General features: G+C 41.5%; 9 protein-coding genes across 27 annotated transcripts in view; 4 read left to right on the forward strand and 5 right to left on the reverse strand.

Moving 5' to 3' along the window:
- The first annotated feature begins 557 nt into the window (after positions 1-557).
- On the forward strand, positions 558-4,093 carry naif1 (nuclear apoptosis inducing factor 1). 3 transcript variants are annotated; one of them, XM_061261038.1, is made up of 3 exons: positions 558-1,120; positions 1,709-1,759; positions 2,191-4,093. In XM_061261038.1, exons 1-3 carry the CDS (start codon positions 679-681, stop codon positions 2,664-2,666), a joined length of 969 nt encoding a protein of 322 aa, XP_061117022.1. In that variant the 5' UTR covers positions 558-678; the 3' UTR covers positions 2,667-4,093. The 3 variants fall into 3 exon arrangements, with proteins under 3 accessions (XP_061117022.1, XP_061117023.1, XP_061117024.1); XM_061261039.1 differs by having other exon boundaries at positions 2,194-4,093; XM_061261040.1 differs by lacking the exon at positions 1,709-1,759.
- Positions 4,094-6,520: 2,427 nt separating this feature from the next.
- On the forward strand, positions 6,521-45,903 carry eeig1a (estrogen-induced osteoclastogenesis regulator 1a). Its single transcript, XM_061260986.1, has 12 exons — positions 6,521-6,970; positions 7,264-7,662; positions 37,414-37,534; positions 37,942-37,971; positions 42,149-42,265; positions 42,648-42,694; positions 42,915-43,069; positions 43,396-43,500; positions 44,078-44,273; positions 44,600-44,721; positions 44,914-44,983; positions 45,262-45,903. Exons 2-12 carry the CDS (start codon positions 7,517-7,519, stop codon positions 45,305-45,307), a joined length of 1,155 nt encoding a protein of 384 aa, XP_061116970.1. The 5' UTR covers positions 6,521-6,970; positions 7,264-7,516; the 3' UTR covers positions 45,308-45,903.
- Positions 45,904-51,063: 5,160 nt separating this feature from the next.
- LOC133140696 (uncharacterized) lies at positions 51,064-57,461 on the reverse strand. Of its 2 annotated transcripts, XM_061260823.1 has the most exons (5): positions 57,312-57,461; positions 54,536-54,780; positions 54,173-54,282; positions 51,946-52,161; positions 51,064-51,410 (listed from the first exon to the last, which is right to left on the reverse strand). In XM_061260823.1, the coding sequence occupies exons 1-5, from the start codon at positions 57,405-57,407 to the stop codon at positions 51,259-51,261; spliced, it is 819 nt and encodes a 272-aa protein (XP_061116807.1). In that variant the 5' UTR covers positions 57,408-57,461; the 3' UTR covers positions 51,064-51,258. The 2 variants fall into 2 exon arrangements, with proteins under 2 accessions (XP_061116807.1, XP_061116808.1); XM_061260824.1 differs by lacking the exon at positions 57,312-57,461 and having other exon boundaries at positions 54,536-54,829.
- LOC133140694 (phosphatidylinositol 4-phosphate 5-kinase-like protein 1) lies at positions 56,168-67,709 on the forward strand. Of its 3 annotated transcripts, none has more exons than XM_061260822.1 (10): positions 56,168-56,284; positions 59,189-59,374; positions 62,095-62,145; positions 63,117-63,271; positions 63,556-63,680; positions 64,007-64,041; positions 64,135-64,190; positions 64,288-64,400; positions 64,740-64,902; positions 65,325-67,709. In XM_061260822.1, the coding sequence occupies exons 2-10, from the start codon at positions 59,195-59,197 to the stop codon at positions 65,773-65,775; spliced, it is 1,329 nt and encodes a 442-aa protein (XP_061116806.1). In that variant the 5' UTR covers positions 56,168-56,284; positions 59,189-59,194; the 3' UTR covers positions 65,776-67,709. The 3 variants fall into 3 exon arrangements, with proteins under 3 accessions (XP_061116806.1, XP_061116805.1, XP_061116804.1); XM_061260821.1 differs by lacking the exon at positions 56,168-56,284 and adding an exon at positions 56,704-56,864; XM_061260820.1 differs by lacking the exon at positions 56,168-56,284 and adding an exon at positions 57,404-57,666.
- A 2,421-nt stretch (positions 67,710-70,130) lies between these two features.
- On the forward strand, positions 70,131-98,247 carry LOC133140235 (endophilin-B2-like). 12 transcript variants are annotated; one of them, XM_061259938.1, is made up of 13 exons: positions 70,131-70,346; positions 76,861-77,002; positions 77,721-77,732; positions 82,950-83,078; positions 85,111-85,244; positions 85,406-85,498; positions 89,133-89,195; positions 93,174-93,197; positions 94,087-94,176; positions 94,771-94,871; positions 95,056-95,070; positions 95,178-95,406; positions 95,882-98,247. In XM_061259938.1, the coding sequence occupies exons 1-13, from the start codon at positions 70,284-70,286 to the stop codon at positions 95,987-95,989; spliced, it is 1,203 nt and encodes a 400-aa protein (XP_061115922.1). In that variant the 5' UTR covers positions 70,131-70,283; the 3' UTR covers positions 95,990-98,247. The 12 variants fall into 12 exon arrangements, with proteins under 12 accessions (XP_061115922.1, XP_061115927.1, XP_061115924.1 ...); XM_061259943.1 differs by having other exon boundaries at positions 95,217-95,406; XM_061259940.1 differs by lacking the exon at positions 95,056-95,070.
- A 1,134-nt stretch (positions 98,248-99,381) lies between these two features.
- Positions 99,382-103,374, reverse strand: LOC133139850 (proline rich transmembrane protein 1B). Of its 2 annotated transcripts, XM_061259287.1 has the most exons (4): positions 103,162-103,374; positions 101,210-101,679; positions 100,370-100,498; positions 99,382-99,841 (listed from the first exon to the last, which is right to left on the reverse strand). In XM_061259287.1, the coding sequence occupies exons 1-4, from the start codon at positions 103,169-103,171 to the stop codon at positions 99,695-99,697; spliced, it is 756 nt and encodes a 251-aa protein (XP_061115271.1). In that variant the 5' UTR covers positions 103,172-103,374; the 3' UTR covers positions 99,382-99,694. The 2 variants fall into 2 exon arrangements, with proteins under 2 accessions (XP_061115271.1, XP_061115269.1); XM_061259285.1 differs by lacking the exon at positions 99,382-99,841 and having other exon boundaries at positions 100,137-100,498.
- Positions 103,375-110,196: 6,822 nt separating this feature from the next.
- LOC133141059 (tumor necrosis factor ligand superfamily member 15-like) lies at positions 110,197-113,363 on the reverse strand. 2 transcript variants are annotated; one of them, XM_061261438.1, is made up of 4 exons: positions 113,126-113,363; positions 113,014-113,038; positions 112,804-112,860; positions 110,197-110,559 (listed from the first exon to the last, which is right to left on the reverse strand). In XM_061261438.1, the coding sequence occupies exons 1-4, from the start codon at positions 113,330-113,332 to the stop codon at positions 110,555-110,557; spliced, it is 294 nt and encodes a 97-aa protein (XP_061117422.1). In that variant the 5' UTR covers positions 113,333-113,363; the 3' UTR covers positions 110,197-110,554. The 2 variants fall into 2 exon arrangements, with proteins under 2 accessions (XP_061117422.1, XP_061117421.1); XM_061261437.1 differs by lacking the exon at positions 110,197-110,559 and adding an exon at positions 110,578-111,531.
- A 4,121-nt stretch (positions 113,364-117,484) lies between these two features.
- LOC133141260 (uncharacterized) lies at positions 117,485-123,637 on the reverse strand. The gene is made up of 4 exons (XM_061261745.1): positions 123,349-123,637; positions 119,893-119,941; positions 119,099-119,158; positions 117,485-118,652 (listed from the first exon to the last, which is right to left on the reverse strand). The coding sequence occupies exons 1-4, from the start codon at positions 123,442-123,444 to the stop codon at positions 118,201-118,203; spliced, it is 657 nt and encodes a 218-aa protein (XP_061117729.1). The 5' UTR covers positions 123,445-123,637; the 3' UTR covers positions 117,485-118,200.
- Positions 123,638-138,777: 15,140 nt separating this feature from the next.
- si:ch211-158d24.2 (multiple epidermal growth factor-like domains protein 9) overlaps positions 138,778-142,604 on the reverse strand; it is a 101,792-nt gene continuing 97,965 nt past the window's right edge. The window contains exons 5-6 of the mRNA XM_061259792.1: positions 142,338-142,604; positions 138,778-141,851 (exon numbers count right to left, since the gene is read on the reverse strand). The exon at positions 142,338-142,604 is cut by the window's right edge and continues 3 nt beyond it. Of these exons, the coding sequence (XP_061115776.1) occupies positions 141,364-141,851; positions 142,338-142,604 (755 nt within the window). The 3' untranslated portion in view covers positions 138,778-141,363. The remainder of the gene's footprint in view (positions 141,852-142,337) is intronic.

Genomic DNA, 142,604 nt, shown 5'->3' on the forward strand with positions numbered 1-142,604 from the left:
ATAAGGTTGACAAATGTTATACTGACGAGTTAACATAACACATGACACATCTCCCAGTTTAAGTAAAATTCGTCCAATATGTAGGATACATTAAATTCTTGTTAGCTTTAGTTGTGCAAAAAAGTTAATAAAATAAACTGAAGATTGTATAATAGCCTATTTCATAAAAAGATGCACGGGAATCGGGGCTCCCTCTACTGGAGGTCACTACAGTCTCTACAAAGTCCAGTGAACACACAAACTTAATTCATATTGCTAATTATTGATTCATGCATATATTGGGGATTACCGGTGCTGTGACGCATATTAACGATATTAAAATCCTAACAAAATACATTTCAACCCAATGAATACATTTGAGTTTGCTGTCGAAACCCAGTTCCCCAGCCGTATCGCCCTGACGCGTTGGCTTCTACGGCGCCTACGTTGCACTTGATTGACTTCGAGATCTGCGAATAGCAGCGAGAACATCGTGCATGACCTCTTGGCTTTAGCAAATGGGAACTTGGCGTGTATTAGCAGGCGGGGTTTGAGCCATTACGGACGTAAGCGTTGTTTGCAGGAGGAAGAAGTCGATTCTAGAAGCCATTACGTTGCGCAGTTCTATTGAGAAAAACCTACTATTTTTGCGTATATTACGCACATTTATTCTTTTTAAAAGAGTAATTTGTAATTAAAATGGCATCCCAAGCCAAAAAGAGAAAAATGAATTTCTCAGAGAGGGAGGTGGAAATTATAGTGGAGGAAATGGAGAAACAAAAGCACATACTAGTTAACCACTTCAATGCTGGAGTCACTCACATCACCAAAAACAACGCGTGGGTAGAAATTCTGAAACGGGTCAATGCCGTAACTACCTGCCAAAGAGAACTGGCCGAAGTAAAGAAGAAATGGTCTGACTTAAAGACTGAGGTTCGACGGAAGGTGGCACAAGCGCGGGCGGCAATGGAAGGAACTGGTGACTGCACGTCGGTCCCTGTCATTTTGACTTCCATGCAACAACGGATCTGTAATCTCTTGGGAGAGGCGACCATCATCAGTCTACCTGCAGGAGATGGTGGGACTGAGATCACTGTTCCCATGCCCATGAGCTCGGCTACCACGGTAACATTAACACAAAGTAAGTCGTGTAATCGTAAGGCTGTTACCCAGTTCTTAGATCTTGAAAACAGCAAATGTTCTTGTTTTAATTGTGGCGCCACAAGTCATGGGCATCCTCGATTTAAATATATTTACTAGTAAAATACTCTCTATCTTGTGAATGTATATAGCTGTATTTAAAATATTACCGAATTCCCACTGCAACTAGAACAGTTGCATGTGGGCCTGTCCTTAGTTTGCGTTAAAAACTGCATTCCTATATATCCATTTTTGAAGTTAACACACTGCAAGGACGCTCGTTTATCTGCTGTACTTTCTTACAAAATCCCGCGCAACCTGGAATTCATAAGGGTTTACCACAATGACACGCCCCCAAAATAGTTTTTTTTCCCTTCTTGGGCGGAGCAGTGTCTGATTGGACGGTGATCCAGCATTGAATGAAAATGGGCATTGTTGACGATGCTTCGTTGAGGTAGAGGTATTCTAAGCTCATGAAAAGTGACCTGAACGCCCGCAAGTTAATTTTACGAGGTAAAACTACCAGGGAGGCGATAACAGATTCAAAGTTGCATTTCCGTGATTATTTCTGTGTATGCTTGACTCATAGATATTCAGACTGCTTCCGCCGCGGCTTGTGAAGTACAGAAATCACTAGAAGGTAAATGCCTTTCTTCCAGTTGTCGTTTCCTCGTTGCAGGCCAAATACTCATAACAAACATGCCCTATTCTCACTGGCTATGAAGCTGGATCTGGCACATTTGGCATTTGAGTATCTAGTGAAGCTTAATTTAAGGTCTTGTGCAGCTGTTATTCTCTCCATGGCTGATTGAAGAGTTGATAAAAATATATGATGAAACGGTATGTTCACTACAGGTTATAACTGTGTGGGAGGCTTTGGAGTGTATGCTTTTATGCCTGTGGGGTGCACTAAGTGACCAAACATTTGGGCTGCATTGATAAAATAGGGGGTTTGAGTCTGAATGGGCCTATCTACTGGTAATCGACTGGTAACAGTCAGTAACCTAGGACTCCAAGCCTGTATGCCCTTGGTGTAAGTGCCCCTCCCCTGACTTCTATGTTCGTCCACAGCAGAGACCACCTACCATACACTGGAAGAGGGGGTGGTGGAGTACTGCACAACAGAGACGCCGGTGGCTGTTACCACTGAGACGCCAGTAGAGATGCTGACAGCCCAGGCAGAGTGTTCCATCAAGCCACAGGAGCTGAAGAGCCGCATCGCCCTCAACTCAGCCAAATTGCTGCAGGAGCAGAAGGTGACCAACCTGCACGTGCGGGAGATCGCCCAGCACCTGGAGAACCAGAATGACCTGCTGCAAATGATCCGCCGCTCACAGGAGGCCCAAGCTTGTGCCCAGGAGAGGCAGGCCCAGGCATTGGAGGGCACACAGGCTGCCCTCATCGCCCTCATCCAGATGCTCCGCCCGGCTCTCAAGGACTTCCGTAAATTCCTTCAGAGCACCACCAATAGCTCTGCTCCAGGAGCCCTATCGGACAGTGGGGAAACTAAAGCTAACCCCTCACTGCCTACAGAGGATGTCAGTTAAGGCCATTTCTGTTGGTGGGGTGGGTTGCAAGGACACTTTGACGGACAGAAAGCCGACACCTAGGACTTTGGAAATGGAGAAAAGGGAAACTGCAGTTAAATCACAGTATAGATGCTTGAAGAATATAACTGTTGTTACAACATTTCAATTGAGACTGTGTATACTGTACCGTAATGACAGTATAATTTATTATTGTGTCAGCTGGTATGTTGTAAAATGTAAAGGTAAATAGTCTCTTTATTTTCTATGCAGTTCAAGAAAGTATACTTGGCTGTCTTGTAGCAAAAAACTAATTTCTGTGGAAAACAAATATTGAAATTGATTATATTGAATTGGAAAGTCAAAGGTTGGGGAGTGACTCAGAGCTTTACTTGTGTTATCATCAACACCACTTAACCATGCTATATCCAATTTATTCTGATGGTAGCTTATGTTCTTTTGTGTGAAGAAAGTTGGCATATTGAGTTGGACAGTGAAATGTTCAGTGTTAAATCAACTCTTAGAGAGCGTATGTGGTCTTTAAGAGTTGAATTCACTTTGAATTAACACTGGACATTTTACTGTGTGGGATTCATTCACCAACGCAACTGTCCAATTCAGTATTCTCTTGCCATCCACTGAACCTTGTTGTGAACCTTTCCTTGCAATGCTTGGGGAAATAAGTGTACAAAATATACACTCAGTGAACACTTTATGAGGAATTTATTGGACTTATTTTTTTTTACTTATTGGCCTTCTGCTGCTGTAGTCTATCCACTTAAGAGGTTTGACGTGTTGTGTGTTCAGAGATACTGTTCTACATACCACTGTTGTAATGTGTGGTTATTTGCATTACTCTCACCTTCCTGTCAGCTTTGACCAGTCTGGCCCTTCTCCACTGACCTCTCTAATTAACAAGGTGTTTTTGCCTGCAGAACTGCTGCTCACTGTGTGTTTTTTGTTTTTTGCACCATTCTCTGAGAGACGGTTGTCCATGAAAATCCCAGCAGATAAGTAGATATTCAAACCACCCTGTCTGGCACAAACAATCATTCCATGGTCAGAGTCACTTAGATTTCTTCCCCATTTTGGCATTCGGTCTGAAAAACAGCTGAACCTCTTGACCATGTCTGCATGCTTTTATGCATTTAGTTGCTGCCACATGATTGGCTGATTAAATATTTGGATTAACACGCTGGCATATAAGTCTACTTAATAAAGGGCTCAGTGAGTGTCTGTATTGTATTATTACATATGACTGAATGAAAATGCAGCTAAAATCAACATACGTTCTGTGAATATTAGAAGTGACTTTTTCCAACCAACCAACTCATAACTGTATTATACGTATATGATATGTATAGAAATACAATTGTATTTTGTATAGAGATTTGTTCGATTTTCTATGTTTTTTGTTTGCGAGTAAAATAAATGTAGCTATCGTAGAATGGATGGCACCATTATTTCATATCCCGCCAATACCTGCTCCACACAATTTCTTGACTAAGCTTAAAATCTTTTTTTTATCACAATGAGCTTATTTATAGTGTACATGATGACAAAGAAGCATGACCCTTTGTAATTATGCAAAATCATCACTGGGAGAGTCGGAATTCACGTGTAGACTTTTGATGGAACCTGTACAGTTCATTGGAGACGGCGATGGTATACATTTAGGTGCTGAATAGATCATTTGTTGCTTTTGCATGGCAACAGAAGATGACAGATGTTATTTAAGGGTAGTGGGAATCTTTTTGGAAAGGCATAAGAACATTTTTACTTTTCTTCATTTTAACTTCCTCAAAATGGCTAGTTTGCTCCTGTCACGACCAAACACTCATATTTACAAATGGTTGACCATTACATTTCTTTTATGCATGTGTTTCAAACCTAAGCTCTAATACCATGCTTAAAAATATTTATTCAGTAGTGTTTAACTTCAGAAATATGCCCAAAATGTTCTGAATTGCAATCTAATAATAATAAAAGTCTAGAAACTCAAGATTCATATCCAATGTATTCCAATGTAATGAACTGGATCTGACATTCCAAGTGGAAGTTGGAACAAGTTATGAAATGTTGAATAGGTCACTGTTTTATAATTTGTGATTATTAAATTATTTTTCATCAAATGATTGATATATTATTTGTGATACCTGAAGTTGGTTATCTCTGGCACAAGAATTCTGAAATGATGGCACTTCATAAAATACCAGTTCCAAACTACAGAGGGCACTAAACTCTACCTAAAAACAACAACAACAAAAAAACTCTGCCCATTTTATTATGTACCCCTGCTTGTTAACACTAATAGCCTGCTCCTCCTGGGTTGTGGCTGCAACTCAGTATAAAAAACATGCAGACATGATGAACAGGGTTAGTTGTTCAACCTGAAGTGCGCAAGTTGCATGATTGACATGATTAACCATGGTATGATTATTGGTGCTAGATGTGGTGGTTCCAGCATCTTAGAAACAGTTGCCCTCTCAGGGCTTTCATGCACTACAGAGTGAATGGTTGAGTGAGTAGCCGTTCTGTGGGCAAAAACACCTAGTTAACGAGAGAGGTCAGAGGAGAATGGGCACACCTGTTCAAGCTAACAAAGCCCACAAATGCTCAAATAATAACGGTTTACAACAGTGGTGTACAGAATGGTACGTGACAGATTTTCTATGCCAGTTTCTGCTCCTGTCTAAGAACAGGAACATGAGGCTACAGTAGGCACATGATCACCAAAACCAGATGATTGAACACAGTGCCTGGTCTGACGAATCATGATTTCTAATGCAACATGCCGGATGGCCTCGTGTCAACGATGCAGGCTGGTGGAGCAATGTTGGAATGTTTTCTTGGCACATATTAATGCCTTGTGCCTAGTGCCTTGATAAATATTTAATGCCAGAGCATACCCTAGCATTGTTGTTGACCATGTGTATCCCTTTATGGTCACTGTTGATCCTTTTTCAAATTAATTGGATAATGCACACACCATCTTAAGCTGGTTCCATGAACATGAAAATGATCTCAGTTTACTCCAGTGGCATGCTCATTCCCCAGATGTCAATCCAACAGAGCACCTTTGGGATAAATTAGAATTTCAGGTTCACAGCATGAATGTGTGAATTTTTAACTTCATACAAAAAGTATAAAGAATTGGAATTGATAGCAACTGAATGCAAACGGCATACACAAAATGCTTACAACCCATAATGCCTATATGTGGAATATAATAATTATGTCAGAAAAATTCTCAAACATTCATGGAGAGCCATGGATGATTAGAAGTCTGAGACTGAATATTCTGGCAAAACACTAAGTGCCTCTAGCTCTGGTCACCTGCATTACTTAAGCATGATTCATTCAAATTAATCTAGTTATGTAGTTCCAGGTTTGGATGGAGCAAAAGCAGGACCATCTCTGGCACTCCAGGACCAGGATTGCCCTTCCCTGCTTTATAGGCTAAAATAGTAATTTGATAACAACTGCTTTATTTTATAATAACATTTTGCGACTTTACCCTGATCTGAAAAATTACTCCATCTTGACAATACATAAAATAAAAATATTGATTGATACATATAATACATATAAGGCGAGTCCAGAACTTTTAATGCATAAAATAGGCTATACTATGGGGATACATGTGACATGCATTTCAAGAGGCTACAAGAGGCTTTATGCCTGTCCTCAGCATGGTTAAAACGTGCTTTTGTTTGCACCTAGATGCTGTCGGAACCATGGGTACCCTTCAGAAGTATTTGCCACCTGGAAGCTCCACTTTTCGAGCAGTGACGCGCGTGACATGTAGGCGGTGCTTAAGGCTTTTTCTGAGACTAGAGTTGGAATCACTGTCCACTCCACGCTTCATTGTACGGTTAGTTAGCTGACTCCTTATTGAGGGTGGCCGTGCAAGGATAGCTCCCCTTCTTCAGCCGCCTGGTAGCTTTTCTAATACACGGTTCATCCAAATAGCCTTCGTATTCCTTTGAATGAGCGAAATTGCATAAGAAGAAATTTTTTTCAGATTTTCCTCCACGGCTGTTTTTCCCATTGCACCACGACTGAACCAGGGTATACTGTTCATTGGCTTAATCTTTAGGGTAACATTTGATAAGTTACTTGAACACGAATGAATTGTGACTGTGGGATATAACGTTACGGATTAGCTACCATTAGGAACCGATGTAGCTCGCAGTGACACGGAAGAATCAGTACGCTGTGGCATCGAATCATTAACGATATTGCACACGGAATGATAGAAGAGCAGCGCAAGAATCAGATGTTTAGTACGTGACACAAACAGAATCGGAAAGCGGATGATCAGGGTATGTGTTACATTACAAACTACTGAAAATGTTTTGGAGATAGGGGTGAAGAAACTGCTTCTTTTGTCCTTTAGTCGAAGTAGCTAGCTATAAAACAGTTAACCGCTGAAATTCATTGTATGGACTGTATCCTTTTACTAGGTTGGCTACTGAAAGCAGCATCTGCTTTAGTGCAGAAGCTGTAGCTTGTAGTGATATCAAGACAATTTTACTACATGTTTATTTTGAGTGGCTGCACGTATTTGTATAACAGTGTTTTAACAATAAACGTGTTTATTTATGTTTTGGGTCAGGTCTTCACCTAATCGACAGTGCGCAGTTAAGAGATGCTGAACCAAAACCAAGCTTTCAAGAAAAATTTCCAAGCCCCTGATTAAAACATCACCTCTAGTGTTTTATGCTCCGAATGCTTCGATCACTTTTATTATTTTTGCGTGTGTAATACGTTGGGCAGTTATACATAGCTTTTTTAAAATTTTAAATATTGAAGGTTCTTCACAACCAAAAAGTGAATTACTGAGCTATCACAGCTAGGGATCTGCATCAATGGCTTTTTTAACGAAGAAGAAGAAGTTCAAGTTTCAGACTCATTTCACCCTGGAGGAACTAACGGCTGTGCCTTTCGTTAATGGAGTTCTTTTCTGCAAGATAAGACTACTAGACGGAGGAGACTTTGCAAGTGCATCGTCCAGGTAAAACACAAGTAATAATACAGACTATCTGTTCTTGTTTTTACAATTTTACCTCTTACACAGCAAATGTTTATGGCGTATCCCATGATCTGTACGAGAGCACGTGAGACCAAGTTAATGTATTGTCCCTACGGGAATTATGTGCCGTGGCCCCGTAGGTACCCGTTGCCATAACGACTGTGCTTATAGTACCTCGATAAGAATTAGGCATGTTTTTTTCGCCACATTATAGCTACTGACAACGGAATTACTGAATTAACGGGCCAACGCAAATATTGGTCAGTGTCCTTAAAAATCGTGATGACAGCTACACAGCTGAACTGTTGATCACTTCAGTTCTCAAGACCAGTTCAGTGTTCCTCTAGCTAGTTGATATTTCCTGTCTGGTCTTGCACACTGGGGAGGGATAATTACAGTCACAATCATTCCCGCTAAGTGTGTGGTCATGGTTGCTTGTAGTGATTGGATCTTTATGGTGAGTACTGTTGCTGTTTTAACCTGTGCTTTACATATGAACCTGATTGTCATTGACAATGTGCTAGGCTAGGCTGCTTTTGGCAGTCGATTGTCATGTGAAACCTGCAGGTATTGTCGACCATGGTTTTGACACAATTTAACTTTTTATAACAATGTAGCAACATCAAGACAAAAGCTCCCAATACTTCATTCCAAAATGTCAAGCCCAGCCGGAGGTTATTTGCAATACAATTTCCCCCATCCTGCCATCACTGTGGGGATCTTCTATGTGGATAATAACGATAAGTGAACAGGGAAGGAGGTTGTGCCATTCTCAGCTTCAGAAGGCTTTTGATTCCACTGGTTACCCTTTTGTACTTTTCTATGAGAGCTGAAAAGGTCACAGGAGCTCACAGGGCTGAAAGAGAGCAGCAACTGGACAACACACCTTGGCGAAAAGGCCCTGTTTCTGGTTCTGTACTTTTATCCACAGCGACTTACAGTTGATTAGACTAAGCAGGGGACAATCCCCCTGGAGCAGTGTGGGGTTAAAGGCCTTGCTCAAGGGCACAACATCTGGGTGGATCTTATCGTGGCAACACTGGGGCTTGAACCACCAACCTTCCGGGTCCCAGTCATGTACCTCAGCCACATTTTGTTTTATTTTACGTGAGTTGAACCAGGCTAGAAATACATAAATGTAAATTATTAAAGTCTTGGAGAGCATTTTGCCCTCTCTGGAGCCAGCTGGTGGTTAACCTCTTGTTGTACCAGAGGTAGAGTGCTTTTGTGCCATTGCCTTCACTGGCCTCCTCTTTGCATGCAGCCTCTTGAAAATGTTTTTGCCTGCATTTGCATCACAGATGGCATATGTGTTCACCTCTTCATGGAGGCACAAGTGACAGGAGGAACTTTCAACACTGTTAAATGACCATCAAATTTGGATATTGCACCACAACCAGAGAAAAATAAAACCACGGTCTAGTACATAGCATCTTTGGTTCTCTTTGCAAATTTGCATGTTGAAAACTGATAGATGTACCTTTTGTGTGTGTGTGTGTGTGTGTGTGTGGATTATAAAGGTACCGTAGATCTGTTTTAGGATTACAGTGAATTTAAAATGACAATAGTGGAGGTCAGTAGTAGCAGTATGATTGGAATATAGCTCACAGCTTTGTTGGCCAGAAGCACATGTGTCAGTGTAAGTTTTGCATATGACTAAACACAGTTTTGCATATGACGGTACTTTGGGATGGCACTTCCTCTTTAGCCAGAATCCATATGCCCTACAGTTAACTCTGGGTTCAGTGAGCTTTCTCTGTCTTTTCATTAGTCATGTACTGTACTGATTAATGTGTCTAAAAATACTTGTCTGTGTGAGGGCCATCTGTTATTTGTGTGCATGTGATTTTTCTTCTTTTGCCCAGAGCAAATTGGGCCAATAAGTTAAAACACACAATGAAAAAATTAGTTGGGCGAGACAGCAGAAAAGTTGTGTGTGTGTAGGTGTGCCTGTGTGTGTATGTGTGTGTGTGTGTGTGTGTGTGTGTGTGTGTGGAGGGGGGGTTTGTCTTTGCTTATCAGTGCGTGATGTGCACCAGAGTGTCGTGATGGTTCATTATGTACTGTACTGTATGTGTGTGTTCTACACAATGCCTGCAGTCAAGAGCTGTGGAGGCACTGAGTCATGGTTGTCATGCCAGTCATGTTCAGCACACTTACCCACAGAAATGCCAGGTCTGTGTATCCCAGTCTGCGGGGCTGATGGGAAGGCAAAATGAGATGCATGTCCCAGAACAACCCTCATAGACTTGCCTGTGATTGGATGCAAAGCTTCATTGCGCTTGCTGATGGGGAAATATGAGGCTATAGGCAATGAGGGGTCTGAGAAACTGACGATGAAATGGTACTGGAGCTGGGTCTGTCCTCCTCTGTTTTACTCTCTCCTTCGAGTGATAGCCTTCTTTCACACTGTATCTATGTAGGGTTTCCCGTCCGTCTGTCTTTTTCTTTCCTTTTTACTTTCTGTCTCAGTGTAAGCATTATTTCTCTCGTTCTCTCCCTCTACCTCTTTCCATCTATCTGTCTGGCATGAGAAAAACAGGAAGGTGAGGGCAGTCTGTCACACTGGCTCAAGCAGTGCATTGTGTGAGCTTTGTTTTCCATCATCTCTGCGCATTCAAGGGACCAACTTAAGCGCTGCTCTTCACAAACTTCCACTTCCATGCATTTGAAGGCTGCTGATATCAGTATTTCTTTTAACAGAATTGAGGTTCCCTTATACACTAATACATCATGCCACAGACTCCTACAGGCCTGATTAGTTTACATTGCACCTTGACAGCCAATTCATCACTCTCTGGCCGAGAGTGACCTGTAGAAGCGATGTTGCTCTGCTGCTAGGCAGGGCTGTGGTTCTAGAATGTACAAGGTTTCTCAGAACCATGGCGTGAGAATTCTGGAAGGAAGAGGTCATGAACTGCATGTAAGGCTTTTATGCTGCATTATGCTCTGCCATCAACATTTTAGTGTGTTTTAAAAATTTATGGTGTTTTATGCCTGAACCTTGTGCTGTACCTGTTCTCTCTGGAAAAAGTTTAATCCTACAAATACATTGACAGGCAGCCAGCTTACCCCAAGCAATATTTTCACATTCTGATCATTCCGCTTGTTTTGGGTTCTCAGATTTTGTTTCTGTGATGAGGTGGATGTTTGATTTAGATTTTGGTCATCACTTTGGGGAGCAATACTGGGAAGGTGCTGGATCATGCTGAGAAGTTCCACGTAAGAAGAATAGTGTTGATGTCAGAAGTGGCATTCACTTGGCCTCAAAGGCATCAAAGGCCCCCCCACCCTGATGATTCAACTTGACCACTATAACATCTTCCTGAGAACAAAAACAAGAGCAGTTGCGTATCTGGATTTGTTCCAAAATAAAAAGAAGCAGACAGAAAAAAAAAGAAACAGAACTTGTGTGTAGAACATGAATACTTCTTGATTTGCTCCTGATTTTTTCTTTTTTTTATTCAACAAAAGTTTTTAAACTAAATTCTTACCAGTTTTTTTTCCCCTTAAAACATTGTTTCTCATGAAATGTGTACTAGCTGGGAAAACTATTTACATCTACTAATTGGGTGCCTTACTGTGCTCCTACATTTTTGACCTTAGATGCATATGTTAGCATAGAGCTCTGTCCCCACCCAGGGCAGGTGCCCAGTGCCCAGAGCAGCTCCTGCTGTTGGGAATGACCGTGCATGATTAATGTCCCCAAGTGGGTGTCTGACTCTGTATGATATGATTCTGTATGATACTTTATCCCCGTTGCTAAAACACTGCTGTGGTTTAGTTTGTGAATACTTAGGAATCGTCCCACATGGCTAAATTATTCATCATATTACTGCTTTTCTAAGAGGGGATTTCTCTGGGGGAGAGAGGAGTTGAGCGGGTGGTCTCTGAACACAGCAGGCCCAGCAAACTGAGTGCCAGCGGACTTGCATTCTTGAAATTCCTGATGTGTGATAGAGAGAGAAGGAGAGGGAGACAGAGGGGTATGTTCACATGCATCTAGAGCTTAAAATGTAGAGGCTACCTATTGCCTTTCCAATTTTCCATTGCACAGATGAACGTCTTGCATAGATCATCTGTGTCTCTTATCAGAAAATACAGTATAAGCAAAAAACTGGAGTGGCTGTAGAGCAAGATTTTTTACTAGGATTCATGAACAAGTGCAGTAGTCCTTTGCTTTAACAAGCTGTATTTGAAGACAGATTATTGCTAAACATGATTTTGAGCAAAATTGAGCTTGGAATTCTCACCTTGGTGCTAACTTGTGAATGAGTAAAAAAATTAGTTGAGTGTAATAATTCTCACTGTCCCCTTTCCTTGACGGAGTGTATGCCTCAATCTTGTATTTAAACTTCCCTTACATTTAGAAAAGAGAAAAATAGAGAATTGAGGAAAAGGCATACCTTCTAAGCTATTTCTGCCACAGGGAAGTCCCTGCCAAATTATATGGAAAAAGGAAAAGTTTAGGTTTGCATTTGTGTTAAGGACATAACTGGCTCTATAATCAGCCAATCCATTTTCGTCCTTTTGTTTCCTGCAGTGTCTCTCTTTTTTCTCTTTCTTATTCTCTCTTTCCCTTTATAGCTTGAAGGTTTTGATGTGTTTTCAGAAGATTAGCATTTTTAGCTCACTGGCCCAGTTCCTTCGTTAACCCGGTTGGTCATGGTGGCTGATGATGTGCCTTGAGCATGTCTGTGTTGAGGACGTGTCAGCCCAGAGAGGATCCAGGAACCTTTGTTCCTGTTTTAAATGTGGCGCTCTGCCAGGCAAGCGAGAAACCCAGACCCAGACCCTGTTCTTTAAAGATTTCGTTTGATCATGGTTTCCCAGTTTTCTGATTACAGCCCAGGGACTTCATAGATAATACTTGTGGTGAAACCGTGAAATATGCCAGCTTTTCTTCTGCCCCCCCGTGTGTTAGGAGACAGTGTTTTTTAAAACTACTGTAGATTTCAATAATTGATAAAATCATGTGAAGTCACTGGCTGACATCTTTGATGGGTATATATATATATATTTATGGCTATAACAATTTTATAGATGACTTGAATATATTTGAATGTGTTGTGTGTCCTTGTGATGTTTATAGCTGTTATGAACTCTGTGTTAGTATAGGTGTGCGTGTTTTCGTGAACACTAAAATGACAGCTTATCATGAGCCTATAATTATAGGATTCTGTCTGACAGTTAAAATTATGAATGCCTTTTGTTATGTCCTTTTGGTGGACAACAGGTTAATCCCCCAAAATTACTTTTTTAGGCATGTTCAAACTCATAGGTTTAAACCAGAACAATTGTATGATATTGAACTTGCCATTTTAAAGCCTGATATCTCAAATATAGTCTATACAACAAGCAGGTGCAACTATATAATTAAAAGCTCTTAAAGTTTCATGATATGGTGATGGCCACGTCTACAAACAGTAATATTTGAAATAATAGGAGAGTAGACATTCTATTTCCCTAATGCATTTTTTCTCCTTTATTCAGACATGGGGAAAGCAGAGGTTATAAAACTGAGATAGGCTCACAGTACTGAGGGTGCCTTTGTGTGGAATTAAACCTTTGTCCACATGGAGACACCCTTTGAACTGCACCACAGTCTCCCCGATCTGTAATAATTCTAATGATAATAGCCTGCAAGTCCACTGGACCCTGTAATGATTTTGATAATCACTGAAATGCAGCAATTCTTCTTGTAGTGTCCCTGGTTGCCCATAACTCTTGAGTTTTGTCCACAGATGTGCCTTGTCTGGAAGTTTGTAGGTCGGTCTGTCTGTCTGATTCCCTCTCCCATCACTGCCTCTTGCAGTCTCAATCTCAGTGCTTAGTGAAACCCTACACCATTCCCATTTTTATTAAACCCTGCTCCAGCACTGGAAGAGCATTCCAAGTGGGTCTGACTATGCACCAAAGTATTGAATAGAGTGAGGATGGGTGTTTCTGGGTCCTTTTTGCTTCTTTTTGCTTATTCCCCCTCCATGGCTCTTTCCTGAGTGTGCATTCTAATTCTGGTCACACACACCTCTTCACTGCCCCCCCCCCCCACTCCGCCTCTCTCGGCAACACATAAACAGCTTTTGTGTCTGTACTGGCTGTCTTTGAGCCTGGCAGAGTAAAGAGCACTGAATGGACGAGAGGTTTACCAGGCAGAGATTAGGATGACGGGGATGGGCTCAGCTGTGCTGGAGTGGGGTGGGGTGGTGGTGGTGGTGGTGGTGGTGGGGGGGGGGGGCGGCTCCTCAGCACATTTTAATCTGCCTCTCGGAGTGGGGCTCGCTTCCATTGACCGGGGACAATTCAGGGTTTTCGGAGGGTATTGTGCCAATTCAGGAGAGCCCTGCTTTCCATGGAGTGACTGCAGAGAAGTGGGGGTAGGAGGGATGTAGACCTGTGGGATTTAGGGTAACGTTTCAATTGGCCACTGATCTACACCATGAAGACTAAACAAAGGCTCCAATTAAATGCAATTACGGTGCTGAGGTAGAATGACAGACCAGCAATGCTCACAGACTTGAGTTAATCCATGGAGCTATAGAGGGCTTGTGCGTGTTTGTGCATCCCTTTCCTTTGTTTGTTCCACATTATTTATTTATCCCAGAAACTTGTACCCAGAGATCTGCACTGCAAATAATAATGTCTGATTGATTCATTGTAAATTCTGGTGTATAGAGCCGGCCAGCTCCATCTCCATAGTGGTTCAGGGCTATGTTTGGTCCATTAACACCTGATCACCCAGTGGGTCCAACCAGATTTTCTTGCTTGATTTCAGCGTGGTGTTTTTTTTATGAAAGCAGACTCCCTCCTTATTTATTTTTTCACTTTGTTCAGTGGAGAGTATTATAGATGGTAGGCCTAGATTTGTCTGTGAAGAAATTGTATCGCTGTGCACAAAGTGCTACAGCAAGGAAGGAATCGACACTATGGCTGTGTTCTCACCTGTTTTTGCCTGCATTATATTTTGCTTTTTCTGCCATCAGGCCTGCATGCACTGAGGGATGGCAGGTACTAGAGGGGTTGGCTATGTCTGTCAGAGATGCCCTGTTTGCCTCATTATTACTGTTCCTAATTACCTCTCTATTTCAGCTCTCTGGAGCTTTGCTTGCCTTCGGAGAAGAAAATAAAAGATTTTAAAAAAGATTCAGTTTGAAGCCACCTGGAAGCATGTTGTTAAGGAAAAGATTAGGGAGAGCCCACAGGGAGAGAGGGGAACAGGGTTGAGAGTAACGTGTGCAGGAGAGGGGTATAACTTCATAGGGATAACAACATGAAAAGAAGCCCCCTGAGAGAGGGCTCTCTATTAGCCGTGTGATATCTGCTTGGTGAGACATGCAAAGATCAGCTGCAGAACGTCTTAATTACCTTAAAGTGTTGCCTGTACCAAGAGTGAATCTCTTGCTAAATATTCTGTTTTTATATCATTGTGGGTGCAGTGGCAGAATGCCATGCAGAGAGAGGACATGCATAATGGGAAACAGTCTGTCAGTGTTGTTGGACGCTCTCATTTCCATGACACTTAAGATAAGGTGTAATGCAGAAATTATCCCACACAAACAAAATGATGCACACAGACAAAAAAGTGTGCGCCTGGATAGAATGAAAACACCTTCAGAGTGGTAAGTTTAGAGCCTCGGTTCATTTGGGCTGTTTTGGCTCAATCTCTTGGAGTGTGAGGTACTTTCATTGGTTAAATTTCCTCCTTAAGCAGCCATCCTGCCCATGTGTGGCCACTTTGACTGTTGCTCCTCCCACACCTCAATTTCCACTTCTTCTGTTGATGGCTCCCCTTTGATTCGGCCTACTCCAGGTGCCGATTCCAGCCCATTCCTCCCTGCTCCCCGTGGGCATTTCCCCTCCCTGCCGGGACTTGTTGGACAGCTGTTTTCGTTTACTGTCTGCCGGGGGAAAGCCTTAATCCTACCACTGTGATTCGTTTTAACTTGCCGCATGGCTGGGGGTCAGGGGTCAGGGTTCAGACCGGAACGAGAGGCTCTCAGAGTTTTGTCTGCTGATTGATTGGAATTCCTGGGTGACTCCTTCATATATGCTACAAGGGCTCTGGAGCCAAGGACTTCAACACCCTCCTTCTGTTCTATCAACACAATTCCAGAGCCTTCACTCTCAGACCTAGACATGCTGCTAAACTCCTTAGTATGCCTGTCATTATACAGCAGTGTTATCCCCGAGAGGTATATGCACTCTTTCCCCATAACTTGGCATAAGGATTAAACTATAATGTGGTTGTTTTTTCGTTATGTAGTAGAAAGTGAAATATATAAATATATTGTTGCTTTGCCACACAAGGTTCTATGTGGAAACGTTTCCGCCAAACCAGGCCTTCATTAAATCTTGTATTAATAATTTGATCCATGTTGGAGCCGATTTGCTGCTTCGACCCCATTTTGTGACCATCCGGCACTACAGTCCAAGATCACTCCTCTTATCTGACGTGGCCGCAAGCCCCTGTCCTGTGTGTATGCCTGGCAGAGTGAGCCTGACAGACGGGTGACAGCAGGCGTGAGAATCTGTGCTGGAATAATGGAGCCAATTAGCAGGGCTGAACAGTTCCACAGAGATCCAGGGAGCCATTAGGCTCTTACCTGTGGGGAGCCTCACCTGTTGATGACTTGCGAACATGGAATGAAGCCAAAGGATAACGTCAACTCTCGTGTACCCCTCTGACTCCCGTTTCGTCTCACGTTTGGTGGTTCACCACCTAGCAACTGTGCTATTGTGGTTTGGTGTGGTGACAGCACTTTGTGTGCTTCTGTGTGCATGCATGTTTGTGCTAGTGTGCTCCTTTGTGCTTTTCTGTGTGTTTTAATGCATCTGCTTGTACTTGCCAGCAGAGTCTCAATTGATCTTATCATGGCAGGGCAGAACACATGACCTATATTGCTTCAGCTGACCCCTAAGAAATTTTACCTTTATTTTCCATACTCCATCCGTATGATGTGTCCCTGTGTAGTTCCTGTTGTTGTTATGCTGCAGAACCGATTGGTTCTACGGCTTCTGTGGCCATTTTAGACTGAACCGAAGTGCACACATCGTACAGCGAAGATGCTGATTCATGGAGATGAAATGTAGTGCCTTCAGAAGCTGGCAGAGCCGTTCGCTTCATAGAGGGGAAAGGGGCCTGAAGGTTAGGTGGAGTCCACACACAAGAGCGGACAGATGAAAGTGAATTCCAAGCTGGCTTTATGCAGAATAAGGAGGGGAATAGCATGAGTAATGAGGACTCCTGGGCCTTTGTTGAGTAGTCGTGCCAAATACACTCTCGTTTCCCTGTAAATATACTTTTACTTGCAGTCTTGACATTTTTTTGGGTTGAGCGGAAAAAAAAAGGATCTGTAATTTTCCTTTCTTGTGGAGTTTTTCCATTAGTTGACCCCACACCTGCTTGTTTGACCCAGTCAAGCAAATACCTACATTTCTCTAGCATTTCGTTTTTTTGTTTGGCATCTTTTTTGTCCTCCTTGCTTGATCGTGAAAGTTGTTAGTTGTGCTCCATGGGTTTCCTTTCCTGTGGGTTCTAAGATTACGATCGGATTCTATGATCTTTATCCTGATTGTTGTTGTTTTTTGAAGGACTTGGACAGGATTTCATTTCACAGTCACAGACGTGTGTTGTAGGCCAGAAGGAACCGGCATGCTCTGATACCCATCCAGTGGCTTATGTTTCGCACTTCTGTGGGTTTTGAGCTGCCTGTTCTTCAGTGGATTACTCCATCTTTCCTTTCCTCCACATTCCGGTTTCTAGAATGTTCTGTTGTGTTAAGAACCATTTGATCTATGCAATCTGGCTGCTACTTGTTGATTCTACTGTAGCTCATGTCTTGTCCAGGCAGGCCTTTGGAACTCCACTTGATCCGGGCACGTTTAACTGATTAGATATATTTTGACTTGATGTACTTGGAATAAGCTTCTCTAATTTCCAGTGGCAATGGGACAGTTCACTGACCTCCTTTGCATGGAATTTATGCCTTTCCATTCTCCTGTGGTTTGTGCTAATAATTTCTTTTTTCCATTATGATCCCGGTCTTCATGTTTGTGTGTCTGTGTGTCTATGTGTGTGTGTGTGTGTGTGTGTGTGTGTGTGAATGTCACTTTTTGATGCCTGTAATAGAGTTCTGCCGCACAATGCCATGTCCTTGGGTCTGCTGCAAGGGACAATGTGTCTATTAGAGGGGGAGCTCTGTCCAAACTTCCCCTGCGACCTCTCGTCCTTCTGCCCCGTCTTTGTGTGCTCACAGCTGCCCGCTGGGCAGGACAAAGCTGCTTTATTGAAGGGTGAGTCGGCAGGCCAGGGCAGTGGACCTGAGCAGAGTCGCCCCCGCATTGCTGGACAGGATGGACGTAGAGTCGCTGGGTGTGCCCCTCGCCAGCGTGCCCCATGCCTTTGTACACAAGGGTTGCTATAGTTGCTGTACAAAATCTATGACAAATTACCCCAGATTTCTTTCCATTTCTTTTCAAGTATGAGGAAAAGTGTTTGTGATTACAGCTTTTTTCTTTTACTCTCAGAATATTGCTGGTACTGTAGTAATATTGAAAGAAAATTGCTCACTTGTTTATCATTTTCACAAACAGTGGACATCGTTGAAGAGTACAGCTGCAAGGTTGTTTGCCTAAAATATACATTATACTGTAGGCAATTGAGCTTTGGGAACTACAGCACAGTATTTGAATGATGCAAATTCTTTCCAAGCTCGCTACAGTACCGCAAGTCTCCGCTGTGTAGTATGTGGAATGCTGAAAAACTGTATCCCTTCCGGTGAGTGCGGCATGGGGAGCTGAAAGGCCACGCCCTGTCCCCTCGACCCGTCCCTGATTACGAAATCCCTCAAGTAAGTCACAGAGAACCGTGAGAACCGTGTGCAGTATGGAGGGGTGTGGCCATCTAACAAGGTTCCCACTGTAGGAGAAGTGGATTTGCCTCAAAATGCTACACTTACATAATGTATGTTCTTGGATTGTGCTCTAAACCAATCAAAAGCTTACTTTTTTTTCTTCTATAATCCAGTTACTTAACTGGTTATCTGCTGAAGTGTATGTACCATACACAAGGTTAAGACCATAGGGTCTTAAATCTGTGATACATCACTGATTCCTCTTGGTATGGAGCTTGGCATGTGAGCTGACTGACCTCATTTTGTGTTTGAACAAAGGCCACTACAAGCAGTTACCCGTGATACAGATACATACCGCATTACCAGAGCTTTTTACTTCACTGGGTGGGATGTAAGTGACACCCATTAGCATGCTCACAGCCTTACTACAAAAACATCACACTCTTCAGTGTTCGAACAGCCAAGTGGAAGTCATTGTTTTCCGTAGGAGGACAAAGAACCATGTGCCAAGCAGCAGGGTATGTGTGTGGTCACTGGAGCCACATCCTACTTGCAGTGATTGATGTAAAAAGTTAGCATCAGGCTAGAGCTAAGCCTGATAGATTGTGAATACTAGGTGGTCTTGCCAGTGGGGCACTCAGGTAGAGAACATAAACCTAAAGCTTTTATGCTTGCAGGGCAGTTTTAAGGCAGGCTGCCTGCCCTGAGATGATGGGCATACGGAAGCTGCTGACTCCTGACCAACCAATGAAGTGCCCCAGGAAGCCCAGTTCATTCAGACTTACTCACCGTGCTGTTTCTCTGCTGCTTTTTTCACCGACTCTCAATATGAGAGAAGTCCTTCGAAGTCTTTTGTTCATTCTGCAATCACAAATCGTCAGCCTCTGCTCTGTAGGTTCAAATATGAGGAAAGCCACATCCACTAATGTAAAGGGGTTTTACTGTGTGCGTGTTTCCTTCCTCACATCTATTGAGGTGACATGAAAGGCTCAAACCCACCCCACTGTGGTCCCTGTGTTGTTGCCTGTGACTGCAAGTCTTAATGGCGTGGTTTGTCGCAGTATTTTCTACCGCAGTCTGCTTGCTTCCCTGCCATGTTGCATTTACAGGCGTCTCAAAAATCAGAGTGCGCTCCCCTTTAATCAGAAAATAATTTGCCTGTTGGGGGGCCATGCTTGTGTACATAAAAATGGAATGGAAGACCGTAACCTTCGCCCACTTCAGAGGCCTGTGGTCGTGCAGAGGGCACGCCTCACAGGCACTGCATTCTCAATCCGTCAGCATGGAGAGAAACGTCTTCTGCTCTGTGTTTATCCCTCTGTTCTTTCCTAATTTTCAACACAAGGAGGACATAAAAGATTAATGGCTTTGCAGTCAGATACATAATATGACTCCTGTCAGGCCTCAGATTAGATTACCACACTGAATCAAATCCAGTTAATTACAAGACTAATTATTTTAATGGTTTTTTATTCTATTAGTGGAAGGAAACCGACTCACTGGGTCTGTCATTGCCCTGAGCACACGCCCTTGCAGGTCTGTTGCGCTACTGTCCCTGACCTCGTTTGTGTGCATCCCTCCATCTCCCTGATGGTTCGCTGTTTTCCCCGTCTTTCTCCCTGTTGATTTGGGACGAACCAGAAATAGAACAGAGTAGTGCATTGTGGATGCTTCTCGAGATGATTCAGGGCAGCTGAGAGAGAGAGGGATGGAGAGTGGGAGAGTGAGAGAGCTAGAGAGCGAGGGAGGAGGAGGTGCCGAGCAATGTTGATAGATTGCGTGCATTTGTTCTGAAATGTATGTACACAAACCAATAGATAATATGCCACACATGCAGCACCGTAAAAATTCAATAGACACCAGTTAGATGACCTAAAATACTATCCTATCCTCACCAAGAGTAATGGGTATATTGAGTCAGTCAGACCATTTTTTTTCCATGTATGAGTTTGTGGTTGCACAACATGTATATGAAAGAATGTTCTTTGATGAAAGTGTTCTTGATTTTTGACAGAACTGTTCCTGTGATGGCACAAGAGCCTGGCATTTCTCCCACTGTAAATATGCCAGAGGTATTTGCTTTCCAGAACAGCTTTCCGGAACCATTTAGTATTTCCCACTATTTCTTTGTGACTCCCAGACTGTCCTGCCTTCTTCCTGGGGCACAATGAATTTAGCCATCAGGCCAGCATAATGGTTTAGTGATCAATACTGTACTGCAGTGACCTGGACAAGCTGTGTGCTGTACACGGTCATCTTGTAGCCAGTCACTTGTATGCGTCTGACTCAGGCAGTGGCAGATATTATTCCACTCTGTTTTGTTCATAGGGAAAATAGGAAAAATAGCAACAGTGTTATTTCAGTACTATCCAAATCATTTGTGCATGCTTTTTTACTCTACATCTTTTACTGAGTATTTTGTTTAACAGCGTTTTCTCATAAAGCATCACCACTATTTACGGACATGACACTGTGATGCATGCAGTGCTAGTGTTGCTGTGGGATCAAATTACAATTAATATGTTACGAGTGGCGGCACGGATGGCGCAGTGGGTAGCACTGCCGCCTCACAGCAAGGAGGTCCTGGGTTCGAATCCCCGTCGACCGGGGCCTCTCTGTGTGGAGTTTGCATGTTCTCCCCGTGTCTGCGTGGGTTTCCTCCGGGTACTCCGGTTTCCTCCCACAGTCCAAAGACATGCATGTTAGGCTGATTGGAGAGTCTAAATTGCCCGTAGGTATGAGTGTGTGAGTGAATGGTGTGTGTGCCCTGCGATGGACTGGCGACCTGTCCAGGGTGTATTCCTGCCTTTCGCCCAATGTATGCTGGGATAGGCTCCAGCCCCCCTGCGACCCTGTTCAGGATAAGCGGGTTCAGATAATGGATGGATGGATGGATGTTACGAGTGGCTGTATCATTGACCCGGGAGTAAGACTGGGCTAATGAAACAAGATGGATTCTCAAGATTTGGTTACCAGAATGTGTTCATGATGGGTCTATATTGCATTATGTTGGCTTTATACCACATTACAAAGGAAAATCAAAAGATTTAAATTGGGTAATCTGCTGACTTTGTTGATGGCAAAGGAAGGCGAAACTTCATTGTGCTAATTTCAAAGTTCATTGTCCTACACAGGTAAGTAAGCATTTATATCCATTTCAATGACCTCCCTTTTCCACTGGCTCTTCTGCCTTGTGATAGAGGCAGTTCCTATGGAAACAGTGCTACACTACAGCCACAATATGCAATTTCCCCCAATCAAGCAGTGAAGTAAGGTAAGTCGTTAGCTGATATTGCTAGCTAGCTATATTGATGGATTTTAATACAGATAGCTTGGCGTAAGGACTGGAAAGTGGCTGGAGCCAAAATTAAGTGATCCTGTATAAACAGTATATAACTGGGAATGGAGTATGTAGCCCACACCTGGGTGAAGTCTGTGCCAGGTGGTGTGTGGAGAGCCAAATACAAATCTTTCCCAGAATGTGAAGCAACATGCTTCCAATCTACCCATAAAACTGTCATGCAGAAACAAACAAAAATACTCATAAGTTCTCAAAAATTATCTTGAAATATTACAATAATATTTGCTACATAATTGGAGTGAATCATTAAAAGTTAGTGGGTCTACAATGCTACTATGCTGACATTTTTCAGTTGGTGCTATTAAAATATAGTATCTGTGTCTGGGCTGTTCAAGCCAGACAGATGGAGATAAAATGCTCTTTAGGCTGTCATTTATCAGGAGTCCATATTATTAGTAGTGGAACGTGTGGCAGGACAGGCGGTCTGTTATGGGCAAAATGAAGGACATGCTCATCCCAAGGCATGTCCCCTGGGCCTGCCATTCACACAGGACGTAATGGCAATGGGAGTTCTCCAAGCAGTGGTTTTTCCAACCCTTTCTTCATGTGGCAGCCGCGATGCCAAGAACATTCCAGAACATTCTACATCAGCAGGGGCCATGTAGTGTGCAGGGGTAATGCTTTCTGCAAATAGGATGTTTTCCTTTTGGTGTGTAAACACCCACGGCACATGTTGAATGGAAGATGATCCTTGTCTGCATGCGAGGGATCACTGTTCTTGCCTTCCTGTATCTCTCACTCTCTGAGTGTTTGCCTTCGTCACTGTGCTGCCCGAGACTGGATGATCCGACCTCTGGTTTGCTTTTGGCAGCTCCAGCAACCCCCATGGATGCCCCCTGCCCTAGCCACGTGGTGGGCCCCACTCTGCAAGCTCATCCCAGGCGTCAGCAGGGTGAGACGGTACAGAGGTTACCACTGTCCCATGTCCGGAATTTGCTGAAGATGTGAGAACCGACCATTCTCTGGCACCGAACTGATGACAGCAAAGATGGCTGCGTCACTGTGAGAGAAAGAGGGGGACAGAGAATCCCCATGGAAACACACAGCAGTCAGGGATAGTGTCTCTGTAGTGTGTGTGTGTGTGTGTGTGGGGGGGGGGGGGGACTGCCTGCCTCCTTGGGATTCAGTGGGCCGACTGGTTAATGGGATGTGTTTTTGATGTTGGAAGTGTCTGCGCCTCTGACTGGATTCTGTGGCCTTTAGCCAGATAGCAGAGTGTTGGTCACAGATGTCCCCACTTCGCTCCTGCAAAGTCAATCACAGTCAGAGAGGGACCATCTGGGCGTCTTCTCCTCTGCGGGGTTCTTTGTCCTCATTCCTCTCTCTCCCTCATTCTCTGCCCATCATATTCTGTTCCTGCCAGAGTTCATACTTAATTTTTTCCGAACATTTCCCATTTCCCTGTTCCTTTTCCCCTTTGGTCCCTCCCCTTCCCCATCTTACTCCCAGAACTCCAGCTCAGTCCAGCCTGGGTCTTCTGCTAAACACTTTCCACTGCTTTCTGATAGCTGCTGGCAGACGTTCTATGGGCTATGGGGGAGGGGAAACATCTTGAGAAGCTGTGACCACCAAGGCGTGCTTCCTCCAGCATTGCAGAGATGCAAATGAATTTGAAGATTAAAGTGTTTGTCAGCACCTGGTCTCTGTACCTCCACCTCCCTGCCGGTGGGCTGAATTCACTGGTGCAGTGCGCTTCTGCTAATTACCTAATCAATCAGCGAATTTGGCACCAGGCTTCAGTTATTATGCGTCCATAGGCGGGAAGGGATTTCAGATCAAGCATTGCCAAAAGTTTATGAGCTCCCCAGCTGGAGGGAACAAAGAATGAATTGTTATTAATTGTTTGTATTTCCCAGCCTATACTTGCATTGCTGATGTGAACAGAAACAGTGTTTACGTTCATGTGTCATTTCACTGCTCAATCCCAATCATTCATTTGGGTTTGTGTGGCTCTTTGGGTTCCTGGACATGTTTCCCATGTGAACCTAGGGTCGGACTCGGGGGCTGGGTTTGGAGATGTCTGATTCAAGGGGAAAAAAGCTCTTGGAGTGCCTCTTCACAGAAAAACAGAGGAAATGTTCAAAAGGCAATCAGGGCCTGTTGAACTCCTGAACTGACAACTCCCTGCAAGCCATGACGAAAGCATCTGCTTTGAAAGGATGAAACCAAACAAATCGCGCTGTTCTCTCCCTAATCATTCTAAGCTTAAGGCCGGATGTTTTGGTTATGTCATTAAAGAATGCAAGTGCAATCTATGCAAAAGAATCCAAAGTGGTAAAATGGCTTTCTTAGATGTCCAGGATATTTGCGTCTCTTGGGAGGACCAGCTGCTCGATAATATTCAGAATGAGAAGAATCCCGCTACTGTAAAGACCCTCCCACGCAGTAAAGGCATATGAATTCTTTATTTGAGACGTGTGTGCGCGTGCACACACACATGCACTGTGTAGCAGAACACTGGATGACTGTTGTATTGTACTCTGAGTCCAATGAGAAACTTACATAACTGCCTGGCTGCCCCCATGCCTGCCACTGGTATCGCTGGTGGAGGTCACTACCCATAGCGGTTATCTCTGTTACGTGATCCAATGGAACGAGGGCTTCACAGAAACAAACTTGAGGTCTGACTTTGTCTCCAGGGGCGGGAGGATTATGCATTGCGCAACAGGCATTTGGCACAGGCAAATACTACATCCAGGCCTGACTTCCCAGAGGTTCGAGTACAGGAGTTTGGGACAAATCAAGTCCAGTTGCAATATATTTAGACAGTTGATCACATTTTGTGATGCAAATGTCGACTCATGGCTGTGGTAAGCTGAGGCCAACAGCCATGAAAATAAATGCATGTTTCATTTATAGAATATTATATTGGATATATGCTATTACAGTATATACTGGTATGTAGCCTAGTTCTCTTAACTACGTTTAGAGTTCTTCTTTGGTACAATTGATACTTTCAGTAAAGGAAATCTGGGTTAATTTATTTCACTTAAAAATCCCAGTTGAGCTGGACAGGCCCCTGCCAATAAAGTTCCATTGCGAGAGAAGTAGGTTAGCAGAGTTGGCCCTCAGTCTTTATTTTTTTCCCTCTCTCCGTCTCCCTTTCTCCCTCTCTCATTCTCTTTGTCTTTAAGTATCTCTGTGTGCCTTTGCAGTGCGAGTGAAGAATGGTATGGGGGAAACCATGTTTATTTTTAGCCAGGTGTATATAGGGGCCTCTTAAATGCGAACGGGACGTGGCTTTAGAGTGGGGACAGATGGGAGGACAGCAGTGAGATGAGGTGGGTTCGCTGGATGTAGGCCAGGCTGGCAGCAGCTTATAAAGACGGAAGCCTATAAAAGCAGTCGTAATGTGCAGGCCTCCGTAACCTACTGAGCCAGTCTGAGCTCAGATCCTCCTCATTAGAATACCCGTCATCATTTGGGCATGTGTGTATTAGTCTGTGTGTGTGTGTGTGTGTGTGTGTGTGTGTGTGTATGCGTATGCGTGTGAGAGCTCGGTTGTGTGTGTACATGCGTGTGCGTATGTGCCAATCCACAGTAGAGAGTGTGAACGTGGGAGGGTACAAACAGGTAGTGTGATGGCAATTGGTATGTCCAATATCTTTTCCATCTCAAAGTGGCTGCTGTAGTTGAAAGTATGTGATGTTTATCTGACTCTCCTGAGCTATTGCCATCAGCGCATCTCCCCTGAGCTGCCCCTCCCTCACCTGCCCCGCAGATACAGACCTCATTGTGCGTAGGGAATCGGCCACACGCAGACTCGGAAAGGAAGCATTCAGCTTCCTTTGGACTCAGAACATGGCGGGGGGTGGGGGGGGGGGGGGGGGGGGGTGGGGGGGGGTCTACGCAATGAAAAATACATCCGTACAGGCTGTCAGATGTTCCATGTGCAAATATATTTCATCCCTCCTTTCCTCAAACGTGCAAGGAGTTGAATTATTGATGTGATTCCTCTCTTGGTGACATGTCACGTTTGTAGATGTGGTCTTGGTGATTCTGAATCAGAACCTTGATCACATGCCAACTGGCTTGCTGTACGAGAGCATGCACGTGCCCGAGCTGTGCAGCGCTAAGTAGCGCACAGGGCGCACAGAGTATGCATGGCATGGCAGGATGGTTGTGTCTTTGCGGTGGGCTCTTGGGGAGGTGTGTTTATCACAGTGGGACGGGTGAGCGGGCACTTTGCTGCTCAGACACGGGAAGTGAGAACTGAGAGCAGGTCGTGTCTGTGGCGCGTGTCTCCGTCGCCTGACAGAGGGGCAGTCACCTGACCGGTTCTCATTGTGACATTAGGAACCCAGACTGGCTAGTCTACAGCCAGTTGTTTCCTCTCATGTACAGTGGAGTGCACTGCAATAAGCTCCAAAGGAAAGGCTTGTTGGTTCAGCCTCAATGTGTGTGCACGTGTGTGCTTTAACACCCAAGCCTGTTTATTAGTGTTGGGGGTTTTTTTCCTTTGGAAAAATAATAAGCCTGATGATTTCCTTGGCGGTGGGTCCTAAAATAATCTGTTTCCTGTGATCAGATTTGTCCGGTGTTGGGAGTGAACTTTGGCAGTTGCCGCTGGGAAGGGGGAGTAGGTGGTCCCACCAGGCTGACCATGTATCGTACTCTACCGTGCTGGGAGGTGAGGTGGGAATTGGGTGGGATCTTTTTACTTTTGATGTTTTCTTTTGAATATTTTCCACATCAGAGCAGGGGAAGTCAAAATTGACAAAAGAGAAAGAAAAAACTTATGGGGGGTGGTGGTGATGTTTTACTTTTTTTCATGTCCTCAACACTAACAGGCCAGTTTCATACTGTTGTCAAAAATACTCACTTCCATTTAATTACCATTTAGTACCCCTTGCTGATCAATCCACTGCCTAATAAAAAAATCAAGTTACAATGGAAAAAAATTGCTATTTGGCTTTGTAAGATGTTTAGTAACAGCTGTGTGTGGGGCTGTCCACAGGCCCATCCTCGTGAGCTGAGGTGGTGGGATAAGATCAGCAGAGCTAGCGCTACGTGCGGAAGGCCTGGGGGCTTGGGGGGTTGGGGGGAGGACTCCCAGCCCTGGAAGCCTATCGCCTGTATCCCATCGCTCTCGGCGTGAGACTCCTGCCTCCTCGGCTCTCTGCTTATCTGGGCTGTCAGGGATTGATGGGGGTCTGCTGTCGGTTGTATGTTCTGGCTGTGGAAGGGGTTGGTGTGGTTCAGGCCTGGGACAGGATGGCTGATAAGGATCCCAGCGCGCTGCATAGCTGACAGATTACGTCACGTACGGGTGTCGGGGCAGGTCAAGAGGCTCCACTCTTATGCAACATACTTCGGGGTTCTGGATGCTGCAGGCCTCCGTAATTCTACTTGGGATCTGTTTATACAGGCAGGGTGCGTGTTATCTTGGGGACTAGCTGTACTTGACGCTGGAGGGATGCAGTGTTTGTGGTGGGCCTCTGCCGGGAGGAAGGGGGGGCTCCAGCTGTGGGAATCCTCAGTCAGACTGCTCTTCCCTCTCTCCGGACTGTTCTATGACCTCACCCACAAGACAAACAATAACATGGAGATGGCCAGATAGCCCATGGGTCAGTGTGGTTTTTATGCCTTTTGTTTTTAATTCCACTTGGGTTACGAGCAGCCAGATGAGTGTGGAAAAGTTTTATTTTGTGTTGGTTGATACCTCAGTATGTCAATTTCTTTGTGGGGGTTTTCTACAGACAAATCAGCTCATTAAATTGGGCTGTGTGTGCTTCTACTGATCTTGCCTGTCTTGCTTTGGCATTCTTTGCAGGGGATCCTGATTCTTCAGTTAAAATGTGTTTTCATAAGACTTGAGTTCCCCGTGGTCCGGATGTCACTGTCTGTTTCTCATTACTCACTTGTGTTCAGGAGCTCTGCCGAAATAACAGTATCTTTCTACAGAACAGCCATGTCACGTGTCTGTGTTTATTCCTGCGGCCCACTATTGTGTGTCCATGTATGTGCATGGGTGTCTGAATGCGAGTTTGTGTGTGTGTGTGTGTGTGTGTGTGTGTGGGTCATTAGGACTGCTGACTCTGTTCTTCCACCTGGGATTGTAGTACAGGAACCTTCCTGTAAAGGACAAGCTAGCAGGAAGTTCACTCCAGGCACTGGAGACAGGGACAGACAGGCAGAAAAAAAATGTAGCTTCATAAATTAGTGCTCCTCTCTCTGTCCACTATAAATCATCAAATCTCTCTTTTCCTGTCTCTTCGCTGCCGCGTGGACAGCTGTCAGTTGAGTGTGGATTAGCATGGGTAATATTTGTTGCTCCCAGGTGCTTCTTCCCTTACTGAGCAAGAGGACAGCAGTTCCTGCATACGTAACTCAAGCAGCCTGCGGCTGTCTGATTGGCCAGGGGACAAAGAGGCACGAGACTGTGCGGACCCAATGAAATTGTTCCTACCTGGCCAGTGTCAGCCTGTGGCTAATTATGCAGACCACAGTTGTTGCTAGCATGGTCGCGTAGTCTAACTGCTACCCCACAGCCCCTTTGCCACCCATCATATTAGCTGGCCCTCCAAGCCTCTTGCTGGCTGCAGTGCGGGCGCTGCGTGGCACTTTTGGGCCAGAGATGGACTCTTCCCCACACCCTCGCCCCGTCAGCTGATCCACCACAGCTGTGTATTCTGTATCCTCGAGTCTCAGTCAGGACCTTCCGTCCTGCCAGACCCCCCCTCGTCCAGCTGGAGCCCTGGCACGGAAGGTCCTCCTCATGTTACACTGAGGAGAGAGGAAAGGATGAACTTTTTCCACTGCTGCAGGGGGAAATGCAGAAACACACGGAAAGAAGAGGCTCAGTTCTCACTTTCCCACAATGCCAGAAAGCTAAAGACTAAACTGTTTAGAATAAAGTGCAGGTGTTAAAATAGAGTACTGTTTGGATGTCTTCTGGAGCTGATCGATTTGGGATTAATGAGTGTAATATCGATTTTTGGTGTCCATCGCCGCTAATCATTGAAGATAGGTAGAGAATAATAGACACGTGTGCACAGATTCAGGCACTTGCACATCAGGGTGCAGAACTAGAGTGATTGCAGAAGTGTGCAGCCTTCTGCTACTGTAAATAAAGGGCTTCCTTCCCCCTTGATTAAAATCATTGCCCCCCCCCCCCCCCCCACACACACTCTCAGGTGTGGTTCTTCATTTTGGCTTTGCTTGTTCCTGATTAAGCCCACAGTCATTGTTTTTGCTGCTACAGCAGTGTCCTCCAGGCGAGGGTGGACCAAATGCAGGTGAACCATGCTAAATGAAACGCTAAGGTAACAGAAGAAAAACCGCTTGCAAGCGTTTTTTTTTTTCCACATGAAAAGTTACATCTGCACTGAAAGTGCAGGTTGAAAGTACGCTGGCGTTCCCGCCTCAGACCCTTGCGTGCCTCGTGGCGTCCCGGAATGTGAATGAGGAGCGCGGCCACGTCAGCATGTTTTGGGATCAGGAACATTGCTGCCTTCTGCTTTTCTCCTGCTGAGTGCTCACGCTGTTCACGCTGTCTGTCCCTGCCCTCCTTATTCCAGCCTCTCCCTCTTGGGCCACAACTGTTTTTCAGAGGGCTGGAGAAGGAAGGAGACTGAAACCTTTTGAAAACAGGAAGTTGCAGCTCTGCATCTACTGACTGAAAAACAGAGATGGGTGGAAATGAAGAACAGACACAAGGCCAGGACACAGCTGCTATGTAGCAGGAACATTTTTCTTCAAAGCACAGTGCACAAGTGAGCCCTCAGTGTCAAAGCCGCACAGGGAAATTACCTAGAGATAATGGCTTTTTGATTCTATAAAGAGCTTAGAACATGTAGTTTATCGTGTGTGTGTGTGTGTGTGCATGTGTGTGGCTGTCCAGAGATTCAGATGAGTGCAGTCATCCAGAAAGAGTCTCATTATGTTGAACTCTCATTTGAGCACTCTGCTGTGTCAGTATTAGGAAGTAAACTGGTCTACTGTTCTTAACTAGATTATATAACATTCTGAATTTCACTCTGGGGCTACTTGGCCCTTTAAATAACAGATATTCTACAGTACTTAATTCTTTCCCTGGCTTTGCTACACTGTTATTCTTTCTTTAACCTCTGTGGCGTGAAATGAGAAGAGGTGTGTGTGTGTGTGTGTGTGTGTGTGTGTGTGCCTCTGCTTGTGTTACCAATTCATTACATAGCATAGAACGAGTGCTCATTGAAAGTCTGTGTATGTATGTATGTATGTATGTATGTCTGTGTGCTTCTGTTTGGGAGAGACAGACAGAGAGGCCAGACTGAGAGAGAGAAAGGCTGAGCAAGAGACAGACAGGGAGCCTGAGAGAGGGCGAGAGACAGACAGAGAGAGAGAGAGATGGGATCCTGCTATATTTGAAAGCTACAGTGTTCATGGACTCAGTGACTTGGTTCCTGTCTCCTAGCAGGGTGTATGTAAAATGGGATGGGGTGGGTGGGTGGGGGGTGTACCAGCGAGGCACGTCTCCTCTCTGTGAAGGATCTGGGAACCCGGTCAACACTGGGAGGACTGTTGTCCCTTTTGTTGAGCCCAGACAAAGCTGGGACGAGGTGCTGTCATGATGGAAATCGGTTTTTATTTTTTCTCCTCACCCCCTCCCCTCTGCCACGGTGGCCAGCCTCACCTCTCTGTCCCAGACTCTCTAGGACATTGAATCATTTCTAATTAAGTTTCCAGCCTCTTTATCCCCTATCAGGTTCTCCCCATTCCCTTTTTTGTGTGTAGCAGTGTTCTCCCCAAAATCCGTCCCAACAATCGGCCCATTCAGCGATGCACTATTGGGTTTCGTACTCTTTGACGGGCGTGGGAGAGTGACTGATGAATCTCTTTGAAACGAGCCCAAAGTGAAAATACCCAGGGTGGCTTCTCTCAGTTTTTTCTTTGTCTCGGAGGTAGTGGAATGATGCTCTAGATGCCAGGACATCCAGTCATTCTGCAAAGCCCAGTATCAGTGTCAGAAATACCATTGGTTTCTTTTCAGTCCTTTTAATATAAAGCTTTGATTTATGTGGTTTGTTTGTGATAGTTTCAAGAATGCAATGAATTTCCAGACTGCAACTCCATGGATAGATGATAGAATTTGGCATTTGCAAACCTTGCCAATAGTACAGAATGGGCCTAGCTGAGTGGTATAGCAAACCATTTCAGCAGGTGAACTTGGGCTGGTTATGATTCAGATTCTCTGCTTTTAGTAAGAACCATTCAGTACACAAATACTTCATCAGAAACAGTCCTAACTTCCAGTGAAAATATTCCGACATTTGAAACTCACATTTGCACAATATATTCTGTTTTAGTGTAGTATTATTTTCTCATTCTCTGTCTTTCTTGCTTCTTTTGTTGTTGTGGGCGCATGGGCGTTTGCCGTTGCCATGGCAGTTCGACAAAGCATTTTGGTCCTTGGAATGTGGGTGAGAAGTGAGCTCTCTCTGATTGAGAGACTAAACCTGCCTTGTGTTTGAGTGGAGCTATGGTGTGTGTGCATGTGTGTGTGTGTGTGTGTGTGTGTGTGTGTATGTGGGTGCTTGTGTATTGTGGGGAACACTGCAAATTTGATGGTGGAAAGTTTCATGGCCCAAGCCTGCCTTTTTTTTTTCTCCTTTTAAACTTGGTTCTCACTCATTGTCATTTTCCAAGAGGGCTGAGTGTGTGGTTTTATGGTCTGAGCTCTGGTGATATGGGACAAAAGCATTCCAATGGATAACAGTAAAAGATCTCATTATATAATCATTAGCTAAATGCTTCATGTGTACGCAGGCAGGAATTTGTGTAAATAAGTACAGGTCGTGCTTGGCCGTGCCTTACACTCCAGGTCAGCAGGAAAGCTTAGTACGGTGACACAGCATTTATTCCCCATCGAGAGAAGAAGCTTGCGTGATATCCCCTTTCCGCATTCGTCTGGCCCATCTCCTTGCCCACTGTAGCTCTTGCTTGCCATCCCATGCAGTTCCCACTGTGACAGAGACACTCATCTCACTGGTGTCAGTACCGGCCCCAGTCAGCCTGTAATTTACATTGCAGATGGGTGGAGCCTGCATGAGTGATGCTGTGGAAGGTGGGAGGAGCCTGACCGTGGATAAACGATGCTCAAAGAGTGGATGAGGACCTCCATCTGCTTCTGTCAGTTTTATTTTCGCAACTCTTTCATTTCTTCTTTTATTTTCTTTTGGAGGAGTACGGTTTGCACCCTGTGCTTTTCTGGCCCGTAATAGTGGCTGTGTCCGCAGTTACAGGCGATGTACCCTCTAATTTTCCCTCTTTCCTTCCCTTACTGGTTGTACAGTGAAAGCTGTAAATAGCAGCAGGGGAGGCCATGTAGTGTGTAGATTCCCCACTGAAAAATACAAGCAAAATACGATACGTTTTTTTCCCAGTAGTAACAAAACTGCTGCAGGAGAGAGAGGGAGAGAACCTCACCTGTTTCGTGCAGGTCCGCAGTTCATTTCTGTGCTGGGATTAGCGCACAGGTGTGCGTGTCCAGACAGTGTCCACTGCTTCACTGCTCTCAAACAACCGGATCTACTGGCGTTTCTGCACTAACAGGAGGGGGAAGGAGTCGCTGTGATGAAAGTTTTTTTTTTTGTGCCTGGGCGTGAGAGCAGGAAGGCCATATGAAACCTGCCAGCTCCCTGCCCACACGTCTCTTTTCTAGATCTATGTCACTACATGCCACGCTGCAAGTGCCAAATTGTTTCGAATGGAAAAGCATTTTAAAATTTTTGTATTCCAGTTTGCTGGAGTGGGTGAGGTTGAGTTATCTTTTCTATAAACATAGACATAATGGTTTTGTACCTCAAAGTACCTGCTTGTACTGTGTGATTATGTTATGTCTACCCTCCTGTCGACAGGATTGCCAACCTGCACACTGCTTTCTGAGTGGGTGTGCGGTAAGTGGCAGGAAGGAGCTTGCTGTCATGAGACATCTGCATGTGTCACAGGGTAGACTGCCTCATACAGCCAGATATTCTGAGGACAGCAGTGAGAAGCAGGGGTCTAGGGCCTGGATCATGTGAATGGCAGTTCCCCCTGGCTGCGTCCCTGCAGTGTTGTGTGGCTAGGCTAAATCTGGGCCTACTTGGACGTGTAGCTCAGCGGATAATCCCTTGGTGCTCTTTTGGTGTCAGGAAATCAGGGGAGCAGACACCCTGGCAAACTGCCCTGGTTGCGATGAACCGTGCCAAGGGGATTATCCCCCCTCCAGCCCAAAATGTCAGGAGAGTAACGAGGGTGGTGGGGTTGGGTGGGTGGAGACCCTCTGCTGGATCTGCGGGGCCATTGCAGTGCCTGTGTGAGGGGGCTGGACAGCCGCGAGGCTAAGCGAAGGGTGGTAACACAAACAGAGCTGGACTGGTGTGTGGGAGTGCGCTCTGCAGAGAATAGGCCTGTAGTTTAAAATAAAAAAAGGTCCCTCCCTGTTTGTTTTAGTCTGGCCTCTGCTTCCTCATGAATATTCAGCCCTGTGAGTTTAGAAAGCAGCCTGGGTATTCTACTGCAGCTCGCACTTTCTGTAGGCGTCCAGTGCTGTTCCTCTCCCTACTGGTCCTCCTGAATGCACAGGAAGCACTGTGTCCATGAGAAACGTCCATTTTCCCATAATCTCCAGTTCTCTCCGTTACCGTGGAGACAAATATGCAAGGCTCTCTCCAAAGGTGGCCTTCAGCAGGATACAGTAGTGCTAAAATTGCACCCTGACCCAGCTGGTAAATGGTTGGCATTTATATAGCGCCTTTATCCAAAGCGCTGTACAATTGATGCTTCTCATTGAGAAATGCCTGTTGATAGACACTGCAGGGAAACAATCTGCAAGAGCTTACTGATGCTTTCAACACTAAACAATCAGAAGGCTTTATTCACATAAACATGTCATTATCTGAATAGCGTGGCCACGCAGGGCCATCTGAGGAGTGTTAGGAGACTTTCAGATGAGCATATCAAATGCTGACAAATGGTTATAAACAAGCTGGGAAACAGCACATAAGTGCTTTCTTTTAAACACTGTTGTAATGACAGTGATAATAGAGGTTTTTTCTTCTCTTTAGAAACTGGTGAACCTTTGTCCCATAATGGCAAAAACATTGCTAAACTAAAAGTGGAGAAAGGTGTGCTGTGTTGGCCTGATATGCCTTCCATACCAGTGTAGGGTTTAAGCAAACATGGTAAAAACTTTAGCAGTCAGAGTGCTACATAAACTGCCTTTGCTTTTGCCTTAATTCCCCCCTCCAAATGTCCCAATTTGCTATCAATTCAGGAGAGCGCTGTCAAGCATGTGCTCTTCTCTGAAACATGTGCTGTCTGCAGATTGAGCTTCTTTTCACACAGCAGTACACTAGTAGAGCTCACACAGACACGAGTCAGAGGAGGACACTTAATGGCCAGCTTCAGTGTAAGCGGACTGCTTGCTAGGGAGTGGTGAGACATGACTGACTGAATCCCTCCACGAGAGGCAGCTAGCTTTTCGGCAAATTTCCTAGTTCATAACATTCTACGAGGCAGAGAATTTGAATGTTTCGTGTTTTGATAATCCCGTCCGAGTGCAGGCCAGCATAACACAGGCCCAGTGTGCAGCATTTCCAGGGGTAGACTTGCCTTTGAGAGCCACTGCGCTCGAGGAATGGCTGCGACCCTGCAGCGAGATTGTGAGGTTTCTGTAGATTAACTGTCTCAGTTTTATCGCCACACGCATTCATGTTACGGCTCCCGAACTGAAGCAGGTGCCGGGCGGAGCTGGTGGAGACTGGAGCAGAACAGGGGCCGGGTTTCCAGCTGTCTCAAGGCCTTACATGAATATGATTGCACACAGTGCTGTAACCTTGTGCCACAGTGCTGTAATTTTCCACTGGGTGCTTCTTGACAATGTTTACCGATGCTTTTCTGTGTGCATGGCTGGCCTGGAATAGAAATGGACTTTAAAAAGCTGCTTTAAAAAGCCACAGATAGCAGTCCTGCCTGGGCCTTGAGGCGTAGGTTACATAAAGCACCTATTCACTTCCCTGCGCTGGTTTGCAATTCCATTTTTCTCCCTAATTAAAGTCACTTTCTCCATGGCAACCCAAGGCTGCTTTTAGCAAGAGTAGGAATGAGAGCCCTGAATGAGAGTACTGGTGGTGGTTTCCATTAAGAAGGGGTAAAAATGTGTACACCAGATTAGTGTGCAATAAAATGTCAGTTATCGTCCTGGTGTTGGGGATTGGGTCCTGATGAGGTCCCTGAGCTTACGCCTCTTAGCGGCAGCGCCCCGTCCACGTGATGGTGTTACTGTGCCAGCTGGCCAGGCGCATGGTTCCTCTTTGTCCATGCGACAGTGCGGAAGCCTCGGCCAGCTGCCACTGTGCCAGCCTGTCTGGGCTCGTAAACTTGCATCCCTTCGAGTCGTACATGGGCAGGGGCAGATTGTATTTTGGCCAGCCTGTTCTCTCTTTTACACGGTCCGGTTCTTGTGGGTGTCCCACTTCCTCTTCTTCAGGGTTGTCTGTTTCGCATCTGCGGCTTGATGATGGGGTGCTGACTGTGAGTGTGCATTGATCAGTGCAGTGTTTGTTTGGTTTGAGTCTCTTACTGCCCCACGTGGCACCATCACAGCACTCCTGTGTGTGTGTGTGTGTGTGTGTGTTTGTGTGTTTCCATACAGTATATGCATTACTATAATTGTGTGTGTGTGTGTGTGTGTTTCCATACAGTATATGCATTACTATAATTGTGTGTGTGTGTGTTTGTGATTCACACTCATCTCAATTCCTCTTCTGTGAATTAAATCAATAATATCTGTACCTAATCAACCATAGGTCTTTGCAATGAACACATTGTGAAGAATATTAAATGTACATTGTTTGGAAAGTGCCGTACAGATCAGATGATGAAGAGCGGTTTTGTTCTAATCAATAGTAATATAATTACTACTGAAACTTTTGTACTCTGCTACAGATATACAATTTTGAGTTTGAGGTAAAGGACCCTTGTGTTATTTTTGTTTTCATTGTCCTGGATATGTTTGTTTCCTCATGGGAAACCTGAACAGGTCAACCATGATGAAGCAGAAGACACCATGAAGAATAATAAGGAAATGGCTTTATGTGGCAGTTATTTGGAAAGGGACGAGCGAACAGACAGTTCATGCTGACCCCCTCTCTAAGTGCTTAATTCCAGCTTTGTGTATTTATGATGTGGCCTAGCCTGTGTGTTTGACGGTGTGTATTGTTGTTCACTGTCTCCTTGGTGACGGGTTTGCTTTCTCCAGCGCTGGAGAAATTCTAGAGAAAGCTGACAAGTTGTTTGTCTAATGGCCTTTGTGAGCAACAAATTTCAGCATTTTCTCTTCTGTTTCCTCTTTTACAGAGCAAAACTCGGCCAGAGGCAGTAATGGTGATAATGGCCACACAATTTCCTGTAGTTTGGCTGTGCTGTGCTTTCCTATATTGCCTTTATAATCAGTAGTGCTAACCATAGCCACACTGTGTTCTCACATCATTTACCTTCTGTGGATGGTTTGTTTGCGTTGTATTTTTCCTGAGGGTGGCTATAATTATGTTGAATTACGTGAAGGCCTCTTGCTTGAGGCTACCTTGAAAACAAGGTCCTGTATATAGTAGAAATGTGTCGTTGTACTGTCACCCACAAATAAATTCAAGAATTACACTTTTTCTTCACAAACTCAGTTAGCTGAACTTACCAGACTGTTTCTGAGGGGGGAAAATGCAGATCTGCATTTAAACTGAAGGACAAATATTAATTTAATCCAGACCAAGGTGTGTATCTGCAGGAAAATAAAGGATAAACTAGACTGAATGATTTGGGATTCTAAAAATGTGAAATAAACTTAACCAGTACCCTAGAACATTCCATGTGTTGGTAAGCATGCTTGGTTGAAAACATATTACAGCTAACTTGCATGTGCATTAGGAAGCTAGCTGTCTATGAATGAGGCAGAGCAGTACACATAATATTATGTAGTTAAGTAAAGGTTTCAGTACTCTGTAATTAACCTCCTGAGACCCTACATCCTCAAACAAGGACATTACATTTTGGCTTCTCTGAGCTCTATACAGTATTTCTCTTAACATAAGGGACATTCAATTAGAAATGAAATAAAATGGATATTTTGAAAATATTTTCACTGCAACATGTCTTTGTCATCCGAGAGACTTGTATTATGTCAAAAAAAAGTTTTTTTCTCAGGAGATTAAGAGAATTTGAATCACTTTGGAAATTTGGCTAGCTTATTGGGTGCACAGGATATGTATGAGGAAATAATGGAACCATAGAACTTTATGGTAGCTCTGGCAATTACAGTACATTTATCCAGAGTAATTTACATTTTTACATGACTACAATCCATGACGTGTACCGCGTGACATTTTACAGCATCAATTCAGGTTAAGTACCCTGCTCAAGGGTACAATGGAAACGCTAGGAATTAAACCTACAAGCAGAGCTGCAAGTCTGATTTCTCAAGTGTTATGTTAATACTGCCACCCCTTTAGCTGTTGCCTGACCCCCCCCCCCCCCCCCCCCCCCCCCTTTCCTGTTCCACAGACAGGAGGTTCAGGAGCACAGTGTTCGCTGGAAGAAGAGGTTCTCTTTTGTGTGCAAGATGAGCGCCAACCCTGCAACAGGTGTGCTGGACCCCTGCATCTGCCGGGTCTCTGTCCGCAAGGTGAGCTTTTTGTCTCTGAAATAAATGGCACATACACGTGTGCCTCATTCTCAAACACACATGCACACCAACGTGTGCTCAGCCTCACACATGAAAACACATGTAGACACACACACAGGCTCACACCCTATATGTACTGTGGTGCATGGGGTGCAGCTGTGTTTAATCCAGATGGCCTTGTAGGCCTTCCTGGTCAGTCATATTTGGTGCTGTGAATATGCCCCCGCAATGCAGTGTGTGTATGTGTGTATGTGTGTAAGTGGGTGAGTGTGCAAGTGTGCGAATGTGCTTTCTGTATGTGCCCTCCTATTGCCCCAGATATTCTGTAGCAACTCAGCAAACACACACACTTCACTGCCTGTTTGGGCACCTTGGTTTCATCTACCTCTTCCTGTTTTTCCATGCAGGAACTCAAAGGAGGAAAGACCTTCTCAAAGGTAAGAGTTGAACCCTGGCCCATCCTGCTTCCACCCCTATCCCTACCCCTACACACAAACAAACAGACGCCTACACACAAACACACAAACACACAAACACAGCGCTACAATCTCAGGAGGAAAGGGACAGAAAATACTTGTGAACAACAATAGTGGCGGTAGGGTTTCTCCACTCTGTTTTTCCTACACCGTGAGTGTGGATTTCCTCCAGGGTTAAAAATACACCTTGCGGAGCCTGCTCCTGGGGCCATTTCCCTAAATAAAGACATTTATAAACAGCAGCCTCAGGAAGGTGGAGAAAAGGAAATGTTTCCATTTTCCCCTCCCGTTCTCAGGTTCACTGTAGCATACTCTATTTATGCTACAGTGCCCAAACATGCACACACAAACAGTGGCATACTATATTCACACGTGTGTTTGAATTTGACCAGCATATCTACCGTCTTGCAGTTTGCCTTTCAATAAAATAGTAAAACGGCAATATGTGGGTTGTCAGTGGAGGATTAATGTCACTGTGACTCACTGTGACTCACTGTGAATCAGGCATCTTACTGCATACACCCTATGCTCCGCTGGCATATCCTTTGCTAGTTCCTCACACTCTTAGATGTATTGATCCTGGCATGGTTGCTATGGGAGACCTTGGTGGTCCTGGGGTCAGATTAATTTGCCTGCTTGTGATTGATTGATTTTGCCAATGGATTTTTCTCCTGGCAGGCCTGTCACCACAAGCAATTCAATCTCCTGTTTAATTAGGTCTCTGAAACCTTTACTTATGGTGTTGCTTTGTGTGTCTCAGGAACTTTGGCTTCTGAAAGGGCTTCTTAGCAGAAGTGTTGCCATTCACCCTGGCAGTTTAATTAAAAATAGTCAAGAGAGAAAGTTCCCCCGCTGATTGTTTTTAAATTTGCTTAGATAAGATGCCCGTTGAGACATCCGCCACACGTTGATGTTTGTGAAACGGTTTTCTCACATTTATTAAGTTGTAAAATTTCTAGATTCTCTACTAGATCACTCAATGCTCAGATGTTCTTTTCCCCCTGATCACCCCTTCCCTCTAATGACCCTCTTCCTCAACCCCTTAAGGCAGTACCTTAGCATCTGGAAGACAGGCCTGTCTGTCTGTTGCTGCATGTTATGTTATGTCATAAAGGTCCCATATTGTGGAAAATGAAATATTTCCTTTGCGGATTATATAGGAGTTGAATGTGTTATAAAACACAGTGAACATATCAAAATGCACAGTCCCCAAATAAATCCACATAATCCACATGAAGAAAATATGCATTTAAATGAGCCGTTTGAAGTTATGACATCATAACAATATGCTTGTTTGCTTCAGCACGGCCAACCTTGTAGGCGTTCAGTTCGTTGGAGCTAGCCAGCCAATTGGAACATAGGTTCATTGATATCAACACAGTCACTAAAACAGGCCTTTCTTGGTAAAGCTCATGAGACATGTAAAACTGGATAGAGATTGTTATTTGGTACTTAAATCTACACAATGGTTCAAGACCTAAAATTGGGGTTATGGATGATAAGCATAGCATTTCTAATCCTCCACTAGGTGAGGAGGAAGCCCCCCCACCCCTCACCCCCCGGATCTCATTACATTGAGGGTGCTGACTGGGAAGCCTGGGTGGGCTGTTCTGTGCTCCGCTCGGCTGTGCAATCAATAGGCCCCTCATTCTCTGAAGTGAACACATGGAATACTCGGCAGCCTAAGTGAATGATGGCAGTAATAAAACGGGAGGGTCACTCAGCGCGTGACGGTGATGAAGCTGGCAGGTTAATAGGAGACAAACACTTAACACAGATGAGGTTTGCAAGGACTCGTGCCGATATCTGCATATTCCATTAGAGAGAAATGTTTCTGTCTCGGTGATAAAAATTATAATCACCCTCAATGTTTCGGTGGCTGCCTTTTACCTTACTCTTGCTGCTTTGTAACCCTGCCGACAGTGGTGTATAAATGTACGGTAAGTGAGGCAAAAGATATTAGAAACTGATTTTACCAAATTAGTGTTTTTCATTGCTAGGTTCGTAAGATCTCTCTGAATTCCATTTTATTCTATCCAATATGGTGGATTGTTTGCCTGGATACGGCTTAAATCACAGGTTGCCCAGGGAGTAATGGAAAGTAATTCAGGTAAATGTTTTCCGGCCATGGATTGCATACCCTATGACCGTAAAATCTGCTTGCAGCAGGAAAGTAGGAGTCTGTTGTGTGGAGAGTTTGCAGTCCAGGGTCCACATTTGGTAACCTGTCATGTGATGTCCAAAACGGAATGTCCTGGTCAACAAGCTGCCTGAGGTCCTACAGGAAACTCTTGGAGCCATGGCTCCCAACTCTTAAGAATGAAAAAGGATGTTATCTTTCTTCTGTTCCAGAGATCTTCTCTGGCATCCCCTTCCCATTTCCTTTTTTTTTAATCTGGCAATATTTTCTCTCCTTGTCTGGGAGGAAGGCCGCAGATGTGTGCATTCCGTTGAGTCAGCAGCGAATGCCTGGAGCGGTGCTGAGGTCACCTGACCTGGTGGCTCATATAGGTCGCTGAGACCCCTATACCCTGGAGGACAGCAGGACCCTTTGTTAGCACAGAGTACACTTAGCACCCTTCTACATGCCCTGCGCTTGCAAACGGCCAGAACTTTTGCCTTTGTTATCTCTATAAAGCCAATAAATGCTAATTGATGTCTGTAATTATGTCACCTATTTCAGCTTGTAGAGTAGCCTGTGTGATTTTTCAAACCACATACTCATCAGAGCAGAGCACATTACCTCTGCAGTCTGAAGATTGGCAGGGAAGCAGGGAGTTCTCGACAGTCTCAGGTTTTGACATGCATGTGAAAACCTTGCTCCATTTGATGGGTTTCTTTGCACCACAGTGAGAGTGCCAACAAAGCTCAAAGCTCCTGTTGTTCCAGGTAGTTTGGTTGTGAGTATTAAAAGCCTGGAATGACTGTGTGGACACGTTTCTTGTCTGAGGTGTTGTGTTTATAGCCCAGTCACCCAACTCTGTTGATCTATGCAGTTTTTAGATCTGGAGTGTCTTAATAGCGTGGGAAACAAGGAACAGAGAAACAAAAAAAAAGTATTAGTACATAGAAATTGTAGCAAAAATGTTTCAGGCATTCAGCAGAGCAGGAACAAAAAAAACAAAACAAACAAGTAGCAACACCGTGTACCCCTCTGACAATATGGTCTATGCAGGTACCCAGTTGGTCCATGGTTCAGCGCACTAAAGCTGCTTTCATCCACAAAGCTCATTAACCCAGCTTGGGTCGTTCACCCCTTGGCTAGTCTGTCTTTTGTGCTCTGGAGACACAAGACAATACATGCCATTCTAACATTATAACCTCAAGGGGCACTTAGTGCCCTCCATTTTGTTTGGAACAAAGACATATTTTCTTCTTGATTTGGCTCTGTACTCCACATTTTTATAATGGTAATCAAACAACTCAGATTCTCAGCTTTTATTAAATTGTATCTTTACTGCATGCATTTTGGTTTCACCATGTAGAAATTACTCAACATTTTATACACAGCCCCCTCCATTTCAGGGCACCATAATGTTTGGGATATACTAATGTTATGTAAATGAAAGTAGTCATGATTATTACTTATATTCCTTGTTTCTCCAGTTAGTCTTGTACAGTTAGTCGTGTGGCAAATGTGAAGCTATTATCAATGTTTATCATGAAATAAACATCATGCTATAATAATGATGCTATAGAAATTTAGGAGACTGCACTGTTATCAATTGTTATTTTTTGGGTTTCTTCTGTCCTGATGTTCTCAGCTGTGGACTATGCATGAACTGGGCTGTGCGGTTGCACTAATCACTGTTTGAACTAATGTCAGGGAACAACAGCAGAGGACCCCATTAAAGATTGTTTGGCATGATGTCGTTATGTAACTGCCATAGTGTTCTCTGAGAGAGAAACTGAGAGAGTGAGAGAATGAGAACACAAATGAGAACAGGAACGAGCGAGTAAGGTGGCCCTAATTGAAAGGTTTCCTCATGGCTGGATGGCCTTGCCTGCTTCACATGCTCTTGGTTATGTAACTGCACTGTAGTTGGATAACCTTCCTCTTTCACTTAGTTGAGGACCAGTGTCTACTCTAAGAACTGTATTTTCAAAGCAGTCCTACGCTTCCTTCCCCACCATTTAGCTGGGCTTTGCTGACCTCAACCTGTCGGAGTTCGCTGGTTCGGGCTCTGCAGTGCGCTGCTGCCTTCTGGAGGGCTATGATACCAAGAACACTAGACAGGACAACTCCATTCTGAAGGTAAGTGGGTGCCCCCTTTGCCCCTGGAACACGAGGTGACACTGTCTCTCCCCATGGGATGCTATCTCTCTGCTGATTTCTGGTTCCTTGGAACACTACTTGTATTGCATTAAAAGCCACGCCTGACCGTGCCGGTAAAGAATGGGCTCGGCTGCCCCACTGGGCTGTTGTGTTGCCCTAGGTGTGGGAGGGTTATAGAGGCAGGCCAATCTTTACCTTGGTTCTGAAGGATTGAGCAACTGCTGTGTGCTGGCACCAGTTGCGCATGAAGTGTATTCTCCCAACACTGTGAATGAATTGACATTGTAACAATGAGACTGGCTTATGGATACAAATTGGGGGGGAAATGCTAAATGATAAATTAATTCCATACTACTTCCAGGTAACGATTGGGATGACCCTGATGTCTGGAGATCCTTGCTTTAAAACGTGAGAGACTTTTCCTTCTTTCTTTTAACTCCTTGCAGATGACATTGAGGATGAAGTTCAAGTGTCCTCCCTTCTAGACAGACTTGCTTGTTCCGTGTCCCTAGCAGCATATTTAGCTGAAGTCTTAGCTCAGTCAAATCTAGTCCTTGAATGTTTCATTTGTATGCTCCTGTGCCGTGTGACTGGTGTCATTGTGATGTCATTTTACTCCTTCTCTCAGGCCCCCCAGCACGGCCAAGTCCATCTCCATTCCGGGACAGGATCACTCCCTGCAGCTGGACTGTAAGGGGGAAGGTACGGGGGCCACACCTGCTCCTGCTGGAGGGATCACCATGGGGCGCTCGCTGAAATCCAGGCCTTCTGTTTTGAGCTCAGGTTAGAGTCCAGGCTTTTCAGACACACAGAGGGAAATGAATGTGCACATGCATGCAGAGACTACAGGACGGCATGGAGCTCATGGTATTTACGGTAACTCAGCTGGAACAGATGGGACCGTAACAGCCTGAAGGAAATCTGTGTTTCTTAATGTTGTAAATGAATAAGAATTGGTGCAGTCTTCGGTTGGGAGCTTAACTAAATGTAAAACACAGTGTCATGTTCCACCCACTGATACAAGGGCTGTTAATGTTGCTTGAGTTTCCATTCAAACATTTCCATTCATTGCAAAACTGTAAAAGAGTTTCAATTCTGTGTGGTTCCAGGTCTGCCAGAGGAACCAGATCAGAATTTGTCCAGCCCGGATGAGGTGTTCCACACAGGCCACTCCCGCAATTCCAGCTACGCCAGCCAGCAGAGCAAGATATCAGGTGAGAACCGATCTCTGGTACATATGTGTAGAGAGAGGAGGTTTGTCTCCCCCTCCCCCCAGCCCCTCCCTAAGCTGTTCATGTCAGTCCCTCCAAAAGGGCATCTGTGCTGTGACCGTTCAGAAGCAGGAAAACAGGATGATGGAGAGGCAGGAAGCAGACCCCATCTCTTCCCTTTCTGTCATGTGCTCCACCTTCCTACACCACTGACCAAAATGTTCACCTCTCAACCAAAAGAACCGATCAGAATGCAATAGCATGGAATGGACTTAGTGGTATAAATAAATAAGTGTTAATAAAAATAGGTTCTTTATTAATAGTAGTTGTCTCTTGTAACCTAATGCATGTTGCAAGCTTGATGTAAATTCTCAGTTGAATTTGAATGTAAGAACCATTATTGAATAGGAAATGTGTTTTAAAAAGAATATGATTGAAATTTGAAATGCAACATAAGGAAATTTGTTTAATTTTACTTTCATTCTTTACTTTAAACAGTTTTCTCTGTTCAATGTGGAACAATTGGAATTGCTGTGCACAGCACCATGCCTTTTCTAACCTGTGTTTTTTTTTTTCCAAGGTTACAGCACAGAGCACTCCTGTTCCTCCAGCCTGTCCGACCTCACCCACCGCCGGAACACTTCCACCAGCAGCAGTGCTTCTGGGGGGCTCAGCCTGAGCGTGGAGGGGCCCCCTGAGGGACAGGGGGATCCCGGCCGCTCCGAAAGACCCCCTCGCCCTCCACGCCCCGTACTGCCATCCAATAGACTCTCAAGGTACGGTTGTCCACCAGCACTTTCACTATTGTTGTAGTTGTAACAGAAAGAAACTGTTAAACTCACTGCCTTTCGTAAATGTCTATTTTCACTGCCCCTTGCTGAATGAGGCATTTCGCTATATGTCTTGGGGCTAGTTCCACCTGAGGTTTTTGAATCTCCATTGACATGTTGGACAACAGTCAGACCTTGTGGTATGAAGCATTCTGTTCAACTGAGACTGACACACCTTGTTCCATATGGTCTGGGACACTGCTGCTTGACAGTCCGGGAGTGTGAGTGCTAACATTTTGACTCCCTCCGTGCTCCACCCCCATCTGTGACAGGAGGAAGAAGGACTCCGTGGAGAGCCACCCCACCTGGGTGGATGACACTCGCATCGACGCGGACGACATTGTGGAGAAGATCGTTCAGAGCCAGAACTTTGCTGATGTCAGCAACAATGAAGGTGAGGGCTTGATTTGTGCTAAACCGGGGCTCTGGTGCTTTAACATTGCTGTAGCATTGAACCAGAGACGCAGTGTAGCAACATGTTTCCCCTAATGCAGCCACACTGCCAGGGTGTATAGCAGTTCAATACTGAGAGGGGACACTTGATCCCGCTATAGATGTGCTCTCTCTCTCCCACTGACTTTTGCAGACAGCAACCTGAGACTGTTTGTCAGCAGAGATGGGACCACAGCCTTGAGCGGGATTCAGCTGGGAAACAGGTAAGGAGGCAGGTCGTGTGTGTGTGTGTGTGTGTGTGCGATGCACGTGCATGAATAGGTATGTATAGGCTTTTGTGTAGGCATGTGTGTACATGCCTGTGTACATCTGTGTATGTGTATGTTTACAGTTACGCAAGTGGGAACATTTGTGTGTGAAGGCTTGCACATGCACGTCTGTGTGTATCTGTGTGGCTTTGCTTGTCACGTTAACCAATTCCACAAATGATAAGGCTAACTTCCTGTCCCCCGCCCTTCCCCTCTCTCTTTCTCTCTCTCAGGGTGTCAGCTGGCGTCTTTGAGCCGGTGGTGATCGAGAGCCATTAGAAACCGTCAGTTTTGGCCATGTGGTTCTCACCATGTCCCCCCCTCACTGCCTCACATGGAGACACGACACAAAACAAGCCTGAGGCAACCATGTACTGCCTGTGAGGAATGCACCACTTCAGAGGGTTCAAGTGTATCTCAAGTAAACAATCTGTCAGATATCCAGATCTATAACTTTATTTACTGTTAGTCACATAAAGAATGTGGAGAACTCTACATAGCCAAATAACCACTTGTTCTCTGTTTGAATGCAATGACTTGAAGGCTTACATTCCCCCCCATGCTCGTCAGCAAACTGCTTGGTATCCCAGTAACAAAAGGATCATGGGAATTGCTCCACTGTGAAAATACAGGAGAACAAGTTCCATTGGACCTTTTGTCCATTCCGCGTGACTGCCAAGGACTCTGGGAAATGAAGTCTTTAGTTGTCTAATGTAGTTCTTTTTAGAGGAAAGGATCAAATGTTAAAAGCTTAGCGCCACTGCTGCGAGTGTAGATCTTAAACTTTTATTAACCATTTTGAGTTACTGGGGGCTAAACAGTTCTTAACATAATTTAACAGAATGTATGCTGCATTGCTCTTAGAAGTATTGATCGTGAGGGGTTTTTTTTGGGGGGGGGGGGGGTGGTGGTTTATGTTAAAATACAGGAGTCTGGGTAGCTTTGTGAATCTAGTCAGGGAAATCGATAGAAACCACTAGGCAAAAACGTGATGGAGCTATATGTATGAAGCTTTAAAAGCCATGTAACTGTGGTCTTTCTTTTCTATGTGGTCTCTGCTCAGTCTAGTTGTTTCTTTGCCAGTCACATCCAGAGGGAGGGACTTGATAAAGCTTTTCTGGCCATTTTTCTTCTCAAGCCAGTCTGTTGTTTAGAGAAATGCTAATTAGCTGTTATTGTTAAATAAGGCTGTCTTGTCTTGAACGTTGCTAGTGTTTGTGGACAACCAGCTTGCTGATCAGAGCCTGTTAAGTAAATGGCTCACTAATATCCCAGACTGACATCATGGAAAACATTGTCTGTCTGTTTTTGCTGTGCTTTCTTTGTACGTGTGGAATGCAGTCTGCCTGATGCGCACCAGCTGGGCTGGTTGCATTCTCAGGACAAGTGGGATACCAGTTCTGACTTTAGTTTCTTATTAATTTGTTTTGTTTGTTTTCTAATGATAAACTACCTGCCTGTGAGGATTCAATGTGTGGAGTTTTTTTGAAACTCTCATTTGAAGAGGAAATGATGATCCCTGCTGGCTTGTGCTGGGCTTTCAGTCCTGTGTACAACAGAAGAGATTATGGAAGGGCCTGGGTCAGCAGCGCTCAGTGCTGACAGATGCGTTGCAGGCTCTTGCCCCACACTGTGCCCCCTTTTCCCCTCCCACCCTTTGTCACCCTTGTTCTCAACACGGGTTTGCGTTTTCAACTTCAAATAAACCTTTAGGAAAGCATGTACAAGGGGCCATAAGACTAGGGTTTTTTCTTGATGTGGCCCCTCACAAATATTCCACAACCACTAGAGAATTTGAGAGGAAGAGCACTTTACACATCAGTGAACAGACATGTCAGTGACGGGGGTAGAACTGGCATCTCGGGGCAACTGTGGTCTTTCCTGGGGTTTCTATAAGAGTAGATTCCAAATGATTGAGTGTCATCTTGTTTTTGTATTGCTGTCATCTCTGGCAAATCACACTTCCTGTTGACCAGGAAATTTGATTAGCACACAGACAAATGGATTCCCATCCACCTTTGTGTGTTAGCTGCATTGAAACCTCTTGCAAACTCAAGTGGGGGAACTTTCTGAACAAGCAAGGCATATTTTCTTGCCCTGCTTAAGAGCACCTTTTTTAAAACTTTATCCTCATACTATTTACTCTTTAATCTGGATGACTTGATCATAATTTGGCGGTCCTTTCTGTTTGTTCAAAATATAACAATGTTCACATTGTGACATTGCAAGCACCAAGCACAAGGGTTTCTGTATGCCTTTCACAGTCCCTTTTTAAACACTAGCTTCCTTTCTTCTTGCCATTTCATCTTGTGTGAAAGGATAAAAAGAGTAAATACCTGTTGCGGCTTTCAGGGGGCGATAAACAACATGCCGTGGGCATGCCCAGATTTGGGCTCCAATGGTGTGAACAGTAGTTTCAGCTTCTCTGATTGTGTATTCTCCTAAGACCTGGTAATTCATTCTTGTCCTCTATCGGGGACTTGAGTCTCTGGTCTTAATCTCAAGAACCATATTTTCTACTATTCCGAAACTTACACTACAAGGGACATTCAATAAAAATAAAATTATATTTTTAATGATAATATTTTGAAAATATTTTCACTGCAACATGTTTTATCAAAGACACTTGTATTATGTCAAAAAATGTAAATGCATAAAGAAATTCTGCCAGGTCTCAGGAGGATAAATGGCTATTTCAGCACACCCTGGTGGTGTGGAGAAATAAGTTACTTATGTACCTGCCCTGCAGTAGAGCCAATTTTCCATAAATTTGTCCTTATATTTTGTATCAGGTATTCGCAGTTGGATTTCACATCTTGTATGTGCACCCAATTTAAAGAGACCAAACATACAGTACCCAGCAGAAATGCTCAGTTATTTCACCAGAATTAAACATAGCCACTTTTCCTTATGTTTTTGTTTTGTTTCTGAGTACATTTTAAGAACATCAAACAATATCAAGAAGCTGCACTTTTTAGTGAAATGTGTAATTTCTTTCATCATTGTGGATGTCTTGGGTGTCCTAACACTGAATCAACATATTTAAATAGCGATTCCTTTAACTTGTGAAGCATTGTCACTTCTGGGGATTGTGGTATCAAACTGTATTACAGTATCTTTTCAATATAGATTCTTCTCTTTTATTAAAAAATATAGTAATTAGGTGTTTTTTTTCCAAACCAGCTGGCTGGTTTATTTTTCTCTTTTGATATGCCATACACCAAGAGGAGGGTGTGGAATCCACCCCTCTCTTCTGTGGAACGTTAAAAATAGTGGAATATATGTATTAATATTGAAGAGTAATTTGTGGTTCTTGTTTTCTGAACTTGTTTTGTAAAAGAGGGCTTGATTTGTTGTACACAATGTTTTTTGTTCTTCTTCCCAACAGACTTGATGTATTTGACCTACTTTGTAACTTTGTGATTGTTTTTCTTACGCTTTATTGTAAGACACTGTTGTTATGGACTGACCATTACAGTGATCCCTGATGAACTGTGACTCTGGGAAACCCTACTGTGATCCACCACTGGACAAAACAACATGGATCAGAAAAACATTGTCATATTAATGCCCCCATTGTTTTGGAAGATATTTTGTTGCCTTATTTTTTTGTTTTACATTATTATTCTTTGAGATTAACTTGCAACTTCTCTGTTGCATGATCATTTGTACAATAGTCTTACTGTTTGGGATCAGGATTATGTACTAACCTAAACTTGACCCCTGTAAACACGTGCCACAGGTCATGTGACTGTGGAGACTGTGAGATGTTGTTTCAGTTCACTGGTGGTTCACTATAAAGCTCTGATCTCAAACTACAGTCCTGGAGGATTGCAGTGCCTGCAGGTTTTCGTGGTTTCATATGCATAAGCAACAAATATAAGTCTTGGAAACAAGGTGTGTGGACTTAGCCAATTATTGACTTAAATGAAGCACTTAAGTGCTGAAACACACCAAAACAAGCAGATAATGCGGCCTTACTGCCTTGCCGCCACTTGAGATCTTTGCTGAAAAGGGTAAGGACACACAGAAAGCTCATAGAAAATACTTTGATTATATGGCCACACCTTGGCCATAGAGAATGCTTACTCAGGATAGAATTCTTGTGGGATTTTGGGGTTAAAAGCCCATACTATTTGAGAAACAGAACAGAACGTGAAGTGCTATAGAGAGAAGGAATGATATTGATACAGCTCAAAGGGGAACTCTTTTTGGATTCTCTTTTTGTGTTGATTTTTACCTTTAGAAACTCTTGGAAAAACAAAGTATCATTTTATAGTTATATAATAGTGATTCATTGATAAGAATAAATAAACAGATCTGAATTATATAATGTATAAACCACAATTCTGAAAGGTCCCAGTGGTGCCAGGTGGCACGAAAATGCCAAACAATGTGATGAACTAACCAATCACAGAGCATAGACCAAAAGTCTATTCAGCTTTCTGATTGAAATATTACCCATGTTAAATGACGTTCATTTCAACATGCGCTTACACTATGACGTATACTGTTAAAACTTCTTTACATTTTTAAAAATTTATTTCTGCCTCTTCTTTGTTTGGAAAGGGTTTTAAGCTATGCACAAGAGTCCAAGACTCCCACATAGAAGAGTTAACATTTTCTTACTCCTACATTAATAATAACTTAAAGAGATATAGAAAATCAGAGGGTTCTATAATTTTCTGTACTAAATGGATATATACAGATTGTATTAAGAGAGACATATTTAGATTGTTATATTTTTATGATTCTCCAGATTTAAAAAGAAAATACAATAAACAACAAGCATTGCTCTAATTTTCATTGCTCTTTTCCCCCATGTTTTGTTCTTCACAAGCAGGATTTACATTCTATTGCATTCAATTTAGTTCACTTTGGAGGAACACTGTGATGTAGTGGGTTAAAAGAATATTTGTACACTTCTCTATACAAGACTGTAGTACAACAGGGAATGTAAATGTAATATTTTGGGGAAAATAAAATGTTGAGTACCTCATGAACAACCATGTCTGTCATTCTTTTTACTTTCTTATTTTTATTTTAGAAAATGTTTGTAGGGATGAAAATACTGCTTAATCAACTGTCAAAATTACCTGATGCTTTTCTTAATCTCTGCCTCTTTTTTATCCATGAATAGAAAATGTACACAGCACATATACTTACATATATTTATAGAAAAATAATCTTTTGTTACCTTCTTTTAATCTATACACTTTAAACAAATGACAAATTAGTGTTCATATTGATTAAGATTATTTGATTGCTTAAATTGTAATTTGGCTGTATTGCAAGAGCTGTCCTTAATGAGTTTCTGGAATAGGTATGAACAAAATGTCCATTTATATATTTCTTTCACAGATGAATGATCGTAAATGCCATGAGATATTAAGAAAGGATCAGTATTCAGATAGCAGTTCAATCAAGCATAATTAAAAGCAGCACAGAGGACTGCGGATACGGTGTGTCCCAAAAACTATATTGCATGGCAGCATCAGTCTAATCCGGACATTATTAAAAGAAACATGCTCAACCAATATACTGAATGAAACCGGGAGCTGATCCTACATAAACTAAAAATTCAAAGAATGAGATCAAGGAATGCACTACCATGGAATTATTTTTTAGTATTTTGTTATTTGTGGGAATTCTTTTAAGAAAAAAATACAAAAACATTTTTCCATGGGCATGCAGTCTTTGATCTCATCCATTTCACAGCACCAGTCTAATCAAATATAGTCCTGGGGGCCCCTGTGTAATTCCAGCATCTAATGAGTTTACAATATTTATTAGGGTTAGGGTTACATGATGACTAAATCACATGTTTTTGAAGGGTAGTTTAGATATTTTGAGAAGTATGACAACCAGCCATCTTTACAAAAAGATGTCTAAAAGAAAATACACTTAATGTATCTGCAGAGGAGATTATACAATGATGTTATTTTTCCAAATGCTGTCTGTATGAAAAGATAAATTTTATAACAATTGTAAACATACTGGAACCGTCAGTTCCAGTAAATGGATTTGCGGCTCCCTCTAGTGGCACAGACAAACTTGTATTCCCTGAAAAGTTCCGGATCAAGATACATATGCAGTGAGAAGGGAAGGATTTGTGTAATACAAGGCTACAGTGCATTGCAAGTTCTCCAAATCACCAATCCCCATTTGACCCAAACTGTTTCCCCTTTCTATTTTTATCTCATGTCCTTGCCTGCTGCTGTGTCCCACGTTTACAGCGTCTCCTCCTTCAGAGAGTAGTGTCTCCGACGCGGCCTCTTGCGCTTTCTCTCTGTGAAGAGGTAACACAGCATGCACCATAAGCTCTCCTCTGGGGCAATCTGGACCCCACTGCTGGTCCGGAACGGCCGCAGAGCACAGGAGCCTGGTTCAGAGAGAGGGGGCAGGGGAGGAGGCAGTTACCAGAGGAGCATGTTCCTCACCTGGGCCGGAAATGTGAAAACCCGGTACATCACCACGTGGGACGCTGCAGACAGCTACATGTATATGAGGAGCCATCATATTTTAAATAAAATAGCCTTTAAATAAAATAAATTAATCAGGTCTGTCGGGGCTTTCAGTCATTTTCATTGACAACACTGATCAGGAAGATACAAAAAGGAGAGATTAAAGGAGAAAAAGTAAATCAATAAATAAAATCAATTAAATCAATCTATGCAAATTATATTTTTCAATTTTCGTATGAAGCAAAGCAAAACTGTGAAATGGAATCCAGCTAACTGATCCTGCTACTGCGGAAGACCTGCCTTCATCATTGCTGGATATACAGTTAAGTATGGGAAACTGAAATGAGTTACCCGAGAGTAAGAAAGAGATGGCAGGTTGTATGTAACAGGGGTTCAGTTTGGAACGTTACCCCAGATGAAGTTAGCAGATCCAGGGTGAGTTTAAAGGCTTACCTAAGATAAGGTAAGCTGTGGCACTGAGGCAGAGGATGATGAGGAAGATGGTGCCAGGACCCACATCCTCCAGAGCACAGGCATTCGGGCAGGCGCAGGGACTGTCTACCCGAATCTCCAGGGGCACGTCTCGGCCAAAGCGTTGAGAGAAGGCAATGGAGCGGTTTGGACTGCAGTGGTAATGCACGATGGTCTGTGGGTGGCTTTTGCTCAGGACTGAGTAGCAAAGGGGACAGGGTGAGGCAGTGGCTCAAGGTTTACTCCCCATGATCAGAATTTGCTCACCTGCTCAAAGTTTTCTCATTACATTACATTATTGCCATTTTGGCAGACGCTCTTATCCAGAGCGATGTACAGTTGATTAGACTAAGAGCAATGCAGGGCTAAGGGCCTTGCTCAGGGGCCCAACGGCTGTGCGGATCTTATTGTGCCTACACTGGGGATCGAACCACTGACCTTGCATGTCCCAGTCATTTACCTTAACCACTACACTACAGTCCATTGTAACAGGGTTTTTTTTTTCTAACAAAGAATGTTTCACAATTACTAATACAAAATTGATCATGACCTTTATTTTACAGTGCCCTCCATAATGTGTTGGACAAACCCATTTTATCTTGATTTGGCACAATTTTAGATTTGGAATCACAAAAATTAAAATGTGGTTAAAGTGCATATTTTAGCATATTTTATTAAAGGGTATTTTTATACATTTTGGGGTTTTGTTTTACAGCACTGTTTATACACAGTCCCCCCCATTTCAGGGCACCATAATGTATGGGACACATGGTTTCACAGTTGTTTGCAATTGCTCAGGTGTGCTTAATTGCCTCCTTAATGCAGGTATAAGAGAGCTCTCTGAATCTTTCCTCTAGTCTTTCACTCACCATTGGAAACTACTATTGCTGTTTATCAACATGAGGACCAATGTTGTGCCAAAGAAAATAAAAGAAGCGATTATGAGACTGGGAAACAAGATTAAAATGGTTAGAGACATCAGCCAAACCATAGGCTTACCAAAATAAACTGTTTGGAACATACTAAGAAGAAAGAGAGAACTGGTGAGGGACTAGCAGGCCAATTAAGGCCTGATGACAGAAGAATCCTCTCCATAATAAACAAAAATCCCCAAACACCTGTCTGACAGATCAGAACACCCTTCATGAACAGAAATACAGAGGCTATAATGCAAGATTGCAAACTACTGGTTAGCTGCAAAGTTTGCCAAGAAGAGCAACCACAGTTCTGGAAAGAGGTCTTGTGGACAGATGAGATGAAGATGAACTTATATCAGAGTGATGGCAAGAGCAAAGTATGGAAGAGAGAAGGAACTGCCCAATATCCAAAGCATACCACCTCATCTGTGAAACATGATGGTGGGGTGTTATGGCCTGGGCATGTATGGCTGCCGAAGGTACTGGCTCAATTATCTTCATAGCAGATAACTGCTGATGGTAGTAGCAAGTTCAAGTGAATGCCTCAAAACTCATTGGCCGGCGGTTCATTCTACAGCAAGACAATGATCCCAAACATACTGCTAAAGCAACAAAGGAGTTTTTCAAAGCTAAAAAATGTCAATCACCTGATGTGAACCCAATTGACCATGCCTTTCATATGCTGTAGAGAAAAGTAGACTAGCCCCTGCATGAGCTGCAATACAGGCCTGGCAGAGCATCACCAGAGAAGATACCCAGCAAATGGTGATGTCCATGAATCACAGACTTCAGGCAGTCATTGCATGCAAAGGATATGCAACAAAATACTGAACATGACTACTTTTATTTACATAAAATTGATGTGTCCCAAACATTATGGTGCCCTGAAATGGGGGGACACAGCTATAATTTATACATGGTGAAACCAAAATGCCCTTTATTAAAATAATAACAATGTGCACTTTAATCACATGTGATTTGTTTTTATTATAAGTCTCAAATTCTGGAGTACAGAAGCAAATAAATAAATGATTATGAAGGCACTGTAATTGTTAAGTTATCAGATATGTCCAGTACATAGACCTGGGTGATTTTTATATGGCACAAAATGTACATGGTGTGTAATTTCTGAGAGAGAGAAACAGGAGTGTAAGATAAGCATCTTTTCAAACCGGCAAAATCCACAACAAAGCCTAGGCTATATATTACTTACACATTTACTCATTGCATTTATATTAATGTAACACACTTTACATTGCATTTCTAAGTGGTACAGTACAAAGGCAGCATACCTGGGTATGCAACAGACAGGGTCTTGGTGCTGTCATTATATTGGAATTCATTGCCTTCGTGTCTCCCATAGTTAATATAGCGACTGACAAATCTGTTGTTTTTGCGATGCCTAGAAAACACAACATGGCAAACCTTTTACACTTAAAATAATGTGTGACCATAAAACTTCCCTATTACACAGATAACCAATTACACAGATGCAGGGCCTGATAATGTATCGGTGTACACTGTAAGAAATATTTAAGAATATTAAAGTATGTACAATGGCAGAAGAGAATCATTAGCAGCCTGAGTGAACAGTTTCAGTTCAAAGTTATTGGAAATGTAACACCATCATCAACATCAACAACAACAACACTTACTTGACTATCAGGCATGCTGCTACATCCAAGCAGTCAGTGCCAGCAAAATCCTCAGGCTCGGAGAAAGGCAAACAGGGGCTGAATGAGAGGAGTAGCTCTGTGCTTGGGGGTCTGTTCTCAGTCAGGAAGGATTTAAAGCGCTCCAGGTAGCCATCCGAATCCCCCAGCGCAGCCAGGTTAATTACTCCTGAACCATCGCTCATGATACACTTGCAATGATTCACTTTTATACAACCGGCTTTTTTCTTCTCCGGCACCGAAGGAATGGGAGGAGGGGGCGAAGAAGGATACGGTGAAACTGTACCAAAGTATAGTAATAAAATAAAAAACTTACGAAGATTCATTTCGCAACCCATATTCCTCCGTGCTCTCGAGATGCAGTGGTTTACTCGTGACATCGGTATTTGTGACCCTTCTAATTAAGAAACGTAGTTCAACAGTCACACACCACCGAGAAAAGTCATTAAAAGTGAGATAGCCTACAACTGACTGCAACATTCCAAAGGGGTTCAAATTGGATTCATGCCCCTTTCTGAACGTTTAAGCAACACACATCAACGATGTTTTGTTTTGTATCGTAGCCTATATTTTATACTACATAAAATAACCTATTTTAAAAATAGGTAAATAAATGGCTATAAGACATTTATTTACAAATTACAAAATGTATAATTAAAATTAAAATGACCTCATGACAAATGGCTACAGAGATGTTTCTGATTAGTCAAGTCTTAGATATAATAATGCAGCTATAAGAGAACATTCAATATCTAATCTTGTTTCTAATCTTGTTTCTAAGCCTTTGATAGTCTGTTATGTTTGTTAACATGAGGATCAGAGTTGTACCAATGAAAGTCAAGGAAGCCATTATGAGGCTGAGAAATAAGAAGAAACTATTTGGAACATCATTAAGAAGAAAGTGTGCATTGGTATATGTTCTGACATTCTGTACATTACATAACTGGAATTTGGCAGGCGCTCTTACAGTTACTGTAACGACGTACAGTTGATTAGACTAAGCAGGAGTCTAATACTCTCCCCTGGAGCAATGCAGGGTTAAGGGCCTTGCTCAAGGGCCCAAAGGCTGTGCAGATTTTATTGTGGCTACACCGGGATTAGAACCACTGACCTTGCGTGTCCCAGTCATTTACCTTAACCACTACACTACAGGCCGCCCCTACGCCAGAAGTCAGTAGTCACTGACACATCCATGTCTGAAGAATGTTTCTTACACAGAGTCCAGTTGTACCTTCCACCCTGGAGTGCATTGCTTTGATTTCCCATACTATTTACTCAGGGATGAAGGCACAACTTCAGCCAACATATGAATCATCTCCTGTACTTCACTTTATGTCCCGAGTGCAAAGTAGAGAGAGAGTGGGTAGTATTACTAATGTTTTTTAATTTTTCCGGGCAGGTTTTTTCAGGATTACGATATGACTCTCCTTTCATACAACTGGTTTGCAGCATTTTCTTAACAAGCTTGTTTAGTTTATCCCACTGCCACTCCTGGGATGACTCAACTGAATGCTCAGCCCACATACATCCTGGATCGGGGCACATGCTTTTCACAAGGCCACTGAACTTTGCCCCAACCCGGGGAGACTTGTACCCTATCCAGAAGGGGCAAATATACTGTATAAGTTCAGAGCCAATGCACAATGGAAAAACAAGCCTTCATTAATCAAGTGGAGTGTGAGCTGTTTTCTCCTACAGGAATCCATTTTTTGATTGGTTTCATACAATTCAGTAAGTAATAATACACTGCAATCCCAACCATAGGACTCAAGCAGTGGCCCTAGGCATTTTCAACATTGCACGGATACATACTATAGTGTAAACAAAGCAAAACCTGGATTGATAGATTCATAATACATACCTTGACTTGTTAATTCATTTCATTAAATTATATACTTCAAATGGACAAAATTACAGGTATTGCTTAAACTTATATATTTTATGATAAATCACTTATGTATAAATATATTAGATAATATATTTAATATGAATGTTTGTTATAATGAAATCATAAAACAGATGGAAAATAAGTAGATCCCCTTACATGTATTTTGTCAGTGTGTAAACACATGCATCAAAAACAGTCGTTCTGAAGCTGAGTGACCCACCTACAATTTCTTGCCTAACCTGAAAGCTCTGGAATGCGGCACTTATGAATCGTTTTGGAGTGGTGCATGCTGAAGGGAATATACAGAGTATTAGTTATCTGTACATATATAATAGTCTTTTTAAAGGGTTTAGCTTCACATTTTAACAGTGAATTCTCTTTAATCCTGATAAAGAATTCTCATCATCAACTCACCAAAATTGTGTAAGTGGAAACCTGGTGTTATGTCTTGTGTCGTTTTGTAATTCAAGGAAATGTTTACATTTACCCGTGTTGTTTCAGATTTAAGAGATTTAAAAAAGTGTGTTTTTTCTGTTTTGGCTGCGGAGTGGCAGGTGAGGGTTTATATTGAATGAATGAATGAGTGCATCACCGCAAATACAGTTTATGCTCCCTTTTTTCCAGGCCTAGCTTGAGTGCATCACTCTTTGGTTATTTTCTTAACCCGCAGTACTGTCGATATTGGATTGTCTGGGACGCTGGGTTAATGCACTTATGGAACAAAACGCTCCCGGTGTCCCATCTGTGAATGGGGAACATTGCGAGATGTAAACGTTTGGCCTTTTTCGATATTTTGTACCAGAATTTGGCATTTTATAATAGCCTTAGTAGAATTAGAGTTAGTAGTGTATAGTAGCCTATGGTAATTACCTTCCGCTTTTTCACTCCGACTTGTACACCCCTCCGCTGATTTTTCTGTAGGTTTGGTACAGTCCATAACAAAACGTGCTGAGTATGTCTGAGCATTCATCTACACACAGTTTCAGGTCCATGACATGAAAAGCAATATTTCCCCGTAACGACGAGTTGCCTGGTGAGAGGCGCTAGTTCCCTAGGTGGCAGTGCTACTACAATGAGGTATGGGCTGAGCTGAGGTTGCTGATGCTTGACCAGAGTCTGATACGTTCAACCAAATAGCCTACTATCAGGATAATGCTTTGAACTCTCGGACTGCAAAATTGGCTTGGAAGGAATTAGATGACGAGCTACCATGAGTCAGGCTGAGGTAGGTGAAATTTGTTTTATTTTTAAACGGGATAAATACATTGGCATTGCAAATATCGACCGGGTATTCCAACTATAGACTATCGGTGGGTTCGCATCGTGTAGCACAACATTATAGGTTACTGATATTATTCCGTTCGGTCATTTTCACCGTCAGGCTATCCTATCATCTCAAACGTTTGACATAGAGCAGGTGCCGCCTCGTTGCAAGCACCGCAGTTGAGACAATGTTTTAAACAAAGATATGACGGCCAGGTTTCCTCCTGTCAAAGTTCAAATTCACACAGTAATTAATTCGCTACATTTATTCAACATTTTATGTGACCATAAATAAATCCAAGTAAAATATATAGTCAGTGATCACTTTATTAGGTAGAGCTGTACACCCGCTTTTTTATGCAAATATTGAATCTGCCAAACATGTTACAGCAACTAAATGCATAAAAGCATGCAGATGTGGTCAAGAGGTTCATCAGTTTCTCAGACTAAATGTCAGAATGGAGAAGAAATGTGATCTAAGTGACTTGATTGTGTCGTTACGGGGAATGATTGTTGGTACCAGACAGGGTGGTTTGAGTATCTCAGAAACTGCTGATCTCCTAGGATTTCCACTCACAACAGTCGCTACAGTTTGCAGAGAATGGTTTCAAAAAATAAAAAACATCCAGTGAGCAGCAGTTCTGCTGGTGGAAATGCCTTGTTAATGAGAGGTCAGAGGAGAAGGGCCAGAGTGGTCAAAGCTGACAGGAAGGTGATAGTAATGCAAATAACCACACATTACAACAGTTGTATGCAGAAGAGCATTTCTGAAAACATGTGTCAAACCTCTAAGCGGTCAGCAGTGGAAGCCTTAATATGTCTAAAAAATAAGTCTAATAAATACCTAATAAAGTGCTCAGTGAGTGTAATTTCACTGCAGTAACGTGGTCAGCCTACAATTTTGTTGTGGGCTTTGTTTAGGGTAACCAATGAAGACAGTAAATGGAATGCATGCCAAAATTGACTCTACACAATTTATTTTTAAATAAATGTTATATATAGTCTCACTGGAAACATTTCATGTTCAGGTGCCTCATTACATTTTGTTATCTATTTCATGCTGAGACCAGGCCACCCAGCTGAGGATGGATGTAGCCTGGTTTTTTTTGCCTCGCTTTTTGCCTGATGAGAGTGCCAAATCTGAGATGAATAGATTTTTGACATGTCAGGCCTGGTTTCTGCTCAGTTTTCATTATTTTCCTCTGTATTGTGTCTTTGTGACAATTCTCTGTAAAAAAAAAACAATTGAATTGAATTGAACTGAAAAATGTATATTGAATTAATGCATGGTTTAAAATCAAATGGCAAATGTAGGTGGGGGCGATATGCTATAGTCCAGCAGTCCGTGGTCAGCAGTCCCCGGGAACAGATTGCGGTCGATTTTTGTGTACCTGTGTTGCCAGGCAGTTACCAGTCTTTCACACTGGCTAATGATTTATTTTAATCATGGGTAGTGTAGAATAATTTGTGTGCTTGTATGTCAGACTGAGATGCCGGCGAATCGGCGTTCCCGCACGGTGAAGAGACGGTTGTGGAGGGGCCTGAGACAACAGTGGAAACTCCTCGGACTCTTTGAGATCGACCAGCAGCATGAGTTCTTCAGTCTAACCCAGATGATGAAGGAGGGCTTGTCAGGTGCTGTGCAGAACACCATCGACAACCCACCTGCAGTGAGTATAGCACACTGGCCGTGCGCTCTTTAACAAATCACTCCCCTCCCTTTCATCACCGTCTTCAGGATCATCCCTCATTTACACTTGAATATCTGTTCCTTCCCTGAACCTGCCTCCTTTTTCTATGTTACTTCATTATCATTCATGGATGGTGGATGGTGGTCAGCCTCTTTATGGACAGTTGTGCATTTTTAAAAACTTATTTTAACCTATTTCTAACCTATATAGTTCATATTTGGGTATTGTTTCAGATGACTACTTCTTGTAGCACACCTGGGACAGGTACAGCCAAACGGAAGCAGGGAATTCTCTCCTTCCCTGAGTGGCAATGGCATACGCCAGATTAGTCTCTAGACCATGGTAGTGTGCCACTCTACTCATCATATGCTTTAGCTGGACAGGCCACCCAAGAGCCCCACGTTATAAAATTTGGTCTAATGAAAATGTGCTTCAGTAATGCTTATGAAGGCAGAAAAGGTCAAGAGCACTGAGCTCCCTGAGGCCAGAAAAGTGCCCTCTTGATTAATAGACACACACACACACACACACACACATACACACTAGGTTACCTGAGTTTAATCCATCTTTAATTACAAAGTGGCAGACATTTATTTGTAGACTCTTGTGTGATTGGGCTCATTAGCAAAGCAGAGAACCCTGTCACCCTGCTCCAGAGAGAAGCCATAAGTAAGCAGCAGGTGCTCGAGTGTTTACCTTGTGTTGCTCCTCCCCAGAGCTCCCGTTATGGAAATAAGTGGCTAGCTGATCAAGCTCTGGGGTACAGGTGGAGTGAGCCAGGCATCGTTATTGTCCAAAGGAACAAAGCAGCATTAGGGCAGGGCAGCATGTCCTCAGGTGGTGTTTCTCTCTGTGGAAGCAGGACATCACTCTGTGATTTTGGTCTGACAAATTAGGTAATAAAGGACAGGAAGTCTGCTTGCTCTGCTGTGCTTGAGTTCATCAACTGTACACCATTCTAGAGATACTTAGTAATAATGTCCTACAGTGGTTCTTAAATATGCCTTCATGTCATATGAAACTATTTGAAATAATTGCTTCTTTAATGGTGCAGAACTGACACATTAAAAGAAAAATGTTCAGATTGAATAACTTGTTTTTGAGCTGTGTTTAATGTCTTCAGATAGTGTCTGTGAGGAGTATGAGGTTATTTTCAATGTGTGAATAAAAATATTCAGCATAAATGCAAATACTCATTGTATAAACCTGTTATGACCCAAATAAAAACATTCATAAAAAATACAGCTGCCATATTAGGAGCATTTCCCTAGAGTTACCGAATCTAGGGAAATGCAGGTATCTTATGCTCATCTATAGCTTACAGGTAGGATCAATAAATAACATAACATACATTTGATTCTAATCAAATTATGTATGAGAATCTGATGCTAAATCATATCAGCTTGTTGGATGTGTCTGTGGTCCAGAGACTGCAACAGTAAAAGCATGCAGATCTCAGCTTCATGCCTGATGAGAGTGCCAAATCTGAGATGAATGGTTCAATACTGCCAAATATTATTGGCACGTGAAAAAGATCTGCCAGCTGTAGTCAGCATGGATCGTGGCCTAGGGTGATAAAACAGTATTTTTGCATAGCTAGACATTACCTGAACACTATGTGCAATAGATTTAAGACTAATACTGAGTGCTGTGCCAGGGACCAACAGCTAAGACAAGCATTTGCAAACATGAGCATGCCTCATATATATATTGAATGAGCAATTAGCTTTCTGCTGTGACAAGATATTCACATGTAAAACAGTGTATTGATAGTATATAAATAGTTTATAATGTATTTATTTTCACTTACCGTCTCTTTTTTCAGACAGATACATTTCATAATGGAACTAAAGGATAGTTTGGGTGAAAATGACTAATTCAGTTAAAGGAGTTCTTGACATAGCTCTGAAGGTATTCCTCTAGGCAACCACCAGAAACTCCAGTTTAAATAATTTATACTAATTAGTATACCTTGTGACTACTGTGATTAGTGAGGACTAATCTGTTTACTTACTGTCAGGATCTCTTGCACTGGAGTTACAGTAGCTCAAAGGTTCATTCGCTTAAAAAACATAAACTGTCTGGATATTGATATGCCTGTGTGTCTTAATCAAGACTGACAGAGGAGCTTCCATTAAAAATAGCTTGTCCCCCATTGTTGAAGAACTGTCTCTCCCTATCATTGGTTTATTTGTAGTTAGGGCTTTGTGGGAGGGCAGAGTTGTGTTGACCCTGCTCTGGGTGTAGTAGTCCTGTGGTGATGTCATGACAGTGCAGCTCACACATGTGACAGTGGCCTCAGTTCCCATTGTGACCTGGCCAGCTGACTCAGCGTGTTCGTCAATGAGTGTCCCGTCTGTTGTTCCTGGCTTATACCCTCACCCTCCCTAACCCTGCGCCATGCAAGACTCAACCAGCCACCTTCCACCAAACACGTGTACACACTCACATACAGTCACGTACACACCACGCACACACACACACCAAACACAGGCAGTGTCATACACACCACACACACACCATCATCACACCAACCATCTGAACCATTCATTAAATGTATAAGCATTGCATTTATTTGCAAGTGAAATTTCAGGATAAAAAAAGCTTTTAGAATCCAAGCACTACTTTATGCTATCCATCTCAAAGCTGCAAAACAAAACCACTTATCATAAAGCTTACTATACCTCTCTTTTTCCTAGGATGAACTGTCTGAAGATGATTTCAAAATGGAAGTCACTCAAGTACATGAGGTACGAAGCAAAACAACTGATTTCTCAATATCTCAAGATCTCTTAATAACCTTTTAATCAAATTAAAGACAGAGGTGAATCAATATGCACTTAATTAGGTATTTAAACACGTGTGTTTAAGTTGTTTCATAACATGTTCATTATATTCATTAAAACAATGCAGGTTTTTATCATTTGATTTGTCATTGAATTCTTCATTATCTAAAAAGTGATTAATTTTAATGGCCATGTGTCCTCACTTTTACAATTTAGGAGACTTGATTCCCCTTGGTCTTTAAGTCGATTAGTTAAAATTATTTCTTGTTATACCTTTCATGTAATTGTTTGCAATATTATATCACAATGAGCACAATGTGAATATTGGACTTGTATATGTAATGGCTTTGTTGAGCTATTTCTGACATAATGTGGCTTAAGAGGGTAAATAATCCCCCTAGGCATGAAAATCACCTAATTAAGAAAAAACAACAGATTGTTAAATGCAGGGAGTATCTGTGGTTGGAATGAAATGAGCATACACAGTAGGTTCCCAGGACCAATGTTGAGAACCACTGTTCTACAGGATGCTTGTGATGGCACCAGGCAGCACAAAACATATTATTGCACACTACGTGTTATTTGATTAAAAAGAATGAAGAATGTGAAATGACCTCATGAAGAATTGATAAGCTGATAATGGCTATTTCTTGTTTAGTCATAATAAATACTGGTGCTTGAGCTAGTATGCTTGTGTGTGTTCCAGAGCGAAACCACATTCCTTACTATGAGACTAAGTGCCAGAAAGTATATAATACTAGTATATAATGGAATATTTTCACTGCTTACTGCTCTACTTAGCATGCTATAGCATGCTGCTTACAGTATCTCCCCCATCTCTCTCTCATAATCCTTCTTTCTTTCTCACTCTCTCAATCATTCTTTCTCTCTCAATCCTTCTTTCTTTTTCTCTCTCAATCCTTTTCTCTCTGAAGGGTTTTCAGATGGAGACATTTGCAGGACCGGTGTTTGCTAGCCTTCGCCATTCCTTGGGGATGACGGAAAAGGACTACCAGCACTCCCTCTCTTCTGAAGGGTGCTACCTGCAGTTCATCAGCAACTCCAAGAGCAAGGCGAACTTCTTCCTTACGTGCGTGCAGGGGTCACCATCATGTGCTTTCATTACCTTACATTACATTACATGAATGGCATTTTGCAAACGCTCTTATCCAGAGCGACGTACAGTTGATTAGACTAAGCAGGAGACACTCCTCCCAATGCAGGGTTACAAGGGCCTAACAGCTGTGTGCAGGTACATGGGTCCCAGTCATGTACCTTAACCACTACGCTACAGGCCACCCCATCACATTTCAGTGAGTGTCATTTCATCACTTATTTTTTCTTGTGCAATAATAAACATCTTTGTGCGTCCAGGAATGACAAGAGATTCTTCCTAAAGACACAAAACAAACGGGAAGTGAAATTCCTCCTGTCAAACCTGAAGATATACTTGGCCCATCTGGAGAGCTATCCTCACTCTCTGCTGGTCAAGTTCCTGGGTGAGTGACTGGTAGCACATCCCTCTTCACTCTTGACATCTGGACAGACACAGCTGTTCAAGTTCTCTGCACCATATACAAAATGGATGACTGGATGCATGCGGGGTAGATGACTTTCCGTTCATGTCCATTTAGGTTTTTTATACAATATTCAGTAACTATAACTAAAACATATAAGGGAAGGTTCTGAAGTCAAATGTATTGGTATAATACATTAACTTTGCTCATTTCATGATAGTATTTATCAAGTGTATTACAATCATAGAATCTTATTTCACTTCTACTTCTGATGCCCCTTCTTTGGTGGTTATGCTCTCTTAATTAAGGTGTCCACAGGATCTCTATTCCCCGTCAGAAGAAGGTAACAAGTCATTAAGACATTCATGCAAAACTTTAATCTCATGTCACTTTAACAATGTTGGAGCTAATTTTACACTTAATTTGACTTTTTCAGAAGTACTTCATTGTGATGCAGAGTGTGTTTTACCCTGATGAGAGAATCAGTGCAAGGTAAGTTGTGCAGTCAGTGCATGTATCATTGTTTGCCTCTTCCATTATAACCCTGACAATGGCTGCTATTCCATCTGTATTTCTGGTTTTCTCATAGGTATGACATAAAGGGCTGCCAGGTGAGCAGATGGACAAACCCAGCCCCTGAGGGGGGGCAGGTTATTGTGATTCTCAAGGACATGAACTTTGAGGGAAAGTACATCTCCCTGGGTAAGATAATTACATTTTTGTCAACCTTTGTAAAGATTATTACAGTAGTATTTGTTGCTGGATTTGAGGCATTCCAGTTTATGCAAGACCATGTGGAAATACCAGAACGTTTTCCAAAACTTTGCTTCAGGTTTGATAGTGTGACTATTTCAATGAGAAAAAGCATGTGGTAGAGCATGGTATTGAATGAAAAGGCAGGAAGTAGTTCATTCAAATAATAATTCCAGAATTCATATCAGAATCTAAACTAATTGGAATTAATCTATCCTGCTGGATCAGTTGTGCGACTATGTGTGACCTCATCAAGCCATTAAACATTTGTCATATTGTGTGCAACAGATGAGCAGGGAGCCTGGCTGGCTCGACAAGTGAAAATCGACACAGCCTTCCTGCAGACGCTCAACGTGCTTGACTACAGCTTCCTGGTGGCTCATCAGCCCCTGCACAATGATGAGCGAGACCAGAGCCATTCCTTCGCCACACTCATCATGCGCACCAAGAAGTAGGTGTTCTTTTCAAAACACTTACTGAGCAATACTTTACTCGCATGCTACAATATTTTTGTGGCACATTATAACATGTTTTTGTTGTGAAAACCTCAGCAACACTAAATATAAATGAATATTGGAATAACATGCTGCTGTGCTACAGTGGCTGCTTTCTGTGTCTTGTGATTGATTGTTGGAACCATTTAGCACTCATCTTTCGAGCCTAGCATTCAGCCTTAATGCCATACAGAGGATTCTGTTGAATGTAGAATGGTGATGAACCTGACAGTGTGTATGCTGAAAGATGGTTTGGAAACTATATTGAACTATATTTAGTTTGAGCTGGCAGATTTGAAAGTGATTCATTTCATAAACTTTAAGGATGAGTAAATTCTGGCATTATCTTGTGTTTGTGGCTGTCTATCCTTGCCTACAGGTCTGTGGATCCAGGATCCAGCCCCACCCATGCAGGTGTTCCCTATGTCCCGGGGGCAGTGCTGGAGGAGGACTCTCCCCTGCTGGAGTCAGAGACGCCCTGTGGATCGGCCAGATTCCGGATCAAGGAGACACACCCCAGCGATGGACTGATCCCTCTACAGGAGCTTCAGGGTGGGGCTTCTGGGACCAGCGCAGACTCTGAGCTGCAGGAGTTCCAGGCCCAGAATCGACGGCTGCTGCCCAACTTCAAGAACCCCCTACATGTAATTGATGGGGAAGACCTGCGCTATTTTGTGGGAATCATTGATATTTTCACTGTCTACGGCTTCAAAAAGAAGCTGGAGCACCTGTGGAAGAGGTTGCGATACCCAGGCCAGGCCTTCTCGACTGTTAGTCCCCCGGCCTACGCCCGCAGGCTCTGCCAGTGGGTGCAGGACCACACCAAGTAGACCAAAGACACATTGAGATTAAGTTTATGGTTGAGGATTGGCCACCACAGTCACCCAAGTTCTTGGGTTGCTGCTCTTGTGGGAGCATGATTGTACCACTCTTGCCTTCCAAGTGTTTTAGTTCTCTCTTCCACAACCCCACACCTTGGATTAGTTAAAACAGTAACAAGCTTTTAGCCAGTTCCAGCCCTGTCCAAGCGCTGTACCTGATGGTATAATCAGGAAACAGAAGACAAGTCCTTTGTGTAAATTCGCCATAGTTAATCCCAAACAGAACCGCAAAACAATCTGAACCAGGTGCTACAGATTGATTAATGTTGAATCTATGCATGTGCGTGAACTCAGACAGAAAAGCCTCAATGTTAAAATGCTGCAGTCAAATTGTTCTGGAAAACTTTCCTGCATACTTCTAGGTTCTGTTTTAGTAGGATGGGGTCAGGTATAATTTTTCATGTTTGGTCTCCAAACCAGCTATAATCAGATTTTGCCTTTCATTATTCAAATTAAATGATGCATGAAGAGAAATATCACATTTAAAAAAATGAATGCTGTCTTTTATTCATTTAGCATATTTTGAAAAGATTAAGAGACACATTTTTGCCTTCTAGTCAAAGGTCCTGTCGGGATTTGAGTCAAATTTTAAGCACATACATATAATACACAGCTGGTTCTGCAAGCCTTGCTTATTAATACAGCAACATTTTGAATTTGTATTGATGCCTGGGCTGGCAGAGGTGTTGGTTTCTAAAAATACATTTTGTTTGTTCATGTCCATGTCCATGTCCCATGTCCAAAATAGATTAACCATGGTAGGATATTTACAATACATGCACACCATGCATGACAACACACAAAACTATTTTGTATGTACAATCTGTGTATAGCACAGCCCTGGCTATAGGGCAACTGCATATAACATGGCTTTGCTCGTCCAACCAAACAGTAAACTCACATACCCATACTATACATATATGTTCAAGGAGGAGAACCTAGAACCAAGTATTTCTTGACATACACGTCTAGATCCCTTGTTCAGAAAATTAATTTAAATTAGAATTCAATTAAATATTCCTTGAGGAGTGAAACAAACTTGTCAATTTGTGAGAAAGTAACTGTTTTTCTCACAAACTTGAAATTAACTTATTTCAATGAATATCTCTCATGGATTTTATATGAAACTGTAGTTTAGATAAGTGTGTGTTGTGTGATGGATTTTAGAATTGAACAGGGATGCTGTGTCACTATCACACTGCCATCTGTGTTTACCATTGGGGGCATGTTGCCTGTCTTTTGAAAATGGCAAACATTTAATTGGTCATCAGTAGGTCCCATATCTATAGTAAATGCTATTTTAAGGTGCATGTTTTCATCTCAGAATTGTTTTGCAAGAAATACTTTGTGGCTGATCTACAGTAAATGGTTTGAGGCTCATGTGGAAATTACTAGTCTAAAGGACTGTGTGGGTTGGAGTGATTGCATTTCTTTCATAATGTAGACCCGTAGATGAATCAGATTTTTTTTTTATTTAATCATTACTCATTGTATTTATTTACATAGAAAGCCCATGTACTGTAACCTTACTGGGACATTATGTATTGTGGACCTATGACTGTTGTAAGCTCTGATTACTAATAAAATCAATGAGCATACTATATTGTGACACAAGAACAAATTTGAACTACCATATATCAATCCGCTGTTTTCCGGTGCAGATGATGGAGTTTTTGTGGTTTGCAGGTAAGACTAAAAATGAATTATTTACCATCCACACTCCTACTTTCTGGTTTGTCATGCCCCAGACTGTCAGGCAAACTGGCAAATTATTATTTGTTCAGAATGGTATGTGCACTAATGAGTTTGAACAAAATGAACAATAAATATTGTGGTAAATATATGGTAAAATATGGTAATAAATATCCTGAGTGATAGCTTCATTCTGCGTATTTTTGTTGGGCAATTGTACATAAAATATATATTCATCAAATTAACTTTAAATTTAGTAGATTTCCTGGCCTGTAGATGGAGCCACTGAACTTGAATACTGAACTCAAAATTCAAAGGTCTTCCTTGACTGTATTTTTAAGATGAAATACCCTTATACTTTGGGGGTGGGGTAGAGTGAAATCAATAATGTGTTCAAATTCATCAAATTAATTCAAATACAAAATTCATGACGAATAGTCCGATTTGTACAGTTGGCTTCAGAATTATTGGCACCCTTAATAAAAATAGAGAAAAAAGCCTGCATAGTACAAACAACATCGACAATGATATATTTTATGTTCAAACATACGGGAATCTACTCTTATTTCAATACATTTATTCTTATGTTTCAATGTTTTTTATATAGTAATCTTAATCATTTTGATTCTGAAAACCACAGGTGCCAAAAGTACTGGCAGCCCTAACAATTATGGTAAATAAAATAAAATAAAGTGAAATTGGCAATAAAATTCTACTTTCATTTAGTTCATCTCAGTCTAAAGAAACTATATTGTGTCATTCCACCACTTTCTGTTTACTAGAGTATGGAAATGAGATAACAAGCATGCAAAATCCCTTTGTCAACCATCAGCATGGGAAAAGCCAAAGAACTGTAAATTCAGAAGACACAGATGGTAAACTTGCTTGGAAGAGAATGCACATTATCTCCACGGACAGTAAGGAAAATAGTGAGGGAAGCCATAAGCAACCCAAAGATTCAGTTTAAGAATAGCTGAGATTGGTTGTGTTTTGGGTCAGTTAGTCTAAAAAAAAAAAAAACATACAATGGCACCTCCATACCAGCAAACTCTTTGGAAGGGTGGCATGAAGACAGCCCTTACTGTGAACAATAAACAAAACCAAGCATCTTCAGTTTGCCAAAGAGAGTGCTATGGCCAGATGAGACCAAAATGTAACATTTTGGCCATGCACATCATGTTTGACGGCAAAATTGAATGTACACAAGGAGAAACACTTCCCATCTACTGCCAAATATGGAGGTGGGTGATAGATTTTTGGAGATGTAATTGCTGCCAGGGATCCAGGGCAACCACTTAAGATCAATGGCACAATTAATTCAACAAAGTACCAGGGAATATTGGCAGAAAATCTGGTTGCCTTTGCTAGGAAACTGAGTCTCGGTTGTAGGTAGATTGTCCAGCAGGACAAAAGCCAAGCATACATCAAAATCCATACAGAAATGGTAAAGTAAATTCTGCAATTGGCATCTCAGTCTCTAGACTTAAATCCAGTGAAAAAACTGGTCTTAACTGAAGAGGAGGTATCCCAAGGATATCATTGATTCTGAAATGTTTTGCATGGGGGAATGGTCAAAGATCCTACCAAATGTGTTCTTTAATCTTATCCAAAATTATATAAAAAGATTTATGGCTGTCATTTTTGCCAGGGATGTTTGCACAAAGTATTAAACCAGGGGTGTTAATAATCGTGGAACCTGTTTTTTGGGGGAATTTTTTTTATTTTTTTGAAAATGTAAGATGGTTCATACCATTGAATCATTAATAAAGCAGAGCACTTTTGCATTATGGAAAATAAAACTTAAGTCAATAACTGCATTCTTTTTTAGTTTACTTTTTGTGGAAGTTTATCAAGGGGTGCCAATAATTCTAGAGTCCACTGTAGGTTTTTTACATTTCTAAAAATGAATTATAAGCTTGGGCTATACAGTTTTGTGAAAATCATGTAAAAGCAATAGCCAGACTTCTACAGACAGTGGACAACTAGAAAATGCAGCAATACCTTGGCATTATGAGATGGGCACTGTTAAACCATGGATGACAGAAAATAAATTTTTAAGGTAAGGTATAATCTTTTTTGAAAAAGATAAGACAACAATGAATGATCTGGTTAGCACCCACTGGTCATCCTTCTCTATTGGACAGAAGATCCGAGAATCTGGAATCTGCCCAAAAGGAACCCTTGATGCGACCTACTCTAAGACTGCGCATGCGTCTGGAACCTATTTGACAGGACGTGCAGACGAATGTAGAGATAACATTAATTTGCTATGTGATAGGACAAACGTGACTCTCTGTTGCGTTAAATAAACCATGTACACTGCTATTTTATGGTCCATTACGTCCAATATTGGATGGACCAAATATTATGGGAGTAATAGACATCGATTGGCGTTTTCATACGTGTGTTTGTTTATAGTCTACTTTCACCTATCTCCAACAACTAGTTCGTCACCATTATTATATCCCCAACAATTACATTGAAATAACATGCTTTGTGGGGAGAATTTTCCCTCTACAATCCTCAAATCTCATAGCTACCTTGAAAGGAATTACTTTTCTCCTTTAAACGTAGGTCGATTAGCCGATTTCCGACACCACGGATGGCTCAAACATGAGTGGGTGGTTTGGCTTTGCTCTGCTCAATTCACTGCTACTGTAGTGTTGTTGAGTGCCGTAAACGGAGCGCGCGCTAGCCGAATTCCTTGGGCAGAGGTAGCAGCAAGCTGATGTTGCGGGAGCTGAGTATATGCACTCGCTGACACTATGGATTTCAATGTGAAAAAACTAGCTTCTGATGCAGGAGTCTTTTTCACACGCGCTGTGCAGGTATGAATCTAGCTATGCAGCAAGAGACCTCCCCCGTATATCGATCTTGATAGCAAGCGAATTTGTGATATTGCCCGTTTAGTTAATAAAGTGGCTTGCTAGCTGAGGTATCTGTATCGCCATATTTTGTTTTAATTAAATAAAAACAGACTCGTGTGTTTTTTCATGGCTAGTGTTGTATTTCTCTAATGCTATTACAGCGCGTTCAATCAACGGGCTCTTGAATCCTGGCTATATAGACAGCCAGTCTGTTTATGTTGCTGTTTTTCCAGTTTATGCTCCCTGTGGCTACTAACTCGTAACGTTAGTCATTTTGGGTACATGACTCTCCGGTCGGTTCTTATTAAAAGCCGACAAGGCCACACAAGGCTGAGTGAACTCGTTTATTATTCAGTACTATCGAATTAACCCGAGTGTCGAAGCTCAAGTGTGCTAGCTAGCAAATTGTCAGTTGCGAGCTTGGTTGCTAGTACGAGCTCGGAAATCAGTCTTATTTCCTTTTCTGAGAACTTTGTGGTTTGCTAGCAAGTACCTAAACGTTACAGAAACGTTGGTAGGGCACGGTTATCTTAACTCGTCATGTTGTATTATCTTATCCTTGCAGGATTGGATACGTCAGTTAGCAAGTAGTTAGCTGCGTAGGATTTTATGGTACACTAATGTTACTTTGGGACAATCATTTGCGAACATTTCTAAAATCTAAAAAAATTCGATTGGTAACTACAGCTCGCTGTAATGTTGCATACGTTACGTCGGTGCAGCCGAATCATAGTCAATAAACCACAAAAACAAAAGCTTTTTATTTGACCGTCCATTCACTGTTAAAAATAAAAGTCCGACTATTTTTCACAGTGCTTTCAGGGCTAGAATTCAGTCCAAAGACGTTGCTAGCCTCGTATTTCCCCATGTAGCTAACACGTACGTAGCTAGCTAGGCTTCTACGTTAGAAAAGCATCTCGTTTTTGAATGGATCGAGTGCGGTAACGCAACTACTGTACCCAGCTAGATAGCTAGCTACATCATTCATTATTATGTAGCTAGCCGGTGTTGTCCTTTACGCACACACAATCTGATGAAAGTAGCCAGTTTCCCTATGTGTGTTAGCTGTCAAATTGGCTATACACTTTTTTGCTTTTCAGTTCATAAGCTCAGCTCACATCTGTAGTTAACTGCGCATTTGGCAAGCATACTTTTCATTGAATAGTAATGGAGTAGCTAATGTAGCATTTCATTGGCTAAACATTCTGTAACCTGTATTTTGTGCGATCATTTGATATGTTATGCAAAGATTACGAAAGCTGAACACCTACTGTTTGCAGGAAATATTTTTGTGTGATATGTAGCTAATTAATAAAAAAATAAAAAAAGATCTTTCACTTGCCAGCCGGGAGGCTAAAGTTACATCATTTCAGAATGGAGCAGGTTATATGGTTATATGGAGCCAGCCACAGTTCTGTGGAGAACAACAGAAGGACACTTCACTTGGTTGGATACCTCTTGTGCACCATGCACTCTGCAATTAATTTTCTTTGTCAAATTTCATTTGCAATTCCTGTTAACCTTTAACTGTCAAAACCCTTAAAAGTAGATATTTTACTTTACACTGGCTTGGTCGTGGCTTGTGTAGATGTATAGATTCCTCCAAAGCCAACCCTACTGACCTGCTGAGTCTTCTCTCAAGAAATTAAATTATAGTTTTTAATATTTTTTTCTAGTAGTCAGCAGTGCCCTTCCTGTTATGTAAGATGAGTAATATGAAGCATCCGTTTCCTGCTTCATGCTTGTGTGCCCTGGGTTACTTTTTAGCCCTTAATAGGTAATCTGGAAATTAGATCTCTGTTGTCACAATGTATTGTCAGGATGTTGAGGATCACAAATATGTTTGCATGTACACTAGCATAACCCAAAAAGTATTCTGACCGTGTGACCTACAGTAAGTTGTGTAAATGCATCATTGAACTGAATATTGATTAATGTAAACAGCTTATTCAGAACTCCTACCTGGAAATGTAGATGTCTCCTTATGTTCTATTTTTCTCAGAATCTTGGGTCATAGTTCACTTGCTAGCTTGCCCTGCTGGCAAACTCAAATTTTATATTTCAAGCAATTTGTAAGGCAAAAAATAAAGGTCTTATTTTGACTTACTTTGAGTTATCTTCCAGGATATCAACAGTCATCATTTTTTATTTGTGCATGTAAACTGCTGATTTGAAATAATTATGCTCATAACCAGGAGAAGGAGCCTGATCTGGAAGGTTGTGTGCATGTGTGGAGAGGCAGTCTGTCAGGGCTTTTGTTCCAGTACAAAAGACTTGTGGTCTCCTGGTTTTTAATTCAAATATAGTAGGGTTTCAGTACAATCAACAAATTGAAAATTACTTTAGACTTTTAACTAATCTAAAATTTACATGTTGGCTAATTGCCATTTATAATTCAAACATTTGCATGTGTATAGATCGTACTGCTTTCACACCAGTGCCTATCTTATATTATGGCAGACTGTTCACAGTTTGAAAATGGAATAATTCCTGATTCAAGCTGTCTGGGAGCTCAGCAACGAAGATGAATAAATGCATCCAGAAATAGATTAGGCTGAGAAAAATAATAAAAATGAGAAAAGCCACCAATGTTCATGATGGATTGTGGGAGTAAAGATGATGTGTAGATTAAAGCACATGCTTTACTGGTCTCCATAGAATAGATGTCCTTCATACTGTTACTGTAGCTTAAGTGTTACAATTGTCTGTAGTACAAGCACTGACCCTTCTATTGCTCAGACACGGTAAGCATGAGCTATAATTACAGATAATTGGCAGGTATGAATGTTTGAGCAGCTGCTGTAAAGTGGTGTGGGCTGTGTCATTTGTGTGGAGATTGTGTCCATTTGAGTCATACGTCTGGTCTGTGGCCCCAGCCGGATGTTGGCTGTTTGGGTTGTGATGTGTGCAGGTTAGACCCCCACTTCGCCCAGGTGCCCACCCACAGAAAAGCCACTTTCATCCCGGCTGAACGGTGCTTCAACACATATGGCTCACTCGCTCTTCAATTATTAAAGTCCATCTACAGGCCGGGGTTTAAGGTATCTGCTTCCATACCTCTTAAAGGCATCCTTCTGACTATCCAAACATTCGTCTTTGCTGGCTGTAGACTGTAGTCAGCGACACAGGCATGATGTAATTGCTGGTTATTATTGAGAAACTGTAATAAAGGTAATGGAACGTTACACAAGGCAAGAAATAAATGCAATTATCTTCGCTTTGTGCACACTGGTAATTTATTTAAGTATGACAAAGGGGAGCTTCAAAAGATATATGGCTGAATAATTTGGAAACCTTAAACCAAAGTGTTTGAAGTGATTAGAAACATTTATTGTTACCTTGAGTAACACATCATGTATAGTTCATGATGAAATGGCGGCCACATTAGGAGAAAACAGCGAATCAACAGTCATATCAAAAGGAGACACGGACATCAATACAATACAAGGGTCTGGCAGCTGGAAACCATGGAATGGTTCCAAAGGGGCACATAAATGCTGCAGTCCTGAAGTGACTCATAGGGGCTTTTTGATTGACATATTCAGTTCTACTGCAGTGATATGTTCTATGGTCCAAGCCATGCTGATGGTGGAAATCAATCCTGCACTGCATAATGAGCCATTGCATCACTTTTTTCAGGGAAGTTTTCAGGGTATTTCCCACCACATTGCATGTTAGCTACTAGCGTATAAAGATTAGACCCCTGTAGTCTTGCACGCCGCTTGCATAGTTTCCTGGTTCTGTAACTACATGGCCCTGGTGGTGTGACAAGTGAACATTTTTATGGGAATTTTACGTTAGGAGGTTGAACCACTGTAGCATGTACCCCCCTGAATTCATAGTAAATGTTAATTGCCGTTACGCTTGGTCATTTTTATTTGGGGAGAAAAAAGGTGGGCGGAAAAAAGTGCAGTAAAAATGCTTACTTTTGCTCAGTGCACATTGTGTTCTGAGCGTGTAACCATTTCAAATTCCCCCTGAGTCATTACTGTCATGTGAAGAAGTGTTGAATAATTGTGTTCCTCTGGGTCATTTCAGGCGGAGCTTTGCCGTTTATTGATTTTATTGTGGAGTACTGAAATCACAGTATCCAAGTGCATGACAGTTATCTAAAACCGTGATGTTGGTGCCAGGATTCTCTTCCTGTTTAAAAAAAGAACTCCCCCCAGCTGCATCATTGTGTATAGTGTCATTGTGTTTAGTTTATTCAATAGTCACTGCCATTGCCTTTTAGCCTCTGTTGTAGTACAGCTGGTGTAGCCTTCGCAGCAGTGATCATTTCTTGTTCCAAAAAAATGCAGGAAACGGCACTTGTTAGCTTTGGCATACAGTATCACAGTAACATTAAAATCCAGATGCTCTATGTTCCTTTGATGTCACTGCATGGAGCATGGAGGCCTCTAGATCATATCAGCTGTACTGTACTGCTTAGCAAGGGCATGAAGGTGGCAGCTTCAGGATTGGTGGCTTGCCCTTACACAGAGAGGCTGTATTCGGTGTATCTGGGGCTTTGTGTGGCCCCAGCTCGCTGCTGGCTTGCAGCGCTCCCATCAATTGTCAGGACCAGAATAGCCCCGAGACATCGGAGTCCTGTGTCCGACCTTTTCTTTGATCTTTCTGTTTGGGCTGCTGACTCACTGTGGGCACAGAGGTGCAGGGCCAGTTTGAATACAACTTACTGTGGTGGAGGGGCTAGTAGGTGGATGGGTGTTGGGGGTATTATACAGTTGAGACCAAAGGTTTACATACAGCTTGGCCAGAGGTGCCCAGCAAGGGTCGATCCACTTGAGGATTTTGTGCCAACTTCTGCTTAATTATTCAATTAACTAAATAATGTCTTGATCATTTGTATATGCACCAGCTACAGCTGCAGATTGCAAGTGTGTCCTAAAGATTTTACTGTGCTCAAGTACAAGTGTGAACCACCATCATTTCTAGAGCTGCCAGAAAAATAAATGAAAGTAATTGGTTGGAGCAAAAACCAGCTCACAGACTGGCCCTCCAGGACTGGTGTTATGCACCCCTAAGCTAAAGACTTTCAAACTCAATTTTTCACAACTCCACACATTTCATATTACTATACATTTCCTGTGTTAAGCCAATTAGGGCATCTGCTTTATATCCATAAGAGACAATTTCAAAGTAATATTTGAGTGAGAGAGAGAGAGAGAGTGAGAGAGAGAGAGAGAGAGAGAGAGAGAGAGAGAGAGAGAGAGAGACTGCTTGCGTGCGAGAGAGACTGCGTGCGAGAGAGACTGCTTGCGTGTGAGAGAGTGAGAGAGAGACTGCATGAGAGAGAGAGAGAGACACAGACACAGACACAGACAGACACTGACACTGACACTGACACTGCGCGAGAGAGAGAGACTGCTTGCGTGAGAGAGAGAGACTGCGTGCGAGAGACAGACTGCTTGCGTGCGAGAGAGAGAGAGAGAGACTGCGTGAGAGAGAGGGAGAGAGAGAGAGAAAGACTGCGTGAGAGAGAGGGAGGGAGAGAGAGAGCACTTTGCTGTGTTTCTGTGCCACACACAGATTTATGTTTCCGGTCATGTGTACTTCAGAAATACATTTTCCTCCCTCTATTGATGTAGTATGGTAAGTTATTTTGTTAGCTGATCTCCTGGAATAGACCGCAGCCACTAGTAGATGTGTTCTGTACTCTGCAGAACACTATATGAACCATTTAAGAGTTTCCACTAAATTACAAATGAAGTCTCCTTAAACGAATGAAGAAGGCTACAGGTTAGATTTTTGCTACTTTTGTGAATTTGAACTAGAGGCCTGAGTAAGTACCCAGCTATCTAAATGGGTTTCATATTAAATTAGAGCTCTAATTTGCCTGGGAGTTACATGTCTGCTAAGCAAAGTTATAGAATAATGTAATTGGCTTTGCACTTCCCTGCAATGTCTTTGGCAACAGAAGGCTATTGCACCTGTCAAGTGACATTTTTCCTTTATTTTACTTTTAAAACTTTAATAATTGCAATGTATTTCTTTAAAAGTACAACCATCAAGCATGAATGGATTTGTGACAGAATTAAATTGCTTCAGTTAAAATGTAGCTGATTAACATTCGCGGAGTGTTATGCTATTTTGGTAAAGCACAATTGAATGAATAATTTGGCAGTGTGAGTTAGGCTTGTTGTCTTGAATCTCTTTGCCCTTTCACATCCTCTTATTCTGGCTGCTGTTCACCAAGGGGATGTACCAGGTTTCTCTGTGCATCAAGGCAGATATGGCCTATATCTCAAAATCATATGAATGAAAGCACGGTAAAAATGGTTGAAAGTGGCTCCTTATGGAACTGCTAATCCTTGGCCCCCGAACAATAAATTCAATTCAATATTTTGTTATATTTATAGCATAGAATGTCTACCCTGAAACAGGAAGGATTGATCACTTGTGTGCTCTCTGTTCTTCACCGTATTTTTGGTGCATGGCTTTGTGGTGCAGGTAGTGAATGTCTCTTATTTAGTTCACAGAGGAGAAACTGGGCCAGGCTGAGAAGACCGAGCTTGATGCCCATTTTGAGAACCTGCTCGCTCGGGCTGACTGCACCAAGAACTGGACTGAGAAGATCTTTCGGCAGACGGAGGTCCTGCTGCAGCCAAACCCGAGTAAGCATTCATATGGCCCTGATTCCCTCTCCCTCTCTCAAACTCTTCATAGACCTATTGTATTCTTTACTGTGGATTTGTAGGGTCCATTTTCCATGTTTATCTGAAGGAATCTAACTGGTCACCATGTTGTTTGTAACGTGTCTCCCTTTTGTCATAATGTGTCTTGTTTTTTCTTCCTGACACGTGTCATATCTGTCATATATATTTTCTAGCCAGAAGGCCCTAATAAAATCTCAGGGTTTTTCCAGCCAGTCATGGGATGCAGGCATGACTGGCTTTCTCTCTCTGACCTACTTGGCAGTATGTATGTGGTAAACGAAACAGGCATAGCCGGTTTCCTCCATGCCTGTTAAAGAAGAGAAATGTGTCGTCTTAGGCCAAAAAAGGGTATCTTGTAATTTAGGCAGCGTATAATGTGCTTAGGCCATAAAACACACTGAGAATGAGTGTGGTGTCCGATCCTGGATCATTCTGCAACTAAAAGGCTATATCAGTTCCTCCCTTGATGTACTAATGCAACCTACAGTAGCTGGATTTTTATATTTGACTGGTTAACCTCAAGTCTTCTCCCTATCAGCTTCAGAAGGTGGAAATATGTTGGCATTTGACTAAGGGCCTTTACTCCGCTGCTTTTTATAATTATTTACAAATAATAATCGCAAGTGTGGAGAGCAGGTAACTCTAACTTGTGACTTTCTGGTCTTCCATGCTACAGTTGATCACACTGGTAAGTCTGCTTCTCCTCCCCAGTGCCCTGTGCTGTGGACTATTACACTCTCTCTTAGAACCAGTTTGACTGGTAGTGGGAACATGTGTTGAGCTGGTCCTGTGGTCCTCTGCTTGGATGTAGCAGTATGTGTGGAGGCAGGGCAAGTTGGTGCCTTTCTCTACCTGAATGCAGAGTACTTCATTAACTGCCACCATGGGAAACCCCAGGACTGCTGGACACTTTTCAGATTGATGGGGAAAAATATCTGATCTTATCGTTTTAAAAGGTAATTCAAAAAGAAAGTCTGGTGAGAGAATTTTGTAATAAAATGCATTTTGCTGCATTTTCCTGCATTCATGCGCTGCTACAATAAAATATGTGAATGTAGACAAATGGAGCTTAAGCTGTCTGCAACAGAACTTGAAATGGCAGATTTTTCAGTTTTTGGGTTGATTTTACGGGGAGTGGTGGCAGGTACTAGAGGAGATGGACTCTCAGGTACCAGCTAACACCAGTTCTATAAGCGTCAGGAACCTTTTGATAACTCTCCTTGGTAATGGGGTGGCTTATCAAATTGTGTGGCTTTGTCTCCACCCCCTCTCCGGACTGATGATGGGGTCAGTGGGAACATGCAGCCAGGACCAGGTTCATCTGCATCTGTGAGGTCATCATCCAGGGCTTTATTGTACCTGTCTGTAAACATATTGATCAGATTTGTCACATCATCATCCAGAGTTTGGCCAGAGATAATGTTCCAATGGAAATCTTGCATATTTTTCATTGGTAGGTCTGTGTGCGTATTGTTGTAACTAAGGTTTGGACATTTCTCAGTTTAGGGAGGAACTCAATGTCAATTGCCATGAACAACCTCTGAAGAATTTCCTGTCGTTGTGCTGGATGCGATCAGATCCTAGGTTTCATTCGAGGTGAAACGGTTCCAAATAATTTCACAAAGCACCTCCTTTTTTTTTTTTAAGCAAATCACATATTGACGTTCTGTGAGGATATGAATGACTGTGATAAGGCATAAAATAGTAATTGAATACAGTGAAGATAATGTTACAGAACTTTCATGAGTAGCTAGATAGCTGCTGAGCTTGCTAGTTATTTGCTAGCTACTGTATCTAGCATGCTTGTAAGTAATTTGGAAGGATAATTCACCATTGTCTAATGCTTGGGTTGCTATTTAGCTAAGGAATATCCATTGTCAAATTAGCTGTTTTAGCTTGCTTGCTAGTTTAGTTGTGAGTGAGCATCTTTCATTGGTAGTTCCCCAGCTTGCTATCCAGGTTATCTTGTTAGTTAGCTTGCTTGCTTTCTAAAAGCCACCGCCAAACAAGCTAGCTACTTGCATTAGTTACTGGTCACAAAAATTATAATTACCGTCTTGTAAACAGCCTGGATGAAGTGATTGCATCCATGTCGGAAACTCCTGGGTTCTGAAAATTTGTAGGCACTGATCTTTGATTTTTAGAACTCATCGTCGTCTCCATCTATTGTCAGTCATACCAGCTAGTGCTTTATACAGGGCATGATGCTTTTCTCTTAGCACGCAATGCACACTTGTGTACAATTAGTCCAGATGTGTGCAATGGCTTGTGTGGACCAGTCCGAGAAGGGCGTGCACTGTGTGGGAAGAGAAAGATGGCACTCCTTTATGTCCATCTGCATCATCAGGGTTCTCCCCAAAGAATGTCATCATGGCGGTGTGCCACTCTGTGCCCTCACTTGTGCCACTGTGAAGCGAAAATAGCACCCTGTGTCACGTGTAGGTCTGTGTCATTGCCGCTCTACCTACACATAATCAGGGGAGAGGCGCCTGACAGCGCAACTACATTTTCAGATTTATGCTTGACGCATCTGCAAGGGTAGCAAAAGTCCCCAAGGCCAAACTGATGTCAGATCAGCAGACACGCTTTCTCTTGCTGTTCCACGTACACCCAAATATCTGTTTCTGTGTCACGACTACCTCCCACAGACGGAGAGCAACAGAGCGCCTACATCAACGCTGTGTCCCTTTTCTCAGTGCGTCGTCTGGGATGTGGCTTCTGTGAAACAGTGGAACCAGCAACGCTTATCTAACCAGAAAAACATCACAGCTTTTTCAAGGCTAATAAAAAATTCTTCCTTCCTTTTTTTTGCCGTTTACATTTTCATAATAAATTAAAAGCTGTTAAAGTTTCAGAAATTTGTCCTGCTCTACTGAACCATGTCAAAAGTGAAAATTGAGGTACAGACCGAGCAAAGATTTTTCTGTAGCCTACCTTTACACCCTAACTGGTTGCCCAATATTTCTTCAAGTAGTTTTTTGAAAATTTTTAAACTGAGTGATGGTCAAATACACCTTTAAAAGAGAGATTCATCTTTAACTTTCACTTTGGGGTTCATTAATCTTTTGTAGTCCTTTTTATTATCTGTTCAGAGAAAATGTAATTTAAGATGACTTTCATCACTGGTCGAGATTAGTTCTTATTGTTTGAAGGCATTGTGGGGTGGTTTTAATGCCCCTGAAAACTCGACATGACTTAAGGTACAAAAGCTTAATAAGCTACATAACCAACTTCATTCACTGGATGCCCCCTTTTTCCTGTGTGTCCACTTCATACGCGCATGGGCCTGAGCTGTGCTCTGTTGAAAAATTCTGGGGAGAACTCTGATCATCATCATCAGCTTTGTCCTGTATTTTCCAACTGTTAGATCATCATTCAGTGCATCATCAGCCCCTATAACTATATGTTTCTGTACTTTATTTCAAGAGCTAGAAACAAAGGTCTGTCCTACACATGTGTATGGTACTTGCTCTAATCTCACATTCGCACTGTTCTTGCACTTACAATGATTATATTTCTGTCTCATTGGGAGGAGAGTTGGCATTGCACATTATCTGGTTAGTACCAGTGTCTGCTCTGTTGCCTGCGTTCAGGCAGGATAATGCGCCCTGTGTTTATGATGTTGAGTCGCATCTAGCACAATATGTGCTGGCTGCTATGGCAAAGGGCACTATGGGATTGAACGGAGGTGAATCACAGGGGGCTTTGAGTGTGTGTCCATGTTTCCCATTTGTTTGTTTGCTTATTTGTGTTTGGTGTGCGTCTTGTGTTTTGGTGTCTGTAACAGCCAGCAGAGCTGACTAGTAAAGCACAGCCTACAATTTGTGGAGCCCTTTTTATCAGAGAACAAATGAGGTGCACATTCCGCTGTGCCATTTTAGAATGCTCTGGAACCTTCTGGAATGGACAGGCTTTCTCAGTGATCCACAAGCTGCGCTGCACTGCACTGTCTTTCACATGTACTGTACTCTCCAGCTTCTCTTTTCCCATGGAGAGTACTAGAGTGGTCTCTCCCAATGTGTGCCTAAATCAATGTAGTACTCTACCCTCAGCATATTTGTGTCTAGTGGGCAGAACATTTACAGTCTACCCAGCTGAATGGTATTGTGGAAGCCAACAGTGATGCATCTGCATCATTGCTGGCGGTGCCCAGTACAAAGTGGTTTTCTTCTATTTAAGCTACTCTGTTCTTTGTGTGTGTGAAATAATAATAATAATAATAGTATTAATATAATAATAGTAATAGTAATAATAATAATAACAATAATAATAATACATTATTATTATTATTATTATTATTATTATTATTATTATTATCAGAGCAAAAGGAACAAACTCAGATTATTTTCAATTCAGCTGTAATATTTTCAGCTGAGAGCCAGTTCGCCGTTTCATTCTGACACTTGATGATACGATCAGTTTCAGCAAGCGCATCAGTAGAGATCAGGGGAAAGCAATAAATATTTCCTAGGGCTTTGAACTGCTGTTATTGTTGAGTGTAGATATCCACAAATAAAGTCATTTTGAATGGGTGGCTGTGAGCTTTATGTTGTGATATGGTTCTAGTGGCAGTGGCTGCGACCTCTATTTTGTGATATGGCTCTAGTGGAAGTGGCTGTGAGCTTTATGTTGTGATATGGTTCTAGTGGCAGTGGCTGTGAGCTTTATGTTGTGATATTGTTCTAGTGGCAGTGGTTGTGAGCTTTATGTTGTGATATGGTTCTAGTGGCAGTGGCTGTGAGCTTTATGTTGTGATATGGTTCTAGTGGCAGTGACTGTGAGCTTTATGTTGTGATATGGTTCCAGTGGCAGTGGCTGTGAGCTTTATGTTGTGATATGGTTCCAGTGGCAGTGGCTGTGAGCTTTATGTTGTGATATAGCGCTTGTGGAAGTGGCTATGAGCTTTATGTTGTGATATGGTTCTAGTGACAGTGGCTGTGAACTTTATGTTGTGATATGGTTCTAGTGGCAGTGGCTGTGAGCTTTATGTTGTGATATGGTTCCAGTGGAAGTGGCTGTGAGCTTTATGTTGTGATATGGTTCCAGTGGAAGTGGCTGTGAGCTTTATGTTGTGATATGGTTCCAGTGGCAGTGGCTGTGAGCTTTAAGTTGTGATATAGCTCTAGTGGCAGTGGCTGCGACCTCTATGTTGTGATATGGCTGTAGTGGAAGTGGCTGTGAGCTTTATGTTGTGATATGGTTCTAGTGGCAGTGGCTGTGAGCTTTATGTTGTGATATGGTTCTAGTGGCAGTAGCTGTGACCTCTATGTTGTGATATGGTTCTAGTGGCAGTGGCTGTGAGCTTTATGTTGTGATATGGTTCTAGTGGCAGTAGCTGTGACCTCTATGTTGTGATATGGTTCTAGTGGCAGTGGCTGTGAGCTTTATGTTGTGATATGGTTCCAGTGGCAGTGGCTGTGAGCTTTATGTTGTGGTATGGCTCTAGTGACGGTGGCTGTGAGCTTTATGTTGTGGTATGGCTCTAGTGGCAGTGGCTGTGACCTCTATGTTGTGGTATGGCTCTAGTGGCAGTGGCTGCAACCTCTATGTTGTGGTATGGCTCTAGTGGCAGTGGCTGCAACCTCTATGTTGTGGTATGGCTCTAGTGGCAGTGGACACGAGTGCGCCGTGGCACTGACTGCCCTTCAGAAGTACGCAGGGTGCAGCTGCTTTTCCGTCAGCTCTGGCCTGCGCGCGTGCGGTGTGAGTGTGTGGGTGTATGCGCCCTGCGTGTGTGTGGGCGTGTGCGCGCTGAGTGTGCGGTGTGCGTGTGTGGGTGTATGCGCCCTGCGTGTGTGTGGGCGCGCGCGGCGCTGCATGTGTGTGTGTGTGGGTGTGTGGCTGGCTCCCGGTAAAAGTCTGCGTCTGCTTGCCCTCCCCACCCCTCCCTCCCATCCCTGGCCAGGTGCTCGGATCGAGGAGTTCCTCTATGAGAAACTGGACAGGAAGATCCCCTCCAGGACTACCAATGGGGAGCTGCTCGGACAGTACATGCTGGACGCGGCCAAGGATTTTGGACCCGGATCCCCGTACGGTGAGTGACTTACTCGCTAGGCGTGAAATCCTCATGGGCACTGTAACCAATCCACACTTCGGACAGCAAAGATATCTAGGGCCAGCCTTCTTGTCCTTTCGTCTTTCTTATTTACCACCAAAGGGAGAAAAAAGCTGTGGGCCTCACAGTAAAGAGAAGCTTTCACTCTGGAGGAAAAACAAGATGCTTATTGTTACACTGAGTGAGAGAGTGCATTCTCTATGACCCACAACTTATTTATGGAAAAATATGGAATTAAAACATTTGTCGTTGGATGTGCCCTGTAACTGTAGCAATAACAAGTGTTTAAATTTTGACTACTGTGAATGTCAGTGAAAAGTGTATTATATAGAGGAAGTAATTTATCTTGTGATCTCATGTATCTCGTGACCCACCTCACCTCACTCTCAGTGGTCTGGACTTAGTGCTTCACTTCTACTCTTCTTTTGCACACTGAAAAGCCCTGGAGCTGGAAGCATGACTGGTCATTTCGCACTGTGGCACTTTTTATATGAAATGGCAGTTTGTCTCTCTTGGCCTCTGTCTTGCTGGCTGGAACCACAGTCCAACCGAGAAAGGCTTTCAAATATCTTACTATGTAGGTAATGTACATTTTACATTGAAAGTATTATTTGGACTTGCGGAGGGGGGCGATTTCAGTTCTGGGAATTGAAATCATCTGACCCTGTTTTGACAAATGATGTACTGAGACAACCCCTTATGGAGTGCAGTGGGTTCATAATTAGATTTATAATATATCAGTTTCTTCAATGCTGTCTACCACCAGCTTTTTTAATGCTCTGTGACCCCTGACCTTTCGCAGAAGCCTCTGTTCCTCTGGCAGTGTGCCCACTGCAGTAAAATTAAAACCACCAAAACAGTCCAAGGCTTTATTCTCCCTTTCTGTGACAGTAATCGCTGGAATGTACCCTAATGAAGGCTGTCTTTACTGGAATCATGGCAGCCTCTCTGCTGCTCTAGTTCCTCCCTCCCACCACATCTCCTGTCTGCCACAGCGATAAATCACAGTGTGCTCTCCGCTCCATCGACAGCTGAGGCGATCAATAGCTCTCTGCTGAGAATGCCGTGTCGCTGAGAGCCATGGGGCTTTTAGTGTACATGGTTCTGGCGGAAGAGAACGAGCTGCATAGACAGTGTGGTTCTCTGGGCCGTTTCCTCACAAGCGATAACCACTCATGCACTGTGGGGGGAGAAACAATCGCTACATACCACCATTTTAACCTGCTCACTGCTTTTATCCTTCCCATTCATTTAAATAAATAATATTTTTTAAAAGCACACCCCAGCATACAGCTCATTTAATAAATTGCATTGTCAACTGGAAAATGGAGCAGTGAAATATTGGTATGGTGTGGGGGAGGAGACGTGTAGGACTCCATGGGATTTGTGTGCATGAGAAATCTGCTGACTCACGTCTCGCTGGCTCCCAAGTGTACGTGCCGACCTCCTGAGGGCAGGTAGGCGGCCAGGCGCAGGGGCTCATGGGAAAAGGGTAGCTTGCCGTTGAGGTCCATGCTCTTACTGTTGCACCACGAGGGACCCCTGAAAGGAAAACTGATAAATAAATACTCTGCGCCTTCCTCCCTTTCACCTGAAATCCATTCTTCTCATCCCCTTTTCTGTCATTCCCCTCACTTATTTTTCTCCCATTCCTTCCTTCTCTCTTCTTCTTTCTCTCCCTCCATTGTCCTCTCCCTCTCCCTTTCCCAGTCTCACTCTCAGCTGCATAGTGCTGCTGCCGGTTGTTAATGATTGATGGGACTCCTGGACGAGTTCCATCTGAGCTGGTTCTCACACTGACATGTACCGGGGTACAAACGGGCAGCATGTACCGGGAGCATCATGGGCCCACATTGTATTAAGAGAACGTTATTCTCTACACTTACTTACTTATGCGTGGGTTAAATGAGTGAAGGGACGTGCACTTGGTCTATCTTTTCAAGCAGACAGGATGGTTTGTGAGAGTTGGTTCATGGCCTAACAGTAATGTTGATGTTTTTATGTGCCACAGGAAGTACCCTGATCAAGGTCGGGGAATGCCAGAGACGCCTCGGGGGGGCGGAGCGTGAGTTTATGCAGACATCAGCCATTAACTTCCTCACCCCTCTCCGCAACTTCCTGGAGGGCGACTGGAGGACCATCTCTGTGAGTTTTGGGATCGTGGCTGTGGGCTCGTGTTTGAGGGCTCACCAGGGCTTAGGACAGCAGGGGTGATGGAAGGAGGGGGGAACAGGAGTATAGGGTAAGAAATTGCTTTGGGGTCCCGGGGCAGAGACCTATAATTTGACCTTTCTCCCCCTGCGCAGAAAGAGAGACGTCTGCTTGAGAATCGCCGGCTGGACCTGGATGCCTGCAAAGCGCGCTTAAAGAAAGCCAAGGCAGCGGAGGCCAAAGCAGCGGTGAGCCTCTCCTCTTCCTCCTCTTCCTCCTCTTCCTCCTCTCCCTGCTCTCCCTCCCTCTCCCTGTCAGTCCTCCCAACGCCCTCTCTCCCTCTGCAGTCCACTCGTAGCCAGCTGCAGCCGATGCCATGCTGCACGTTTTTCCATCAGCTGAAAAAGCATGAGACACTCACTGTGATGTCACATAATTCAATGTGACACTGAGTGACAAGACAAATGCTTGAGATCAGATGGGAAAAATGACAAATTGTCAGAATAGTGTTCAGAATGGGTGTTTCCTGGTGTTTTCTTTCTTATGGTTCTACATGCTGTGCTCCTTTGTTTTGACTGGTATGAATAGAATTAAACACAGGTTGAGTCTCCTCTTGTTAACTGGAGAGTGGAAAAGACTTCTCCCTATGGAATGAGTCTTTGACGTTACTACATTCCAAGCTTAAGCTTGATGGTTGTGGTTGGCTGTGTTGTTATATCTCTTCCAGCGTTTTCTATTTTTATATTCTCTTACCTCCAAGATAGTTTTTCTTTGTTGTAAAGTTGTATTTATTCTATGTGGGGAAAGCTTACCACTAGCACACTGTTATTTTTCAATTCAGAAAACCGTACCGTTTACATAAAATGGGGACTAGACCAGTGCTGGTGGTTAATTAATTTTTTCGCATGTGGGAGAATAAGTGATGAAAATGCTGATATAAAAGAGGTCCATTTTAATGTACATTTTAAAAATGACTGTTATATGATTTTGTTATGTAAATTTTACTTGTTAACCCCTCGTGTTTTCAAGTTCTTGTCCTCCCTGTTGTGTTTTCAGTCTCCATTGTGGAGTATACTGTAACATTGCCTGTGTACTAACATGTTTCTCTGTTGTAACTCGCACAGTGTGAGGGAGAAGTGAGTATTGACACTTGCATTCCCTTAATGTGTTCATATTTGATCCATTTCTTTCTTTTTCTGTTTGTTTGTCATTGAAAGGTGGACTCATCTCCTGATTTCTGTGCACATTTATGGGTTGTTTTTTTTAATATATGAAATTTAAAGTTTAGGATCTTTGCTCTTATTTGCTGCCTTTTGCAACACACCTCAAAAAATAAAAATTAAGCAGGAAAAGAAATGGCATTGATAATCACATAAATGTTGCTAGGAGCAACACTTTGATGGTTTTCAAAAAACAAATAGAATGACTTTTTTTCATGGTATTGTGGAGCAACTGTTCCCATGCAAAAATCAAATTTACACAATTACATTAATTCAGCACCACAAAGTTCAAAAGATTAGCCGCCCTCTCAATTAGAGTCCTCTTTAACATAAAGTGTAATCATTGGGTTCCCAGGCGGGATCCATGTCTTCAGTAGGACCCACGTTTCAGTCTTGTGATGGCTGACACATTTGCTCCATTATGCTTTTATCCTGAGCTGTCTTGCCAAGTCATAAGTGACCTTTTGAGAATTAATATATTTGTATGTGAAATCTTTGTGAAATCTTTTCCCTTGTTTTTCTTTCTGTTCTTCATTTGTAAGGTTTAAAGGTCAAGTTCTACTGGTTTTCCCTGTAATCCAATGCATTGTAAAGATTCACAGAGGCCTCGTACTGCCGTTGACAAATCATTTGCAGAGTGTTTGTGGATTGCAATTGAACCTGACCTTTAAAGATGCATGGCAACTGCCATAAAAAAAAAACCTTGCAAATTTCAAATTTGTTCTGTTTTTACATTTCAGTCTTTTAATTCATTTTAGCCTTTTAATAGGCACATTGAAGCGGCTTAACCAAAGGAGTAATGCAATGAAATGCTTATCCTTAACTGAAAGTCCTTGTAATTTCTTCCATTTCATGATACAGCACAACACTTTATTGATTGGTTTATTAAATTTATAAAGATCTTGGGATGAGCAAATAATGTGACCGTTATATATTTTTCCCCTAGTGGAGCACAGGTAGAACAACATTTTGTGCAAAATCTTACTGTAAAAAGGCTTCCTTTGTCCAAAGTAGAGTCTGTGCTGGCTGTGGTTTAATTTGCTTTGGAAAAGCCCACTGCATGACCTGTGCTTATTAAAGAGCTTTGTCTTGTCTTAGTGTACAGCTTTAGGATTTAAGCCTAATTTCCATCCTGTTAGCTTTGAGGGGGTGGGCAAAGTGTGTGGGGCAAGAGCTGGCAAGGGGAGGGGCCTTCCTGTGACCACTGACTTAAAGGGCACATGTAGTTTGAGGTGTCTTCTGGAAGAGCACATGATATTTGCGTGTATTATTTAGAAAATCATGTGACATCACAACCTTTATTCCTGTTGTGGATTGATGGATATTAAGTAAGGATTAATATTGGAGCAAACATAAATGCCAGGATATAAAACAATGTAAGCTTGCACGCACATTAATTTTCATGAATAGATGTGCTTGGGAGATGGGGTTGAAAGAAAGACGACTGCAGTGATGGACAGGGAATGCCACCTCTTGATTTGAGCTCTGCATTCTGCTGTTTCTCTGTAGTAAATCTAAATTCTACACCTCAGTTTGTCTCTGTTCTCTGATTAGTTGAGACCTCAGTTGATGCCCGTTGTATGAATGGGTTAAATGCATCCGTGTTCTCCTTGCACCTTCAGCTAAAGTGGGAGCAGTAATTCAGAATGAACAGTGCTGCATTGACCTTCTGTTCCCCCATGCAGCATGATTTTCAAAGATTGGCACAGTGTACATATTCAGTCCTGGGTCTTCCATTGTACTTATCTATCTGTCTCTTCTGTAGAAATCACAACTCTAAATCACTCAACTCAAGTTGGGCAATGTAGTACTTGGAGCCAGTGAGAACACAGAACATATAAGAACACAACCAATGTAACCCAGTGTATAAACTTTGCGGACTTTGTTGTTACCCACCTCAGAAATATTGTTAGTGGTGCACTGCATAGTTAGAGGGTCAAACGGTTGAAAGGTCACAGGTTCAGTGGTCGCATTAACACAGGATTCTGCGTGTTTTTATGCAGAAAAATTCACAATTCAAGAATTCAGTGGAAAAAATGTATGGCGTTATATAAACACAGATTGTCTGAGGTTTTTTTTTTAAATTTACGATTACGGATGACGACCCAGACTTGAACCGCAACAAAGTAATTACTCCTGTTTCTTTGAGCCAACATTCTTTTTTGTGGTTTCAGTGAAAATTTGAAAATGAAAATCAGCTTGCTGAACCGAAATAACTTTCTGTTTGGCAAACTTGTTTTTTAATAACCCCAAAACTTCTGTATCTTATTTCTTCCTCCTAATCCCACTATTCCCACTATCTCACTGTCCTGCTTATGGTATGACAACATACTGTACATTGATTGTGTTATTATTTTCAGTTGGAATATTGTGGCAAAGAACGCAAGTGAATTAGTCTAAAACTCAGATGAAATGTCCTGCATTTAAAAGACGCAGCATTCCATGGGCTAGCGCGACCACTGAGGCTAAAGGTTAACTAACCCCCACCTGCCTTGCCTCTCTTTAGTAGAAGTTTGTAGGGGCCCACCTGTTAATATACACCAGTTTTTTGTAGTTTTTATTTTTGCATTTTTAGTCATTGTGTTGTGTTGGACCCTTTTTGTTGTAGATACTCTTTGTTTCCATGCATTTGTGTGAATCTCTGTTCCCCCTTCATCTGTAGGCTGTGCCCAATTTTCAGGAGACTAGACCACGTAATTACGTACTGTCCGCCAGCGCATCCGCGGTAAGGAGCCCACCAAACCCTCCTGAAAACACTTCCCTCTGCTCCGTACACTTGATACACAGGACCAGTTTGGAGTATTTCTGTGTATTCAAACGGCAGGTTTCACTATTCTTTCTCTGAAATTCTAATCGCTCACATACTACTTCTGAACGCCTCTCCAGAGTCCCTCTGTTAGCCCTCCTGAGGTTTTAACAGTGAGAAAGATGAAGAGTGAGAAAGATTGAGAGAGAACCTCTCAGAGTTGCTGAGCAGTAACTCACTCAAAGCGGAGTTACCATGGTTGATGGCTGCACCCTGCTTTGTTTTCTCCTCCAAACACCCTGCGGCTCTTTCTGAATGAGTGCAGCCAAGTGGGCTCGCTTTTGAAGACTCAACCTTGGGGGATGAATCAAAGAACAAGGTTGTATTCGGTCAAGAATCCAAAACAAATGTTAGCTAGTTTAGCTAGTCGTTAGATAATTGAATATGACTTCATTTCCTTAACCCACCACACCTGTAGATAGTGCACCCATATGGCTCATAAGGCCATAAGTACAGTAGACCCCCACCCCCCAATATTTTGTGAGCAGTGATCTGACCAGCAGGATGTGCTACTGCTCTGCCATGAAGCCATAGTGATCTTTGTGCTCTGACTACATTTCCCAGGTTCTCTGCTTGACAGTCCGCTTGATTCTTGGCGTTGCCAGATGGGGTTTGTCATAGGAAAAATGAAAAATACAGGTGACAGTTGGCTCACATCCACTTTGGTCTGGTTTCTGAGCTGGGATTCTGGTAATGGCGTCTTTGGGCATCTCTCAAACCCGCTAGTTTTAATTGGTGAGGGTAGGAGGGGGAACAAATCAAAACTGCTAATACTGAATTATGGAAAAGAAAATTAATCTTAATTTACCTTGCTCTGCTTTCCCATGCTACCTTTCTTCATTTAGAGCAAATAAAACGGGCAATCTTCTCTTCTTCTTTTCTCTGTACTGGTCTTGTGTGTAGAATGTGTATACGGTATGTTTATTTTTACGTATATCATGGTTTTCACAATGGTTAAGAAGTGAGAACATTTTAGGCTCTCCCTATTATTTAGCATTGTAATAATTGCCCTATACTGAAGTGACCCATTGATGTTGTGTGATAATTGGTTTGCTGCCTGGTCAAATGTATATAGTGTATATTTTTGTCATTTCTGATAAAATGTCATGTGACATCCCATGGTGCAAATAGCAGACAAATACTATGCAGTGGCTCAGGAGCCTGTTTTCTAGCATATAGAAAAAGTGTAAATTCAAGATTTGAAACCATTATCATAGTACTTCATAGTACTTTTTGCATATCGGTATATCTTAGCCCTTTCAGTCCAAAGCCCATTATGAAGTGGCTCCACCCAAATCCTGATTTTGGCTTTGATTGAGAAAGTTGAGAAAATATAGTTAGGTTTTATTAGGGGCTCAAAACAATAGTATAGCAGTCATTTTGATTGGTTGAAATGGTATAAGGTCAAGGGTGCTGTATGGTATTTTTACGGTAGTTACACTTGAGTGTGATTTGGCACTCTTTGTATTGAAAGGGTTAATTCCGTGAAATCAATTCAGGGTAGACCTGTTGAGTCATCAAATGAAATGTGTTGTTCTAAAGAGGAGCTGACTCATGCATATTTGGCCTCACACTGACCTGTCTTTGCTGTATACTCACTGCTCACTATTATGGTGCGACTCATAATAGTATGGATTGTGGATGTAGTAACTACTCACGTCTCATCTGTAGTACTGGTCAATTGCTGTTGGCCCTGATTATTTAGCATGGCGCCTCTGACTTCATACCATCACAGTGCATGCACTTTATACTTGACACTAGATTTAAGCCAGATCTGTTTGCTTGCACATCAGGCTTCTGATACCGGATTAATATGTGCAATCTGCATGCAACAGGACAAAAGACCGGAAAGGTTATGACTAATTGTTACCTGTACAGCTCACAATAGAATAGATTGCTCACCTCACTCCCAACTAGAATGTTTCCTAGTTGGCACCAGTCTTTTTCCACCGTACAGGTGCATCTGGTTTAAATATTTTCACGTATCAGTAAACATCCTGCCAGCGTGGGGAGGAATTTCTGTGCGTGGGCCACGGGAAGGTTTTGCTTAACCCTGCTTAATTGTTCTCTTCCTGCTTCCTAATATCGTTATGGTATAATTCAGATGCAATTTCTTTTATTTTTTTTATTTTTTTTGAAAAGGGCATACTGTGCTTTGTGGCTAGACTCCTGTGATTTGTCTAGTGAAGCAGTGACACAGCTACATTGATTTTCGCAGCTGAGATTCTCTGCATGTTTTACACTTTCTTGCAATACTGTATATTCTAATGTTTTAACTGTGCTCTGATCTGTATGTGATGGGTGCTATGACTCATACATGAAAATGGTGCTCTTAATCACCTGTGCACCCTTGCATGTTAAATCAACTACTGGCCTTGCAGAACTTGACTGTGACTGTGAGCGGGTTTGTGAGCCTCTGTGGAGCTCATGGTGAAGGCTGTTGTGCTGTTGTGTTTGCTGTAGACCAGCAGCCTGTGGCACCAGTATAACACAAGTTCAAATGTGGGCTAGTTTGAACGTAAATTCAATTACACCATAGCTTCATGTAAACGAGTTGCACCAAGGGATTTAGTTCCAACGTAGAATTAAGATACACCTACTCCCTACCTAGCCCTTGACACATCGCATCGATTTGAAAGATTGGGAAACTTGTCGGGGGTAGAAATTCAGCGTGGCATAAACTAGCAGCGAACTATCCATGATAGATGACCAATGTAATTTGTATGATGAGATTGACGTGCTTTTGTTTTCGGCAAGCAGAGAAACAGAAAATTACCGACCTTCTCTTTCAGTGCAGGAATAAATTACTCCGTAAATTATAAGAGGTTGTAATAAACATACCTTATTTCAATTGTTGGAGAGCAATACATATCAAAGAAAAAACACTATGCGCACTAATGTGCGTGATAAAAAAATAGAAATGTCACTGTATGTGAGTGCCTTGGCTTATGGCCAACTTAGCTAAGAATTCTGCCCCCAAATAAAGACAGAACTTTAGTTTGAAACTTAACTAGCTACTACGTAACATTCAGTGTGGACTTCACACCCTAAACTTGCGATCAAACTTACGTTATACTGGCGCAACAAGCTGCAGGGCTTACCAACCCTGTTCCTGGAGAAATGCCTTTTCATAGGGTTCCATCTCAACCCTAATGTGGTACACATGATTCTATACTAACTAGCAGCTTGTTGAATGAGGTGCGCTTTGTTAGGGTTGGAGTAAAACCCTGTAGGATGGCTCTCTCCAGGAACAGGGTTGTGCAGTCCTGCAGTAGACTGTGCTGCGGAGGGCTGGGCAGAGCGTTTTTCCAAATACAAGGCCATCGATATGTTCTCTATTCCTGTTTTCACCCTAACGCTGCAAATTGTGTGAGGCTGTGAACACTTTCTCAACATTTACTTCAGATAACAGAGTCATGGGTCGGCTTTTTCTTTTTTTTTTTGAGATAGTTTGTTTCCAGTGTACTGCTGAAATGGTTAGTAGTGAGTGAGTGGATCGATGGATGAACAAATGAATGGCTTAAAGAAGAGTAGTGGAACTGGGGCTCAGTCTTCATCGAGGGGTTCCCTACTGTTCCTCTGGCATCAAATGCCCCCGACTTCCTTCCCGAGGGACAAAATGATTTTGTTAAATGCTTTGTAAAACTTTAATGAGTTTATTGGCTTCATTAATTTGGGAGACGTAAATGTTTGATGTCTAAATGCTCCACTACGGAAGGAATCTGAATACTTACTCTGGGTCTAGGATAAAAATAAATAAAAGTACAAAAGAATAAAAAGATGCCCACTCGATTAGTTCCTTTGGAAGGAAGTGGAGGGCGCTGCATTGTGGACTGTGCCTGTTGAGACAACCTCATCATGCCTCTCCTCTCCTCTTGTTGTCATGCGGCTTTTCAGCTCTGGAGTGAGGAGGTGGACAAAGTGAGTATCCCGTCATCAGCTCCACCACAATCACTGCTTGCTGGAAACTAGAGTACATTAATAACCATTTCACAATTTCTTTCTGAAAAAAAATGGAATAAGAGCTTCTTTTTTTCCCATTTTTTTTTGAAGCTGGAATATGTAGATCATATTTTGTTTCAGCTATTGATGAAATGAAGATAATGTTGGAAGATGTCCAAGTTACTGCTGGCTGTGCTGCTATATGTAACCTTAGTAGATAGAGAGTAGCATTTGATCCTATCTCCTTTAAGCTCCATAAGTATTCCCTAGAGTTTATGTACGCAGCACAACATACTTGCTTTGATCTTGCCCATTTATTTGATCTGTTTCTGATTTGGCCGAGTTTCTGAACATAAGATGGATTGCAGGGAAGCACTGTACTGGTATGTGGAGTGCAGCACGTGCCTGGGCTGCTTTTCATGGAGTTTAAATAGCCAAACTTAATATTTTTAATCCAAACTCTTCACTGTGTTATTAAATTAATGTGGTGCAGGGAAAGCAAAGGTTATGTGAATTAAATGTAAGTTTTCAAATGTCTGTTTCTCATGATAGCTGTCATTTGAAATTCACTGTTTCTCACTGTAGTTCTGCTCTGTATTGATTCTGTCTGTCATTTTCTTCCGTCAGCTGGTCCTTTCACCCGTGATTCTTTTACAAAAAAGTAGTGCATGTTAAAATATAACGCTTATGATTTTTAAATCTTCCAAATGAAATGAAATGTAATAAAAAGAATGTAATAAGAAAATGCATTGCCGCTTTGTATGCATTTGCCACTCACGTTATTCTGTGAGTCAGCTTTGTAATTTATTATTATTTTCACGTTTTCAGACTTTAATAAGTGTAATTGTCTCTCTCACGTCTGCGGCAGGCAGAGCACGAGCTCCGTGTGGCTCAGACGGAGTTCGACCGGCAGGCGGAGGTCACCAGGCTGCTGCTGGAGGGCATTAGTAGCACACATGTGAGTGGCGGAGATAAACGGACCATATATACAGTGAGGTCCATATGTATTTGGACAGTGACACAATTTTAAAGGGCTGTGGGTTTTAACTTGAGGGCATCTGCATCCATATTGTAGGAGGTACAGCCCTTTAAAATTGTGTCACTGTGCAAATACTTAGACCTCACTGTATGTAATTCTTGTACGTACACTATATTAATGTCTACTTACCCCCACAATGTTTGCAGCTTTCATTCCTGTGTTATCGATGGTTGTGTTCTGGAGCACAAAACCTTTTCTTTAGCATGTACTGTAAGGACTGTAAAATTGGTTGTAGCTCTGATGGAAGATTTAAATAGACAGTTGTGGCTGTTATTGTTCCAAATGATATTGTCTGACAGACATTTCACTTTTTGTTTTTTTTCTGGAAGATAGGACATTCTCTGACAAAACGTTAATCTTTTAAAAGGTTTTGATTGTTCCAGATGTTTGCCTTCATTGTTCCTGAAAGGAACATTTTAGTAAGAAGGTTGCTATTGTTCTCTGAGAGTCCTGGAAATACGGTTGCAGAGCTGGTTTGGGATCGTCAGATTGTGTTCATTCTTGTCCCCTCAGGTGAATCACCTGCGTTGTCTGCATGAGTTTGTGGAGGCTCAGGCCATCTACTACAACCAGTGCAACCAGTACATGATGGATCTACAAAAAGAGCTGGGCAGGTGAGATCGATGCAGCACTGGGGGAAATCTGAAATGAGGGAGAAATTTTAACCCAGGGAGACCTTTATGGATGAGGAAAGCGAGTGTCATGCTGCAATGGTTTATTGGTGTTTTATCAAGTGAGTTTTTGCTGTGCTTGAACTTCCAAACTTACTGATTTCGCTTCTTTTCCCTCTGCTCCCAGTTCTGATGGAGATGTGTAAGTTGGTCTCGGTGTATGACATATGCAGGCTTGGAGGATGTTCTTTTGTCATTTTAAAAAAAATGTGCTTCACCAAGAACTGAACCAAGCTGTCCCCCTACCAGGTACCCCAATGCATTCACTGTGAATCCCACCCCCTCCAGTGCCTCACCCTCGACAGCGGCCACCCTGCCCGTGGTGCCCATCGCAGGGGCCGTCTCCACCAGCGCCCCAGAAGCTGACACGCTGAAGATTGAGGAGGTGCAGCCCCCTGCCACTGGCACCCGCAAGGCCAAGGTCCTATACGACTATGACGCTGCAGACACCAGCGAGATGTCCTTGCTGGCAGATGAGGTGAGACTCACACACACACACACACACACACACACACACACACACATCCACACCCACTTTCATATAACACACACGTGTGCGCGAACATGCAGGTGCACACACATGCACACACACACACACACACACACACACGCACCCACTTTCATATAACACACACGTGTGCGCGAACATGCAGGCACACACACATACACACACACACACACACGCACACACACACACACACACACACACACGCATACATATGGACACCTATGCCTCCACGCTTTCATGTATGAACACACACTTACACATTTTATGCACATGGAATGAAAACGGAATGTAATTGCCGATTTGCATTTTCATTTTCATTTTGGCGTGGATATGCTTCCATACTCCTGTGGTGCGGCATTGGACAGGTATAATGACAGAGAAGCCATTTTGCTTCTGTTCGATATACAGTTCTGGGCTTTACGCTGCTGCTCTGTTTGTGCCTCAGCTCATCACAGTGTACACTGTGCCAGGCATGGATCCTGATTGGCTGATTGGAGAGAGGGGCAACCAGAAGGGCAAGGTGCCTGTTACATACCTGGAGCTACTGAGCTAAAGAGGACAGAACGGAGTGAATCGTGATATGAAGAACAGACCCACACACTGACACAAGCATTTGCACATACACACACTCATTCAGACCTCTGCTTATAGCATTTCCATGGCCATGCAACTACACACACTCAAACAATTATACATCCACACACATAAACACACACACACACACACACACACACACACAATATTTACTAGAAATAAACAAATGCTGAATACATGCAAGAAGAAAATGAAGACCACTGGCAATAGGGAACAGCAAGATAAATGCAACCCAATCTTCAGAATATGGAGATGCATAATAGGTGTTTACAGAACTTTAAATACCCCATGGCCTTCTTTGCCTGGGTTTTTCTTTGATTTATTTTGATTTCCTCCCAAGGTCAGTAACAGGTTAAATGTGGAGGTCACCCGTGCAAAGAACACATTTCCTGACCCCTGACCCCTGCATGGTCGTTTTGAAGATTAGCCATTTTACACACCCTGGAGTGCTGACTCAATCTCCCCAAAACTCCTCTTGCTTCCCCTTGCTTTGCCATTTGTCAGGCAAAAACACAGAGAAAGTGCATGGCTGCTATGTATTAGCCTATGTTTTTAAAAAAAGGATCTTAATTTTGTTCAGTTCCGCAGTATTTTTACCCATTAACAAGGCAAACTCATCAGTTGTGATTTCTAACTGGGCTGAATTATATTTATTCACTGCCTGATAGAGCTGGAGAGGATTGTACAGCATTCGTCATCCAATGGAAAGTAATCCCCTTAAATGCCAGGAGGTCAGTGCTTTGCTTAGCCGGCCCCTAACATTGCCGTGGTCTAGAAACATTGAGGCCCTGTGCACACTCGCAGCTGATGGATGTCACACTGCTTCTGACTACCCACGCTCCCTGTGTCTGTGTTGGTACGTGAATGCATGCATTTACCATCCTGAATACGCCACAGTACTTCCACCCCCTTTGTGTGCTAACTGTAATATTGCAAGGCATGATGTGTTATTTCAATGCCACACGCTTTCGCAGTCTAGCACTGACACCACATTAGACAGCGCTGTGCAGCTGTGAGTGTGCACTGCATTGTGTAAACTCGGTTAAAAACGTTAAAAAGCTGCACCGTATTAACAAGGGCCTCTGATGTTTGGCTGTGGTTGGGAATCATTGCATCCAGGTCCACAATACGGCACTAAATGTGCACAAAGCCATAATTAAGGAAAAAGTTTGAGGGTTCTGTTTTGTATGTACAGAGCCAGAATGACGTACATTTGGGCTGTCCAGCCAATGCAGGTGTGTGGGTGTGACTTCATTTAGAGTGTGGTGTTTTTTTCCCCCCCTGAGCTGTCATGAGATGCTCAATGTTTGATTCACATCAGCATTCATAAAAAAGTGGTCACAATGTGTCTGACTGACTCCACCATATATAAATGCACAGTCACCCACTCACCATGTACCAGAACACTGCATATGAAGACTGTCTTTAGGATTATGAAAAATGTACCAATTGTAAATTTACTGTTGGACTTCTGTGAATGAACCTTTTGTGAAAGAATGTAAAACATCCTTATGTGGCTGGAGAAGGTTTCAGTCTTTGGGCATGCTTTCCTGTTAATGTAAAATTTAATTTAAGATTCTGATGTGTGTACATACATACAGCATATTTAAACATATTGTGATAAAATATGTATGTTTTTTGTTTGCTTTTATTTAGCTGCTGTTGTATGGTTGTATTTTCTGTTGATTTATTGTGTCCCTCCATAATTTAGCCGTTGTTCCATTTTCTCACCCCAGTCTTTGTATAGCAAGGAACACCAGTTACTGAATACTGGAAAAAACCTGCACCAAAACCTTTTTCTTTCTGTTTTTATATTGCTTTAAATTGCTGTGGATGTATTTGATGTCATTTTTTGTTGTTTTTGAAGTTGTTGTGTGCGTGTTTGTGTGCGTGTGCGTGTGTGCATGTGCGTGTGAGAGAGTGTGTTACTGCGTATGTAAGGCTTGATCCCTGAAATGTATTAACATTTTTTGAAGAGTAACACTGTAACCTTCTGTCTTTCACATTTTGTACACAGCCCCTTTGTAACTGCTGCTGTATAGTTTGAGTCTCCAGGGCTGCGTCGTGTCATTAGACTCTCGTCACACCTTGTCTCTTTTGTTTTGGTCGGCCCACTTATTATTATTTTTTGCCCTCTGTGTATTTATTGCCTGTTCCAAAAACCGTGTATAATGAATGAGTAAAACTTGAACATAATAAAAGTTAGCTTTATTGGGACATTTGGTGCATTTTTGGTTTTCAGTTCTTTCAATTTCTTAAAAATGAAAATCTCAAGGCATAGATTATCATTTTTCTTCATGCTTAATAAGTAACTAATAACAATTGTGCTGCTCATGAAAAATACATTTCTTATGTTGATTAACTGTGTTGGTGATGTATTAAAGAGAGTGCAGTGGCCATAAAACACTGCAATGGTTATGGTGCCCTGCTGAAATGACTATAGTCTTAATCCTTTATATCTAATCCAGTCATGACCAGAGGGTTGGAAATGTAAAAAGATGGGAGATTGCATATAATAAAAAAAAACATGGCAGCCAAAGCAATATTGAATATTGAAGGTAGCATTTTTTTAAATTTATTTTTAAATTTTCAGTTTTATCTCCCCAATTTATAATTTACAATCCTGCTTGTTGCTGCAATGCTAAAACTCCAATACTCCAGAGAACATTGACGAACATGCCCTCCACATTTAAACCACACATGCCAGTAGCAGCATATCACACCAGTTTGCAGGTCTAGCATGGTGATGCCAGTCAGTATTTGCGTGGTCAAGATTCAATGCTAGAATAGTGCCTTAACAGTCATCCAGCAACCCTAATGTAAAACATTCATAAGGTTGGTATGAAATTATTATGCAATATTCACATTATTTTATAACTTGACATTCTCAGCTCAGTTTAGTCAATGGCAATAATTGTTTAATGTTTCAGGAATGCAGGGCCAAAGACATTGCCATATCAGCTGTTGTTCCTTAGTCGGTAGAACATCATCAATGCTGGATGACCGAAAATATGGATGTTAAATCCATCCATCTGCCCTCTCCTGCCAAGCTTTTGGACTAGTCATGTACCTTTCAAAACAGCGTGACTAGTCCAAAAGCAATGTTATATCAGTCTTGAAGAATTAATTCAGGTTTTTCAATTAAGCATGATTAATTTCTGTTTAATGCTTATATACTGTATTTGCACCATTTATCTTGGAGATTATGCTGTATAAAGCAGACGTGTAATCATCAACAAGAATAATAACAATACTGATAATCCTTTATTTCAAAATGACAAAAACACAGCTGACCGAAAGTGCCAGTGCATTTATTTTGAAAGAGACATGACAAATCATATCTCTCTTCTTCTGACCACCTACAGCATTACTCCCCACTAAACATCCTTAAATGTGGAATTTCAATTCAATTACAAGTTTGACTTCATATGCAGTGCATATAGCTGCATGTTTACATAGTTAAACCATGTAGTATATTTCACAAGTCAGACATCACAGCATGTGTTTTCAGATGAGTTGTATTCATATCGGTCTATAGCAGGGGTCCTCACTCCTGGTTCAAAAGACCACTGGTTTATGTTAAGATGATTAGGCTGGAAACTTTGCTAGTGAGTATGGTACTGTGAAGGTTGAAACGTGTCGAGAAACATTCCCTTTAGCATCACTAGGCACAGAGAGCCACCACCACATATATGATCCAGCCCAGGCACACAAATATCCCAAACAGCAGGCTGAACAGAACCAGCAGCCGGGCCCTCTGGGACGCCCGCTCCCCCTCCCTGATATCCCCACGGGCCAGGGCAGCACGTGCCTGTGGGACAGTGAGAGGAGGGGGGTCAGGATGGGATGGCCAGTTTGGGCTATCATTTTCTGCTGCAACCTCATATTCCACATTTTCTGGGAGGTGTCTATTTTCTCCTATTTTACCCGTTTTCCCCCTACTGTTCTGCCACATTTAGAACATCCGATTCCACCTGCAGACACATGCCACACCTGTCCTCCCAAATGCATGCATCCAGCTGCGCCCCCCCCCCCCCCCCCCACGCTACATTCCACACTGCCTGGGCTGGTATTATACCAAAGGGCAACACAATGTGTCCGGCTAGTGCAAGCAGATTTGCCAAAAGTGTTAATTGATAAGATGGGGGGGATACCCTGCTAACTCAAACCCTCCCTCCAGGGGTGGTGCAATGAAAGGTTTGGTGCTACTCTGAAGAACATCTGGCCACAGTGACCACTCAGACTGGAACCACACAGTAGGGCAGATTGCTCTGGAGGCCCATTCTACCCTGTTTGGAAGGTTTGTCTCCACAGCCGAGTGATTGCAGGGCAGTTGTACCTCATAAGAGTACATGAGAGCGATGAGCCCACTCATCAGGCAGCAGAAGATGGTGACCAGCAGGGACTCCACCAGGTAGTCCTTGGGCAGGGATATCTGCTCCTGGTTTGGTGGATGACTGGTCATGTACTGGAAAACAAGAGGGTGTGCTGTCATGAAGGTATGATATGAGGTAAAGGAGGCCTATATCTTCAGGATGAGAACAACATTGCAAACTGTTTTCCAAATGGCAGTGGGGCTGTATTGAATATCTGAGAGTGTGACTGAGAGGTGAGCACCGTGACAACATTACTTCAATACATCAATCTGCACTTCAGCTTTCACCACTGTCACACACAAACACAGCACAGATATTTTTGTAAAATAGAAACTGAAAGGTCTGCATTGAAGATGGAAAAGTTGCAACATTGTTATCCGTAATATACCCACTGGAACTTTCCCTTGGCTCATTTCTGCTGTGGTGCTACTGGTGCCGGGGAGCTATAATGAAATGTTATTCATATATTCACCATGCCTATATGTCTAGAAAGTACATAACTAGAATAATTGCATAGATTGCAGCCAGCCCATTTAATTGTGTTGACATGATTTGCTGTAGACGATCTGTTGCTGTTGTTTGCTATTGTGATGCACATACTGTTAAGCATGTGATGTCACAAAATTATTGCCATATTTTCTTCTGGTTTTAAGCATGTTTCGATTGGGATGTGTCTGTATTTATGTAAAAAGCACATGCTTTCAGACATTTAGCAGGATTTGGTGATTTTTGAACATTGCTTATTAAAAACTCTCCACATTCATAAATGCATTTTTGTGACCCATGAACTCTGAGGCTCTTACAATAGTGTAAGGGGTGTGGCTGGGTGAGGGCATGAATTGTGGCTGGTAGAAGGCAGGGTGGTCGGGTCCTGGCTGGTAGGTGATAGGCAGCTGTCTTGGATAGTGGGGCGAAGCGGGTGGATAAATGAGATGTGCCATTTTGGGATCAATTGCGGAATAGGGTGGGGGGTCTTCTGTGGGGCTCGGGACACTGTTCTGAGGAGGGTCAGCAGGGTCCTGCAGTTGGTTGGCTGTAGGAGGCCCATCTATAACCATCGCTACATCCCCAGGACATGTTCCATGACACTCAGGGGCTTGTGCTGGTTGGGAGGCATGGCCTGCTGAGTGTACAGCCAGGTCTCTGTCTCCCAGTCCTTCCACTGCTCCTGCACCCCCCGGGTCTCTGTCTCCCAGTCCCTCCACTGCTCCTGCACCCCCCATGCTGTGACTGAGTTGATTAGGGTTCATTGGTGGATTAACTGGGGAACCACCTGGGGCAAGAGGGTAAAAAAGAAGGAAGCAAAATAGTTTGGATGAGAAATTTGAATGAGTGAGTAGGAAAAACAGAGAGAAAATATGAATGGTTTGTAGGTTAATCCCTTTGTGCAAGTCCCATAGTGGGCATAGCGCAAGAGCCATGAGACTACTCAACTGAGACATTCAGTGCTGCAACACAATTATGAGAGGAAGCAACAAAGACTTGTGTTTCACTTTCACGACACAAGACATCTCAATCAAATATGGTGTATCTCAAGTATCTCATAGTTCAACCAATTAACAAGCACCCTGAGGGTGCATAACATATTTGACAATAGCATCTATCTGGAAGCATGAACATTATAGCAACAAGATAAAGCCAAAAAATTAGCCAGTAGACATTCCGATACAGCAGTCAAAAACGCTGCTCACCTAATAGCAAAATAAACAAGAGGAATTCTTGTGTAATTATACCAAGTCATTCTGCTCTCAATATCTTTGACTAAATATGGAATACATACACAATCTTACCATTGGCTTAAAGGTGATGCTACACGAGGCAACTTTTGCGGCAACAGTTACAGTAACAGGCAACTCCATGCTGGCATGCTTGCCAGAGGTGGATGCCCCAAGTACTAAACCAGGGGTGCAAATAATTATGAAACCTTGATTTTCTTGAAATCTATTTTTTATTAAATGAATGTTTGCTTTTTGTTGGTTCCATTGAAACATTAGTAAAGTACAATATTCACATGTTGGCATTTTGAGTTCATCTCAATAATGATACTATTTTTATTTATTTTTTGTGCGCTGCCATTCAGTCCACTGTATATACAATGAGCTCCTTACATTTTGGGCCAAAGACTTATTTTTTCTTGATTTGGCTCTATACTCTGCAATTTTATGCAGATGAGAAATAAGAAAAAAATAAGGCTTAGAAGAAAATAGAGACATAGGCATATCAAAATAAAGTGAAACCTCATAAATTACATCATAACTGCACAATGTAAGATGCGATATACAGATAAATTTACAGGGAACTGCCACAAGGAACTCTGCAGCAATGTTTACTGCACATCAGTATTTATTTTATCTCCTCATTACAGCATCTACTGATAATATGATGAAAATATATTACAAGCATGAAAACAGGTTCTTGCTAATATATGAAACTGGAGTCTTGAATATTTCATAGAAAATACTTTGTAATGCCGTAGAGGTGCAGGATACATCATCAAGCTTAAGGATTTCTATCCCAATCAGAATTTAGTGCCATCAACATTTGCCAACACGTGCCATTTGTCTACACCAAGAAGAATGATCACCCCTTATAATTAATTTATATTGCCTTTTATTCTGCTTTGCTGTTGCTCCTGTGTCCATAATGCCCTTCATGTATGCTGCATGTGCATATATACAAGAAAATATTGCTCTTGCTGTAAAACTGTACTTGCTTAAAGGTCAAAGCTGACCAGAGGAGAAAGTTACTAGTTTACCTGAGTCCATTTTAGGTAGGCCAAATGAGGGAGCAGAGTCCAACAAAAAAAGGAAAGAAAGAAATAAAAGACCAGAGTTAGATGGTCATTTTGAAAGCTTACAAAAAGAAAAAGATAATTCCAGCCCCAATTTATGTCTAAACCAGCTGTGGCACAGACAAACACGATTTTAAAAAGCGTATTTCTCCCCTGGTCTGAGTGGCTTGTTGCTTCCTGTCTGTGCAGCGGTGGGTAGGGGTGTGGGATGGAATAGTATCTTGTTTATTAATAATTGACGAGGAGAGAGTGTGGAGGGAGTTGCACAGAAGCTGGGACAAGGATCCAGGCAGATCATGGGGCTGTGCCAGACCTTTACCAGGCACTGGAAACTGAAAACAGAAAGAGAAAAACACCAATAAGCCTTCACAGTTAGCAAAAACATTTGTAACCATTTAAAAATATGCAAGTTCAAGTCTCTATTTATGTACGTATCTACCTATATTCATCAGTCATTTTGTTATTGCTGAACTATTGCCTCTCAGTAAAATCTTGTTATCCATGATTGTGAAATCATTTGCTGATGCTGGGTTTTTAATTGTATATTTGTCAATAACAGAAGTGTATCTGGTGTATCTACTGCAATTAGTGTGATACATCTGAATGTGACTTCTACTGTACCTACACAGTAATGATGGTTTAACATGAAAAGGTTTGCCTGCCTCATGCTTGATGTTAAATATATTGAATACATGGTACAAACTTAAATGCAGATTTTAGTTTGAGTGTGAACCTCAAGTATGTGCTTAATATTGGCCCAGGCTGTTTTTGTGTGCCACAAAGGATATTTCAGGTATTCTTAAGCTATTTTAATTTTTGAGTTGTGTGTTTTTTTTTTGGCATACTGGTAGTTTCAAAGATAAAAAAGCTTTTGTATAAACTGCTTACAATGTTTTGTTGGTCATGGTGATGACATAGGCTGATGTCAATTTGTTTACTGAAGATAACAATGAAAGAAAGGAGAAAGAAATCCACCACTTAAGCTGAAGTTTGGGCTATTCCCTCAGTCAAAGGCTGTGTCCAAAAAAGTGTACTTGCCTGCTATTGAGTACATAAATTGATTACACTGAATTAAAAAGTTGTTACAGTAACTCTAGATGTAGTGTAGGTTACTGGTATGATATTCTCATGTCCAGGGTTTCACTATGTGGCCATACTCGAAACTGTACATGTACCTTTACTTTGACGTGCCAATTTCTTATTTGAATTTGCAGTTATTTAACTTGAACTTGACTTGTGGTGACATGGCATATTTGATCAATTCCATGGTCCCCTTTAATTTAGTTTAGGTCACACTTTACAATAAAGTACATACATTGGCACTGGCAGTGTTGTTAATGATGTACAAATACATAAAACAAAGCTGTACGTGTTGACTTCTCAGTCATTAATGAGTTAACTACATTAGTTGCTGCCACTTCATGTAACCTTATTGTAAAGTTTTACCCAAGTTTAAATAAGTGGGTTTTTAAGAGCAACTTAAAAGTAGATGTGTCTCAGAACCTCTGATGTTCTCTCATAAAGAATTTTGCAATTCAGGGGCCTACAGAGAGCTACTAAAATTACTTTTAGATAAAAAAAGAAGGCCTTTATTTATTTCTTGAGCACATAATTTGATTTGATATAATATATAATAATTCTGAGATCAATTCCTGACTTCTTTACTTGAGCTTCAACACTGGTGTCTGGGACTTGGACTTCAGTACTGGAATACTGGTGACTGGAGACTCAACTTTAACTTGAGGTAAAGTGACTTGCAGTTGGGCTGTGACGTGAGTGCTGGTGGACTGGAAGCTATGTGACATGACTACAACACTAGTAAAAACACAATATAAATAAAACGAAATTAAATATGTATTAATTGTGAATAAATACTAGAAACTAACACTCAAATTGAAAACACAACAATGATTTACAAGCTGCTTTGGAGTTACGTAAATTGGTACTTAATATCTGACAACCAAAGATGGCCATTGTCAGAAATGGGATATCAAAAATGTATCTATCTAAATATCCTTCATTTTGCTGTCAATTTACTGGGCAAGTTTAAAACGTGCCCTAACACTGAAATAATATAAAAACAACTATAGGAAGAGAACTATCTTTTAACTACCTCAATGGCCAGTGCCAGCTATGCACCACAAGAGGGGGACTTTGAGTGCTTCTCCAAAAAATGCATCCTCTTTTCCTCCACTCGTCTACACCCCCCAATACTTCTGAATAGGAGGAGGAAACGTGAGATGGAAAGGAGAATACTTTCATGTTATGACACACCCTTTGAGTCACAGATGTACTTAATAACTTCCTGACAAGGCACCCCTGACAAACCAGAGACAAAAGAGGGAGGATAAAGTGAAAATGGGGCCGAGGACTGCTGTGTTAAGAACGCACATCATTGCAGCCAGTTCAAAGTAGCAGCTCCAAGGAGTGGCTGTAACTTCACTAGCAGTTATGATCACACAGATTAGATCTGAAACATTTGACCTGTTTTTAAAGCCATTAAACCATTGAACCCTGCAGCTTCTTCTTGGATTGCAACCTGGTATATGATATGTTCACTATTGCATTACAGTAAATTATCATTAACAGTTATGAAATGAATATACTTATTTTAACGCTATCATAAAGTGTATTTGTGTATTTTCTGAATTTAATCAGTTACAAAATAGTAAAGGACTAGTGTAATTTAATATAAAATATGTGAGCAACAAATTCCATGACAGGTATAATTCAGATAACGTATTCTAGACAAGTATAGTTTTTACATTTTATTTTCTAAGCAATTTGTACCCCAGTTCCCCTTTATTCCCTGATCTGGAATGTCAAAATGCAATTGTAAACCTGTCCCATCTTTCATTTTCAGAGGGCATAAAAATCATGCAAGTCATCTAGCTTTTCAGACTAGTCCCTGCTTGTTTTCAGTCTCCAATCCATCAAGTGAACTGCAGAGTATTTGAAATTTAACAATCTTGCACAGCAGGCCTGAACAAAGAGCACAATTAAAAACACATTTAAGAGCACAATTAAAACACATGACTATTAGTACTCAGGCAGTAAGAGCAGTCGTCTGGCAGTCGGAGGGTTGTCGGTTCGATCCCCCACCCGGGCTGTGTCGAAGTGTCCCTGAGCAAGACACCTAACCCCCAAATGCTCCTGACGAGCTGGTCAGTGCCTTGCATGGCAGCCAATTGCTGTCGGTGTGTGAGTGTATGTATGAATGGGTGAATGAGAAGCATCAATTGTACAGCGCTTTGGATAAAGGCACTATATAAATGCCAACCATTTACCATTTACCATTTGGACTGAGACTAGTTGCTGACAGATTAGTAATGATTGCATGGAAATTGTAAACAGTGGCTAACTGGCCATGAGTTCTTGCTAAACAAAATTTGTCTTATATTTGTCTTATTGACACCAAATCATCAAGGGGAACTGCATTAACACGATACTGTAATTGTTCGGCTTGCAGTGTCTGCTGAACCAAAAATCTGGTATTGAAGCAAAGAGAACTTGGCAATGTGAGTGATGATACCCCTGTGATTAGGTATGCCTTGATACCCCTGTGATTAGGTACGCCTTGAGACCCCTGTGATTAGGTACGCCCTGATACCCCTGTGATTAGGTACGCCTTGCTGCTTCCGTGCCTTCAGTCCACCAGTGGTTTCTTTCATGATGGTGTATGGTCTGCTGACTCCACAGATGGAAACAAAGGCTAAATCTCTTCTCACTGCTCTTTTATGTGTTAACAGTCCATACAAAAGGAAACACCGAAGCAATAGTGACACCTGTCACTCATCTGTGAACTTGCTTCTGCCGAACAGAAAATGAGGTGTAAAATGGTAAAACATGTACACTTGTAAATACCATGCAATTAAAGCTGCCTATTGATCTCAATACAAATGGTGTATGTATATAGCAAACATAGCTCATTGTTATTTTTACTATTACCATACTTTTGGCAGGCACTGTATATGGAGTGGATGCTTTTGAACCACCAATCTAATACTCAACGGGAATGTATTTTATTGTATTTTCAAAATACAAAAAACTGTATTTTATTTTGATAATTTTTTTTGGTTGCAGTATTTTGTATTTTATTTTGCTACATTTACATTTTATGTATTTTTGCCCATCCCTGCAAGTAATTAAACATTTAGCTAATATTTATAATTTTGGAATAGCACGATTTATTCTAATATTGTATATATATATGAGAAAAAATACATTTGATTAAATGTGGGAATAAATGCAAAGAAAAATTATACCGTTTCGTTGCATTTGGCACCCCATACTGCTGCTGTGAAAGCTGAAAAGGATCTTAAGGTAGGTTGATTGAGTCACATCACATTTCACTCAGATCTATTTCAGATATGCTGATAATGCCATGTTTAGAATGAAGTAGATTTTATTTTGTAAACACATTTGAACACAAATATCTGAACTGAAAGCTATGTTAATATTTAGAAAACTTTTTATAAATGTTTATATATTTCATGTTGTGCATACATGTATAAATCTCCACTTTTCTGTCACAAACTGACAGTTTAACATGCATAAAATGTAACAAACCTTCAGTAGACTATACTGTACATTATCTTAATATGAATTGCACTCTTATCAATATAAATAGCACTATACGAAAGTAGCAATATTGCAAGTTTTGATCATCAGAAACGAGAACAATAGCCGTTGGATACGAAGATCCGGTTTTGAAATGAAATAAAGATAGAGAAACGATCGTGTAAATGCGGTTTCAGTGAAGTTCTAGATAGGACTGTGTGGGAGCTCAGGTGAAACCTGTGCTTTTCCGTATCGCATTCACTTCATACCTGAACATTGAATAGTTTCGCTGCTTGTTGGGGACTGCGTGGGGATTGAGGAAGCTGCAGTGCAGCAGCAGTACATTTGTTGACCGTTTTGTTCAGGCGGAGAGATGTCATGACGTATGTCGTAGTCATATAGTACAGCCTACAATATTTGCCGAGGTTTCACATTATGGCTCAGAATATGAAACCAGTACAGAGCAATTGTGCACATGCAATGTTTAAAGCACATTGTATTTCATTAACTTAGGCAGTAGCTAAATAATGTTAGCTTTGTAATTATTAGCCTACTGTGTTATGATGATTGTAATTACCCTTGTAGCATTTGTTGCTTCACATACTCGGATTTAAACTGCTTTTATAATAATAATAATAATAATAATAATAATAATAATAATAATAATAATAATAATAATAATAATAATCAAAAGCAGAATTGACATTTATTTTCATTATAACATCTGAATTTAAGCCCAAATTGCATATATTTATTTTCCCTGGGCTTAAAAAAAAAACCTTGTCATGTGATATCATGCCAGTGATCCATGTAATCACACAGTTATCAAACAGTTTAAAGATCAGGTGATAATTAAGCTCTTAATGCCACTGCACCTATTCTTGTTCCCACAGTTAATAATCAACCCCATTATTTGTAGTAGTGGATGAGCTAATTTACCATTGTATTGGCAACAGCACAGCTCTGTTTACCCAGCATTCTGGTTTAACAATGTTTATACTAAATCTCTGTTGTAATCCTGTAACAACATTACATCTCACTTTCCATTGCAGACATACAGTATTCTGTCTGAGAAATAGTCTTTGAACTGCAATACTGACTAAAAGATTTCAGAGATAAGTCATGAGTCATAAACTTTCTTGGCCTTGTTGCAGTGATTTTACAAGCTTCCTCCATGAGACTGAAACTGTCAGTGCTTACACCTCAAAACCTATGGTGCTTAGAAACAATTCACAATTGTCACAATAGTAAGATGATATTTTCACATGCATGTACTGTATATTACCAGAAGCAGATATTGAAGAAAAATGTAACTCTGTCACTGTTACTGCTCAGCTTCTGACCATCACTTCCACTATCCTAATGTCTATTTGGTCACTTCCCCCAGGGCATAGTCAATGGCTTTGAAGCTGTGGCTGTTTTCAGTAACCAATTAATACACACAATACAATACAATGCAGCTGACTCACTTCCTCTCCTTCTCACCATTTATATTTCCATGTATTGGGCAATTCACATGGACTCTACTGTATATGAGCATATAAATCACATCCTGTAGTTGGAAGACGTGCCAACTATTTTTTCTCATGAGGAACATGCTGCAGGCAATGTGCAGTATAATACTTTGCTATATAAAGATAAAATATACTTTCGAGGGCGTGTCAGTGTTGGCTCTCCCCATTGACACACAATAACTGAAGATAAAAACAACATGACAAAAATACAGCCTCTTGTATTAGCGGGTAATCAACAGAAATATATAGTAAGAAAATATCTAATAAAGTATGGTACATTTCTTAAATGTACTCTGAAAGCAAAATTATGTTAAAAAATGTTTACTAATGAATTATATAATTATATTAGAAGTAAGTACAGTTTAAATTGTATTGCTGACTAGGGGCACAGTTTTATGTACCTGGCCATAGGGTACCACCCCAGTGAAAAGCCCTTGTACCCCTAGAGTTTACAGAGGATGATGCACTAAACAAAAAACATCCAGTGAGCGGCAGAGCAAAAACAACTTGCTATTGAAAGAGGTCAGAAGAGAATGGGCAGGCTTCTTCAAGCTGACAGAAATACCATATATACTCAAATGGCAGCAGTTTACAACAGTGGTGTGAAGAACGTCATTTCTGACGTGTGTCGAAACTTGAAGCAGATGTGTTGCAGCAGCAGAAAACCACACTGGATTCCACCGGTCAGCAAAGAACAGCAAAATTACGCTATCTACAGCATCATACATATCATGAGATCACCAAAACTGGACAATTGAAGAAATTGGAGAAGTGTAGCCTGGTGTGAAGAAACTTTATTTCCCGGCAATATGCCTTCCTGCATATTGTGCATAGGTTCTTCCACAGGGTAAAAGCATCAAATCCATAGCTACTATAACATGCTGAGCTGGAAGAGCTGTTCTAAACAAAAAGACATCGTAAGTCATTGTAAGTGCAATTTTTTAAACATTTTTTATTAAGGGTTAGGGACAGAGGGATACCATGTGCATTCATTTATGGCCACAGCCTAACCTTTTTCAAATGGATACATCCAGCAGGATAATGTACCATGTCATAAAACACACCTCATCTCCAGCTGGTGCCATTAACACGGCAGGAACTTTTTCCTCCAATGGCCTGAACATTCCCCAGATCTCTATCCAACAGTGCACCTTTGGAATGAGGTAGAAAGGGAAGTTTGCAGCATGAATGAGGAGCCAAGAACAGCAGGAACTGTGATACAGCTGAGTCAGCGTGGACCAGGAGTGTTTCCAGCACCTTGTTGATTCCATGCTGTGAAGAATTCAGGCTGTAGGCAAAAGGGGGTCCTTTAGAGTACTAGAGAGGTGTACCAAATAAAGTATATATTTATCATGTTTAAACTGATACAGAAGGAGATGGTAACTATTTAAACTGAGACACCCAACAATTGTAAAATAAAAAATAATTTTATTACAAAATACAAAGGTTATATATTTACAAGCAAAACAACAGACTAATAGTGAGGTGTGAGTCAGTTGGTCAGTGGAGATGGCCAATATTGGGCAAGTGTACAAGCAATATATATTGTAAATTGTGATGCAGTTTGTTTTTTGGCTTTATTTAGCATTAAACACAGGAAAAAATAATTTAAATGTGACTCAGACAGCACACACTGCAAAAAGAATTATCAATGAATATGATTTTGGTGAGCATGTCAGTAACTTTTTAAACTAAATTACGTTTTCAGCATGCAATCAGTTGCCCGGCCAATTCAATACAGAAACAAGTATAAAAATGTCCTCAAAAGGAATATATTCTTATAATATTGTCGACACAAATAAAACAATATTTCCAAAAATTTAATTAACAATAAATGACCCTCCCTAAATCAGAAAAGCACCAAAAAACACTTTCTTCTCATTGCAGTCAATTAGTTTCAGGTGTCCCACTTTCACCTTCAGCTGATCACCCTTCTCCAAGGAGAACACACGAGACATATAGAGTGATTTCCTCCAGGTTTTCTCGCTGCAGTTTATGGAGTCCAATGCCATCATGAGGACCGTTTGATCAGGGTAGCGGTCAGATCGGTGAAACACCTCTTGTTTAAGTTGAAGCAGGTTTCTGGGGTTACAGTGGTAGTCCTCGTACATTCTGTATGTGATCTGCAGGTAGATGGAGTAATTGCCATCCTGAGGAGCTATGAGGGCCTTGTTACTATAATTAAACATGTGGAGGTGAGCATCTCCTTTTCTTGTTTCCCATTCAAGATACTCAGTGTTTTGCATGGAACAATTTAGAGCTGTTGAGGCAGAAAAGTTGAAAAGTGTTTGCTGAAGGCAATTATGAATCTCAAAGCCACCGTTTTAAATGATGAATTTCACACATTGCTCTTAAAGATTACTTTGTAAAAACAATTCCTCTGCCGTTGGCATACATTACATATTTAATTCTCAATGAATTTTCTTGCACTGCATGCAGTTGGTAATTCCAAAATCTGTCATAAACACACACAACTACAACAAAGACTAGACATGCTCACTTGCAAGACACAGCAATAAGGAGCAAACTGCTTTAGGTCCAGCATTCTTAGGATAAGATTGTATTTGTATTAAGCTATAGATTAAGTTATTTTTAAGGTGCATTAGATTAGAAAATGATTAATTAGTTTAGAGACAGAGGGACAATGTTTAAAGTTGAAAATGTACAAATTGCACCCTTGGGGGCAAAACCCCAGAAAGTATTTTGTTGGATTTTCTAGTGGAGATAGCCATAAATATATGTATATAAATAAATTATAATGTTATGTGAAAATAGTATTTGTTGAGCATTGCAGTCTCGCTAACTAGCTTACTTCAGCTACACGCGAAACATCCTGAGGTAAAAAAATATTGCAAAACTCCTTGCTAATAGCATTTATTCATTAAACGTAGCCTTTTTAATGTTGGTTTCCTTACATGTGGCCAAAATTATAATTAAAAGTTACTGTTGATTATTTCGGCATAGTTCTCTGTTATTGTTCGGCATAGTTTATTATAATGATATTATAACGTATTGGTATTATGAGTATAAATAACACCAACTTTGATGCATTTGAGTAAAAAAAGAAAAAAGAATACATTGGAAATTGGAACAAGATGTCCCCTGGGCTATAACAACGAAGATGGCCACACAAGCTGTGCTGGTTTAAACAAAAGCATTGTGTACATACTAAACTGCTAGTCAATATGCTGTAATTTAGCAGTAAACAAATAGCCTATTGTTCTTAACGAGTTCGTATTCCCCTACCTTAGCGTGTATTTCCATTATTACCTGCCTGTAACATTCCAAACCAGTGATGCAATGCCTCCGGTTCTTCCGATAACTGTGAGCAATGCATGCGATTTGACCGCATGTCAGCGCCTTTATTGCACCTTTCATATTTACATAAGTATGCTATTGCAATGCTCCAATATATGCGCAAGCAAAAGTAGCATTAAAAACTTAAACCACATAATCACAGGAAAAAAAAAATAATAATAATAAAAACTGGTACAACGGAAGCTCGTTGTTCGATTGATGACGTAAGACCCACCTGTCAGGTGCGCATTTGGACGGGATTCAATTTCTGGCTGGTAATGGGCACTTGTACCTGAAGCAGAAAAAAAGCACCACTTGCATTCTGTAACTACAAAGATAAGCCAATCGCACACTGCTGAATCTAAATCATCCATCACCACCGTCACCACTACACACAAAATCAACAGCCAAATAATAATAATAATAAATAATAATAATAACTCACTGTGTTCCAAATCGTTTTTGTTGTGCTTTAAATAAAAACAAAATAAACAATTAGTAGAAAGCTGAACAACATGGCAAGACAAATGCCGTGCCGCGAATTTCAGAACATTTACCTTGCAGTCCAGAGAGCTGTGCGTTTGAAGGAACAAGAAAAAAATTCCGCTGAAAACCACAAATACAAAGCAAGTGACAATCCGGGAGATACTTTCTTGCCGCTTCATCTCGTTGCAGTGATCAATCAATACAAGTACGGATCTGTCTAACACCTGAACCTCAGACATCTCAAAACCCAACAGATAGCGTTCCTTGCAGATGGGCATTCGTAACTCAGGATTAAAGTGCTGTCTAGTGTTGTCGTACCTGTCATTGGCCAATTTATCTGTTTTTTGCCACGTTGTTAATGCACCGCCTCCAAGATAACTACTAACTCGCCTCCACTCTCCCCTCGCCTTAGCTAGCTAAAACGGAAAGTCCCAGAAACGAGAATGTCTAAAGTGATGACGCAACGGTTATCAACTTACTGAAAAGGAAGGGTGCAGCGTCGGTACATACAACAAGAGAAAGTTATTGGCGAAAATATGAACTCACCAATCACTTCATCCACCCACGTGCTGGTTTCGTGTTGCTTGGTTATTTGAACTATGAACTCTCAGCGCGTTCTTTATGTTTGACTCATAGCAGGAAAAGTAAAATTGACATTCCAAGTCAATCATTCCATAAATATTTGAGCAATCCATATTGGATAATCCCTGTAGGAATTACTATGGGCCTGTAACAATGGTTAATGTAATGCTTGAACTAATTGCGTTAATATCTGAACCAAACAGGTGAAAACAGGTAATGTAGCGCATGGTAGGATCAAATACACTGCGGCCCGCAGGACGTGGAGTTCTGTAGGACCGTAGTGGTTAAGGTAAATGAATGGAAATGATTGGTTAATGTAGCCATATTGTGACATGCCATATTACTGTTTATATGTTTGATTTCATATCTAATTAGTATAAATTTTGCCTGTGGTGGCCATGGGTGGTTAAGGCCACTGCCTCCAAGGGTTTGAATCTGGTCGATTGCTCTATGTACATGCACACACAGTATTGATACATCTGTGTACCAATATAGGGATATACATCCTTGTTAAAGCAATTCTATGACAAAGTGATAATTCTTTCTGTTGCAATTAATACAATATTGTTATTTTGATATAGCAATAGTATGATGTTATCTATTATATTGTTTATGGATTAAAATGTATTTGAAATACCTCAGATAATATCATATTTCCCTACTGATATGCCCGCCAGTTCCTGGATCCCAGTCTTTTTGTTTATGTGTTTCCCCTTGTGTCATCTATTGTATTTCATTTACTTGTGTGTTTTAATTTTGTATTTTTTTTGTGTTGTAGGTTGGGTGCAGTTGTCTGGTCCTGGTTTTCCATCTCATGCAGTCACTTCATTCTCCTCATCTGCCCCGCCTCTCATTTCATGATCAGTTTCACCTGCTTTGTTATCACCTCATCATTTCATTAGCACTGATTTTGTTTGCTCCTCTCTTCTCATCACATTCCTCACGCCCTCATCAATCATTCAGTCAGTACTGGCACAGGCAGATCATTCACTCCCACTTAGTTAATGATTAGTTAGATTTCCTGCACTCGCTCTTGTCACTGTTTAGTTTCAGTTCACACTCCCTTCATCGCCAGACTGTTTTTTCTTCTTATCAAAGCTTTTTGGTTATTGGCTGTTCTGGCAATGGTTTGGCCAATATTGAGATAGGGGATAAAGAAATATTGGATAAATTACATAAACTGAAGACAAATAAGGCAGCAGGCCCAGATGGCATATTCCCAAGGGTACTCAAAGAGTTAAGTGAGATCTCTTTTTAAACCGCTTGAAAGTATTTTTTTTTAGACATTTAGACATTATCAAAATGAGGATGGTAGGAATTGTAGGAGCCATTTTGAAGTGGGTTTGGAATTGGCTACGGGAAAGGACACAAAGAGTAGTAGTAATAGTAGGAGGGGCCTTATCCATTTGGGGTATTGTGGGAAGTGGAATCCCACAGGGATCAGTGCTGGGGCCACTGCTCTTCCTTATTTACATAAATGGCCTAGACATGAGCATTGAAAGTAATTTAGATAAATTTGCAGTTTATACCAAACTTGGAGGTTTAGCTAATAGTATAGACTCTACTAAAGTTATCCAGGAAGACTTAAACAGAATCCAGATGTGGGTGGAAACGTGGCAAATGACATTCAGTACAACTAAATGTAAAGTTCTACACATGGTAAATAAAAATATAAAGCAGGATTACTTCTTGAGAGACAAAATTGGATAGTGCTCAAGTGGAAAAGACTTGGGTCATAGTTGACCAAAGCCTTTCAGATTCTAGTCAATGTGCGGTAGCAGTAAAGAAGGTTAATGGGATGTTAGGATGCATAGCCAGGAGTATTGATTAGAAGTCCCAGGAAGTTATACTCTCCTTATACAATACTCTTGTTAGACCACACTGAGTACTGTGTGCAGTTCTGGGGACCGCACTATAAGAAGGACAGCGGCACTAGAAAAGGTTCAGAGAAGGGCAACCAGATTGATTCCATGTATAAAAGATAAGCGTTAGGCTTAGTTAGACTTGGGATGCTTAGTCACTAAGTTTAGTAAAAGGAGGCTAAGGGAGGGATTTGATTGAGGCTTTTATTCATTAAAAGGTATTAACAAAGTGAAGTATAGGGGATTCTTCAGGTTGAGTTCAGTTAGCTGAACGAGAGGACACAAATGGCAATTGGCAAAGGTGAAATTCTGCACAGCTATTCAGAAGTATTTTTTCACACAGCGAGGGGTGAATGTGTGGGATAGTTTGCCAGCACATGTAGTGGAGGCAGAAACACTGGGGTTTTCAAGACCAGGCTTGATACGGTGTTAACTTTATTTCACTTTTATGCAATTTAGGCAGTAGGTACACTTAGGTTGTAGGTTCAGCTGGGCTGAATGGCCTGTTCTCGCATTACCTTACATTATGTTTTGAGCTGTCCAGTTTGTTCTCACACCCAGCCCTGTCTCCTGCCTTTCCTGCTGGTTCCCTGCCAGCGTTGCCCCTCTGTTCCCTGCCAGCTTCGCTTCCTGTCTTGCCTTGCTGCTTCATTCCCATCTGCACTCCTCTGCCTGCTGTGTGGGTTCCTTCGCCCCATGGTTTCTGTGCTGCTGGACCTTCCATTGCCTAAGCTGCCTGTCAGGGGGGTTTTGATCCCTAAGTCCACCTTTTGTGTATACTCCTAATAAATGCCTTCCAAGAGGAGTGCTTGAAGTTAGCTGGTCTGCGTCTGACTTTTGGGTCCTCGCCAGTCATGCATTATAACACGTACAACAGAATACTTCATATGTAATTTCTTAAAATTTCTAAAATTTATGATTCACTTTTGCATGCATGTAGACTGCTATTCATGTTGTATGACAGGCTATTGCATGTTCGCGTGAATGCACACTTTACATGTCACCTGTTGGTCTACTGATGGTCTACAGGTACCCCTGAAATGGGGTGGTAAAACGGATGTGTTGGGAGCGATGCTTCCAGTCTACTGCTCCCTATTAGTGGCAAAAGCTAAATATAAGCAAACTACATATCGGTGAACTCCAACTAATTTATGTGTGAGCCTGACTCAGTGGTGATGAGTGGTGGCTGACATTCTTGTCAGCAATCGCCCAAAATAGCAGAGGTTTCATCCATGAGTGATGTCAATGAATATAGATATTCCAAAGAGGGAGGTAATGGACCTATCTGCATGAAGCGATGAATGTTTTCATCCATGCTGGTATTAACATTGGCCATATTAGCTATTCTGAAGATGTACTACACAAAGTATCACAAGAGGGCGATGTTTTCCAACTTTCCATCCAGTCACTTCCAATTCCTTACCGATATTCCTCAACACTAGGTTTGTCCTGGCAACTGAATGTTTCATAATATAAAAAGAAGTGCTATGCCATCACTTATTAATGTCAACAATATTAATGTATGTGCCTGAGAAAGATTATCTCACATGATTGGATGATCATTATTCATATCCAGTAATTGTTTTCACAAGTGTTGTTTAAGTTAAGAAAATTATGTTCAAGGAAGTGCACACAAGAGTGTGAATGTGTGGAAAAGGGTAACATGCACTGAATTAGAGTAGCACGGTTGTACTGGAATGCAACAACACATTAGGCTACAAAACTGGTTTCTGTCATCGTAGAACACTAAACTTGATTCGTTGGGCTTTATAAAGGGAAGATACCCAGAGAATGTTAATATTATACAAATAAGTTATTATTATTGATTTGCAGTGTGGACAGTAGGTGCTGTATCCTAATGTTGCTCATATAAATCTATAGCCCAATAGCTTTAGTGTTCAATTGTAAACAGTGTGGAATCTAGCAACATGAATGCCAATAGTTTTCAAATGCTTATGGTCTAGTAGGAAGACAGAGAGGCAAACGTTTCAAAAATATCTTTATGTACAAAGGTACATTGTGACATGAGGTGTATATCACCCTACCAGACAAAAAAATAAATTGGGAAAGGGAATCATTGCTCACAAGGCCAGGACAAAGCTAAATCCTCAAACATTCTTAAACTGTCGGTCTTTTCATTACACTTAGCTCCCCAATAATTTTAACCAAAAACATACATTTTTTTGTCATAAATACACTCATATTTTACTACGTCAAAAAACATAATTTCAGACCACATTACATTTGTAAATAAATTAAAATAAAATAAAATGAGTTTCATGATGAAGAGTCTGCACCCTATACACATCACTAGATGAAAGTCATTTTAGTGGATGCAGATGAATATAGGAGCGAATATTTGCACTATGAGTTCATTTCAGATTGATATTTGTAGTTTTGACAAGCATCACAACTTTTATGCAGCATCACAGTAAGGTACTGTATATTGGTGAATGACAAAGGGGTAGCAGGTTTTTTTTTACCACCCATTCTTTTTAATTTGAGCTTGTCCAGAACCAACATTCTCGTTTTCTCAGTAAATTGCTTTAAAAATTTGTGAAAACTCAACAAAATCAGGAGAGCACAGCCACAACTTTCCGCAACCTAAAGTTCCTAAAGTTTTTTTCAAGAGTATTTGGATAGCTGGAGTTATTAACAGACATTCCTCTGTTAGTCATTGAGAAAATTTGGCAATCTGGCATCTATGGAAGGCATTCTTGTGTGCATGGGTCATCTGTGCCATCTGAGTATTTAACGACAGTTAAGAACGTTGAAGTTGGGCGTCTCCCGTAGTCCACCAGCTTCGGAGGAGAGGTCACAACAGTCAAGTTATTTCTAGGTTCCAACCACAACAAAATGGGCTTGTTAAGGATCACATCACTTTCCCCACTGCCACAGTGTGTTAGAAAGCTAGCGGAGAACTGATCGGGGTGCTCGGGGTGCTCGGGGTGCTGCACGTCTACCCTCAGCATGAGGCTTTCCCTGTGCTGACTTGGCACCTTGAAGGTGGCTTGCACAAAGACCAGGTAGAAACCCCTCTTCTCCACCACAATCTTGGTGCGCCCCTTATCTAGGTGCATATTATTCGGGTAGACGTTTTCCTCCTCCCACAGCAGGGTCCCCTTTTTGTTTCCTGTTCCCGTTGAGTTGATCGCTGTAACAGAGGGAGGAAGGATTCCGTTAGCAGAACTGTCTTTAACCCTATCAACTCTGCCCCCTTGTGGTTGAGTCGTTGACATCCCAAATTATTGTTGTGCTCATATTTCTAAAATAATGAAAACTGCAACTAATTCAACCACAAAATAGCAATGCCAGTTTGGAAAAAATACTCTCCGCTAGCGAGAACCAAAATTTTGGTGCTTATCAGCCTCTTATTTGCAAAGCAAGGCAGTCCCCTTCACCGTTCACAAACTTCACTTTTATTGCACGTCCACCTGACAAATTTCCAGAAATATAACTTTGTTTTGCAAATGATTTGATAGACATATTTATGGAACCAAATATCCCACCTGGTTATGAAGCTACAACTGTTTTCTGACTAACATTGAAGTTTGTATCGTAATCCGTGCAGCCATTTTTTACGAAAAGGGTTATCCTCACCTGCAAGAAATATTGAGGCTGTGGAGTTAGGAACTTGGAAGAAGTTGCTCAACTCTGCACCTGCAGAACAACAGTAGACAAATATGAGAGAAATATTTAAAATAGTAGATAAATATTTTCATTAAGCGCCTTCATTCATGATATAATACCTCTGGAAACAACCTCTATAACTATTTGATGATTATGATCATCACTGTTATTGCTATCAATGCATCCTGTATACCTTGAAATACCTCAGTCAGGGCCAGTATTCATATTGCACCATACATCATAAGATCACAAGACACCTAATATGCACCATGAAATGAGTGACAGTTCAAATATGAGTCACATGCACAGCTCTGGTGAGGGAGTAAAGTTGCAGGTTGATGAGATTTCATTCATCTCAGTTTGAAATATGAGTTCCCACAGTAAACCATGGCATTGCTTTTCTATTTGTGTGACCTCCACTTTTTATCAGGCATACTTCATTTTATTGTTTTATATTGAATTAACCTTGCTAAACTATCCCTTATAGAACAATACTTTAACTTATTTATTAAACTGAGCTTCAATCTACAATGCCCTACAAAAGTTTTGATAAAAGGTAGCAAAGAACGCTGTACAAAATAAGAAATAAAAGCAATAAGCTATATTGTGAAATTGTCTATATTGTACAATTGTTTTCTACATTATTAGTAGAAAAGGGCTTTGTTCAACAAGCAATGTGATTTTTCAAAAGATGTTATTATGTTTTAAAATAAAATAAAAATATGATAAACACATAATGATCCATTTCAAAGTCCCAAACCTACCAGTGAGCTCCACACATCTGTTTGGATTAGGGCAGGCAGGTTCTTCATGCTAAATAAGGGGAAAAAGCATTCTTCCTTTTAGAATTTTGCATACATTACATACCCCCCCCCCCATTTATACAGTGCCCCCTACATAATGTTTGGCACAAAGACCCGTTATGTCTTGATTTGATTATGTACGGCACTGAGGACCCAGACGCAGACCAGGGGATAATCCAAAACATAGTTATTTATTCCGAGTTCGTAAACCAGGAGATCCAAGACAATGACAAAAACAGAAAGCAAAAGAATAGTCAAGAAAACAGGCAAAAAGGTAAAAAATCCAGTAAATCAAAAGGCAAAAGTACAAAAGGGCGAAGGCAAAAACCGAAGTCACTAAAACAAAGCATATAATCAAAAACCAGGAAAGCAGAAGGGCAAACAAAACCAGAGGGCAAGGCAAGCTCGAAAATCAAAGTCAAAGGGGTGTCTTTAGGAATCTCAAGATATAGGCGTACAAGTAATTCGGCTCTATAACTGATCAACGTTCTGACAATGGGTGAAACGGAGACTGAGGTTTAAATACATGAGGGAAGGTGACAATCTAGGCGGGGCTGGGAAAAAGGTGGGCTAAACAAATAGACAACAGGTGGGGAAACATAATAGGGTAATAACATCATAACAGGAGGGAGACGAAAACGCGGACTGGATGCACGTAATCAAACATGTAAAACATACGGCTCCGGATTAGGGAGTAGACATTACAGAAGTTACAGAACAGTGCAGAAACACTAAGAGATTGCGTTAGTGAATTAGTTACATGAATATTTCTAACTACCCAATAAAAGTGACTGTTACTTAGTTAGACAGACAGTAAGTGTATTCATCGGATTAGTACTGTACAATATCTAGATTAGTAGTAGTTAGTAAGAATAGTGCTTTACAACATTTAACTACCAAGAGAAGCAGGAAGTAAGAACTGCGAGATTGGAAAAAACTTTGAAATACCGAAAACTACCATAAACACCCGAGTAGTGGGACAGGCTGGTAAACATTCAGACGCAGACATAACAGGGGATAACAAATGAGAACTGTAATGGAAAACAATAACCAAGGATGTCTGAAAAATGAATAAATAACAAGAATAAACATAAATACAAACAGGACAGATACAGAAACATTTGCCACAATTTTAGTTTCACACAATTAACATGTGCATCAAGCGCACATACAATTTGGTTTCAGCATGTAGGAATTGCAGCAGTGTTTATACACACAGTAGTCCTCTCATTTCAGGGCACCATAACGTTTGGGACAGGTGGCTTTCCAGGAGTTTGTAATTACTGAGGTTTGTTTAATTGCCTCATTAATGCAGGTATCAGAGAGCTCTCAGCACCTAGTCTTTCCTCTAGTCTTTCAATCACCTTTAGAAACTAGTATTGCTGTTTATCAACAAAGTTGTGTCAAAGAAGCCTTTATAAGACTTGAGAATCCGAAACTAATTGAGCATGCCTTTCATATGCTGAAATAGAAAATGAAAGGAGACAATAAACAAGCATGAGCTAAATATGGCTGCAATATAGGCCTGGCAGAGCATCACCAGAGAAGAATCACAGACTTCAAGTGCACATTGCATGCACAGTTATGCAACAAAATACTAAATATAACAACTTTCATTTACATAACATTGCTTGTCTCCCAAACATTATGTTGCCCTGAAATGGGGGGACTACGAATAAACATTGCTGTAATTTCTACATGGTGAAACCAAAATGTATAGAAATGCCCTTTATTAAAATCTGACTGTGCAATTTAACAATGTATGATTCTTTTAGTTACCAATCTCACATTTAGGAGTACAGAGGCCCAAACATAACAACAAATAACAAAAAAACAAAATAAATGGAAGGCACTGTACATCAACACATATGTGCAAATATGTGTAGCTTTCACTGTGCGAAATTGTCATTAAGTCATTTGTCTAAAACATTTGTCTAAGTAAATAAAAGTAAATGTTATGCTACAATTACTGATGCAATACTTAGGATGCACTGAGCGGTCAGAAAATGACCGAGATAGCCATGATGATTTTCTTCATTTAAATTGTAGAGGAGTTGTTAAAAAGCATAAATAAATTATCTGAACTAGATGCAATGTTTGCAGACGATTTACAAATTTACAAGTTAGATTTTTATCTACTATGATGATACAAACAATCTGTTGCTGATCAATCTGTCTAATTAGCTTTGTGACTTAAGCAAGAGTTGCTATTTAGATTTGTTTCCAAGAAAATATAAATTCATTAAAAGCATGTAGCAGTCATTTAAAAAATGTGTCCTCAATATGATGCTTATAATATGTCTGCATTAGTGTACCCTACATATTTGATGCAACTTATTTTCTCATGATTCACGGACATACAGTAAGGAATTTAACTGAGGCTACATCTAAGTTTGTGTAAAGCTCATATACGTTTGAGAGTGCCTACGTACATCAAAGAAACCACACATACTCATACCACTCAGTTAAATGTGACCCCTCAATTGCAGCTTGGTACTATACATCATTCCTAATTTCTAATGATGTTGTTTATCCCCCCTCACCCCAAATTAAAGAGGTCATCTGTATGTACTGTTCTTACTGGATGCCTGGGGATTGCTATCCATGACCCAACTCCGCCAACACCAAATCAGAAGTCCACTGATCTCCCCAACCTTTCTCCCCCTTGCTACTCATTGACAGGCATTCATAATATTGGAGGCAATGGAGATGCAAAGGAAAGTTTCAGGAAATTAACCACAAGAGTTAATTCAGTCAATTCCCTTAAACCATTCGAGTCATCAATTTCAGTAGAGTAAGCCGATACCCTGGTCATCAATGGTCATCAGTTACTGTTTTTAATTTATTTTTATCTGAGTTTAAAAAGTTTATTCATTTTGAAAAGTACTTAGTTTTTGCATTATGCAGATTTCACTGTTACTTCATTTCTGATTCTTTATCATCACAAAGTATCGATAGACTGTCGAAACGGAAGTACAGTAGTTAACTAAAAAATATACGCTATTTAAATGGCGGCAGTTTCAGTGTATGACCACATCATGCTCGCCTTAGACGAAACAGAAGCACAACTTTATATGAATACGACAATGGACAACAGTCTTAATCAATTTGATTGATCTAGCATGAACGTCAGACGTTTTAACTACTTAACCTTAAAAACATCAGTTTCAAAAAAAAAAAAGTTTTTTACACCGACCCGTGAAATTCTTACCATAGGAAAACATTAATATTGTCATATATTAGATGGATTTATACAGATGGACAGATTTGAGAATGTCTAGTTATATATGCTAGAAAATAAATTGTCGTTTGATCATGCTGATTGATGTTTTCTATCAGGCGTTTTAACTATTCGACTTCAGTATATAATGCTCAACATATAAATTAATACTTTTCAACAACCCTTGAAATTCTTACCTTTGAAAAAAATATTCCAGTTGCCACAACGATTGCAAGCAGTGTGAAAACAACCACGAACAAACGCGCCCGATTCATGAAGGTCTCGTGCACCATCTTTCAAGTTGCTAAACCAAGTCAGGTTCTTCAAGTGCTCGCAACTCGGAGTTACTTAGGACAGCGTTTCCATTGCCGCCGATAAACAGTCTCCCACACGTTATCTAATCTGATTTAGCCTTTCAAACTCTATAAAACAGTATTTCTGTTACACCTTCAGCTGAATGTCCCGTTAAGATTCGACCTCCCCAGTCCCCCCCCGCATTTTCTGGTTTCCGCTGCGAGCTTGGGAGATGTGCAAAAGTGACGTCTAGAGGACGGGGAAACAACTCGACTTATGTTAATTACAGTGGGTATAATGAAAACCTAACCAAAGACCTTGTCTTCTCATATGATATAGCTAGTACAAATGCCAAATGTGGCAGGAAATGCGTATTTTTCAGCTAATCATAGTTCAGAGGGTTATTTTCGTGTATATGTTATGTACTCTAGCCTACTCGAGTCCTTTTTAAAATCACCGCCAGCTTAGTCGTTTCAGAATTTTATGTAAGCTGAATTGCTGTATTTCTGCTACAACTGAGGACTTTGCCTAAAAGCATGAGCCTACATCATGTTAACAGGAACCTCAGGTAATTCATTCAGAAGGCAAAAATGAAGCTAATTCTACTATTTTAATTTTCAATTTTGGTTGTTTTGGCTGCATTTGGAACATTTCTATTTGATATGAAACTATTAATATGATTTTAATGTGCCAACTGTTAGCTTCAATTTGAGGGTATTTACATCCATATCAGAGATTTCTATAGGAATTGGAAATATATATATATATTCTTCAAATAAAGTTGAGATATACATATGTCATTGCATTTGATGACTGCCCCCACATACAGTGCATCACTGGACGTATTCTCAGGCTCTGTCAGACCTGTACTGCCTCTTTAGTTCCTGTTTGTTTCAGGGAAGCACATGTTTAATTTCCTGTTTGTTTCAGGGAAGCACATGTTTAATTTCAGGTCAGGTGATTGACAAGAACAGACACTTTTTGATCCTGAAAAACGTTTTGCTTGCTGTAGCAGTATTTGTGGTCATTGTCCTCCTGCAAGGTGAAGTGCCATCCAATTAATTTTGAGCTATTTGGTTTGATCTGAGCTAATAAGATGTTTAGGTACACTTCAGAATTCATCCTGCTGACGTTACTTCATCAATATCAGCAGTCACATCATCAATATAGAGATGTAAGCCTGTTTGAATAGCAGCAGTACATGTCAAAGCCATACCACTACCTCCACTGTGTTTCAGAAATAAAGGAGTGCTTTGGATCATAAGCAGTCCTTTTTCCATCACTGTGTTACAGATTAATAGTCATCTCATCCGCCCGTAACACTTTTTAAATGTACTTTTTTTTTAAGCAAACTCTAACCTGCCCCATTCTGTTCCTGAGGCTGAAAAGTGGAGTGTTCCTGAGCAGACTGACAGTTGAAAATGTGATCTTCTTCACAACTGAAAGTATTCTTTTGTCATTCACTACAGTGGACTTAGTTTTCCAGGTTGTTTGCAATTACAGAGCTCATCAGTGTGTTCTTCCTTATTAACAATGTATCAAGCAGTTGATTTTGTCTCTGATTGATTTATTCAGATTGTTTAGCCTCATGCTGGCCTGCATTACTGACACTCTTCTTTGGTCCTTGAAGATAGTTAACAGCATCATATTCCAAATGAACATGCCACGTTTGACCTCATATTAATTATATTGGCTCATTTCAAATCCAATCCCATAAATTAGGCTCCAGAATAATTGGCACCCTTGATATATGCACAAAAAAAAGAATACAGCTATTGACATAAGGTTACGTGATACTTGTATGCTAACGTTACCGTATTTTTGTGGGAGTGTCTTGTGATTGCCTGGACGGGTGGCGTTCAAAGGTTCGTTCACGAGTTTGAGCAACCGTTACCTAACGAGAAACACAAACTGGAGATTCAAGCCAAGCACATCCAGTGAGGTTTGCCCCATATTTATGAAACGGCTATGCTGACGGTGATTTTAAAAAGGCCTACACTACAATTTAAGCATTTCATCCAAATAATCTCAATTGAAACAAGCGTGACCGTGCTCCTTTAAATTGTACCCCTGTGCCACTGGCAGCAAAACAATCTCCAAAACACTCTTCCAGTCTTAATTCAATTTTATGGTCCTTTTTAGACTTGGTGACCCCAAGATGCAACCAATCTCTGCAATTCTTAAACCGTGATCATTGGGTTCATTATGGCCTCCCTCACCATCTTCCTCACCATCCATGGGGGTTTGCAGCCATCCTATATGTTTGAAATGTTTTTTTTTTATTATTGCCCTTACAGAGCTAAGTGGTATGTTTAACCATTTATGTATTTTTTTGCACCCATTACTAGACTTGTGTCAATTATTCTCTGTGTGGCGGCAGTGCTACCCACTGCACCATCCGTGCCGCCCTTGAACCATTTTTGGGGTGAACCGGACAGCGCCGCCTGAAGAAAGAATTAGCCCCCCCTGCAGCGGGGGCTTTTTCTCAGGTGGCGTGCTGGCCCCAGGAGAGAGACCCCCGTGCCGGCGGGCCTTCTCCTTTAAAAGGGCACAAGTGAGATTAACTAAATTAAGTAAAATTGTATTGCCAATTTCACGTTGTCTGATTTTATTTACAATAATTGTTGGGGCTGCTAATCATTTTGATACCTATGTTTTTCAGAAAAAATGTGATTATTTAAAGTAAATGTATTGAACTAAAAATATATAGTTTCCCTATATGTTTTAAGATAACACATAGATTATTATCTGTGCTGTTTATTAATTGTCCATACTGCCTGTGGACAGTCTCTGTGGGTATTATAGTTTGGCAGAATTTCCACCCAGTGATATACAAGTTCGTATGCAATGGAAAGTACCTGTATGTGATTGTTCAAATAATCAGCAATCCGTAGTCAATGAAAAAGAAAGCCATAGCTGCAAACTGAGATATATATATATTTTTGAAAGGATTGTTTGACTGCATATTGTTATTTCTTCAACGTTCCTTGATTGAATTTTGGTGTGACTACCAAAGCAGTCATTCTTTCTTTAATTTTTGTCATCATTTAAATGTCATCATCATATCTTTCCAGAGAGCATACTCTTTCCTTCCTGTCTTTTTGCTAGTAATGTGACTCACTTACTGTCTCTGCTCTGCTCACTTTCCAGTCACTGAACTGTTTCCAAGCAAGTCTAAGACACAGGAAATTTATATTTCGGAATATCTGACAGTTGTCTTTGTGTACAATAAACATTAAGCACCCATACATTTTTCTGTCCGCAAAAACAAAAAACAAACAAGCAAATTCATAAGACAATCAAGAGAGCTGTGGTGTTGTGTATGTTTCCACTGCACAGTATATGTTTATTTGAGGTACTGGACTGTAATGGAAGACAATGAGTCAGACTTGATTTTAGGAAGCAGATTTTATAGGTCTTTGAATCCATTTTCTTCATAATTTTGGTACCACACATATCAAACAATAAAATATCTAGGTCAGAAGTATGGAATATATGAATAGTTATTTTCCCTTCTGCAGGACAATATTCTAGACAACTTTCCAGGTTTCCATTGGTTTCTGGTATGTAGCTGTGTGTTGTGTACCCCATTGAGCTTCCACGGTACAATCAGAGTGCAGAACAAACATGGTATGAGAAAAGAAACCCTTCCTTTAAGAACTCCAAAAGCAAAGATGTGGTGCTATAGTACTACAGCATGATGGTTAGAGAACTGGGCTTGCGACTAAAAGTTTGACGGTTCTGCAACTTGAATTGCTTCAGTAATATAAAATACAAATAAGTACTCTCTTTGTAAGTAGGAGTAAATATAATATTCAGCAATTAAAGTATTAAAGAACTTATTTCAAAAAAACCTTTTTGTCATTCTCACACCTCAATCACGGTCCTGCTTTTGAACATAAATACACATAGGTACTTTTAGAATAATAATAACTGAAATGTAGCTTAGCTCATGATAAGCATAAAAACTTGCAAATAGCTTGCAAATAGCTAACATCTCCTGAACCTTGCACAGTTATGCTATGTATTTCATGACCATTTGATTTTCAATATTTAGATTCAGCATAATTATGATGAAAGTGCTTTAATCTTAATTCTAGTAACAACTGTATGAAGCTTGGATAGGCAATATGACAAACACACATACACTATGACACTATGAATATGACACAAACTTTATTTGTATCATTAGACCCAGAGGAAACCCATATGATTCATTGACTCTTTATGTGACGACATATTCTGCAGAATCCCTTAACTGCTGTGGAGCCTGATACTCCTATGTGTGCACTTATGCCAATTATGATCTTGAATAGAACCATATATAAGCTAATTAATTTTACAATGTATAATTAAGTCACCTGTACACTTGTGGAGAATGTTCCCTTCGCATAAATGCAGTACAGGAAATGTAAGTAGTTTGACCATTGCAGCAGAGAATTTCTGAGATGTCAAACCTAATATGACTTCTTTTTCACTATTGGGTTGAGTTGGGTGTTGAGCCATGAATTACTCAACAGCTTTAAAAAACCACATGAAACATTGCAAAGGTTAATCACCCCTACAGAAATGCAAAAAAGTGAACACTTTATTAAGTATTTATAGGACTTCTTTTTTAGACTGTCGACTTAGAGTTATGATGTGTATTCGGAGATGGTCTTCTGCATACCACTGTTGTAACAACGACATCGTGGGGCATGTCCAGCTGGGAAGAGGAGGCTTTGGCCTTGCAGCAAGTAAACCAACTTGGCATAAGGCCTCAACATCAGAGTGGAGGAAAATGGTGCTTGAGATCAGAAGTTTCTGAGATACTCGAACCACCCTGTCTGCCACCAACAATCATTCCACGGTCAAAGTCACTTAGATCACATTTTTTCCCCATTCTGATGGTTGATGTGGACATTAACTGAAGCTCCTGACCCGTATCTACATGATTTTATGCATTCCACTGTTGCCACACAATTGCCTGATAAGATAATTGCATGATTAAGTAGGTGTAATAAAGTAAAAATGTTCCTAATAAAGTGTTCAGTGAGTGTATATTCATGTTTGTTGAGGTAGCCACCTGGGTATGATAATATACAGTGGGCTTCAGAATTATTGGCAGCCTTGATAAATTGATTGGATGTAATTCCTACACAGATCACCCAATATGGATGTAATTACCCTCAAATTAAAGATGACAGTCTGCACCTTAACCTCATTTTCATTGTTTCATTTCAAATCCAATGTGCTGGGGCACAGAGCCAAAAAAACAGAAATTGTTCCACTGTCCAAATACTTAAAGACTGCACTGTACATTTACAGAAACTGAAGATCACTGTTTGGACCACTTCCTTTGTGGAAAAGATACATTTCAAAACCATTGTTCTATTGAGGAAATTCACACAGAGTACTGTTGTCAAAATTGACATCAATGATACAGAATCTACAGCAGCTGGTATCCTAAATAACCTAATGCATAATGCAGTAATCATTACACAGCCAATCTGTTCATACTGAAACTAAACTAAAGCCAGCAAAGTTATCTGAGACACCAGACAGCTTTACTGTCAGTGGACACTGAGAGTAGAAAAATACTGTCATTAATAAATAGATAGCCTGTACTAGAACAGGTTGAACATCTTTGGCACACTGTACCACTAAATCGAATGTTAAAACAAAATATTAAACACGATTTGCTGATTAGATAATCAGAGAAATAAGTAGGTATACAGGTGTTCTTAATAAAGTGCTTGGTGAGTGTATATTTAAATGCAGGGTTATTAGCAAGAGAGGAGCAGTTTATCTGGCAACACATATCAGACTGATATCTGGAAAACAACCACTGCCATCCAGTTAGTTTACAATAGAATGGTACATTTCTCTCACATAGCCTAGTATTAAAATATGCACTAATGTACCATTTTGATTTACATATTTAAAATATCTCATATCTCAATATTTTTGGAAATGTGTGTGCAAATATATGTGCACACACCGGATTTATCAAACAAGCATATACTTATGAATATATAGGCCTAGGCTTTTTTTGCATCCACGTGTCTATGTTGATAAATATCAATCAATTGTAAACAAAAAGCGTGTGCACAAAATTTATGATTAGCATAAATTGACACCCCTAAAACACCATGGGATTCAATTCCAGGGAATTTAACCCCATCTACTCTGCCCCCTTGTCATCTCAAATTATTGTTGCGTTCATATTTATATCATACAAAAAACTGCGATGTAATAAAAAAGCGAAACGGCAAAACAAGAAGTGATGTAATGACACAATAAAGTTCCTTTACATGGAGATCGAATTTGAAATTGTATTGCCAATTTAACTTTGTTTGACTTTATTTAAAATAATTGTTAGGGGTGCCACTTGAGAAAAAATGAGATTAATGAATAAAAACATTTGATATAACATAACATATTCTTTATTATGTGTTGTTTATTATATGCAGCCAATAATGCCAATAATGCCAATAATAATGGCAATCATTTTGGAGCTGACTGTCCCCAGGATTTTTTTTGCAAGCATGTGAATGTGTCACACTTTTGCTAAGATTGATCTGGGGCAATTTCAGTCCTGAATTTCTAGTAGATGGGATCTGGCTGTTGGCAACAAACACTGCATGTGTCAAAATGTGCATTTCTCAGAATGGCACCAGACACATCAGTGACATACTATAACAAGTTAAAGAAATCATATTCTTGTGCTGCGAGTTGTGAAAACAGGAAATGTGACTCACTCCTCTGAACGGTTTTGTCTTTGTACGACCCCTCTTGAATTGGTTTGCACTGTCTTTCAACTTCAGAGATGCATAATTCTGGTTCTGACTAATTGAAAACATTTGCAAAAACATATAGCCAGTGATATTCATTGGTTTCTCAAGATTCACAAAGGGACCTAAGTCTAAATTGTTTATGCTTAACATTTCCTTTTTGGGGGATTTGGTCACATCTGTGAGGAGTAACGGTCACAGCATACAATACAAAGCTACATCCCCAAACCAAGGGGAATGTTTGGCTTAGGGGTGTAGCACTAGGAACACATAATCCAGAGCAGTCATGTACTTTTAGAAACATAAGGGTGCTAATGTTATTATTGTGTAACTATGGTGTACTAAGACACTCTCTCACCCTCACTATTTTTTATCTGTTCACTTCGGCGCCTGTCGAAAAGGAAGGGCACAGAGGTGATGAACGATGTGATAGGTATCATGAGAGGGCCATTCTGTCACATTTGGGGTAAACAGTCAATGCCACTCACTTCCCTGCATCATCAGTAGTCTTCTTCAAAGTAAGGAGATACCATCAGACTTCTGGTACCTTTCAAGTTTTTTTTTAATTGTACTGAACTGTGGAGTGAAATGAAAAAATATATATTTTTTGTGATACTGCAGCTTTGAAGTGATAACAACCAGGAACTAGGTTAATGAGCTAAGTCAGTGAATTTCTTCCGGTTTGTTTGAATGCTGAAGAAGTTTTGAACAGTATTGTTTTCCAAATAAGATTAATCCCATTTCCTTACAGTAAGCTGAAATAAAATAGGTGTTGGTTTATTACAGTCTCCTTGAAAACGGATTGGATAGTTGAAAAAGGGGTTGTAACACTTAAATCTTTGTGGGAGCCTGTTTGCAATTACCAACAAAATGTATTTATTCTGTGATAAATACAGTTCCTTGAAATAAATGTAATACCATATTTCATTACTTGTAACTTGAATCCTAGTCTATGAACTATGAACATCTAGGATTATGTGTACCTGTTTGACTTGAAATATTTACTGTGCCTTTAAAGGAATACTTGACAGGATTATTTACCTTGAAAATATTATAAAACAATCATGCTATCTCTTGCGCACACCGTTACCAAATTATCTCTATTTGTTATTCTCAAATGTGTTTCTGGGCATGACACTCGTTTCTTATGCGAAGGGGTGGGGTTGCGTCCAGTGCTTTGCGGATAACATGGCAAGTATAAAAAAATGCTCAAATGACATATCCGATAGCAAAAACCATAAACAAAAAAGTAACAGGGTAGCTATCATTAGCAAAATGTTAGTGGTGATTGAATGAACCAACACCAGCCACTAACACCAATGGATTTCAGTCTGCTCTAGCCTGCCTGCCACAAACACATCAATTCATTATCGCTTTTATTATTATTCATTATTTGTCAGATATCTCAAGTCTTTTGAAGGTCCATGAGTATTTTATATTTAGGCATGAGCTCCCTGCCCAGTAGAGGAAATAAACCGGTAGAAGCTCCTAAAAATATAAGCAGTAGTACTGTGCTATGGGACCCATCTATCATGGCCAGTCAGCTGACGTACAAAATTTTATTTATTTGGCTAATAACGGCAGCTAGCTAATGTTACCGAATTCTGGCCAGCCACTTACTTAATGGGTCGTCACAAGGCTATCTCTGGCAAACCCAGCTCACCACTGTAGTAGCCAATCCATACATGTCTCCTCTGGTCCTCCTCCATCCTTCCATTGGACCATAGAGTGTAGGAGCTCAGTGTACTGGACACATGCTTGTCAGACACAGCACAGAAATAAAAAAAGAGCCACAACGAGAAACGCCCCAGAATAACAAATACAAGTCGACAAGAAGTGAAGACAGACACAGGTTGCCAGTGTATCATAGTAATGACTAAGCATGTTTGTTTTTATATTGGTTTAATATTTTCAAGGTGATAAGATTGTAGATATCACAGTTAACATCTGTAAAATAAGACCTCATACAAATGTTGAGGTCCCATTTTCATATTCATTTTATGAGGGTATTTCTCATGGTAGTTTGGCACATATTAACTTGGTTGACTTTAACATGCTTTAAAGTTTTCTCTGAGCTCTTCAACTTGCCCCCTTGTTTCCCGTTCGACCACCTTTTTAAAACTTTTTTTCTCAGATACAGAGAGACTTGTGCATGCTTTTATTTAAAGCAGGCATTACTGAAGTCATTACACTGTCTACCCGGTAGCTCCAGAATTGATTTAAAAATTATCTTATTGGTTTACAAATCCCTTAACAGCCTTAGCACCAAAGTATTTACATGACATGCTCTCAGTCTACAAACCTTCTAGATCCCTTAGATCATCCATTTACCATTTACCACCTGGCACCAGTCTGGTAAAAGGTGCAGGACAATCAGCCTTTAGTTTCTATGCACCCCGTTGCTAGAATACCCTCACAGCTGACCTTAGAAATATAGAAACATTAAAGGGGTTCAAGAAAAAGCTGAGAACATAAATATGTTAGTGCAGCCTTTAAACTTTCAGGAGTTTAAAAGGCATCTTCAGGATCTAGTAGCACAAAGTGTTCTGAAAGAGAGCAGTAGTTATTGGGGATCACCAGCTGTTGTAATAACAAAATGGCAGGGTGACTATAAAAGTCTGAACAAGGTCACATGCACTGCCCATTCTTGTTGAAGAGTAGCTTGATGGCCTTGGAAAGGCGTGCCTCTTCTCGACATTGCATTTGACAGGCGGCTACAGTCACAGTCAGTGAACAAAATCAAGAAAAGACACTTTTAGCGCTCCATTTGACCTGTTTGAGTGGATGCATAGGCCTTTCAGGCTGTGTGTTGCCCTGGTCAAGTGCTGAATGGAGGTGGTGCAAGATGACCTTGCCTTTGGTCTTCTTTTGAAATATGTATATCTAGATTACACAATTCAATTATCAGAGGATAAGGATACAAAGAAGCTACTGTACAGCTTCTCCCTTTATATGGAGGGAAAAACTCCAAACTTCTTTTGACAATGTGAGTCCCCATCAGTGCTGGCATCCCCAGACTAGCCTTCCCTTCATCCTGAACTCTTAAGTGGGCTGTAACCATGTAGTTTTGAGACTACCTCCTTTAATTCACTGTTGTCACAAGTCATTATCCCATGAGGTAGAGTGGTCAACATTGAGGTGCACTACAAACCAGGGAGACAGACACTAATGCTGATGTCAGTGTAAGCATGAGAGGAAAGACAGATTATGAAGACTGATGAGGTCTTAGCCTGTGGCCAGCTAAGGAGGCTTGCAACCCTTGCAGAAGGCCTTGGTTGCCAATCAGTGTCCTGATTAAATAAATGAATTGGGAACCTGGTGGTTGGCCCTTCAAGCCAATCAGAGTGCAGTAGCATTTTGATTTGAGAGAAGGCGCAGATTCAGTGCTTGAATTGGGCTGATACTCCCCAGTGCAAGTACCAGCAGTCTAATTTTGTTTGTTTGTTTTTTGCACATGTGCATGCCATTGTCAGTGGTCAGAAATCTCATGCAAATCAGCAATGTGCATCACAGGTGGAAGGTTGACGAAGAAACACATGAAACTTGTGAGTTGATGAACCGCAAAGTATGTGCGGTGGGAATCCCCCAAGGTTGTGTAGCTTGCAGGGCCAACCCCACCCCCGCAGTCCAGTAATCTGCAGGGGGGATTTTTGCTAGGGTGGGATGTTTAAAAATACTTTCGAATACATTCTGAAACAGTGGTTCCTAACCCTGGTCCTGGGAACCCTTTATGTGTGTTTTTTTCCAATCCCAGAATTTCAACAAGATGTTAATAGGTGCTCTTCATGTTCAGAAAAGTTATTAACATTAAACCATATAAAACATATGAAACGTACTGTACGCCATATTATGTCAGAAATAGCAAGGTAGGCCGATGGCATGAAAATAAGATCTCATGTTCATATTGTACTTATTGTGCTATATTGCAAACATACATGGCAACTAATTCAATTTGGTGAATCCATAGGCTAATTAGGTTGTTCAACACAGGGGGTGCCCAGGATTGAGGTTGGGAACCACTGCATTGAAAGATTATGCACACCTACTTTTTGCAATAAAATGTTAATTTGTGTAGGAGGAGCACATTGCAACCTTCTTTGTAAGTTATTTGAGAGGAGGATATCAGATGACATTCGATAAAATCTCTTGCTCAAAATATAATTATGACTGCCAGGATTATTTAAAGTCTGTCATTTGATTTGGATTTTGGTTTATACCCCATTTGTGCCGCAATTAGTCATGGGCTCATTGCCATAAAGGCCAATTATTGAAACAATTTCTGAGAAAAACCTGGTTGATGTTTTTGCTGACAAAACAACATAAATAAAATGTTGCTTATGTGAAAGCAGAATGTGTGCTTCCCTAAGAATGCTAAGGACAATTATTCACTCTATGTGCTTCAAACAAGATCAGGGGCCTGTTCCACAAACCGGATAACTACACAAAGTGAGGGGCCGCGGTGGCGCAACAGGTTAAGATGCAGCGGACTTGCGGTTCACTGCAGTTGCACACCGGGGACTGGGCTTAGATTCCCGGTCCTGCCAAAAGCCAAGTTTGGCCGGCTCACGTGGAGCAGCATAATTGGCTCGCTGCTCCAGAGGGAGGGACTTGGTGGGTTAGTAGATCGGCACACAATAAAACACCTTGGGTGCCTCGTAATCACGGTCATGAGAGCGACATGCCTTGAAGAAGCTCTCCTTCGGGCCTCTGAGGGACAGGGTGTGGGCAGTGTATCTAATACTAGCTCTAATTGAATCAGACGAGGTACAATTGGCTACCAAATTGGGAGAAAAAAGGGAAAAATCTGAAATAAAAACATTATAATAAACTACACAAAGTGAAATCCAGAACAGCTCTTTTTACTTCAGTCCGGCTGATTCTGTAATTGTGCAAGCACACATGGTCAAGAGGTTTATCTGTTTTTCAGACCAAATGTCAGAATGGGGAAGAAATGTGAAGTGACGTTGACCGTGGAATGATTGTTGGTGCCCGACAGGGTGGTTTAAGTATGTCAAAAACTGCTGATCTCTGGGATTTTCACGCCCACATGTCTAGAGTTTGAAGAGAATGGTGTAAAAACTAAAAACATCCAGTGAGCAGCAGGTCTGCGGGCACACACATATTGTTAATGAGAGTGGTCAGAGAAGAAACTGATAGGAATGTGACAGTAACGCAAATAACCACACATTACAACAGTGGTATGCAGAAGAGCATCTCTGAACACATAACATGTCCAACCTCTAGGTGGATAGGTTACAGCAGCAGAAGACTTAAAAGTCTAAAAAATAAGTCTAATAAATTCCAAAGAAAGTGCTCACTGAGTGCATGTTAAGCAGTGCCATGCAGGGCAGATGAGCCACATTGCAGCAGCTGTACTGTACTGTACATCCCTTCCACACAGGGAGCAGGTACATCCCTTCCACAGCTCACACCTGCCAGTTGTTTTTCTACTGTTTTTTTCTCCCCACATACAATAGTAAAACAGGAAACACCTGCATGTGTGAAAAGGGACAGCCAGCTGACACCTGAGCTGTTAGCATGCAAGACACCTGACTCCTGTCAGCTGGTGGTGGCTGGAACATACCCTCTACTTTGGGGTAGGGACATGGCCTAGATTATTTACCTCAAATTTTTTTTGGTTTGTTTTGATGACTCGTTTTTTAAGATAATTATACATCTTACGAAAAAAGGAAACACACATTTAATCAGTCTGTGATGTTGCAGCGCCATGCAACTGACAGGAAACACCTGCAGGATGGAACAGCTCTGGGTGAGAGAAGATCCCCCTTGGCCTCCCAGACTTGTGTAGCTCTCACACCTCCTCAAGGAAAGGCTTTGACTTCAAAACCAAGACTCGCCTACAAGCTTTCAGACCAAGGCCTTGGTGCTTGAAACTGAGAAGGTAAAAACCACTGAACGCTTTCCTGCAGAAATGAGATATAACGATAAACAAGTCCAAATGATTTATTTTTTCTGTGCTGCTTGGCGTCTGTGTCTGGGATAGTCTATGGGTAACTGTCTGGGAGGTCTGTGGGAAGAAAACTCAGACATTCCTCACATTTTTACCCCCAGAAATGACAAATTAACTGAACAGGGGAGATCAAGGAAAGCTGGATCCTCAGTTACCGAAACCCACACCCACGACAGCATACAAGCTTTCACCAACCAAAAGAGGAAGTGGGTGGGTGAGTTAGGAACATACTGTAACGCTAGGCTATTTCTTTATAAGGTCTATAGAACGATGCAGTCTACATAGAATAGAACTTTAGAAATCCTGCCTGGACGGATATGTTCAGTCTCAAGTCGAAAGAAAAAGACATCTGGTCAGTGTACTAAGAATAATATAAAGGTGCCCTATCTAAATGTTACATTAATTACATGTGTCCCTGAGAAATTATCTGACTATAACATTGATGGAATTTCCATCACTTCAAGTGCTGTCATCAAAGATCTTGGTGTCACCTTTGAACCAGATCTTGTATTTGATACACACATTAAAAACATCTCTCGGGTTGCTTTTTATCACTTGAGGAATATTTCTAAAATTCAGAAAAATACTGTCCTTACATGATGCAGAAAAGCTCATGTAAGGACAGTATTTTGTTGTCATCAAGATTAGATTACTGCAATGCTTTTTTGTCTGGATGTGCAAGTTCCTCTCTGAAAGGGCTCCAGCTCATTAAAAATGCAGCAGCTTGTATTCTCACTAGAACAAGGGGATTTGAGCACATCAGCCCAGTGCTAGCATCACTTCACTGGTTGCCAGTTAAATTCCGAATACATTATAAGATGCTACTTCTGACCTTTAAAGACTTACATGGGCTTGCCCCGCTGTATTTAAATGATTTACTTCTTCCTTATACTCCCTCATGAATGCTCTGTTCGCAGGGTGCAGGCCTCCTTCTTATTCCTAGAACAGCTAAAAGTAGGTGGCAGAGACTTTTCTTATCGTGCTCCTCTCTTGTAGAATAAATTGCCTGGTCATGTTCGAGGAGCAGACACTGTCATCTTATTTAAAGCTAGGCTTAACATCTTCTTAGTCTGTCCTATAGTTGAGGGGCGGGAGTGGGTGGCTGGCATAAGCTAAGAGTCTCTGGTGGACGTAGCTGTCAGTGCTGTCACTGGATCATAATTCGCAGTGCTGTGTTATGCTGAACCAGTCATGATCTGGTGGTGACTGTCTCAAGCCTGCCCTCATGGCTGTGTTAGCCACTGCCTCGGTTTCCCTTAGCTATGTGGCCATAGCCTTATTCTGCCGGGGTTCTCCTTATCGCACGCAGGCACCTCTCTGTCTCCTGCTGTGACTGACCAATTACCATCTGAACCCCTTAACAATGCTACTTGCATCTTCTCCCTGCTCTGAGCACCTGCCTGGAGCTCTAGCCCAACTGTCCTGAGCAGCCTCTCCTGGCCTCCTTGGACTTAATTAATTTGGATTGGACATTTATTTACTATAATTCATCCGTTTATATTTACAACCATTTTACAACAAACCGATGTCAACCAGCGGCAGATGAGTTCGCTCAGGTTCTGCTCAAGGTTTCTTGTTTTCCTGTTGCCCTAGGCATACTTGTGACAAAGCCCCTTTATTAAAAGCGCTATTCAAATAAATATTGACTGATTGAGAGCTACTGTGAGTCATTGAATATCATGCCGCAACAAGTGGACAGATTTAATAGTCATATACAGATTTAATACTGTATCTGCTGTAATATTTTATGTTTTCTCTCAAGGAAATGTTCCTTGGTTTACTGTGCTTATTCTGTAATGTAGCCTTGGTTTCATGTTGATTTGAAGTGTTTAAGTTTTGTATTAAATACAACAAATGAATAAACAATAAATAAACTTTGGGACACATTTAGATTACACATTATAAGTGTATGTAAAAACATTACAATACCAAATAATACATGTTGTGATGGGTTATGTTTTCATATTTATAAATAAATATATGTTACAGTAAACCTAGGTGTAATACATTAATCTGAACAAATGAGAATACCATACGCAGTCTTAGGGAGCAGTAGTTATTTATTTATTATTTAATTTTCTCTATTATAAAATTTTTATGTGCACTGAAATGAGTTGGCTAACATTAACTAGGTAGCTATGTTAAGCACAATGACAGGTAAAATTATAATTTGGAGCATTTCCAATGTTAAAAAGTTTTAAAAAATGCTATTAGATAGGTATTCAATTGGCTGCACATTTTATATTAAGGCTGGAAAACAGCATCCAAGGCAGCCATGTAATTGTTGAATGAAGTATTTTTATACTCTGAGAAGTCATGAAAATTAACCACCTTTTCATTTTCAGAAAAAATTATCTCATGGGAGAACATGCCTCCAGACTCCCCGACAGTGACAACCCATTTTACAATCAGACCACTACATATTGGTGTACTGTCACTTCCTTTAGAAACACTTTTAAAACAATCCGACCAGGTGAGGCACAGACCAGGAACAGGCCAGCGCCCCTGGAAATTGATATTTACTCAAACAAAATTGGAGACAACATTGCAGCTTCGACAGACCAGAGTAAAACACTGAAACAAAGCAATGAAACCCACATTTCTTTTTATTAAATACAGTATATGCTATATCATTCGCTCATAATATATACATCTTGTTTTTCACTGAGAACAACAGGAAGGGTTTTGGTAAAATCTCTCTTATGTTAGTTCATGGTGGTGGGTGGGTAAAGAGAAGGGATGAGGCCACAGGTAAAAGAGTTTGACAACTTCTCCCAATGTCTCTCTATTCTTTTGTCTCTCAGCTCCCCACCCCAAGTTTGGGGGCCCTGGAAATGTACCAGGGCTTGTTGTCTGTGGATTCACTGCACTCAACCTGTACAATACCATCCTCTTATTTACATCTGTCTGTACAATGTCCAATTCTTATTTACAGTTATAAATATGATAGAGAAAGGGGAACTACCTGAGGAGTGAGGTTCCTTACTTATTTAGCTTAACCATTCCATGAGCCACGTTATTGCAGGGGTGGGACAGACTGCGGCTGACAGGCAATGGGTCCAGAAACTTCATGTTTCACAATGCGGGGAAGTGCGGGGTAAAAATCATATCACCAGTCTTAAAAGCCCTGCTGAAAAAATCAGCTCAGGCTAGGTTTCCAAACAGCTGGTAGCTGGTTATCCAGTTTAGACCAGCTCAATACTCAACATTATTTGACCAGCTCAAGCTATGTTTTGAAACAGCTGGCAGCTGGTAATTTCAAGCTAGTCATAGCTGGATTTTACATCAGGGAGCTGGAACCTGCTGGCAAGAGCACCGTGAAAAAGAACCCCTACACCACCTTGGTAACACATTGGCTGAATTGCTTATGGACTGAGGCGGTAAAGAGGGCCCCAGACACTGACTCATGCAGGGAAGCAGAAACCGCAGGGCCATGATTGCATTTGGAATTGGACAGTAACCAGGAAAGATAATTTACTACTGTACCAACCGGCTTATCTGGTATTTCCAAACAAAGACTTCTCAATGCTGCCAGCACTGCCGCTGTCACTGTCACACTGTCTGTGTGTGACAGAAATATCCTTCTGATAAAAGTGAGAATGATACAATAAAACAGGTTCAGCTTTTTAGTTTGCAATTAGCCGAGTAATCTATGTCCTAAGCAAGCCATTAACAAAACATATCCAATCCACTGATGTGTACAGTTACTATACTCAAAAGACAAATGCAATAAAAATAAATCAATAAATAAAAAGTCAAATAAACTAAACAAAACTATAACACCATTAAGAGTTATTGCCAGCTCAAGTTTAACACTAAAACATGTTTTTCCTTTTTAATATGTGCAACTTTATTTTTGGAGCTGTAAAGATACTGTATTCCTGTCTGTGTTAAGCACAGACTGAACTTTGAGCTTTGAGACTGAACAATTGCGATGTCAGCCATAAGGTCACATGACCTCATCTAATCTGTTCTGTCCTCCAGAAGCCACCCTATAGCCACACCTTATCCAAACATTTTCCCTTTAATGGGGTCACCTTAAACTTCTTAGCTAAATTAAAAAAATCATAGCTACTCAAAATATTCCTAAACACTATCCATGTGCAGAGACAACACAATCTGCATCTGTTCAACAAACAAAATGAAACATTTATATCCATATTTGGAAGCAGGGTGGGTGGGTGGTGGTTGCAGACAAATGCGTGCTTTATTTATTTCCCATCAATTGCTCATTTAGAATATCTTTCTTGAATACGGTATTCAGGTTCCAAAACACCCCTACTAACCAGGGTGATCTGCAGCAACAACAGACAGAACTGTTCACATTGTACTGAATGAATTCCATTTTTACGTTCTGGTTGACTGCCATTTCAAAACAGTGTTCAAGAACATAAGTGGTCAACCTGCTCCTGAACCTATGACATTACACCTGAAATTATATGAAGACACCCTTTCTTCTCTATCAGTGTGTGTGTGTGTGAGTGTGTGTGTTTGTGTGTGGAAAGGTTTGTGCGTGAGTCCAGCTGCACACAAACTCTATAATCTCCATCCCTGGGGCTGTCCTGACCCAGTGGTGCTTGTGCTCCTCCCTTTGTGCCAGCACCTTTGGGGTCTGGTCTAAGTCCGCCAACACCTATGGCTCCTGCAAGTAGCAACAGCATCTCATGTGTCCTCTCCAGACCAGGGAAAAGCACACATTCAATACACTTGTTGAGTTTCTCTCTGCTTGTTGTTCATTCACATATTCACTCTGAGTTCTGTTCCACCCCTTCCAACATTCAGTTACTGTTTTGCCATATCTGAGTCATTGTCTCCACCTCGAGTACATCCAATAGCTTCTGGTGCAGGGTAGGGGAGGGATGTAACTAAACTAAAAAATTCCCCCTCAAATGCAAAAAAACTAACAGCACAGTTGTCAAGCCTTCCATTATGTCACATTGGAGCCCCTCCCTTAGGCAGTGTTCACATGCCTTTTTATGCAAGTCACAATTCTTCCGGGCATTACACCATTACTCCAAATATATGAACATAATATTTTTCGTTTGTCTCCAAGACATTTCAACATAGGCAGGAACACAGTCCAAGCCTCTCTGTCTATATGAAAAATAGCCAGAGAAAACCTCACCCCCTTGCCTTTTCTGACCCAGCTCACCCTGCAGAGTGATGCCCGGGCCCTAAGCCTTGTACATGTTCATGGGAGCGGAAAGGGCCAGCTGTCCGTTCGGGGCCACCTCCGTGGCCTCATCCTCGAGCAGGCCTGACACGTCGGCATTGGGGATGCTGTCATGGTAGCTGCTGAAGCTGATGTTGTCCTCTTTCAGCTCGATGGTCCAGAAGGGAGCGTTGAGCTTGCGGTTCTGGTACTCGCGGTAGGTGTAGACCCCGCCCACGAAGCCCATGAGCAGCACCACCACCACGATGATGACGGCCAGGACGATGATGTTGAACTGGGTCCAGGAGACCTCCGTGACGGTGGAGGTGCTGTTCTCCAGGGGGCTGCCCAGGCTGGGGGGCAGGGCCGTGGTGGCTGCCGTCCGCAGGCCGGTGGAGTTGGCCACGGAGGTCATGGTTCCCATGGGGGAAGCAGCAGTGCTGGTGGTCTTGACACTGGGGGCTGTTGTCGTTACTGTGGTGAGATCTGGAGCAGGAAGGGTCTTTACATCTGAAAGAAAATGGTAAAGACAAGTTTTTAGGGATACAGATATCGTACAGTGTACAGATCACTACGGTGGGAACAAATGTCTCCATAACATAATTTGACTATGACTATGAAAATGCAAAAGCTCTGCAACAAGACTGTTTACTTCTGGGTCCTTCCTTATTGCTGGGCTGCATCAGCAGACATAAAGCTGAACTAGTCAAATCAAGGTCAGAGGAGTGGTGAATTCACAAGTGATGCTTCTTGTGAAAAGCAGAAATCTGAGCTTCCCCTACAGGCTTCCGCTATGCAAATGTTGATCCAATAATAACCCGGAAATAGATCTGGATAACAGAGAACAGAATAATCATTTTGCATGATGACAACAGGAAATTACAGATGATACTGCTGATATTTTTGGGCGCTATGCATATCCAGCAGTGTGCCCTGCTTTAAGCCCTCTCCTCAGCAGCAGTGTAAGCCCCTTCCCCCCGATCCCCTCGCCCATACCAATGAGGGCACAGGTGTGGTTGAGGGCGTCCCCAGAAAAGCCGCGGGCACAGAGCTCGCAGTGGGCCCCGGCGGTGTTGTTGACGCAGCTCTGGCAGTGACCCGTGTCTGGGTCACACAGACGGGGGAAGGTCACAGGGTCGGCATTCCCGTTGCATTCGCAGGGCAGGCAGATGCTGTCCGAGTTGTAATATCCATCCCTGCACTTGTCGCAGTTGGAGCCCTCGTACTCTGGCCTGCACTGGTCACAGGCCGGCTGCCCGCTGA

The sequence above is a fragment of the Conger conger genome, chromosome 11 (genome assembly GCF_963514075.1).
Source record: "Conger conger chromosome 11, fConCon1.1, whole genome shotgun sequence".
NCBI lineage: Eukaryota > Metazoa > Chordata > Actinopteri > Anguilliformes > Congridae > Conger > Conger conger.

Coding starts and splice junctions, on each gene's coding strand:
- LOC133141059 (XM_061261437.1), bottom strand. CDS start 113,332: ATGCCCATCTGCAAGGAACGCTATCTGTTGGGTTTTGAGATGTCTGAG. Junction 113,039..113,125: donor ACAGCTCTCTGGACTGCAAG/GTAAATGTTCTG, acceptor TTTTATTTAAAG/CACAACAAAAACGATTTGGA. Junction 112,861..113,013: donor CAAAAACGATTTGGAACACA/GTGAGTTATTAT, acceptor TTTCTGCTTCAG/GTACAAGTGCCCATTACCAG.
- LOC133140696 (XM_061260823.1), bottom strand. CDS start 57,407: ATGCTCAGACATACTCAGCACGTTTTGTTATGGACTGTACCAAACCTA. Junction 52,162..54,172: donor CCTGTCTGTTGCATACCCAG/GTATGCTGCCTT, acceptor TTTGCTACTCAG/TCCTGAGCAAAAGCCACCCA. Junction 51,411..51,945: donor CACAGCTTACCTTATCTTAG/GTAAGCCTTTAA, acceptor TCTCTGAACCAG/GCTCCTGTGCTCTGCGGCCG.
- LOC133141260 (XM_061261745.1), bottom strand. CDS start 123,444: ATGGTGCACGAGACCTTCATGAATCGGGCGCGTTTGTTCGTGGTTGTT. Junction 119,942..123,348: donor CTGGAATATTTTTTTCAAAG/GTAAGAATTTCA, acceptor CCCCTTATTTAG/CATGAAGAACCTGCCTGCCC. Junction 118,653..119,098: donor AGCCTCAATATTTCTTGCAG/GTGAGGATAACC, acceptor CCTCTGTTACAG/CGATCAACTCAACGGGAACA.
- LOC133139850 (XM_061259285.1), bottom strand. Junction 100,499..101,209: donor GCCACACCCCTTACACTATT/GTAAGAGCCTCA, acceptor CTTGTTTTCCAG/TACATGACCAGTCATCCACC.
- eeig1a (XM_061260986.1), top strand. CDS start 7,517: ATGGCTTTTTTAACGAAGAAGAAGAAGTTCAAGTTTCAGACTCATTTC. Junction 37,535..37,941: donor GCCGGGTCTCTGTCCGCAAG/GTGAGCTTTTTG, acceptor TTTTCCATGCAG/GAACTCAAAGGAGGAAAGAC. Junction 44,722..44,913: donor TGATGTCAGCAACAATGAAG/GTGAGGGCTTGA, acceptor TGACTTTTGCAG/ACAGCAACCTGAGACTGTTT.
- LOC133140694 (XM_061260820.1), top strand. Junction 63,272..63,555: donor AAGGCGAACTTCTTCCTTAC/GTGCGTGCAGGG, acceptor TTGTGCGTCCAG/GAATGACAAGAGATTCTTCC. Junction 64,042..64,134: donor CTATTCCCCGTCAGAAGAAG/GTAACAAGTCAT, acceptor TGACTTTTTCAG/AAGTACTTCATTGTGATGCA.
- LOC133140235 (XM_061259938.1), top strand. CDS start 70,284: ATGGATTTCAATGTGAAAAAACTAGCTTCTGATGCAGGAGTCTTTTTC. Junction 85,245..85,405: donor GCGACTGGAGGACCATCTCT/GTGAGTTTTGGG, acceptor CCCCCTGCGCAG/AAAGAGAGACGTCTGCTTGA. Junction 93,198..94,086: donor GGAGTGAGGAGGTGGACAAA/GTGAGTATCCCG, acceptor CGTCTGCGGCAG/GCAGAGCACGAGCTCCGTGT.
- naif1 (XM_061261038.1), top strand. CDS start 679: ATGGCATCCCAAGCCAAAAAGAGAAAAATGAATTTCTCAGAGAGGGAG. Junction 1,121..1,708: donor CACGGTAACATTAACACAAA/GTAAGTCGTGTA, acceptor CTTGACTCATAG/ATATTCAGACTGCTTCCGCC. Junction 1,760..2,190: donor AGTACAGAAATCACTAGAAG/GTAAATGCCTTT, acceptor GTTCGTCCACAG/CAGAGACCACCTACCATACA.